The 144179-nt window shown below is 44.7% G+C and overlaps 2 protein-coding genes across 2 annotated transcripts in view; one reads left to right on the forward strand and one right to left on the reverse strand.

The window, feature by feature from the left end:
* Positions 1-14300: 14300 nt before the first annotated feature.
* On the forward strand, positions 14301-96208 carry TBC1D2B (TBC1 domain family member 2B). Its single transcript, XM_020975979.2, is given in 14 exon segments — positions 14301-14699; positions 35952-36036; positions 36039-36104; positions 46878-47043; positions 58035-58198; positions 60392-60618; positions 61335-61724; positions 77334-77444; positions 78447-78640; positions 79862-80356; positions 82219-82336; positions 85795-85980; positions 87730-87851; positions 92204-96208. Coding segments are annotated over 14 exon segments (2904 nt in total). The 5' UTR covers positions 14301-14315; the 3' UTR covers positions 92400-96208.
* A 33713-nt stretch (positions 96209-129921) lies between these two features.
* Positions 129922-144179, reverse strand: part of ADAMTS7 (ADAM metallopeptidase with thrombospondin type 1 motif 7) — a 168891-nt gene continuing 154633 nt past the window's right edge. The window contains 1 exon segment of the mRNA XM_020975991.2: positions 129922-130643. Within this exon segment, the coding sequence (XP_020831650.2) occupies positions 130480-130643 (164 nt within the window). The 3' untranslated portion in view covers positions 129922-130479.

A 144179-nucleotide genomic window follows, 5' to 3' on the forward strand; every position in this document is an offset into this window, starting at 1 on the left:
TGAATGATTTGATGAGTTTCCTCAACAGGTAATGAGCTCCCCCCTCATCGAATGGACTCACCCTATAGGCTAGATGGCAATTTGTCAGAAAAGCTGGGGAGAGGATTCCCGTTCAGGTAGGTGGTGTATGAACTCCATCCCAACGGACGGGTAAATTCTCCATTAGCAAAGAAAACAAACAGGTCCTGGCAATTTCCACACCCTCTGTCTTGACCAGAATCCATAGGAATTTGGAAAATGATGTTCAGTTGTTTCCCTTCTAAGGACAGAGGGTGGAACCATTTCCTGGCTCTTTGGAATTTACTGGCAAGCTCTAGGATGAAGGAGGCTGCAGGCAAGAATGACTTGGGTCTCCTCCCATCCCTCAGGTCCATTTGTGTGCCTGCATCACAAGACCACAAAGGAAAGGTCTTGCTCTCTCAAAAAAGCCCACAGATTACTGGAGAAAGAATGGAATTCTGTGTTTTGGGAATGCCAGCATGGTGGCAGTGCTACCCGTTCTGAATAGTGGGAAGGACAAAGAAGACACTACCTAGTGGCCAAGAGGGAAGGAGGCATGCGTCTATGGGGTCTTTCCTTGTACCCATTGGCCTAGATGTGGCAATGTTGGATACCACAGGAAGGAGACAGCTCTTCTATCTGCGTTTTGTCCGCAGGGCTCTTGTCTTAATTGCTATTTGATATCGTAGAAAGAGCTTTGAACTGGGAGTCTAAGACTTTGATTCCAGCTCTGGAGGCAGAGGACCCTGGTTAAAAACCTCATCACTGATGCTTAATACCTATATAACTTTGAGAAAGTCACCTATTCAATGAATCCATCAATAAACATTGATTAAGCACCAACTTAATTAATTAAGCACCAACCTAGGCACTATGCTAAGTGTGGGCACACAAAAAGAAGCTTACAATCTAATGGAGAGACAATAGGCAAACAAATATTTACACAGCAAGCAATATACAAGACAAATAGGAAATAATTTACAGAGGGAAGGAACTGGAACTAACAGGGGTTGGGGAAGGCTTCCTAAAGAGGGGGAGTTTTTAGTTGGAATTTAAAGGAAACCAGGGAGGTCAGCAGTTGGAGCAGAGGAGGGAGAGTGTTCCAGGCATGGGGGATGGCCAGAGAAAAGGCCTGGACAGGAGAGATGGAAGGTCCTGTTCGAGGCTGGTGTCACTAGGTCAAAAAGTACATGGAAGGGAGTAAGGTATAAGAAGACAGGAAAGGTAGGAGGGACCCAGGATATGAAGGGCTTTGAATGCTCCTGGAGGTGATGAGAGCCACTGGAGTTTTTGGAGTAGGGGTTGGGTGGTGGTGGCATGGTCAGACCAGCACTTTAGGAAAATCACTTTCATAACTGAATGAAAGATGGAGTGGAATGAGGAGACCTGGGGCAGATAAGACCCACCAGTAGCTATGCAATAGTCCAAGCATGAGGTGATGAAGGTGAGCACCAGAATGACGGTGATGACAGAGGAGAGAAGGGGGCGTATTTGAGAGATGGTAGGAAGGTAAAATCAACAGGCCTTGCCAACAGCTTGGCTATGGGGGGGCGGTGCGCAGGGGGAGAGATAGTGAGGATTCCATGGTGACTCTTTGATTGCAAGCCTGAGGGACTGGAGAGGATGAGGGAGCCCTCAACAGTCATAGGGAAGGTAGGAGGGGAAGAAGGTTTAGGGGGAAAGACAAGTTGGACATGTTGAGTTTAAGATGACTACTGGACATCCAGTTGGAGATATGAGATTGCAGGTTAGCAGAGAGATTGGGGCAGGAAAGGTAGATCTGAGAATTAACAGCACAGAGAAGGTCATGAAATCCCTGAGAGCTGTTGAGATCACCAAGTAAAGTAGGATAGAGGGAGAAGAGAAGAGGGCCCAGGACAGGACCTTGAGGGACACCTACAGTTAAAGGGCACAGTCTGAAGAAGGATCCAGTGAAGGACAGAGAAGAAGTGGTCAGATAGGCAGGAGGAGAACCAAGAGAGAAGTGGTGGAAAACCTAGAGAAAAGGGAGCATCAGGGAGGAAAGAGTGACCAACAGCATCAAAGACCACAGAGAGGTCAAGGAGAAGGAGGACTGAGAAAAAGCCACTGGATTTGGCTCATAAGTGATCATTAGTAACCTTAGAGAGAGCAGTTTGGGGGGAATAATAAGGCTGGAAGCCACATTATAAGATGTTCAGTGAGTGAGAGGAGAGAAAGCGGAGGCACCAATTATAGATGGCTTTTTTGAGTTTAGCCCTACAAAGGGCAGAAGAAAAATAGGACAGTAGTTAGCAGGAAGAGAAAAGGACCAAGTGAGGGGCTTTTCAGAATAGGGGAGACATGGACATGTTGGACAGGGAGAGATAGAAAATAAGTGAAAGATTGGGGATGATGAAAGGGGCAATCTGAGGAGACAGGATGGAATGGGATCACTTCAACGAATGGAGGAGTTAGCCTTGGTAGGGAATAAAGGCCACTTCACATGAGACCTCCCTGAGCCTCAGTTTCTGCATCTGTAAAATGAAGGTGATTGGACTAGATGGACTTCAAGGATTTTTCCAACTCTAGACTTATGAGCCTACATTGTATTGTGCGACCCTGAGTTAGTCATTTCCCTTCTCTAGTTTAACCTGTTCCAGTCCTTTCTCTCATCCCACTTGCCCAGAAAGATCTCTATCACAAACCTACCAAAGGTCCTATATTCTGCCATTAATGATTGAGTCATTCCTTTGGGGTCTGAGGCATCTGGGGTTTTCAAGACTCCTTCATGGAAATGCCAACCACCTTCGGGAGGAAGGAGCACCAATATAATGAGAAGATTGGACTAAATAATTACTAAAATAATCACCCAGCCCATCCCCCTCATTTTACAGATAAAGAAACAGAGGCTTGCCAAAGCCTTTTAAAGTCACAAATAGCAAAGCCTGGATTTGGACTGAGATCTCTAACTTTAAATCTAGCATTTGACTACAATAGGCACCTCTCTAATTTTCTCTCTAATTCCCACATTGTGAGATTCTGAAATATTTCCATCAGCAGAGCCATTGTTTCCCACTGATCAAGAACTATATACATAACTGAAGTTGAGAGCCAGCTACCTGTTCAGTGTAATTTCAAAACAGAGGTCTGGTTCAACCCATACTGAGAAGAATTTCAGGTACGTTGTACTTGAAAAAAAATTCTGAACATAACAAATACCAAATAAAATGAGCCCTTTTATATACACTGTCATGCAGGAAGTGGAGATTATATATGAAACTCTATTATATAATCTTTTTGCTTTTAAAGTATATACTAAATTCAACATGAAACTTTCTAAGCTATCCTGCTTGTCTGTGATTCTTTCTATTCTCTTCTCCTTTTGGGGGAAGCTCTTTCCTTATTCTCCCTCGGCTTCCCACCTCCTAACAAGAAGAGAAGAGGAGAGGGGAAGGGAGGGGAAGGGAAGGGAAAAATCTTTATTCTAACGTTAGCATAGTAGCTAGGGAAAGCTTCAGACTTTAGCATCTGGTCCAACATTTTATAGATAATAATAATAATAATAATATCTGTCTGGTGCCTTACCTAGATTATCTCATTTGATCCTCACAATAACACAATGCTACACTTATCTCCATTTTACAGATGAGGAAACTGAGGCTAAGCAATTTACCTAAAGTCATTGGCAATCTTCCCCCCTTTAGAAGGGGTATATGATAGCGATTTCCAAGTATTTGAAGGACTGTCTTGTGGATAAGCAATCCAATTTGTTCTGTATAGACCCGGAAGGCAGAACCAGGGATAATGGATGAAAGGTGTCAAGTCAAATTGAGGCTTGATATAGGAAAAGCTTTTTTTTGGCGGGGACAATTAGTTACCCTAAAGTGAATGGGCTAGAGAGATAGTAGGCTTTCCCTCATTGGAAGTCTTCAAGTAAAGACCATTTCTCAGGCATGGATTGGATGAGAGGGCTGCTGAGGGAGGCCCTTTCCAACTCAGAAATAGCGGGGTTTTGTGATTCTGCAAAGTGTGGGAGGGAGTGGCATGGGTAGAGTGGAAAGGAATTAGCCCTCAGTGTGCTTATCTATAAAATGGGAAAATAACCTTTTCCTCATGGGATCTAGTGGAAAGAGCACTGTATTTGGAGTTAGAAGTCCTGGATTTGAATCAGAACTCTACTTCTTGCTACCTCTGTGACCTTGGGTACATCCACTACTTTATCTAGCCCTTGGTATCTTCTTCTACAAAATGAGAGGATTTCTAAGGCTCCCCCCATCACGAAAGTTTTATAATTTTGAAATCAAGAATTTCAAGCTAGAAGAGTCTTTCTAGATCATAGAAGCTAACTTTCATTTTATAGAGAAGGGGACTCAGGCCCAGATAAATGACTTGTCCAAAGTCAAACAATTAGTGTGCCAGACAATCAGACTGCTAGAGGGGCCCACGGCACCCACAAAGAAGGTTAGGAACCTCTGACAGACGGGATGTTTCCTGAGGAACCAGAAGCCACTGGAGGAAGGGGGAGAATGGGGAGAGAATGCTATCTTTGAAGCAGAGGGAGGAAGAATCCACTGGAGGAGCTTGTGATCAATCCTGTCAAAAACATCCAAAAGGCCCCTGGAGGAGGAGGAAGAGGAGAGCTGAAAAAAGAGCCTTTAGTCACTGGTGAACCATGGCCACAGTTTCAGCTGAGTGGTGAGGTCAGAAGGCCCAAGGCACAGAGAGGGAGGAGAGAAGGGAAGTGGAGGTGGTTTCTGGGTGTCGATAATTTTTTCAAGACATTTAGCATTGAGGGGGAGGGAGAGATGGAACAAGAGCTGATTTTGCTTCAAGAACTGAGGTCTAAAATAAGAGAATTGAGGTAAGGCTTTTTTTTTTTTAATTGGGGAAATGAGGGTGTTTAGAGGCAGGTGGTTAGAAGCCAGAGGAAATGGAGATATAATAATGATAAGAATGATAATCATTTATTTGTCACTTTAAGGTTTGCAAAATGACTTGCAAGTCAGGGTTTCAAGTCAGGAAGATCTAGGTTCAGATCACACCTCAGATCCTGACTAGCTCTGCAAGTCTGGGTTAGTCACCTTGTCTCTGGGCTTCAAATTCTTTGTCTATAAAATTAGGGTCCTGAATTCAATGCTGTTATCATCCTCAATTTACAGATGAGGACGCAGCTAAGTAACCTGCCCAGAGCCATACAGCAAGTAAATATCAGAATTGGGATGTCAATCCATACCTTCCTGATTTGAAGGCCAACACTCTCTCCAACACTAGGCCAAGCTTTATAACCAAAAGGGAACAGTTGGTTGGAGCAAGGCCCTGGATAAGGCTGGAGGATTTGGGGCATGAGAAGGGGGCTTAGTCTTCACAAGGGCTAAGGATATCTCCTCTTTAGCGACCAGAGGAATGGGGTGGAGGGTGATGAAACCGAAGAAGGTTGAGGTTGTATGGCTAGAATTCTCAACAATGGAGTGACGTCACCTGTTATAAGATTATGGATTTAGAGGTGCTTGCCATGTTTCAGGCACGGTGCCAAATCCTGGGAATACCAGCCAGTGAGACAAAGAGCTTACATTCTAATGAGGGAAGATAACACATAAAGGGGAACTGGGGAGCAGGAGGAAGGCCTGGGCAGAGCACGCCTGTGACAGCATAGCAGAGAGAAGGCCAGGAAAGGTTAGTGGAAGTGGAGTCTTGGTGAGATGATACCAAAGCTGGTCTATCAAAGCCCAAGGCACTTCCAGAAGCAGAGTCCAAGCTTCCTGGGAGGAGGAAAGGGACATGATGTCCTGAGGGAGAAGAAAGGGCTGGGACTGATAGTTGAGGGAATAAGGTAAGTTATAAGGACAGAATAGAAGGATTTTTGAGCAGCAGTGACAGTCCAATTGAGGTGATGCACTATGAATGGAGAGCCCTAGAGGGGGGATAGAGGAATTGGAGTAGGGTAGGGTTACCCCAAAATGAGGATTTGCATGTTAGAACTAGTGAGTGCTAAGTGAGCCACCAGGTGGCACAGCGGGTAGGGCACTGGGCCTGGAGTCAGGAAGACCAGCCTCAAACACTTACTAGCTGTGTGACCCTGGGCAAGTCACTTAACCCTATTTGCCTCAGTTCTTCATCTGTAAAATGGGGACACATTAGAGAAGGAAATGGCAAGCCATTCCAGTATCTTTGCCAAGAAAACCTCACAGACAACATCCATGAGGTCACGAAGAGTCAGACAGGACTGAACAACAGGAGCAATTGTATCCTGCTGTGGCACTAGACCGTCTAGCCAAACTGGCCTTCCTGCTGCTTCTCATGGAAAACACTATCTCCCATCTCCAAGCCTTTGCACTGGCTGTACCCTATGCCTGAAATGCACTCTCTCCTTACCTCTAACTCTTGGAATCCCTAGCTTCCTTCAAAGCTCGGCTAAGCTGTTTCTTATCTATCCCGATCTCTCCAGCTGTCAGTGCCTTCCTCCCCAAATTATCTTGTATGTTTGTATTTATTCTGAATATACTTGTTCATCTACGGGTTATTCACCCGAATTGAAGGTAAGCTCCCTGAGGGCAGGGGCTGCCTTCATTGTCTTCCTATCTCTGGCACCTAGCCCAGTGCCTGGAACACAACCAAATTTAATAGACACTTTGCTGATTGAGAAGAAAGTTGTTGACTTGAGGAGGAGGAGGAGGAGGAAGAGGAGAAAGACGGAGATTGTATGGTCATGTTTTCAGAGGGACTGGCAAAAGCAATATTGAGACAGGAGGTCAGTGGGCATCAGTGACGAGGATAGACATGGCTCGGTCTGAGATGACTGCAGAAGGGGGGGGGGGGAGGCAGATGCATAACTAGCGAGTTGGACACCTGGAACAGGCAACATGAACCACCCTGCAAGTAAGCAGCATCCGATCACTTTGTAATTCACAGAGAGAGGCACAGGGCCTATGCCTGGGTTTTCACTGGTCCAAGGAGCTCCTGAGTAATGGAACTGACTCTCCCCATGCAAGTCAGCACCCTTCTCTAGAGTTCTGACCATCTCAGGGAGCTCTGAGAGGTTCAACTACTGACCCTGGGTCACATGGGTAGCGTTAGAAGTGGGACTTTTTCTTTCATTCATTCATTCATTCATTCATTCATTTATTCATTCTGCCACTGCTGGAGTGTATTGGTACATTGTTTTACACCCCTTACATTTTAGCATGCTGGGGTAAATCCCCACTCACCCTACCCTAGGTATATATGAGTGTGTGTTAGGCGGGGTGGTAGGATATATTGAATAAGTCTGGAAATATCAGTTAGAAGCTAGCTGTGGCAATGACAGGCTGAGAAGTTGGCATTTCATTATGGGTAATAGGGAGAAAGTACTAAGAATAACTATTTTTAGTATCATCCACCTCTCTCTTGTGAGAAAAGCTTTCCCCTTTCAAGAAGGCAGTAGGTGCCAAACCAGTAGCTCAACTCACAGAGGGAGCTACTTAGGACAGCTTGTGAAGCCCAAGAGGAGTGGTTGCCCTCTCTACTCCGCCTCAGCCTGGCTGGCTTCTAGGAAAACTGATCTTTCTGCTTCAGATGAGTCATTCTTTGCATCTGTGGGGGTCAAGGCTGAGAGCTGCCCATCACAGGGCTGAGTTATGATACATTTGTTTACCCCAATTTCCTCTTTTAAGTAAGCTTTGGCTACTTCCTCTATTGTTGTTTCCTTATAATGGGTCTTTCCCCATAAAAGGATAGAATGGGGGTGATTTCTAGCCTCCCTTAGAGTCAATATTGTAAGAGAGGGGGGGTGTCATGGGGCTTGGAGGCAGCAGGGACCACAGTACAGGGGAGGAAGCCCTTGTCCTTGCAGGAAACAGATACTTTGACCAAAGGCACTGGCATGAGCATGTCACCAGAGCAGGTCAGAGACGGCTGGGACGTTGGAGGTCATCTAGCTCACCCCCCCTCACTGTATAAAGGAGGAAACGGAGGCTCAGAGAAGGAAAGGGACTTGTCCATGGTCATCCAGCTAGAGAGTTAGCAGAGTCAGGGTTTGAACCCACAGCTGGCTTCAAAACCAAGGCACTTTCTACTGCCTGCTCTGTACTATATAAACCAATCAGTATAAAGGGGAGGGCAAGGATAGGAGAGATACTGTTGAGGGAAAATCATTAGGACCCAGCAATGGATTGAATGTGAGAAATGAGAGGGAAGTGTCAAAGGTAACACAAAGGTTACTATTTAGGTGTTAAATTTGCATTCTGTTTGTTTAGAATTGCTGAAAGGAAGAGATGGGCTGGTATAGATGGAGGTCAGCTTGTGCTTGGTCATAGGTACATAGATTTAAAGGTGGAAAGGACATTTAGGTGGTCCAGTGGATACGGCACTGGGCTTGGAGTTAGGAAGACTCATCTTCCCAGAGTTCAAATCTGGCTTTGGAAGCTTACTAGCTGTGTGATCCTGGGCAAGTCACTTGACTCTATTTGTCTCAGTTTCCTCATCTGTAAAAACTGAGCTGAAGTAGGAAACAGCAAACTACTGCCACATATTTGCCAAAAAAAAAACCCCAAATGGGGTTATGAAGAGTTAGACACAACCAACCAACAGCAATACTATTTATATAGCACCTATCTCTCAGGGTATCGTAAGGATAAAATGAGATATTCCTTGTAATGTGGTTTATAAATCTTAAAATACTTCATACATGTGAACTAGTATTATTATTAATATTAAGCGCTTTACAGATGATATCTTATCTGCTCCTTATAACAACCCTGGGAGGTAGGTGCTGTTATTTTACCCATTTTGTAGAAGAGGGAAACTGAGGCAGACAGTATTGAAGTGACTTGTCTGGAGTCACACAGCTAGTAAGAGTGTGAGTCAGGATTTGAATTCAGGTCTTCCTGACTTCACATCCAGCACTCCATGCACTGTCTGTCAACTTCAGATCCCTCATTTTGCAGATGAGGACACGGAAACCCAAAGAGCGAATCTTCTCACAGGGACTGGTTTTGCCTTTCTTTAGATCCCTAGTCCCTTGGCACAGTGCTTCCTCTGTTGTTATTGTTGTTGGGTCACGTCTGACTCTTTGTGACCCCACTGGAGGTTTTCTTGGCAGAGATACTGGACTGGTTCGCCATTTCATTCTCCAGCTCATTTGACAGATAAGGAAACTGAGGCAAACAGGGTGAAGTGACTTGTCCAGGGTCACAGGGGTCTGAGGCCAGATCTGAACCTATGAAGATGAGTCTTCTGGACTCCAAGCCCTGTAAGCACTTCATACACGCTTGCTGGTTGGCTGACCGATCGGCTCTGAGTCACGCGGCCTGTAAAACTCTGGAATGCAGAATGGAATTGGAAAATGCTTTCCCAAATAAATAAATAAAAACGTGATACAGCACAGATAATGTTAGTTTGAGGATTTCTAAGTCAACACACTGCCCTGCACGGATCTGTTTGTGGTCCCGGCACCGAGATGCTTCCCACCTTGGCTCTTGGTAGCGAAAGCTCAGGGGTCAATAGAGCCAAGCTCACGTGGCGTCAGTACTGATCGAGGCTGGGAGGTGCCACGTGATGGCCAGCCTGGGCGGGTCCAGCATCTCCTGCCCTTCTGTTGTTCTGCTGCTGGGGGAGCTGGGTGGGAGCCCAGGTCTGTGGCTTGTGCCGCTCCACAGCCCACTGTACACAGCATACACCAGAATTGGGGAAGGAAGCCATGCTGAGGGCGGGCCGTGGTCAGATTCAGCCTCGCTCGCCCTGTGTGAAGCATATTAGCCGAGCTGCTTCCTTCCCATTTCTGGTCCCTGGAGAAGGGTGCTTGGTGGGCATGAGGCAGCCTGCAGCCTGCAGAGCACAGTCCATTACAGTCACTTATGCATTCAACAAACACTTGTGGAATACTTGCCAGAGGCTCTGCTCTGGGTGGTAGCTGGTGGCACAATGGATAAAGGTCTGGGCCTGGAAGTTCTCTGGAAGTGCTCTGGACAAGTCACTTCAATGCTATCTGCCTCAGTTTCCCTCGTCTGCAAAATGGGGATAATAATAGCACCTACCTCCCAGGGTTGTTATAAGGAACAGATGAGATATCATCTGTAAAGTGCTTAATATTAATAATAATGACAGTTAACATTTATAAAGTATCGAGTTCAAATCCAGCCTCAGACACTCACTAGCTATATGACCCTGGGCTAGTCATTTCATCACTGCCTGCCTCAGTTTCCTCAATTGTAAAATAGGGATAATAATAGCACCTATCTCCCAGGGTTATTGTGAGGATCATATGAAGAAATATTTGTAAGGAGCTTAGAACAATGTCTGGTACACAGTAGGTGCTAATTTACATTCTTGTTTCTTCTCTCCCTCTGCTTTACCTTCGGGGTATGCGAAACAGGGTTAGTTTTTTTTAAATAAAGAACAATAAAAGATGTAAATAATTATTTTGGACAATGCTAGACATCCATCATTGCTGAATGAATAATGTAGTAAAAGCTACAGGGAAAGAGAATAAATAGTTAAGTGCCTGCTACGTGCTAGGCACTGAGCTAAGTGCTTTTAGAACTCATCTTCTTGACTCCAGGCCCAGGGCTTTATCCACCTAACTACCTGGTTGTCTCTATAACAGGAGTTCTTATGTTGGGTCCATATATTTTAAATATATATTTTAATAGCTGTAGTTTTATAAAACTAGCTTCCTTTGCAATCTTATACATTTTATTTGCTGTTTTAAAACATTCTTCTGAGAAGGCATCCATAGATTTCTCCTGGTTTGCCAAAGGGATTCATGACTCAAAGAAGGCTAAGAACACTTGGGTTGTATATAAGAAGCCAGAGGAGGGTTGGACAACCGTATCACTCAGGCCTGTTTGAATGGCCGAGTTCAAAGAGCACTCATTGGGAGTTTGATGTCAACTTGGGAAGAGGTCTCCTGCGGAGACCTGGGAATCTGATGGAAAGGACAAACATCCTGGATGATGGAGTGTGAGCCTCAAAAGATCCTGCCAGGCTAGGCAGAACTGGGCTGAATCCCCAAAGGTGAAATCCATCAGGGGAGAGTGTACAGTCTTCCACTTGGGTTCAAAAAAGTCAGCTTCATAAGGAGAAGATGGGGGGTGGGGCTGGATGGCTAGACAGCTATTCATCTAAAGAAAGGCTGAGGGTCTTAGTGGACTGCAAGCTTATCATGGATCAACAGAGTGCTCTGGTCTTAGAAAGTGATCTTAGACTATCTTAAGAAAGAGATAGCACTCAGGAATAAGGAGGTGCGGTCCTTGCTGTTTTCTGCAAGAATGTCATATGTAGACCACATCTAGCACGCTGTGTCCAACTGTGGCCACCGTATTTTGGGAAGGACATTGAAAAGTTGGAGAGGTCCAGGGTGGGTAACAGGATAGTGATGAACCTTCAGATCATGCTGCATGAGGATGGGCCGAAGGGACTAAGGGTGTCTAGCCTTGGGAAGAAAAGATTTAGGGAACATGATAATTGTCAAGTATCTGAATTGCTGCTACATAGAAGGATTAGATGTTCTGCCTGGCTAAGAGCAATGAGTAGAAAGAGACAGCTTAGTGTTGATGTAAGGACCAATGTCCTATAATTAAAGGGGTCCCAAAGTGCCTCTGGAGGTGCTGAGTTTTCTTGCACTGGAGGGCTTCAGACAGAGGCTGGTAGTCACTGGTCTGCCATCTTGTAGTGGGCATTTTTAGAAAGCCAGGGATAGGATTAGACGGTGTCTGAAATCCTTCCAATTTCAGATTTAGTGACTGAAACGCCAGCATCTTCAATGATTAGTGGGTTGGTAAGTCAGGCACGTAGGCAAGTCAAGAAGTATTTACTAAACACTTACTAGGTGCCAGGCACCTAGTAAGTGATGCTGGGGATACAAGAAAGATAGTCCCTGCCCACAAGGAGCTTACACTCTAATGGGGAAAGGGAGCTCATAAGGTGAGCCAATGATGATGCCTGTACAAAGATGTGGTTTGAAAGCCTAGAAACTCAGAAGCAGAATCAGAAGAGGAATGAAGGCTGACTGTTCCGGGATCCCCCACCAAACAGAGGCCCCAGGAGGAAATCCCCCATGGAAGGGGTGAGGGGAGGCAGATTCCAGAGTGAGAGACTGCAGGACAAGCTGGATATTCTGGGACGAGGAGGCCCAGGTGCTGAGGGAAGTTCCAGGTGGGAACAGAAGCAGAGGACCCTTCTCATGCCATCCCCATCTGTCTCTAACTATGGGAGCTGCCCATCTTCTCTTCAATCACACATTTTCCTGATGACATTTGTTGCTACAGTTTTTCAAAGTGCCTTATTTGTCACCTCTTGCAGCCCACTTCCACCCACCACAAGCTTCTCTAATGCTTTCTAGATTACACTCATTTTGACCTCTTTGGAGAGTGTTCTATACAACAGCATTGGTAGAATGTTGGTATTAAATAAATGTGGCTTTGTTTCTGGGGGAAGAGTGGGCTCATTAAAGCCGTTAGTCAGTCAATAAACATTTATTAAGTGCTTGCTTTGGGTCAGGCACTGTGCTAAACCCGCTGCATACAAAAAAAGGTAAAAGAAAAGTCCCTGCCCTTGAGGAGCAGGTGGGATTTGGAGCAGCAGGGACTTTGTATTGTCTGTCTCAGAGGGATTACTGATGTACAAGCTCCAATTTCATGTTATAATCCAACAGACAGGCATTCTCATCTACTTTTTTCCCCCTTTTCTAATTGCTACAGTTATTAAATTTCTACTGCAGACAGTACTGGAGAAGAGTTTAGGGTCAAGGACAACTGTAGCAGATTGTCAAGGGAAGAGTCTCATGAGGAATAGGAGTCAGGTTACCAGTCTGGGATGAGGAAAAGGACCTGGGGGAAAGCAGACACAGCAAGTAAGGAGTGAGGTTAGGAAGATTCAAGCTCAAAGTCAGGAACTGTAGGGAAACCATGTTGTGCCATGACTCCCAGGCAGGTGCAGGTAGGGCCAAAGAAACGGATTGCCTGGGGAGAGTAGTGTTCAAAGAGTTAAACAGGTGACCTACAACTGGTAGTCTAGTTAGCCAGGTACCCTGGCTGGAATTCCTGGCCTATGGCTAACCAGATGAACCCCTAATGCTTCACTCGGTTGCCTTTCCACTGCCTCCTTTCCTGTGCCTACATTCCTCTCCGGGTCAATTTGTCATGAAAAAAAAAAAGGACTTCATAAACACATTCATGTCAAAATAGGAGATAGGGCTGAACTTGAAAAGACCCCCCCCCCCATTTCAAAAGACCTTGGTTCTTGCCATTGGATTGCTGTGTGTCCTCGGGCTGGTCACTTCTCCTTTCTAGTGGTCACCTTGGCCCAGTATAAAATGAAGAGGTTGGGCTAGGTTCATCTCCCACGTGTCTTCTACCTGATGCTGTGCGTTTCTAGCCTTCGGATACTGCTGGTTAGAAGATCTAGAACCTGCCAGTGGCAGAGGTCCATCCTAAGTCTGAAGAAAGACAAGAATCCATCAATCAACCATTTATTAAGTGTCTGCTGTGTGCCAGGCACTGTCTGTTTCAGTAGGAAGGAACCTTAGAGATGATCTAGTCCAGCCAGTCAGTCAACAAACATTTACATGCATGCACTGTGCTAAGCGCTGGGGACAGAAAGACGGACAAAAAAGCCAGTCTCTGCTCGCCAGGAGCTCACAGCCTACTTGCTCTTCAGAGAAGGGAAGGGATGTCTCTGCATCAGTTCAGGCTGGCAGCTTCATCTGCCTTTTATCTTTGTGAAGTTCCTCGGAGGTACAGGGAGGTCTAGCAGCTTGGGCAGGACCACCCAGCCAGTGTCAGTTGCAGGACTAGAACCTTGAAACTTCCTGTGTCTTGAGGCCGGCTCTCTAACCAGTAGCCACACTTTCTCAGCAATTGCAGGGGCTTCATTTCTATTGGCTTTAAAGTTTGCAAAGCGCTTCAGGGCCTCAAATGAACAACTTCAAGTGCGCTTTGCACAACGCTTTACGGGGCGCAGGCGAGTAACCTCGTGTCCTGCCAACGGGCTCTTGGATAGAAAGTCGAGGCGGGGCTGGAGAAGTGGGACAGGGAAGGAGGGACTACAAATCCCAGGAGGTTGTGCGCGGCGTCCGGCCTGTCATAGGACAAGGAGAGGCTGCGAGGGAGGGGGGGAATGAGGGAGAGAGGGAAAGAGCGACAGTCAATCCCAGGCTGCTTTGTGGAGCAGAAGGCCGTGGAAGCGGGAGCGACTACGCTTCCCAGAGTGCCTTGCTCTCCGCCCCGGGCGAGGACTACGTGTCCCAGGCGGCCTCGCGCGGCGGGCGGCCGTCCTGTCGGTCGGGAGTGGGGCGGGGACGGAGGCGGAGGCGGGGCGAGTCGGCTCCGCTCCGGGATCGGCCGCGGCGGGCGGGCCGTTGGCGCTGCGGGCGCCCGGGGATGCCCGGGGCTGGGGCTGGGGCCGGGGCCGGGGCCGGGGCCGCGGCTGCGGAGGAGGGCGGGGGCCCCGAGGCCGCGCGGGAGCCGGCGCGGCTCTGCGGCTACCTGCAGAAGCTGTCGGGCAAGGGCCCCCTGCGCGGCTACCGCAGCCGCTGGTTTGTGTTCGACCCGCGCCGCTGCTACCTCTACTACTTCAAGAGTCCGCAGGACGCGCTGCCCCTCGGCCACCTGGACATCGCCGACGCCTGCTTCAGCTACCAGGGGCCGGACGAGCCTCCCGCCGCCGGGGCCGCCGCCGCGGGGCCCGCCTCGGCCGGGAGCGCCGACGAGCCGCCCGCCGCGCTCTTCCAGGTGCACAGCGGAGGAGGCGTCACGGTGCTCAAGGTGGGCGCCCCGCCCCCCCGCGGCCCGGGGGACCCTCTCCAACGGAACCCTCCCGCATAACTGACGGCCCCTACCCAGTGGAGTCTCCACTCCCCAACCCCCTCTCGGCTACGGTCTGTGGGACCCTCCCCAACCAGGACACTCCCCTCCATGAAGACGCTTCCCCTACGCTCCCCAAACTGAGCCTCCTCCAACGGAGCGAGCCCACCCTCCATCTTCCCTCTCTTCTTTCTCCCTTTCCCTCCTCCCTTCCTTCTCACTGTCCCTTTCCCCCTCCAGTCTTTATTCCCTTTCAGTTCTTTTCGTCGGCTCCAGTCCCCTTCCCACCCACCACTTCTCCTTTATCTCCCTCTTTTCTTCCCCTCCTGTCCCTTATCCCACCCTCTTTCTCCCTTGTGGCAACGCCAGCTCTGTCATTTATTGCCTGTGTGACTTTGGACAAGTCATTTCCCCATTAAGCACCTCAGTTTCCTTGCTCTTTAAAACGAAGGGGTTGGGTTAGTTCTCTGAAATTCTAAATCCTTTGTGCTTCTTGTGATCTAGCAGCTACAACACTGTCCCCAGATTATTCTGCTGATTAAATCCCCGATTAATTGTAAGGTTTGGGTGATTTCTTGCGTTGTGTTGCTACTAATTTCCTCTGCTTTGGTCTACTCTAGGACCTTGTTAGTGTGTCCTGCATCCTTTCTTATTTGGAGATATTGCCTGAACCTCATTATCTTTCTTTTGGGTGCCGTCCCTATTTGTATTCAGCCATATAATTTTCTGTCCCTCTTTAAGCCACTTGAGGAGAAGTAGTGGATGGAATGAATGCTGGACTTACTGATTCTGGACAGTTATGTAACCTCTCTGCCTCAGTTTTACCATCTGTAAAAATGAGGAGGTTGGACAGATGGCCTCTAATCTGTGCTTCTGCAGACTCCATCCACACTTTATCTTGTCCTTCCCTCTCCTTATTTCCTCCTTATTATCCCTGCTAACTTTGCTTGCTCAACTGTCTTCTGCTTACCCCCTTCCCTATTTCTTGATTCTCTGCATGACCTTTTTGCTAGAGCCTACGACTCCCTCTTTCCCATTCTTGTGTTTTCTTGGGTGCTTTCCATCCTCACTCGTTTTCTCATTTCTTCTTTCTATTCTTTATCATAATCTGTTCCTTATTCAGAGCGATTTTTCTCCTGCGTGGTGTTTTTTTTGTTTAAAACTAACAAAATGATCAGCACCAACTGGGGGTGACAGTTGTGAACTGGGGGTTTTCCCAAGGGATCCCTTTACTAAGTCAGTCATACTCAGCAGCTCTGTTTGCCCACAACTGAGGTCATTATGAAGCGTTTACTTTTTATTCTTCCATTACCATTTTGTTCTGGTTTTGATTATAGCTGGAAGGTTCTAGCAAATTAGTTTTCTCTGTGCTGCCTAACTAGATGTTCAGAACTTGTGGGCACTTTTCTCCAGTGAAGTAGAAGAGATGCAGAATTTGAGTTGTGTTTACCAAAGTCTTTAAATAATTTAAGAATAGTTCCTCAAGTACAGAGGGATTTTTGCCCAAAACAATGACTTGTCAGTAGCTAACAAATTTACCACCCCAAGGTAAATTTAATTTCCCGTCTAACTTTATTAAAAATGAAAATAGAGGTTCCTCATCACATAGTTTCAGGTCTTAGTATCCTGCTTCAAAATTCCTTTGATTACTTTTGGACATGCTTTTATTGCTTCCTCCCTCCTCCCCAAGTCCTTGTGTATCATAGAACTGTTTACATAAAACAAGGACCAGCCCTTAGTTGTGCTGTCTGGGAGAAGAAACTTTTTCTCCCTTATTTTCTCTGCCCGGACAGTACAACTAGTGACAATAAATTTGCCTCTGGGAGTGAGTTTCCTCATCTGGAAAATGAAGGAGTTGGGCTAGTTTCTAAGACCTCTTCCAGCTCTGAAGTTCTGTGATTCAGATTTGTATGTGTAGGTCATGTGCTACTGGAAATGATCTTTTAAGACTTGAGGAAAGTGACTTTGGGGTTGGAAGACAAGGGAGCTAAATTTACCAGTTTTTATCTCTCTCTCCCCAAATATATATAACATATATATTTTTACACACACACACACGTGTATATATATATATATATATTTTTTTTTTTTTGGCGTAAGAAATCCGTCTTAAACTAATTATAAAGTAAGACCATATCTGGATAAAACAATTGAGTTACTTTCTTTTTAAAATGTTATACCAATGAAGATAAAGGTGAAAGCCCTATAAAAAGCAGTGTAAAAGTTAAAAATAATATTAGGCTTGGGATGGGAATATGCTTTAAGAGGCTGAATCTTAATGTGATTTTAAACTTTGCTTTGTTAGTGAAACTTTGTGAAAATTTTAAGTGAAAATTAGTACTCGTTCTTACTAACTTTTAGATCAAAGTCCAGGTTCATAGTTAATTCAATTTGATTAGCCATTGCCCAGTTGGGTCACAAGGTAGATTCAGTTTCCGAGTGGATTTTTGTTTTGTTTTGTTTTTTGATGAGGCAGTTGGGGTTAAAGGACTTGCCCAGAGTCACACAGCTAGTGCAAGTGTTATGTGTCTGAGGGCACATTTGAACTCAGGTCCTCCTGACTCCAGTGCTGGTGCTTTATCCACTGCGCCACCTAGCTGCCCTGAGTGGATTTTTGTAATTCTGGATTGTCTTGCTTAAATTTAATTTTCATGTGTGTGTATGTATATACATACGTATATGAATTGCCTTGCTTAAATGTGTTTCGTATGTGTGTATATATACAGACATATGAATATGTGGATAGAACATTTGATATAAAAAGCTTTCTTTTTATAAATTTATATCCCATTTGTTGTTGAGTAGTTTCAGTCATGTCTGACCTTCATGACCCCGTTTGGGGTTTTCTTGGCAAAGTTACTGGAGGGGTTTGGCATTTTCTTCTCCAGCTCATTTTACAGATGAGGAAACTGAGGCAAACAAGATTAAGTGACTTACCCAGTGTCACCTAGCTAGTAAGTGTCTGAGGCCAGATTGGAACTCTGACATATGAGTCTTCCTGACTCCCATACCAGTGCTCTGTGCGCTGGCCATTGAGCCATGCTGCCTTATATCCCATGTGATCATTGAGGCAGTAGACACCTTGGAGATTGTCTAGTCCTGTGCTGTAATTTGACAGATAAGGAAAATGGCTCCGAGATGTTGGTGGAGTCACAGCAGTAGAAAGTGCAGGTTGAGGATTCAGTGCAGATCCTGACTCTAAAGACTCGTTGCCCCATTCTCATTTTGTTCCCCTGAGGTCTTCTTAAGAAGAAATGCCTGTGGTTGGGGTTAATGGGGCTTTTCTGAGATACTCCACTTCTTAAGGAGCCTCAAAGGAGTAAACATCCTGTTTGAGAACTAGCCCTGCTGATGGCGGGTTAGGGTAAGCCCACGTATCCTACCTCCTCTTGCCAGAAGCCCTAGCTCCCAGGGAACCAATACTTCTTGTACCGAAACAGAAGCTTGAGACATACTAGTGTGTAGCCTTCGCCTGTTTCACTCAGGTATTTTCTTTTAATCTTTTTTTTAAAGTGAAAGGACAGGAATCATTTTCACCTTGATTTGTATGTCAGTCAGATATTGTTGAAAGATCCCTGGACTTGGGAGTGAGGCAACCGGAGTTTGAACCTTAGCTCTGCAAATTACTGGCTGCTTGACTTTGGGCAGGACAATGCAGGTCCCAGGGTCTCAGTTTAGCTTTCTGTAAAATCAAAGGGTTAGGTGAGATAAGCCCTGAGGTTCCTTTCCAGCTGCAAGTGGAAAGAAGAAAAGACCCATTTTAGATCAGGTTGACCCTTGGAAGACATAGCCAAGCTTGGCACAGGGGAGTGCTTAATCCATGCCTGTTAACTGCTGGACCTGCATATTGGGCTGCTTCCAAAACATTCTCTTGTTTCTGTGACTTAAATAAGGTCATAAGGCTGGAGACAAGTGAACATGGACAGCAGAAGAAGGGTAATGAGGGCATGTGATACAGCCTGGAGTGGGGAGGACTTTCCTCGTTGGGGTCTTTCCCCAGTCAGGGCTTACTGAGTATCTGTGGACTTCCATTGAACTCAGTTAATACAGCCTCATTCCTCCCCCCGCCCCCCATCTTGATTGCCAGGCGTCTTGGTTCAGTTCGGTTTGGTTTCCGTGACCCAGGGCCGCAGCGCACATTGTGATTTTGTTTTGTTAAAAGTGTTGGTGTTTCCTTTGCCTGGGCCTTGCCGGGCTAGGTCACGACCACTGAGTAGTCACATGTTCGTGTTTATGTGAAGGGCACAACTTTTCTATGAAACATCTTCTGTTTCTTGGTAAATACTTGTTGCTTTTGTAATCATAGAAAGTATATTTTCTGCAAAAGCACTCAGTAGTTTGTCATTTAATTCCTTAATCCTTAGTTACGATTTCCTTGTGACAGTCTTTTAGCTGTTGGCTTAAACTGCTGCTGAAGTCTGTTGCTCTTTGCTGTCTCACCTGTCTTCCCCCAAAGATTGTGGGCTCCTTGAGCTCTGGGACTGCCTCTGTTTGTTTGCCTTGAACACAGCATATGGTCATTTAATATTTAATTTGGATTTTGCTTGATATGAGGCCATTTGTTACTGCAACAAAAGTAATGGAAAATTAAAGTGCATAATTCTACCAATTGATTCCATCAGATTCATTTCATACCATCATAGAATCTCAGAGGCCAGCTAGTCTAAGCTGTACCTGTGTCCGTTTCGGTGTCATCCTGCTGGAGGCAATGCCTTCCATTTCAGACAGCTCTGACTCTTAGACAGTTCTTCCTTATGTCAGGCTGAGGCTCTGGTGGTGAACTGAGCTCTGAAATTGGAGTCACAGTGCCTGAGCACATCTCTTGGCATAATTCCTTACCCCTGGGGGACTGTAGACAAATCATTGAGCTTCTCTAGATCTCAGGTAATTCATCTTTTAAGTGAAGGGTTTGGCCTAAATGATCAATCACTAAGGGCCCTTGGAGCTTTAAATCTTAGGGGAAAAAATCCTGCTTTCCTGTTATTTTTTGCTCCTTATTCTATGCTCTGGGCCTAGCAGTACAATGCAAATCTCGATTCAAAATATCTTCCGCCTGTCCCAAAAGTTCAGTTTTAAGCTTTAGTAGGTTAAAATTGCATTGACTCTATTGGGACACCCTGTGTAACAGCCACTTACTCTCCACAGCAGAGCATTTGTGGGACAGAGCTCATAGAAAACACCATCTCTGTCTTCATGGAGTTTATAATCCAGTAAAGGGGCGTGGCACATGCCCAGATAACTGTAATACAAATGAATAGGTGATATGTGCATGCAGAGTGCTTTGTGAGATCCAAGAAAAGAAGGTCTATTATGGGGAGAGGGGGTTGTCCTGAAAGACTTCCTAGAGGAGGTAGTGATCAATTGGTCATGAAGGAGGAGAAATAACTTTCTAAGCTTGGGGGGAGACATGAAGAAAGCCACTGAGAGGGGAAGGTGAGGGATGCTTACTAGTCTACTTTGGCTGGAGTAGAGGCTATGCAGTAGATGGTGGTAGGATGACAATCTGGAATTATGCCGTTTATGTGTTAGGGATGATCTAGTCCAACCTCTCTCTGTCCCAATGCACCATTGGGGAAATTGAGACAACAGTGACCTGCCTGCTTAAGGTTAGGTAACTAGTTAGTAGTAGAACTAGGGCAACATCTTTATTTTAAATTAAATTTATTTTTTAATTATCAAGCAGTACTCCCCCCACCCTCAAGAAAAACAAAACGCTTGTAAAAAATAAGTATAGTCAAGCAAAACAAATTCTCTTGTTGGCCATGTCTCATTTCTGCTTATTAGGCCATAAGCTCTTTGTCAGGCAGTGGGAGGTGTTCTTTGGTACTCTGGAATTATGATTGATCATTGACTTTATGACAGTTAAGTCTTTCAAAATGGTTTAATTTTTACAATGTTGTTGTACTAACATAAATTATCCCTCTGGGTTCTGCTTGTTTCACTCTGCATCGTTTGCACACCTCTTCTCAGGTTTCTGTGAAAAAATCCTTTTCTTAATTTCTTACAGTACAGTCATTTTATTACACTCATTTTGAGCCATTCCCTAATTGATGGGCACCCCATCAGTTTCTAGTTCTTTGCCGCTGCAAAAAATTGTTATATAGATTTTTGTATTTATGGGCCCTTTTTCTTTGATCTCTTGGGGGTATAGACTTTGTAGTACTATTCCTGTGTCAAAGGGTGTGCACAATTCAATCACTTTTTAGATATAGTTTCAAATTGCTTTCCAGAATGGCTAGACCAATTCACAGCTCCACCAATGGTATCAATGTGTCTGTCACCAACATCTTTTTGAAACATTTTTTTGCAACACCTTTCACATCTGTCGTGTCCGCTGCTTCTCATACATACCGCAGCTAACGTGTTCCAGGTCCTCGTCACCTCTCGCCAATACTGTTGCAGAAGTCTTCTAAGTGATCTTTCTGTGTCCGCCCTCCACATATTCTGACAAATAAGTATAGTCAAGGAAAACAAAATCTCATGTTGGCCACATGTCATTCTGCTTATTAGGCCATAAGCCCTTTGTCAGGCGGTGGGAGGTGTTCTTTGGTACTCTGGAATTATGATTGATCATTGCCTTGATGACAGTTAAGTCTTTCAGAATGGTCCACACAGCTGCCAAAAGGATATTACTGAAACAGGTGCTACTGACATTTATTGTGACATGTGCCTCCTTGCCTCTAGAATCAAATGCAAACTTCTCTGCTTGGCATTGAAAGCCCATTACAGTTGAGCTCTGGTCTTTCTTTCCAGGCTGATGGCCTATTGCTTCCCTCCATGACCACTGCCCTTCAGCCACTTGGACCTGTTTGCCCTTCTCTGCACACAAGATTCTATCCCCTGCCTTTGGCCTTTACACAGGCTGGCTACCGCACTTGGGTTCCTCTTCCTCCTTGACTCTGCTCACTTCGGCTCATACCCTCAAAGGCTTAACTTCCAGAGGCCTCTCTTGAATCCCCCAGGTGTTAGTGGCTGGCCACTGAAATGATTTTGTATTTAGTTTGGGGATTTCATACTCATCTGCACACTTGGCTGGGACTGTCTCATTTTATTCCCAAGGCCTACCGCAATCCCTGGCACTTAGTAAGTGCTTCTTAAATACCTGCTGAAATGTTTCATTTAGTGGAGTTCGTTGCTGTGCTTCATGCTGTGCAGAGTAGGTCCATGTGTATGTATGTATACACATATGTATGTATCTAGATTTTAAAAAGAGTCACAAATTTATCTAAGTAGAGCCTCTTTCTAATATAGTTCACAAGGTGAAATGAAGTGTGTGGCTTCACAGGGAACGTGTTACATATAGGACTGTTGTAAGATTCATAGGTTTTTGTCTTAGTTTTTTCACTGCCTGGCTCTACTTGATTTGCTTTTATTAAGCCTTGCTAACCAACATAAAGCTTTTCTAATGTTAACTTTTAATGACTCCTTTTGCTCCTTGCAGTAAGTAGTGCAAGATCACATACTTTCCCAATTTCCTTCCCTTTTAAGAGTAACCACAGTTTATGAAGCAGCAGGAGCAGTGAAATGAATATAGAGCAGAAGAATTGAGCCGACCTCCCTAATGGCACTTACTGGGCATTTAATTGGGTGTGAGCTAAAACTCTTATCAGGATATAATCAGCTGTCAGAATTGTTTTGATAGGTTTCTTTGCTTTTTACTCTTTAAAGAAATTTTTTAAAAAATGAGTACCATGTAGAAATAGAGAGTCATTGAACCATATTTAAAAACTTTTCAGCATGATTATCCCAGTGAATTCTGCTGAATACCATATCTGGCTAATGTAAGAGTGCTGATAATGTAATGAATGCCATAGAAAATACAAATTAAGAATCTCCTCTTGTCTTCAGGGAGCTTATGATCTGGTTAAGGAGATAAAACATATACAAAACAGAGAATGTTGAGAAATTATCTGAAGGATTTTCTGTGTAGATTAAAAATTCATAGTTTCAAACATTTCTGTGTGGCAGCTGTTTTCTATTCCTCTCATTGGCTGCTATAGGCACCTGGAAGCATTTTTGTGGGAAAGGAATATTAAGAAAGTCATATCCATTTCATGAGAAATTAGAGTTTCCTGCTAGTCACAGGATTGTTGTGATTGTTGATAATGTAAAAGTTTTCCCAAATGTAATCGCAAGAATTTTAGAGGGAAATTGTAGGTGACTATCTAAAGCTCATGTCTTGGGAAATCTAGATAGGGAATTTTCTGTATATAATTATCGTAGTGAGTGACTAAAAATGTAGGGGTTGGGGGCTAGACTTGGCATTTCGTAGGCAGGAGGAACTGCTACTCATGCAGATGAGCACCTTCTCTTCACCTCCCAATTCTAGAGAGCTGCCAAGAGCACCCCGAGGTAAAGTGACACAACCAGCATGTGAAAAGGTATGGTCCATCAGATAAATGTTGTGGGTTGTCAAGCAAGACGAATCAAAATGGGCTAGAATTGGGATACCAGATTCTTGGAAGAGAACTTTGGGCTCTGTGCTCTCCTGAAAATGCAGTTCTCCTCGTGACTACCTTTGGGCTTGTCATTATTCAGAGGAACCCGACCTGTGAGGTCATTAATGGGGGGGGCTTCTGATGAGGAACCCTCTCACAGTGGAGGGTGGTACCAGAGAGCTGTCTAGGACATCAGCAGGTTACGGCTTGTCCAAGATCACACCACCCAGTATGTGTCAGGGGCAGGACACGGGTCAATCAAGAAGCATTTATGGAGTACTTACTAGGTCCTAAGCACAGGAATACAAATACATACATACGTATACATGCATACACGCATATTTTAAAAGTTCCTGTCCTTAGGACGTTACTTTCTCGTAGGATAAGAAAGGCAAGCCCGTGGGGAACGGATGCCTTCTAACTCTGAGCAAGTAGAAAGCTGGAGCACAGGGAAGGAAGAGTGGAGGGTCTGTGAGTGACTCACATAGTGGGATGGCCGCATGGCTAGAGGGCATATAAAGCTGAAGCACCAGGAGATGCTTGCCCTTCCAGGGCTGTGCTTTGAGATCTTTCCAGGAGCGAGATCCTAGGAGGCTCTAATTCGAAGCAGGATTGGGAGCAGAGAACAAGGGTGTGTGTGTGATAGGTCAAATCCTCAAAGTAAAGAATAAGCTGGAAACAGGTTCCAGGTTTTCCGCAGGAAGGAAAAAGGTAGCAATTTAGGGGAAATAAGACAAGTTGGGGAGGAATCCTTTTTCTCCCCTGAAAATAATTACTGGCCAGAGTAATAGAAGTTCAAAACTGAGCCTGGCTCTGCTTGGCACTCATTGAACCATGCTCAATACTGTCAGTATTCTGTATCAAATGGAAATGAAGCAGGGTTCTCTTTTCATGAGTAATATTCTCAAGGGACCACTTTGACTTTGTCAAAAACCTTCATTGCCTCCTGAATAAAGTGTAAATTCTTTTTTTTTTTTGGTAGGCAGTTGGGGTTAAGTGACTTGCCCAGGGTCTCACAGCTAGTAAGGGTCAAGTGTTTGGTCTGAGACCGAAGTCCTCCTATCTACTGCGCCACCTAGTTGCCCCAAAAGTATAAATTCTTGATCCTGGCATTCAAGGTTATTCATAGCCTAGTTCCAGCCAAGCTGGATTGCTCTGCACCCCTCTCTCCTTCTCATGCTGCTTTCTAATGTTTTTGTGCTGGAAATGGAGTAATCTCTGGTAATACAGCTTGTTTTACATGGATGTTTACCTGTCTACCCCATTAGATTAGGAGCTCCTTGGGAACAGTGCCTATCTTTGTCTTTCTTTATGTCACTGGCGCTTAGCACAGTGTCTGGCACACGTGAAGCACTTAATAAATGTTAGCTGACTATTAAGCGAGCTTAACACCTCTCAGCAGGGTGACCTGGGATATCCAGGTGTGCTGGGATAGAGCCTGGTAGAGTTTCCCTCCTCATGTGCCTCACTTCTAGGTTGCTCACTTTTCCCATCATGGACATTTACATTGACGAGAGAATGTAACCCAGGTTAACAAGCAGTGTGTTATGTTTCAATGATTCCTGCTTTTGCCTTTTATTAAGTAAATTTCTTGATTGTGCCTTCTCTGTTAGATTATGTTTCATGCTTAAGTGTTAACAGTGTCACTGTGACTGATTTGTATAAATAGGAAGCATACCAGTTGGGACTCTGGATTTGCAGTGGTGATCAGTAAAACTGTTGCCTTCTATCTCCCCCTTCTCTACTCCCCCTCCCCCCATGGGGTTAGTCCTAGGACCCTGAGAGTGAGCTAGCAACAAGGTTGCCCATGGTTGCTATCCCCAGCACAGATTGGGATTAAGTGAGCTATTCCATGAAGGATAGAATTTGAGTACCATGCCATGTGGCTACTCCTGTGTTACGAATGAAGGAATTAGAAAGCATTTATTAAATGCTTACTGTGCTAAGCGCTGGAAATACAAATAGAAAAGATAGTCCTTGCTTTCAAGGAACTCATGTTTTAATTGTTGGGGGGGGGGGGGAACGGGACGACAACAACCCATATAAGAAGACCGCGCTGCAGGACAGATGGAAAGGCCTGGGGATTCTTCAGGGACAGTGGCAAAACAGATGGCAATGTGTCTTTTTTAATGAAGCATGAACATATTTCTTGTTGAACTAACACTTTGTGGTTAGTATTTGAATGTCTTCTCTTTATCCAAATGAGCTTGCTCTAGACCAGTGGTTTTCAGGTTTATTGCACTCTTGTGTCAACACTTCCCCAAATAGGTTCATGCTTTATTTTGTAGGTATTGCTGCTGCAAAAAAAGCTATTGGAGCTCACAGAACTGTAGAATTTTAAACTGGGAGGGTTCTTCGAGATCTTCTAGGGGCAGCCCCTTCATTCACAGTTGAAGAAATGAAGGCCAGAGAGGCATAGTAACTTGCTTAAGGTCACACAGCTAATCAGTGCTTTGAGCCCAGGCACTCTGGCTCCAGTTCCAGGCTGGCTTCCCCTGCGCCTTCGTACTGTGGCATTCTTCCAGTGTGCAGCAGTGTGCAGAAAGACTGGCAGAGTGAAGAGCAGTGTTTGGAAGAGTGCCTCGTAGCTTAGAGTCTGGCTCAGCATTTCATACGGTCAGTGTGGGTTTGCCATTGTTACCACCAGAGCGCCAGGAAAGCTTTAGTGGCTCTGAATCTCTGATCCCTGGACTTCTCCATCAGATAACAGCCAGCCTCATGTGACAGTTTTGAATCTATAGTGCATGGCAGCAGTGTGATGAGATGAATATAAGTTTTCAGATTGTGGTCAGGATATTGAAATGTTTTCCTTTAGAAGCAGATATAGTTTCACTTAAAATGTATAGCCTCATCATCTTTCTCTTCTACTTTTGTAAAGTTTCCATATGTTTCCAAAAATGTGATGGTGTTGGAAGAGCCAAGATCATGTAATGCAATCTGTAATGGCACATTGAAACCATTAGCAACAGAGCCAAGAGCAGAGCTCCCAGTGTGACATTGGGTGTGGCGATGTGAATTTTTATTTACCCTGAACAAACAGAATTGGAGCTCATGCATTTTGACTGTCCTGGATAGTGGTTAGCTACAGATTCAACTCAGATTCACCCCAATGACCCAGCTGCTCTCCTAATCCGTTGGAATATAGACGTGGTCACTTAGAGGCCACGTTTTATTTTACAGCTCATACTTTCATGCTCTTATGAAACAGAAAGTATTTTCAACAGTCTTTTACATTTCTTACTCCATGAAGAAAGAACAAAAGCAGAAAATGGTAGGATCTTCTTTATCTTGGTTTGATTCAGTTAAATATTTCTCAGTTGCTTAATAAAGTTCCAGGCCTTGTTCTGGGAATTCAGAGATAAGCAATGATGCCATCCCTGACCTCAGGGAATTCACAGTCAGCTTCAGTGTGTGTGTGTGGTGGGGGTGGTGGTTATGACCCAGACACAGCTAAGTGTAACAGAAGTTAGGGTCTGTTAGAGGTAAAACAGAACTCCAAAGTGCTCTAGGACAATTGAAATGAGAAGAGAATACTTTTTGTTTGTGAGGTCCCTGGAAGCTTCATAGAGGAGGCCCTCAGTACCTACTTAGCGTCTTCGAGGTAAGTCTTCTGAAGGATACAGATGAGTTTCTTCAAGACATGCTGATGGGTTGGTATATGGCTGAGGAGCAGGAGGCTAGAAAGGTAGGTTCAGATCAGATAAACATTAAGAGCTTAGGTTGTTGGAAGGCCTTAAACGTTGAGCTGAGGAGTTTATATTTTATTTTATAAGTCTCCGTAATTTTTTGATACTAGGCTCACCCTCATCTGTAAAAAAAAAATGTAAGCATACATCCCCGATATAAGAATATTTACTTATTTTAAAGTTTATAGATATGCAACACCCTGTTTCTCATTTTAAGCCTAGGACAGAATAGAATCATTCTAAGGTCAGCGTAGTTCCTTCTGCTCATTTTAGGGAGTTTATTTTAAGTGAAATGTTATGAATTCAGTCACAATCATTCCAAACCTCTAACTGGTATCTATGTCTATAGAGATAGGTAGGTAGGTAGATATGTGAATTTTGGTGGAGAGTCCCAGCCAGGGGTGGAGAACTTATGGCCTCGAGGCCACATATGGCCCTCTAGGTCCTCAAGTGCAGGAATCTCTTCCTAAATGTTACAAATTCTCCTATCTTTAGTTAAACTCTGGCCTCTTTGTAGTAGAGGCAAATTCATGTTACTAGAAAGTTTGAGTAATGAAACAGCAAATTGTATTGTAGGATCTGTGGAGTTGGGGAAAAGCATCCCTTTTCTCAGGACTTCCCACAGCAATTAAGTAGGTGGGTCCACAGAGGGCGTAAGCATAGGGCCTCTGCTCTGAGATGCTTGGCTGGCCAATGGCTGTCCTCCAGATTTCCCTTTTCTGCCACAGTTCAGTCCTATTTTTTCTTTCTCTTTTCACTGGTTGCCCCAGGGCTGCCAGTTCTTGGCTAAATCCATATAATCCTGATGTTTCTTCTCAGCTTCCAGACCCTTAGAATCTGTCTGGTTCAGAGATAGCTCCTTGCTTTTGTACAGATTCCTTAGGACATAACCAGTCTCTTCCTCAATGGCTTTGATTGATCCTAGGCACCATGCAGATTTGGTTCACAATTAAGAAATGTTTTTATTTAACAAAAGTAATGACTTTTAAATGGGTTGGATAATCAATTGATTATTGATTACAATGTGTTATTGCTTTAATATCATCGTATGTTATAAAACTTGCAGAAAAACACATTTAAAGGATGAGATAAAGATGGAATATTTCATCCTCAGATCTCTAGGAAGCCACTGAGTTTCAGTAGAGGAGTGATATTGTACCTTTGGTTTTAGAAAAATCACTTCGATAGCTATGTAGAGAATGAATTTAGGTAGGGGAGAGATTCGAGACAGAAACAACAATTGGAAGGTTGTTGAAGTAGTCTAGGCAGAAAGGTGGTAAGGTACCAGACGAGGGTGGTGGCTTTGTGAGTTGAGGGAAGGGGACAGGTGAAGATGTAGAAATGTCAATATTTGGCAGGTGGTTGGCTCTGGGCCTGCTCTGAGGAGTTGGGATGATAATGGAGTACTCAGCTCAGTGACTACGAAGACTGTGGTGCCTTTGACAAAAATAGGGAAGTTCTGAAGAGGAGCGGGCTTTGAGGTGAAGAGTGTGATAAGATCTCTGATACTAATGACATCCCCCTTTTCCGTGCTCACTCAGACAGGGCAGCCATGTTCTACAGAAGATGAAAAGGAGGGTGCTGGGGCTGTGACTGGAGTCCAACGCCTGCTTCCCGAGGGGCCCTTGTCCCAGTTACGGAAGCGATCTGGTGGGCTCCGGGGGTGGGTGGGGAGATGCTCGGGGTGGGAGATTGCCTGCTGAGAGATTTTGTTTAGGTTACAACTGAGGGGCCCATCCTCTCCCCATCTAGTTGTTTGATCACGCGTCCTGAGGTCATGCTGTAACCTTTTGGGGATACCTCTTCCCTCTCCTTAAAGAACGTGGTACACATGCCACTGAAGGCTTTTGTGATCCAAAGATTGTTCATCCTACTGTACCTCAGCTGCCTCCCTAAGACCCCCACAAGATTGAAATCCGGAGGCTGTTGTGCTGCAGGTTTATTTCTTCACAACTGATAGGTGCCTGAAATAGCACTTAGTAGAATGTTCCACAGGCCCACAGAACTTGAATTGGTGAGGAAATGTTACTGGTATGGTTAAGCCAGAAGTACAAGACGGCCTGCGGAGCTGGGACTTTGTGTGGTTTGTCAGCTTTATTTCTCGTGACTGCCTGTTCTCTTGGTTATTCCAAGTGGTTTAGACAGTTTTCTCTAAAAAATGGAGGGAGAGTGTGAAAGAGGAGAGAATGAACAAACTCCCCTTGGGGTTAGAAAATGGAATCAGTAGTTGTCTGATCTGTTTTCAGGACATAAATGCCTTGGAAGAGGCAGTTTTCCTGTTTCTCTGGTATCTAGAATACCTGGCCTTAGGAAGCTGATAGCATTCATAAAATTGTCCTTAGGTCTTTGAACTCCTGTGTTCACTTTGGAGCAGACACTTAGGAAGTCCCTTTGGTTCATGAGTAAATCGTTTAGATGGGATCCAAGATAGACTTGCTTTTACCCTCCCTGAGGAAATGCTTAGGGTGGTTTCTGTGTGTATGTGCGTGTATGCATTCATGTGTGTGAGTATGTGCATGTGTGTATACATGTGTTGCAAGTACATTCTGTGCATGCGTATATGTTTGCATGTGTGAGTGCATGTACATGTGTGTGAGTATGTATGTATGTTGTGTATGTGTTATGTGTACACGTGTGTGAGGGGAGGGGGAACACTTGATAAACCAGACACTGAGTCTGGGATTTTCTTAGAACGTTGAGTGACTCTTGAATGCCTTATGTAGCCAAAGCCACGTAATTCCTGGTTGTAGAAGGAGCCAGGACTTGGGGGTGTGAGTCCCAGCCTGGCTATTCACTTCCCAGGTGACCTTGAGTTAGTCACTGCGTCTTCCTGGGCCTTAGTTTTCTCCTTTCTAAAATGACCTGGACTAAATGGTCCCTACAGTTCTGTGGAGCTCCCCCCTTCCTCTGAGCACCCCCATTTGCCATTGTCTTCTCCATGTTAAAGAAGTTTGGGAGCTTTCTGATTGAGGAGGCTGGGAAGGGTGAACAAGACTCAGGAGCAACAGGAAATGAGAGAGAGAGAGGGGACTTGGGCCTGGTTCATAGGGAATCCCAGAATCTAGAGCTAGAAGAGGCCTCAGGCAATGCCGTCCATCTTGTACTGGAATAGAAATCTTCTATATCTTTGACAAGTGGTCATCTGGGTAGCTCAGTGGAATGAGTTCTGGGCGTGGATTCAAGAAGACCTGAGTTCATATCCCACCTCAGATACTTTCTAGCTGTGTGACTCTGGGCAAATCACTTAACCTCTGTTTGCCTCAGTTTCCTCATCTGTAAAATGGAGCTAATAAAGGCCCTGACCTTCCAGGGTTGTTGTGAGGTTTAAATGAGATAATAAATTGTAAAGCACTTGGTGCAGTGCCTGGCATGTAGTGAGTACTATCTAAACGTCAGCTGTTATTATTTTTATCTACTCTGTACTCAAAGATCCAGAAAGGAGGACACACACCTGGGATATAGAGCGTGAGAGAATGAAGAGCGTTCTGTAGTCAGAGAAGCATCTGGGGAGTCTTCACTGTCTTTGTGGCCTTAGGCAAGTCACTGACCTAGCCATAAAACCAGGGAATTGGACTGATGGCCTCTAGGCCTCCTCCAGTTCTGGCCCTGTGACCCTGTGGCTGCTCCCCCCAACCCCCCACTCTGGGGCATTTCTAATTGTTAGTGACCTGAAATCTGCCTTGGCACCTTGCTCCTAGTGTTGCCCTCTGGGGCCAAACAAAGCAAGTCTAATCTAAAAGGAAAAATTTGACCTGTTATGTGACATCCCTTCAGGTCCCTGAAGGCAGCCATCACATCTCTCGAAGCACTTTCTTCTCCAGGCCAGGCATCCTTGTGTTCTTCAGTGCATCCTCTTTGGCAGGATCTTAAGACTCTTCACCAGGCAAGTCCTTCCTTTGGATACTGTTTCATATATCTACATCTTTCCTAAAAATTGGTATGCACAGCTAAACTCAGGACTCTAGATTTTTTCTCATCTGGGCAGATACAATGGGATATTAACCTTCTACTGTTACCCTTTCTTAATGTAGGCTGAGATCTCGCCAACTTTGGGGGGATCTGCCACACTGTTGACCTGTGTTGAGGCTTTGGTTCACCAAAACTTGTGCTCCCTAAGGCTAGGTGTATAAAGCTCCTATTCTAAGGGAAGACATTTAGAGGAGGTTAACTACAAGTCAGATGGAAAGGCCTGATGGTCCTTTGAAGATACAGAGGTAGGGCAGACAGCCATGCATCTTCTTTCATGTCATTGACCCGAGGCCAGCATCTTTCCATTAAGCTATATTGTTTCTAATGGAGAAACAAAGGAGGAAATGTATAAGTTTTGTTCAGGCATAATTAAACATTATCAAAACCTTTCCTGAAACTTTATGTATTTCTAACGTTGAACCATTTAATGAGTGGCAAGGATTTTGATGAAATTTTTTTTACCATCTCACTAGCTCTAATTACTAAAGAGATAGGAGCTACATCACCTACAGAGGCAGCAGACAGATCACATCCCTAAAAGGGCTACTCTCATGGCCCCAGGCTTTGGGGGTGGGACTGGTAGCGCTTTGGTAGTTTGGGAGGGGGGGCATAGCCTCCATTCCTAACCCTTTTTGGCTTCCTGGCTGATCATAAAAGAGAGACTTTGAATGTCTCACGGCCCTGCAGCTCATCCTTGTCATCTGGCTTAAGTCATATTAGATCAGAAGCATCCCCTCCTTTCTTTTTTATTAAGTGCCTTCCATCTAGAAGGCACTCTGGATGAAGGGCAGCATAGTTTTATACAATTCCAGCTAAGGAATTGTACATAAATAAAATATAAAAAATAAAAATTGTATATAAATAAAAATGTTCACCAGTATCTTTGCTACTATTAAATGGTTCAACATTAGAAATATATGAGATTTTATTAAAGGTTCTGGTCATGTTTTATTATTGCCTGTACAGACTTTGTGCATTCACCTCTGACATGGCCATAACATACTCCTGCCCCATACTCCATCTGAACCCTCTTCTAGCTGGGTGTATCTGTCACTGGAATATGCTTAGTTCACGTGTTTCCCTACAACTTAGGTTGAGCACATTTCCTAATAACAGAACGTGCTATCCAGAAGGTCTCCACGTGAAAGTGGATGACTATTTGTTTGTCCCGTATATTGTAGAGGAGATTTTTGTTTAAGTGTGAATTGGACTAGATGGCCCAAGATCTTTTCTAATGGACATTTTGTGATCCTAAGATTATAATATATAGTTATATATAAACTGTTTCAGATGGTGGTGTTCTCCAGAACTATTACAAATCACACCTTTATTAAGCACCAACTACATGCGAGGCACTGTGCTAAGTGCTAAAGATACAAAGAAAGGCAGAAACAGTCTCTGCTCTCGAGGTGTTCACATTCTGGGGGGAAGGGGGAAAGGCAAACATACGAATAACTGTATACATGCCAGAAATACATAGTGTAAGAGGTGGAGAGTACTCTCAGAGAGGAGGCCCCAACAGAGAGGGAGACTGGGAAAGGTCTTTTGCACAGAAGGTGGGTTTTGAGCTTAGGGCAGACTGCCTTCCCTGAAGAAAGCCAGGAAAACCAGGGAGTGGAGGTGAGGCTAGAGAACTTTCTAGGGATGGGAACAGCTAATGAAAAGTTGGGAGTATCACTGAATCCGAGCCAATGTACATGGAGCAGGGGAATGTGTCAGACGACTGGAAAGACAGAAAGGAGCTGGGCTGTGAAGGGCTTTGAAAACCAGACAGAGGACTTTCTGTTTGACCCCAGAGTTGATAGGGAGCCACTGGGGCTGATGAGGAGGAGGATGCCACGGTCAGGCTTAGGCTTTTTAGAAGATCCCTTCAGCAGCAGAGGGGAAGATCAGGAGAGAATGGGGAGAGATGGGAGGTAGGGAGAACAAGTGGAAGACCTTGGCAGTAGTCAGTGATACGATGAGAATATTGTGAAGGCAGACTTTGGCTGTAGACTGGAGATATGGACACTGAGTCTGGAGGCCTGCTGAACTGGGAGGATGGTAAAGCTCTCACCAGTTAAAGGAAAGGCGGAGGTGGGGCAGGAAAACGCGAGTTTTATCTTGGACATGTTGAGTTTGAGGTGTCTGTGGGACATCCCACTGGAGATGGACAAGAGGCAGCTGGCAATGATAAGTCTCGTTCACGAGGTTCTGCAGTATGCTGGGACTTGTAAGGAGTACGGTGTCATCTGTGAAGACTAAAATCCGGAGGAGACATCTTGGAGGAGGTCACACTGTAGTAAATAGAAGAGTCCAAGTACCAACGTCACAGTCTTCCATCTCCTAATCTAGTGTGCTTTCCATAAAAATCACTTTGGCGGGGGAAGCTAAGGACGAAGACGCACATCCAGCAGGCTACTGTCATGACTTGCCTTTGTGGAGGGAAATTCATTTGCTTATAAAAAGTAACATCTTTTGCATATATGCACATCTGTGTGTATTAATGCACATACACATATGTACAAATATCCATCCATCTATCTATCTAGGACAGGAGTTCATGGCCAGCTTTCTAGCTCCACTGTTGCCTCTTTTAGATTTATCACAGTGGGCCTTGGCCCACTGATTGTCAGGGGCACAAAAGGAGTTGAAAGAAATTCCCTTGCCCTAATTCAGAATTGAACACAGGAGGGAAGTGAATAGGTTGGATTGCTAATTCTTGTAATGATTTTAAGGCTTCTTCCTGAAACAGACATCCGTCTTTTTAACAAGGCCATTCTTTCAATGATGTATGGCTTTGAGTCATGAAATACTCCATTCTCTGAGGCACCAATGAAGAGATTGCACCCTCATTTGAGTAATAGAGTCACCTTAGACGTGCTAGCCTCATCAGTACAATGGCAATATCTGTGCTGCTTGCTTCACAAGATTGTGGTGAGAGGCACATGAGATTCTGGACATGTCATATGTCATGCAAGTTTAAGGTAATGGTACATAAGCAAGACTGGATCCCTAGTTTAGATACTTGAGTTATTTCTTCCCAGCAGTACCTTATTGTCTCTTTGCAAGCAGCATGTTTCTGTTCTGGCGGGATGGCATCACTAGGAGAGTGGTAGTCTGCAAAATGAATCAAAACATTGGGAAAGTCTGCCATTATGTACAGGCTTCCACATCCATAGTCTCCCACTTCTGCAAACAAGCTAGTGTAGGTGTCTTCCCCTATTGCTGGCTGGGGACCAGGCCTGATCGTTATAGTTTTGCAACATTCCATTTGGATTGGTAGTTGTCTTCTGATCTCAAGTCCAGTCTTCTTGCCACTATGTCATGCTGCAAAAAAAGGTGGTTTGTTTTTTAAACAGCTTTTGCTCTTGTTCTGGGAGGTGGCTAAGTAGATTAATAGCATTCTTGAGATTATTATCCCAAACTAGATGATTTATAAGAAATGAAAGTAGCAAGAGATGACAGCTTTGTTGGCGAAAAGGAACAAGAGCAGTGAGGCACAGCTGGTTGTTGAGAAATTGAGCCATGAGAAATGTCCCTTCATGACACAAGCTTTCATCTGCTGTCCAGGGAGTATTTCTTCTTCTGACAGCATGGGAGCCTTTCATCAGAATGAAGGCAGAGAATGATTCTGTTACTTGATTTTCCTTCATTTACATTGCTGTTCAAACAATCATTTTTATTTATTTTTATGTTCTTTTCTTTTTACATTTTGAGTTTCAGATCCTCTTTCCTCCCTCTTGACACCACCCTTTCCCTCACTGAGAAGGCACACAATGTATCATTTATACATGTGAAATCATGCAAAACATATTTTCTCCTCGACCTGGGAATTTGGCTATAATATTCCTGGGAGTTTTCATTTTGAGATCTCTTTTATAAAAGGAGGTGATTGGTGTATTCTTTCAATTTCTATTTTATCCTCTGGATCTAAGATATTGGGGACGCGTTTGCCTTTATAATTTCTTGAAAGATGTCTAGGCTCCATTTTTGATCCTAGCTTTCAAGTAGTCCAATAATTCTTAAACTATCTCTCTTCATTCTGTTTTCCAGGTCAGTTGTTTTTTCCAAAGATAGTTAATTTTCTTCTATTTTTCATTGATTTGACTTTGTTTTATTGTCTTGAAGTCTCATGGAGTCATTAGTTTCCACTTGGCAAATCTAATTTTTAAGGAATTATTTTCTTCAAGGAGCTTTTGTACCTCCTTTTCCATTTGGCCTATTCTGCTTTCAAAGGAGTACTTTTTCTTCAGTGAATTTTTGTGCCTTTTTTACTGTTAGGCCAATTCTGTTTTTGGGGTTTTCTTGTTGTTGTTGTTGTTTTTCCTATAATGCTGTTTTTAGAGCTAACTCTGGGGATCTGCAATTTTTTGCTTCTTCCAAGGTGGTGTCTCCTGGGAGAGGTGTGGTCATTGTTTTCGTGGTTTGTGCTCTGGTCTTTACTGGAAGAGCCCCTGTTCCCCTACAGCTGTAAGTAGTAGCACTCCTCTTGGTCCTGGAATTGTGACCAGGGCCCTTGCCACCCTGTGACCAATCACAAACACTCCTCTCCACCTGGAACTGTGATCCAGAACTGCATGTGGACAAGAGAGTTGCTGCATCCTGTGCCAGCAAAGGGCCCCCTGGAATCTCTTTCTGACCAGTTGCCTGATCCCCTTCCTGTCTCTGGGCTGAGAGCTGTCAAAGCTGCTGTTTCTTTAGCTGCTTCCAAGGCCCCCCACAGGTGCTCCCGTAGACCTCCTAAGTTGTGTTAGGTTGGAAAAATGTCTCCCTTTTGTTGATTCTGCCACTCCAAAGTTTAATTTGAGGTGTTATTTTAAAGTTGTTTGGAGGAAAATATTGGGAAAAATGATGGCAGCTTATACTGTGCCATCTTCAGTGTGCTCAGTCTTAATTAACTGCTTTATTATTTGACTTAGAGTTGCTGCCCATTTGTCTGCTGAATCCAAACCCAGTGTTCTTTGTGTCATACCAACTCCTAGACCTGACTGGATTCCCTCTCTCTCCCCTCTGACTTCTTCTTTCTTCTCCATCTTCTCTCTTGAAGATGTAATTGGCTATGACCGAATAAATCCACATATTTTTCCTGACTTTCTTAGTACATAGTTATCTTCTCTTTATTTTTTCTCCCTCTGCAGGCTCCTAACCGTCAACTCATGACGTACTGGTTACAAGAACTGCAGCAGAAGAGATGGGAATATTGCAACAGTCTCGATACTGTGAAGCGGACAGCAGGACCTTCCCAAATGCTGGTGACTTTTCCAAAGGTCTTGTTGCCAAAGATAACACAGGTGAAGTCAGAAACTGAGGGAATGTGGGAGAACTCGTGTACTTTGGTGTCATAGAGTTAAAATGTTATTATCTTTTGTCTTAACATTGCCTCCATTTCTCAATGGGGTTATCTCATTTGAAACAGTCAGCTAATTTGACAGTGCCTTTCACAGATCCAGAAGAACTATGTGCATGCACCAGAGGGAAGCACGTATGTAAGAATATACTTGGCCTTTCTGGGTGTCACACAAGGGGGAGGCCCTCACATAAGGCTGAAGGTTCCCTGTTACTCTGTGAGCCTATTTCCATTCAAAACGGTAACCCCTGGGTTCTTACTGACGTGGTAACTATTACTGGTCAGCCAGAGGATACAGTTAGTTCAAAGCAAAGACATCTAGTGAAATAGCACAGAAAGAAAAATTGCAATAAAATGTTTCTCACATAAACTTGGGGCATACTCTCCTCCAGTGTACATGCTGTCGGAAGGAAGAGCAGACACAAGCAGAAAGGCATAGTCATGCGACTGGGGCACATGCATGGAGGGCGTGTGAGTGAGGACTTGTGCGGAGGGGCAGTTCACCTCTCCTCGCCCCCCTCCGTTCTGTAGAGCTGCTGATAGCATCTAGTGATGTCATTATGTTGTTGCCTTGGGCCTGCCAGTCTTTGAGATGTTACGGGCACCTGTTGCTGAGAGTTGTTTGGCTGTCCTGTAGTTACAGCTGGTGGTTGCATTGGGAAGTGGCTGTGAAGCTTCTCTCTGCATCTAGCTTAGGGCTTCCTCTTGGATGCTAATTCTTCCTCATAGAAAGCTAAGTGCTTTTTACCTTGTTTTAGTTGGTAGCCTGTAGACAGATTCTCTTTATCCACAAAGCTGCTCTGGTTGGGTGCCTTGATGCTATGGGACTTCTCTTTTCTGGGTACCACATTTCCTTTTAGCCAGTGGCTCTGCCACAGGCAGACGTGGCTCTTGGAGAGAAGGGAAGAGGGAACAATCCCTTCTCTACCCCTACCCACCCCCAGGTGCAAGAGGTTACCAACGATGTCCTCGTAGGGCCTGGCGTCTTATTCCGTTTCCTGAACTCATGTTCCTCAGAGCTGTCTCCTGTCTCACACTCCCTAGTGACCCAAGGTCACTAGGAACGTGGCCAGTGGTTATGCCAGTTTGGCTAGTGCTTCTCTAAGTCTCTCGAACTTGACTCCAATTCTTCCTGCCTTCTCAAGGGGGTAGCATTTGCACTTCATGTAACCCCTCATTGTCCCTGTTACCTTTTGTCATTCTGTCCACTAGGAGGCTGGGAGGAAATCATCTAATCAGGGGTAACTTTATTAATCAATCCTCTCTCCTCCCCAGATAAAGCATATTGTATCTAACCTCTTGTCTAAGTATATACAAAGCACATATAAGATAGATGAAAGGTCACGTAGGGGTGAAGTGGTCACAGCCGGGGGGAATCAGGAAAGGCTTCCTGCAAAAAGGGATATTTAAGCTAAGTCCTCATGGAAACTAGTGGTTCTGATAGATAGAGATGAGGTGGGAATGATTGTGGGCATAGGAGATCGTCAGTGCACAGGACAGAGATGGGCAGTGAAGGTCCAGTACGAGCCCATTTGGCTGGACTGGACGGTCTGGGGAGCTAAGTAGTGTGGGAGAGGGTAGAAGTGATAGTGTTGGGCCACTGGGGCAAGGGCCTTCATTGACTGACACTGGCGTTTGAGTGGCAGGGTGATCTGGTTAGATCTGAGCGTTAGGAAGATGCCTTTGGCATCTGGGTGAAGGATGGACAGGATAGGAAAGAGATATGAGGCTGTCATTGTCTAGATCTGTGAACTCCCACCTCCACTTAGAATGATGAGTTCCTTTGCTTATGTCTTTCAGCTGATAGAGCTGAATGTCTGCTCAGCCAACTTAACGAGTGACTTCTAGGTTTGAGTTCCTATGTCCGATATCAGGAGGGCTGTGGAGACATGTAAGCTTGGGTCTCTGTCCTGACGTCACTTCTGTGAGCCTTGGTTTTTTTTTAAATGAGAGTTTTGGCTACTAGTGAGTAATCACTAATGTTCCTTCCAGGTCCATTATTTTAAATTTGCTGATCCTATAAAGCTGGGAAAAGGAACCTCAGAGATTTGTGGCAAAAATGGTGGGCTTTGAGTTTGGTAGATTTGGGATGCAAATCAAGGTTTTGTGACAGTGGCGGGTCCTTATGACTCTGAGCCTGCAAATAAGGGGCAGTAATGCCTGTACTACCAAGCCCACAGAATCACTTTGTAAGCTATGGAGGGTTACGTGAACATATATTGTGTGATCAGACTGGCTCACTGTATGGGTGAGATCTTCAGGCCTCTTTGTGTTAAGTAGTGTGCCTAGGCTTGCCTAGAAAGTTGGAGCCTCGATGGGCCTTGGCCTTCGTGATCTCCAGGCCCTGACTCTGCTGCACTGGGCTTGGCTGAGATCACTCCCACCCATTCCTCCTTCAGCCAAGGCCCTGCTTGGCAGCTCTAAGTGACTTTGCAGGTTTCCAGCCCTGGCCAGGGAATGATTTGTTGGACCATGATTGAAATGTCTGAAAGATAAACTCCGAGAAAGCAAAGTTCTTTTGGGTGTTCTTAATTTGGCAGCAGGAATAAAAGGAAGCGTTAGACTAAAAATTCTGCTGTTGCTGTGCACATGTTATCAGAAACCACGCCTGTTTTAGGATTAAGGGTAGACATGGAAGTGTAGAGAAAGGGAGTTGGCCAGAGCCACACAGCCAGGCCCTGGCAGCAGAAATAGGACCTGAACCCAGGGCTCCAGACTCCCCATCTAGTGTTCTTACGCCTCTCACAGTACATCCTAATTGTCAACCAGACACAGGCTGCACTGCATGGTTTACTAAGTTAGGAGCCCATTTAAATACTAATAATTTATCTTACAGAACAGAACGTGTGTTCTAAAGAAGTTTAGAATAGTTGTAGCAACATAATTTAATAGAGTGAGGTCATGGGGTCAGAAGGCTCTAATGTGAGTCTTAGCTGTGATGCAGACTAGCTACATGGCCCTGGGCACAGCTCTACCCTTTGGCACCTCAGTTTCTTTATCTGTCAGTTGGGGATAATTAGACTTTCTCTTCCCTGACTTCCTGTGTCATGAGGAACATGCTCCATAGGCTGTAAAGTGCTATGGAAGTGTGATCCCCTGCAGGGGGAGGTCTGTTATTATTGGGCTCACTGTTACCATGATGCCGAGGTCACAGGTAATGATTGCCACCACCACCCTTCCACCACTGAGGAGCATACTTTAGAAATCTTAAGATCACTAACATTTTTTAAAAATCCCTAACATTTTGAAGTGCTGGAGGGGTTGCAGAGGTCCTCTTATCTGACCTCCTCATGTGACAGATAAGGAAGTAGAGGCCTGGAGGAGAAACACACCATAGTCAGGTCAGAACCAGTGATAGAATGCCAGAAACATTGCAGTCAGTGCAGAAAGCAGGGAGCGTTGAAAAATGTTTAAGCAGAAAAGCCTATGAGATCTCAAGTGTCCCTGCTGCTTAGGTGGGGGCTTCACGAACATCCTGAGTCAGAGGAGAGAATATTTCTGAAAGGGTCTGGAACACAGTAAGTGCTTAATAAATGCTTATTTCTTTCCTTTGTCCCTCCTTTTCTTCCTCCCTTCCTTCCCCAATTTGCAGCTTCATGGCATCATGTAAAGAACGGTTATTGAGGACAGAGAATTAATTCTTTTTAAGACTTTAAAGAAAATGTAGATTTTTCAGTTTGTGTTTTACAGTATGACCCCCCCATATGGTTTACCAAATGCTAATGTTGGTCTTTTAAATGGAATTTTGGTTTTTTTGTGAACTTAACAGTCATCAAGTATTGCATTGTTGGAAAAGCTTACAGATCCCTATGCATTTAAATAATTCTTACATTGTCCTACTCTTTTGTTAATCTTTTACCAAGCTGGAAATGATTCCATTTTCAAATCAAGTCATTTTAAAAGGTGCCTTTTTGAAATAATTGCTTCCTTCTCCCATTATCTTCCTTTAGTGGTTGCAATTCCTTGTATGACTTGCACTTATAGCTCTAATAGTATTAATTCTAGTGGAAAGAACACTGATTTAGGGAGGTGGAGGGAGATGGAGACTGGATCTCCCAACTTAGCCAGGCTGGAAGTACAGTGGTCGCTCCAAGACCAGTCCTATTACTGATTGACATTTGATCTGTTTCCAGACTGGGCTGATTTGCTCTCCTCAGGCAGCCTGGTCATCTCCCTCACCCTCAGTTCCTCACCCTGTTGGTACCAGACTTAGTGTCAGCCCGTCCCACTGGATTACCTTAATGCAGCACAGAGTTCTAGAACTCAAGTGATGTGCCAGCCTCACCTTCCCTCGCAGCAGGGATGACAGGCATGCACCACTGTGCTTAGCACAACACTAGATGTGGAATTAAGAAACTCTTTGAACTTTGAATTCTGCCTTGGCTACTTGTCACCTGTGTATTTTGGGGCAAAATCCTTCACCTTGCTGGAGCCCAGCTTTCATATCTGTCGAAAGGAGAGGTACGGAAAAATCTAGTGTGAGCCCCTGAGCTGACAGTGTAGTAAGTCTAATAGTTATAAGCAAAGATCAGGACTTGGAATCTAGAAAAGAGCAGCCTTGCTGTAGTCCTTTTCTCAGTTATGTCTTGGCCAAAAAAATTGTTTGGATGAGATTGAGGAGTGAGACTAGATTAGGGAGCAGGCTGACTGTGTTACCTGAGCAAGTTGTACCATTATTTTCTGTTTCTTTGTCCATTTCCCCTTCTTTATTGGCTTGGCCTACCCAGGAGCATTTATTATTTTTCCAGTTATTTAGATCTGTCTCTATCTGTGTAAAGAGTGTTTTGTAGTTGTGTTCAAATGGTTTCTGTGCCTGTCTTGGCAAATAGACTCTCAAGTACTTTATACTTTCTGTAGTAATTTTAAATGGAATTTCTCTATCTCTTCTTTTTGTTTTTTGGTTTTGTTTTATTTTGTAGTATACAGAAATACTCGTGATTTTTGTGGGTTTATTTTATATCCTGCACCTTTGCCGAAGTTGTTAACTATTTTAATTAGGTTTTTAGTTGACTCTCCAGTAAACCATTGACTGTCTAGGTAAACCATTACATCATCTGCAAGAAGTGATCATTGTTTCCTCATTGCCTATACTCATTCTCTCCGTTTCTTTTTCTTGTTACTGTAGCACTCCTATCTCTGGCACTCTGTTAAATGGTAATGGTGATAATGGGCGTCCATATTTCACCCTTGACATTAGTGGGAAGGCATCTAAATTTCTTGCCATTACACAGTTTTTCTCCTTCTATAAAATAAATGTGTCACTAGATCCTTTCCCCCAGCATCATCTAGCAGACAACTAGGTAGACCAGAAGTCAGCCCGAGTTCCAGTCCTGGTTGTGCCACTCACTTGTTAGGTGCGTTTGCTAGTAATCATCTAGAAAATGAGTTGTTGGAAGAAATGGACCTTTCTGATTCTTGCTTTAAGATTCTAAAATTTTTTGAACTGTCTTCTTTACTAGTAATGTTTAACTAAGTGTGATATTTACTATAAGCTGCATAAGTGAGATAATTCGTCATTTTATCTTATCCCTTGATAATTTTGGGAAGCTAATCAATGAAAATAATATTAACTCACTTTATTCACATACAATTAAGAATTTATTGTGATTAAAGTTATTTATTTTTACAAGCACTTAGTAGCTTTCCTTTTCAGTACTCTTCCCCAATTAAACAGAAAAAAATAAAACCCTTATAATAAAGTGCAAAACAAATTCCTACATTGTCATGTTCAAAAATTTGTCTCATTCTGCATTTTAAGTCCATTACTTCTAGTTGGTAGGTAGATGGTCTGTTTTATCTTCATTCAATCCTTTGGATTTGTGATTTAATTATTGCGTTGATTAGAGTTCTGAAGTCTTTCAAAGTTGTTTTTCTCCGTAATGTCTGTATACATTGTTTTATTTCTGCTCACTTCACTCTGCATCAATTTACAGGGTTGCAGTTTTTTCTGAAATTGTCCATTTAAAAATTTCTGGTGGAAAATAATATTCCATTACATTCACATACTGTAATTTGTTTAGCCATTCCGCAATAGCAAGCCACCCTTTAGTTTCCAGTTTATTGCTATTTTACAAAGAGCTACTATAAAAAATTTAGTACATGTCGGTTCTTTTCATGTTTCTTTGATCTCTTTGGAGTATAGACCTAGTAGTGGGATTTCTGGATCAAAGGGTATGGACAGCTTGATAATTTTTTGGGCATTGTTCCAAATTGCTTTCTAGAATGGCTAAGTCAATTCTTAGTTCCACCGAAGGTGCACGTGTTCTTGTTTTCCTGTAGACTTACAACATTTATCATTTTCCTCTTTTGTCATCTTTGTCCATCTGGGATATGAGTTGCTTTAATTTGGATATTTCTTATTATTAGTGACTTGGAGCATTTTTAATATGGCTTTTGGTAAATTAGATTTTTTTCCTTTACTTGGTCATATCCTTTGACATTTATCTGTTGAGGAATAGCTCTTATTCGTAAATTTGAATCAGTTCCTTATTTATCTTTGGAGATGAGTCCTTTATCAGAGAAACTTGCTGCAAAGATATTTTCCCATTTACCTGTCTCCCTTCTAATTTTAAAAGCATTGCAATATCTTGTAAATTTTATTTAAGCAAAATCATCGGTTTTATTTCCTGTGATTCTCTCTGTTGTTTGTGAATCATGAGCTCTTCCCTCATCCGTAGGTGTGTAAGTTTATTTCTTTCTTGCTCCTCTAATTTGCTCATGAGACTATCTTTTCTGGCTAAGTTTTATATCCTTTTGGAGTTTATCTTGGTGTTAATGTGAGATGTTGGTCAGTTCTTTTACCTAATTGCTTTTCAGTTTTCCCAGGAATTTTGGTCAATAGCAGGTCTTTATTCCAGTAACTGTGGTATTTGGGTTTATTGAACATTAGATACCCTGCTCATTTGCTTTTCTGTACATCAGGTACCTTCTTTCTCTACTGATCAAATTCTCTACTTTCAACCAGTAACAAATTGTTGTGTTTTTTTTTTAATAATTGCTGCTTTGTAGTATAGTTTGAGATTTGATACTGATAGACCCTTTTCCTTTCCACTTTTTTTATTATAATCTTTGCAATTTTTATGACTGTTTTTATAACAAACTTTAAATATACTGTAACTTACACATATGTCTATTGATAAAAATCCTTTATAGTTTTCATATTTACAACATAAAAATCATAACCACAATAGTATTATAAATATGAAGGATGGTGGTTTTGGGGTACAAAGTTCCTTAAAATGGGTCATCATTAATATGGCTACTCATAATTCTTTTTTAAACACTAATTGGGATAGATATTTTACCTTTATAATAATTACAACAGAAAATCCTGGCTCATGCAGACAGGATGTCCAAATGGTAGCAAAATTCGAACTGCTTATTTGATAAACCAGAGAACTTTTTGACTGTTAGCCAAACCAGAAGAGTTTCCAGTTCAAATTCTTGTTTCAATGTATTAGCACAAGACATTCTCTTCTTGTTCAGTTAAAGTAAGATAAAATGTTCCATATCAATCTGTGGCAGAGTTTCTATCCATCCTTATGGAGATCGTCCAATAGTACATATATTTGGGACAGATAGTACAGATAGATTCCAGATTTGAAACTGAAGATGGGCTAGGTTGCCTTCAGGAAATAAATTGTAAAGTTCTTTTACTGGCCCCAAGCATCCGATGAAAGCAAAGACCTGTCTTTTCAATACTAACAATTTATTAGTGTTGCTGTGTGGCAAAGAAATGTGGGACACCCCTGCTTTCAAAGAACCAAAGATAAGTATCACATGGTGAGCAAAAGAAGGGTGCGTGGGGGTGAGGGGAGAGCACATGAACAGTGAGAAACTCCAAAGAGGACCAGGAATGAAGGATGCCACAGGAAGTTGTAGGACAGGAAAAGGAGATGGGCTACTCGTGAAAGGTGAATTGCCGGAGGGCTCCACCGGATCCTTTACATGTTGGGAGAAAAGAAGGAAAACGTGTAGTGTCTTTGGTGGTAAACCTTTGGGAGAACACAGATAAGTCACGCAGGATGGACGATCATGGATGGATTGTGAGCTCTGTTGTTGGGTGGAGCAGCTCCATTTGAGTGTATACATTAATATTTAGAAATATCTAGGCCTTTAGAGTAAAATGGGAATGACTTCTGTATAGACCAGGCAGGTAATTAAAGAAGGTCTTTACTTTCTCCTATTTCATTTGCAGAACAAGTCTTTTTAAAATTGAGAAATTTTGAAAAATTGTTAAATTCATTATTTATAATTTTTCACACATTTTGTCACTTTGTTTTTCTGGATCAGACCATGAATTTGAAGACCTCAGTTGGTAATTTAGAGTATCCAATTTTTAAAAAATATTTACCACATAACAAATTTTAAGGTGAAAATGTTTATTATAAAATGAATTTGCTTTAACTTACCATGAAGAAAAACAGATATTTATTTTTTTTTAGTTCTAATACCTTTCAGAGTGCTTTGGCACAAGAAAGTCAGAGTGTTTTACAATAGTATATTTGTCCTATTCTCTGTCCCTATGCTATCATAACTTTACAGAGCTTTCCTTTTAATTTATTTTAAAAAGTTGATTACTCTTGTGCTAACATAAAAAGTTGATACTTTTTTTGTAACTTGAAAAATTGCATGTAGTTCTCATTTTCTGTAAGTGTGGACCTCTTCATATTTCTCAGTACAATTGCTTGTCTGTGAAGCATGACATGTGGTTAAATTACAGGAGGCACCACATTTTTTTTTCTTGTCCTTATATTATAGACCTGCTTTCGTCTTGACCTTGATAGAACTATGTCAGTGCAGAATCTGATACAGTTCTCCCACATCTTCATTAAAGAAATCCACCAATTTTATTGAAAATAGTTTTTGCAAAATACCAAGTCTTCTCTAATATCAGTTTCACTAACATATACCCATAGAATCAAATGAACATCTTTAACTGCATCTCTTGCTTCATCCATTCAAAAAACAAAATCTGAACATTTTAGTTTCTCTGTTAATTGATTACAAAGGACTTCAGACATAAGGGCTATTCTCCTTCCAGTTATATTATTTGCAGGTGGAATCACTCAAAGCTGTTTTGCATAGGATATGCCAAGCATTGTTTTGATCATCTCAGTAGTTAAAATTAGCACTATTATTTCTAATAAATGAGGCTAAAAACATTTGGTTTTGTTTATTAGAAGCATCTTCTTTTCTCTGGAAAAATTCTCATCCTGCCATTGACAAGATGTATCAGTTTTTTAGGTTCCGTGCTATCTGCAGCTATAGCATTCATACAAAGCAAGTCCAGTGGACTTTCTTCTTCCTAATTAATAATACTTATGAATCTCATTGAGCAATATAGTGGATCTTATTTTCTGGATTTGGATTTTTTATTTTGTATTTCTGCTACTTAAACTATCTCTGTTGCATTTGCTTATACTAGTCTTAGCTGCTTCAGTGAATTTTTCCTCAAATCAGTTATATATTTATCATTAAGGGATATTATTTTAGTTATTAAAAATTAGATAATATAAAATTGAAGACAGTCAAATTTAAGTTCAGTTGTTGAAAACTTCAAATGATTCTCTATAACTGTTCTTAAGTATTTTAATTGCTTATATTTTGGGGGAAATTATATTATGCTTTCCAAAATGAATGATGTTGAGAAAGGTTGCAAATATTATGGTGCTTATAATAAACACACAAAGATTGTTTAAAGCTGTTTAATGACACAACTTATCTATGTCCAGAGCCCAAGTCAGACAATAGTGATGGCGGCAGACTGTGCCAGTATAGGTGTTGGATACACAGCGATTTAAATCTGATCTTATTTTTACATGCTTTACTATATAATCACTGTACTGCTTTCATTATCAGTCGGATTGAATTCACTGGGTTAATCTTGCTTTTTGATTTGAACTTTGTTTTCATTGAAAAAAGTTATTCTATTTATGTGAAAGTTGGACTCAGAATATCCAGTTGTTTTGGCCCTGGCTTCCTAGTGCCTCTAGAGCTCGTCATGCCCCTGCACCCTCGAGGTGGGGAATTCCTCACATTCTGGGAAGTCTGCTTTAAGGGGTGCTTCTTGGTTACTCTTTTTCTTTCTTGAACCAAAGAATAAGTACATTCCCAGATTGAATGCTGCTGATACAAAGATGGCACATGGATTAGTTTGACACATTTTATTGCTAAATTTAAATGACGTATTTTCCCTGTGGATATTTCATCTGGAAGAATCTTCATAATTTTTTTTGGCTTGTAAATGGAGACATTTTGGCAGAAGTTTTATTTTAGAGACAGTACATGCTGAAGTTTGACAGTGTATTCAGTGTTAACTGACTTTCCTCTTGAAAAAAAAGCATTCTGTTCTACTTTCTATAAAATCGGACAATTGTATTCAGTTAGGGTAGGACTGTGGTAAGTGGTCAGTGGTATATTTCAGTGACAGTGTGTCATGGAAGTGAACTTGGAATCTTCATCTGTCGTTGATGGCCTTATTTGGTAGTTTGCGCTAACATCCCTGGGAAACATTTCATAATACTCTGAAAAGCTCAGAAAATGGCACATTTTTGTTAATACAATCGCTCTTCCCCTTTTCAATAGAGAAAACCTACTTCAGAGCCTATGGAAAGAATGCCAAAAGCTGTCCATGGATAGTAAATCCACAAGTTCTGAACTTAAGTTCAGAGGGGAAAGCCAAGGCTGACTGACATGGGTGTTCATTTTCTTTCAGATGTAATTCTCCTGCCTCCAAATGCCTCTGCAGAGAAAGCCAGAAACGTCCTTTCTGTGGAAGCTGCCCCTGGAGAGCTGGTGGGAGAACAGGCCGCCAGCCAGCCAGCCCCGGCTCATCCAAGTTCCAGCAATTTTTCCCTAAAGCAGTGGGGCACTGACATCAAGTGAGTCTTGCGTGTTTTCCAGCTACGTCAGAGCTGAAATTGAATGCCCGGGGGCAGTGGAAAAGGCACAGGGCTTGGAGCCAAGAAGCCTGAGTGCAAGTCTGGCTGCTGACGCTTAGCAGCTGTGTGAACATGGGCATGTTGCTGCTCCTCTCTGGGCCTCAGCTTCCTCCTCTATAAAATGGGAATAATCATGTTTATTGTGAGAGAAGGAGAGGTTTTGTGACCCTTCCCTGGTTGCGTAAATGCAAGATCATTCTCATTCCTAAGAAGCTGTGGGGATTTTGCCAGCATTCCTCTTTACTTTCCATCCTTGTTCACCAGCCAGAAAGCTTAGTCATTTTAGTTGTGCAGCCTCTTCTCTGTAAAAAAATCTTTTTTGTACATCAAATGAAAGCAGTAAAGTGGTATGAATTAGAGGAAGATTCCACAGAGTTAACACAGTCTCAGTGCCAGGGGGAGCTTTAGAAATCATGGGGTTCAACCTTTTTATTTTATAGATGAGGAAACTGAGGACCGCAGGAGGCTAGATAGAGTGTGTGCTCGAGGCACAGGAGACAGCCAGTGCAGAGGCTTGGGGACAGGAGGCCTCATGCTGCATTTGGGGAGCAGAAGGAGCCAGCTTGGCCTTGCCAAGGTAGAGATGCAGAGAGGCAATGTGGAGCAAGGTTGGGGCCACCTGGCCTTCTCCCTGGTCCTCACCCTCGACAGGCCACCTTCTGTCAGTTTGCAGGCCTTGGCTTTGGCCCTCACCTTGATTCCTAGGATGCCACGTGCTCTCCTCGGCCTCCTCCTCTGCTAAGACAAAGCTCAGTCACCACCTTCTGTATGAAGCCACCCCACGTCCTCTCCCCACGCTGTTTGTGCCCTCTCTCCCTCCCTCCCTTTTCACACCACCCTGTTGCTATATTCCTCAATACTTGTGTGTGTTTTATTTTCTTTATAGTTGGCATGTCCTTATAAACAGCAAGCAGTTTGGCCTCCCTCGGAGCCAGGGAGACCTGGGTTCAGGTCCTGCATCTGACATACTGCCTGGGTCACTCTGGGCAAGTCACCTGGGCTGCTTCCTGGGAGTCCTTGCTGCAGAGATGGCGCCTGCCTACCTTGGTGGAGGAGTTCCTCTCGGGAGCTTCCTGCAGCCCTGTGGTCATTCTGGTCCCTCTCCCGAGTCTCTTCTCTCCTGTACTTTGATAGGTTCTTGGCTTCTCTGTTGGAACATCAGCTCCTCAGACACAAGATTGTCCATTCATTGGAGTGATTTCCCTGTCGTGGAATTTAATAAATACTTGTCAGTTGGTTGAACTGAGAAGGCGGCTGGTCTACTTGTGCCAGTGTGGGGATCGCCCCTATAGCAGCTTTCTCAAGTGGTTGTCTAAACCTTTGCTTGAAGCCCTCTCATGATGGGGAACTCATCACTACCCAAGACAGCCCAGTCAGCTTTTGGGCAACTGTAATTGTTAGGAAATTTCTCCTTAGACTGAATTGAAGTGTGTCTCTCTGTAGCTCCGAGCCGTTGTCAAGTTTTCTAACAAGTTATTGATTTGATCCAAAATTCTACTTGTTATCTGTCACTGTCATGTCTAAAAATGAAGTGAGAGGAGGGATCAAAAGAAGCAGCTGCTGGATGCTCTAAGACTAAGGAGGCCTTGGCTTGGCCTAGGCCTCGCAGGCATCCCAGTGCCTCCACCTGGGGCACAGTTGGTCAGCAGAGGCCGAGTCTTGTGATCAGACTGCCCATGAATGGCCCCGGAGTTGTTGTTGTGGCCTGGGGGAAAGTGGATGGGTCAAGGCTTGAGAGACACTGGAGTCCCTGCATCTGTTATGAAATGATGCTATGGACTTGTCACCGGATGATCAGGCAGTGATGGAAGCCCAAGCCTGCAGCCAAGTGAGTTTGCATGTTGGCAGTGCTTTGTAACTGTATTTATTTTTTTGATTGGACCTTTGTTTGATTTCATCAGTGTGGGGGGCTTGCTTACCCATACACTTCGGTAGTTGCTCCGAAACGCAGTCCTCAGTGACCTGCCCAGAGTCACACAGCTGGTATATGTGAGAGGACTTGAACCCAGGTCTTCCTGATTCTGAAGCCAGATATTTACACATTACACCACACTATTTCTTGAGTAACGGCATCAGACCATGTATGTGGAGACAGTAGCAGCAGTAATGCTGACTCTTTCCTAAGGTTGCATAGTTACTTAGCGATGGTCTTGTAACTTTTCATTTCATTCATATGTTAAATAGGGAAAATGCCTGCTTTTCATACTTTCTAGAGTTGGAGACTGGGGAGATAATGAAATAAATGTGAAAGTGGTTTGGAAAAGTCAAAAATGCCATAAGGTGGCATTTGTGATGAAGGTTCCCATGCCTGTGATGATACATGGTACAACTGTATTTTTATCATGAGAAATATTAAACTTAGTTTCTATGTGCCAAATACTGGCATTTTCAAAGTCATGATGGCTTTCCAATTTTTTTTCTAAAAAGACATAGTATAAGACAGCCACCATACAACCTCACAGTTTAACATTTGTAGAAAACTGGCTTTTGCCTTGAGTCTAGCTCGTCCTGAAGCTGTCTCTGTCAACTTCCTTTGAAATCCAGATTTGTGCTCCGCAGCCCTCAGTGACGCTTGTCTTCTGCTCTTCCCTTCTCCTATTCTGCCCTGTGCCCACATCCTTTAAGAAATGCCCATGTTTTAGGAGTCATCATTGTTTTTCATGACAGTAGTTATGAGCACTGTGATCATTTGACCCTATTTTTAAAGAATTCATTAAATAAATTAGATGCCAGAGTTCTACTTAACGATATTTCACATTTGTATATGGCATTTTACAATTTTCTGTGTGCTTTTCTTAGTGTCACTCTGCAGGATGTAGGGACTGGAGTGTTATAAGACTGGCCTACTAACATTTATCTAGTAAGAAGTGAAGCCTGGAATGAAAACTAGGTTTTCTGATGGGAAATGCTATTGTTTTTCTATTAGATGGGGCTGGTTCTGTTGCCGTATAAAAGTGGGTGCACACTTCATCTTTTCTTTAGAGCTCTCATTTTCTGATGGTAAGAACAGCTTTGTGAAGAGGAGGGAAACCGTTCAGGGCAGAAATGACATCTGGTAGCTCTGTAATAGCATGTTTGTGCATTATAGAATATTGGTCTTTTCAAGTATATTAGATGTGTCCCATTTTAGTCAGCCTTTCATTGGGTCTGTTTGATGTCCAGACATCTTTCTCAAGTCTTCTCAGAAGCAGTAAAATATATTGTGACCAATGTAAATGTATCGAGACTTATGAAGTTGATGTTGGTAGCTCACTCCCACAAGAGTTGGACCATGGAAAAATGGAGCCTTTCAGTCTGGCCGCAGGTGGAAAAGTTCCTTGAATGGTGAAATCTCATTGTAGGGCTTTGTTTTAAAATGTGCTCATAGGCCTCTGATTGAGAGACTTTGCTGGCAGGCAGGCAGGCATAGGGTGTCAGTGCTTGCTAGGAGAAGCGTTTAGGCAGTGAATTCTTAGTGAGGCAATATTCATTTCTTTGTTATCATCTCTAATCCCACTGAAGGGTTCGGATAAATTGGGTTTCATTGGAATCTGAAATGTCTCTTGGTGGAGTTCACGTGGCTCCAGGCTCTTGAGAAATCTGATAGTTGTTTTTCTAATTCTTCTATGAACTTTTTGAGATCCAAACATAACAGTGCAACATAGAAGAATTTTTTTGAAGTGAAGCGTGCAATTTGCCTATGAAAACCTGGATAGAATATTAACATTTGGCAGAAGCCAGATATTACCGTCTTGGACTGCATGGTAGATCACAGACAGAGCAGCTGCATATTTATTGAACAAATGCAAAGAAAGAAGTTGGTGTTCATCCTGCTTAGTAGGTGACAGGAAGTACTTGTTGAATGAATAAACTGATTATAGGATCTAGTATCAAGGTACCAATACATGAGCTGTATTGACCCTCTCAGCAGGAAGGCTCTGTACTTCAACCCACGTGCACTTCCCTTTGAGCCTTATTTCCTGCCGTTCCCCTTCACAGACTCAGTTATGGCTGATCCAGACCCTTGCTGCCTCTGGGTCTCTTCCTGCCCTCTCCTGATTCTGTGCATTGTTCCCGGTCTCCTTCCAACGCTTCCTTCGTTGCACACTCCATCTAGTGAAGACTCACTTGTCACTTTCTTCATGTATGGAAGTAATCACTCTCAAATCCAGCCTCAAACATTTAATAGCCATGTGACCCTGGGCAAATCACTTAAGCCTGTTTGCCTCAGTGTTCTCAACTGCAAAACAGAGATAACATTAGCACCTACCTTGCAGAGTTGTGAGGATGAGTCAGTAGTTGTAAAGCACCTAACACAGTGCCTGGCACATAGTAGGTGCTTAATGAATACTTGTACCCTTTCCCCCTTTTCTTAGCACATTCTGTTTTATGTTTTACTTATTTGTATGATATAGTTATTAGATGAGAAACTCCCTGAGGGCAAGAGCTTTCTATTATTAGTTTATATTGCTTGCTTTGTCTGGAAAGGATTTCTTATATTTGTTTTTATAGTATCTCATAAGGATGCCATTTTACGCTAGGCATGCTCAGTGAGACACTAGTTGATTTTTAGTCCTAAACCATAAGCAGCCACATATATCAGCTGTGACAGATTAGACCTTCATTGGTACAGTGAACCTAGTGATATAAGTATTTGACCCATTGGTGCAAATTGCCACCCAGGCCTGCCTTCTTGTCCTGTGCCATTCTTGTACGTGTTCTCCAGCAAATCCTTCAAGAAAATCTGCCCACTGGGGTAGAAACCTTCCTCTGTTGTGTTGTTTTTTTTTGGTGGGGGGATCGTACCAGGTCAGTGCCTCTTGCTTTTACCATATGACTGGCCCACCTCCTTTCTTCATCATACATTTCTAGGAAAATATTCTGTATGCTACTTATTGTGTGCTGTTTGAAGTTTGCTGCAGCCTGCTTATGCCTACCATGTGTCAAATTTCCTTTGCCCTTTGAGTCATGTATGACTATGACGCTTTGGAGAGTGTGGTGTTCCGATATTTGTAACCATATGCCACTAGGAAAACATTTGTGTTCAAAAGATGGTGTTTTGTGTCAAAAAACAGCTTGAGCTCGTGGAAAGCACTGCATAGGTCACAAGACTTTTAGGGCATGTGGCCAACAAGATGGGGACTAGACATTGGTTTTGATCCTCACAGCCTCTCAGACCTCTCCAGAGCAGAAGTTATGCACCAAAGATAAAGAGGTTTCAGTCATCGCTGTGGTTTAGGACAGTGGTGTCAACCTCAAAGAGAAATGGGGCCACTAAATTATACATAAAGACCCCTGTGGACTACATATTGACTTAGAAAGCCACATATTAACATTTTATACGTTCTCTTGTAATTTTATTTATTTTATTAAATACTTCCCAATTACATTTTAATATCGAGTATTGTAGCCTCTTGTTTAGCACCTCTGGTCTAGGATACCAGGAATCCAAAAGAAGGTAAAACAAAACAAAACTCCCATGAACCAACACCTCCCTTGAGCACCCTCAGCACCCCTTTCCTCACTACCCACCACAGCGTCTGCCTGACTTACTGGCCTGCAAGATGACCCAGCTCTGAACCCTCGTGCTCCCTCCCTCACTCAAGTGCCTTGGGGATCTGAACTGTAGGCAGCAGAAATTGATTGAGGCCTTGTTGGCCATGGCTGCAGCAGTGTTCTGTGCTACAAAAATCTCTGCAGAAGAGTAGAGGAGCAGAGGGAACAGGGGCATATATCTGGGCTTGAAACAGAGCTTAACCCCCCAACACAACTCCCCATACTCCCCTCCCAGAGCCTTGGAGAGCCAATTTCTAAACTACAGAAATCAGCACCAGCATGGTGGCATTCTGTACTGCTAGGCCAGAGAGGTGAGGAACAGAGGGAACGTGACGGGATGCTGAGTGTGGAGGCCTGTGCAGTGTTGCACAGAACCCAAGGGGAGGAGCACAGAATCCAGGTGGGGCCAGTCCTATTCCCCAAAAGACACTTGGGTCAGAGATCTACACCCAGGAACCCTGGATTTGCCAGTGTAGGAGGAGGCTGAGGAGCTTTGAGATCCAGCCCCCAGAGAACCCGTCATCAGACAGGAAAGATTAAGAAAATGAGCAGTAGGGGAAAATAAGAAAAAAGATAAGGAAAAAAGGAAGGAAATTACCAAAGGTCTTAGGAGGCTAAAGAAACCTTAAAGATTTTGAGCATAAGCAGATAAATCAACAGGGAAAACATCAGCAGCAGAAGGAAATGTGGTCCATGTATTGATCTGCTAAAGGAATGCAGGGCTTTATGAAGAATTGCTGCAAAACAAAGGAAATGACTTCACACTCCAGACAGAGGACCATGTGGAGTTTGAGGAGAAGAGGAGCCATGCCAAGCTGTTCTGAGTAGATTAAAAAGAGAAATGAGAATTGTGAGAGCAGCATTTGTGGGCTACACATTAGAAATGAATGGTAGAATAGAAGAATGTGAGTCTGCAGTGGCAAGCCTCTCTAAAGAAACAAAAGAGAGGACAGCTGATTGGAAATGCTCCCAGACAGAAGGGAAGAACAGTCCAGAAGGAGAAAAGCACAACACAATAACATTAAAAGAAAAAATACTCTCATTTCAAGCAAAACATACTGTCTCGTCCTCAAAGACAGGACTCCTAGAGACAACTCAAGGATTGTGGGTCTCCTAGAAAAACACAAGTTGAAAAACCTGAAAACCATCATGCAAGAAAAAATGTCCAGAACTTTTGAATACAGAAAAGGAAAAGCAATTGAAAAAATGCATACTGGCAGTACCACTGCTAAGGCTGTATCCCAACGAGATCATGAAAACAGGAAAAGGACCCACGTGTACAAAAATACTTATAGCAGCTCTTTTTGTGGTGGCAAAGAATTGGAAATTGAGAGGATGCCCATCAATTGGGGATTGGCTGAGCAAGTTGTGGTATAATGAATGCAGTGGAATACTATTGTGCTATAAGAAATGATGAACAGGCAGATTTCAGAAAAGACTGGAACGACTTACATGAACCGATTCTGAGTGAAGTGAGCAGAACCAGGAGAACATTGTACACAGCAACATTGTGCAGTGGTTAACTGTGATAGACTTAGCTCTTCTCAGCAATGCAGTGATCCAAGACAATTCCCAAAGATTTGTAATGGAAAATGCTATCCATATCCAGAGAAAGAACTATGGAGTTTGAATGCACATCGAAGCATGCTATTCCCCCCCCCCTTTTTTTCTTTCATAGTTTTTTACTTTCGTTCTGATTCTTTTTTTACGATGTAACTAATGTGGAAATATATTTAACATGATTGTACATGTATAACCCATATCAGATTGTTAGCTGTCTTGGGGAGGGGGGAGGGAAGGGGGGGAGGAGAAAAATTTGGAGCTCAAAATCTTACGAAAATGAATGTTGAAAATTATCATTATATGCGATTGGAAAAAAAAATACTATTAAGTAAAAAAAAAAAAAAAGAATGCATAGATTGTCTCCAGAAAAAAGCCTCAAGCCTGCAAACCTCAAGACACATAGGCCTAAATTTAACAATTCAATTCAGAAACAACAAATTCTGCCCAAGTGACCAAGAGGAAGACCTTTAAATACAAAAGAAGGGAGGAACCATTCCCCAGGTGCAGTGCTGGAAAGTCCCTCTGAGGCCGCCTAGGCCAGCCTACCCTTGAAAAAGAATCCCTACTACAACGCCCTTTTCCTAATGTCCTCCACTTTTGAATAGAGCTGACTGTTAAGACTTTTGTCCTTATATCAAGCCTAAATTTGTCACTTTGAAATTTCTGCACATTGATCAAGCTTGATTCCTTTTTTAAGTGGCAGTCTTTCAGTCAATTGAAGGCAGCTGTCATGACCTCAAGAGCCTTATCTTCTCTCTGCTAAAAGTCTCCACTTAGGCCTCACCAGGCGGAGATTGGAGACACTTCACTGTTCTGGTTAGCTTCGGAGATAATCTCTGACTTACTGATGATCTTCCTAAAACGTGGCACCCAGAACTGAACATAATCCTTCAGTTGCAGTTCCCACAGGACAGAAGACAGGGGGACTATGATCTCTTTACTCTTGGAAGCTAAGCCTCTCTTAATGCATCCCAGTATCACACTGGTTTTTTCACGGAGCAGAGTTATTTTGTGTGTGAACTCCAGTAAGACCCCCCAAATCTTTTTCAAACAAACTGAAGTCCAGTCATGCCTCCTCTACCTGATACTTGTGAAACTGATTTTTTTAAAAACCAAAATATAAATTTTTAATTACCCCAATTAAGTTTTATCTCAGATTCAGGCCAGTTTTCTAGCCTATCAGGATCTTTTTTGGACCCATTATTTTAGGTATCCTTTCTCATTTGGAGTCCTCTGCAGATGTGATAAGGACATTATCTTTGCCTTCATCCAAGTCATTGAATAAAAATGGTAAGCAGTGTAGGGCTGAGAACAGAATGTCGAGGCATTCCATTAGAGACCATCTTCCAAGTTGACAGCAAACCATTAATTACTGTGAGTACAGCCATTCAGTGACTTCTTTCATCTATTCCACATGTATCCATCTTTTCCATAAGAAGAGCATGAAATAACTTTGTCATGCTTTGATGAAAATCAGTATACTGCAGCATTCCCGTGTTCTGTCAGTTTAACCCTGTCTGAAAAGGGAAGGAAAGTTTATCTGGCTTGACTTGGTCTTGACGAAGCCATGCTTATTCTTTGCGATACCCATTTTCTTTTCTAGCTGTTCACTAGCCATCTCTTTAATAATAAATTCTAGAATTTTGACTAGAATCAAAAGTCAGATTCACTGACCTAGAGTTTGCAGTGGGGCAGCTAGGTGGCTCAGTGAATAAGAGTGCTGGGCCTGGACTCAACTTCCTGAGTTCAGACCTGGGCAAGTCATTTAACCCTGTCTGCTTCAGTTTTCTCATCTGTAAAATGGGCTGGAGAAAGAAATGGCAAACAACTCCAGTATCTTTGCCCAGAAAACCTCAAATGGGGTCACAAAGAATCAGGCACAGCTAAAAATGACTGAAAGAGTTTGCAGCTTATCTTTTCTGCTTGGGGAGGAGGAAGGCATGACACGCCAAGATATTTGCCCCCTTTCAGTCTTGTAATTCTGTCGTTCATCTGATCTTTCAAAGACTATTGGTAATATAGTTAGTTTATACCTGTTGACTTGAATTCATCAAGGACGTCTTGCTGTTCTCTTACTGTCTATTTACTCATGTTGGATAATCAACTCTGTGTTAGCCAGTTTTGTTCAGTTTCCTGTCCAAAGTTCATATTTACTTCTGTGTTTAGCAGATTGTCACTCTGTAGTGCCTGTCGTTTGTGAAGAGATACTGTTATACTAACTCAATTGGATTGGCCATGCAACTCTTATGTCCTAGACAATAGACATTCTTCATCCTTGATTTTTTAAATGAATTTTCAGACTGATCTTTATTAATGATAATGATCCTCACTGAAGAGATCCTGCTGTGTTCTAGGTCTTAATGCCATTTGAAAATCTGGAGGATTTCACCATCCATAAGAATCCCTCTTCTATTTGGACCCTACATAAGTCATCCTCCATGACTCTGGCAAATGTCTTTGAGCTTCTCTATTTTTATGCCTTCAGTCAGTTAACAAATGTTAATTAAGTGCCTTCTGTGTTCCAGGCACTGTGCTAGGTACTAGGGATACAAAGACAGACAACATATACTAAATGTACATTAATAAGCAGGGCATTGTTGAACAGAATTATCTTTGCACTTGCAGTTCTCCAAGAATTCTGTGCTGTCTTAATGTGTGAGTGAGAAGGACCTCTTCTTTGGAGAAGAACTTGTACAGCCACATTTTGTGATACTGTGTCAAATGCCTGTATGTAGTTAACAGATAAAACTGGTCATTGTAGTCACTGTGCTTTCCTATCAGTTGAATGATTGTAAAGATGTGATCTGCTACAGAAACTCACAATAAGTGAGAGCCCTCCTGTTCAGTTCTCACGTTGTCATCAACAAAAGCCTCTCTCTGTATAGCGCATCCTCATAAAGAGCTGAAGGTCTCTAAGTTGGTCGTTATTGTTGTCATTTCAGTTGCCTTTTTTTGGAGGTAGTAATCTAACTGCTTTTTCTTTTTCTTCAGTTCTGTTCAATTCCATTGGTGTCTTTTCCTCTCTGGATCTCCTGGAGTACATTTTCCTCCTCTATTTAGCATGGGCCTAGCTGCCCCATACTGTTCTCCATATGGGCAACTTCAGGACACTTTTTCCTCATGCAGACATTTGGGAACGGAGGTGGTGGAGTCCAAAAGTGGTGGTTCCACATAAAAATGCTTGTTATTTTCTTCCATTTTTCATTTATTTCATCTGTAATTTTTCCTTCTGAATGCTCTTCATTGGATCTCACACTGAGCTATGTACATGCTTGCTTTGGATTAACTGCTTGTAATCATCTGCCATCTCCTGTAATATTCTACAAGTGAGTTTCTGACTTCTTTGAAACTCTTCCTTCCTGCTAGCTATGAAACTTCTAAATAAAATGGTAATAAGAGATCAATATCTTTGCCTTTTCCCATTTTCTCACATTTTTTTGTGGCTTGCTCCGTTAGGTCAGGTTGGAGATGTTGAAAGGTATAGGGTATCATCTTCACATCTTTATCCTTTCTTCTAATTTGATGTTGATTTTGACTTTAGCTCTAATAAGATGATGGTCAGCTTGTCAACCAGCATCTCATTGCAGACTTCCATGTAATTAGTTATTTCCCATCTGTTACGATATAGTCCTGTCCTCCTCTTCTTCCTCTCTCTTCTCTTTCCCTTCCCCTGCCCTCTCCTTCCCTCTCTGCCCTTTCTGTCTCTCTTTCTCTTTTCACAAAATGACACCAGCTTCTTTCAGATCACTTATCAAAATTGGAAATCACAAGTGATTATGCTTTCTTTTACATAGTAAAATGTTTGAAATAGCAGTTTTCTCCTATTTTTACAGAAATTCAATGTCTTCATTTCGACCTGGGAGAGGAAATAATGACAGCCGGAAGAGTGTGTTTTATACCAACGAAGAGTGGGAATTTATCGACCCCAATCCAAAGGATTTAGAGGAGTCAGTGGTTCACGAGCAAATGAAGAAGCAAAGCTCAGAGGGAAACAAAGGTAAACATACAGCTCTGTGCCATGTGCAAGGCAGTGTGGGGCACTAGGAGGACCAAAGAAGGATAGAAGATGCATACTGTGCCTCAGGCTCCGGGGTCTCGGTCGCTCACCTGCCCAGAGCTCTCCAGCGGCTCCCACTTCACTCTCCTTCCCAGTGTGCATCTGCTGCTTCCAGCCAGAACAGCTGCTTACACAGCCTCCTGGCTCCTTTGTTTCTGCCTTGGCAAAGGCCGTCCCTCCTTCTTTCTTCTACCTCTTACGCTCTTTCTAGAGCCACCTCCAACCTGAGGCCTGGCCTTATTGCTCCCAGGTTCTGTAGCTGTGCCCCTCAAAAACTACTTTGTGTATTTTGTGCTCACTTATATGTGTTTATATTGTCTCTCCTTTGCCCCTCATAGAGTGTAAGCTGCTTGAGGGTAGGCTCTGTCTTTTTTCATGTCTGTGTCCCCAGCCCCTAGCAGGCTCTGACACATAGTAGGTACTTAAATGCCTATTGATGACACGAGCAGGAGAAAAGTTAAAAAACAGAAACGGAGCCCAATTCAGTGTAACAGAACCTGTCAATGGCTCCAACACCTTAGAAAGCAAAATGAGATGGCTACATAGTTTTTATTGAGGAGTAACTTTGTTTTCCTCCGTATGCATTGCTTTATAAAATGGAGCCTGCTGTAGAGAGAGCCACAGAAACTCAAAGGATCTTTTGGCCTCATCGGTTTGGTTCCTGCAGCTTTCCTGGGAGTACCTGTATATGGCAGTATTCTGTGGTCAAGAGCAATAGGTGCTGTCCCAGCTCTGCCCTTCTCTAGTGGCTTGACATTTACCTCTCTGCCCCTGCTTGATTCTATAAAATCAGAATGCTGGAGGCAGCGCTGCCCACCTCTGTAAAGGCCCCTGGAAATGGGAGCCCTCACCTACCCAGCAGCTTGTTATCAACACCTTTTTGTGCTCTTAAGTGTGTATGTGGACATGGCTACATTTACCTTGATGTAGAGACCTGCTGTGTTCTGAAGGAGTTTTAGGAGTGCGTTTGTTGAAGTGGTAGAGATGGAAAACACCTTTGGGCTCCTCCCAGATCTTTACTGAAGCAGAAAATTCACAGGCTCTGGAACGGGAAGGGTTAAGGTTGACAGGAGCTTAATTTAAGGAGCAAATGGGATTAGAGTCCAGGTTTTCAGCCTCCTCTAGTAAAGAAACAGGAACATTAACATGTGCTACTTCTCACTGAACAAAGTTCCAGCCCTCCAGTGCTGATTGGCATTGATAGTCTCTGAGATGACTAGGGCACTGTTCCTGGGCTCTGGAAGCCCATGCCATCTGAGCACAAGCTTTGGCAGGTTCTGCCAAGTGGGTGTGTAGGATGAGGACCGAGAGCCTAGTGCAGAGAAGCTCCTCACCCAGGGACGATCCAGAGTCAGAGGCCACAAACATTGGAGGAGCGCCTACTGCATACCTGGTGCTGAGCTAAGTGTGAGAATACAAGGAAGTGCATTAGGACAGTGCCTGCCCTCAAGGACCTCACAGTCTGCTGGGGAGACAACACATAAAAAGAACCCAAAAAGTGGAGGTGGAAGGTAGGTCACTGGTACAGGGCACAGTGAAGTCCTGTAGCCTCAGGGGGAAAATCCGAGGAGGTTCAAGTTTCTGAGTTGACTTCATCTTGTGGAATGATGAGTTTCTAAAGATGATAAAGTCCAGGAAAGCAGCTGAGTGGGAAATGATGAGGGCTCCCTGGGCACCATCCTTGTATAGTGGAGGCTCTGGGAGGAGCTTCCCTCATGGCCACCTCCCACCCACTCCAGCCAGAGGGATGTGGGGGTTGGGGGGGGCCCAGGTCCAGGGGGCGCGGAGTAGGTCAGAGTTTCCAAATTGATTTCATCTTGCAGAATGAACTGCTAGGTGACGAATTGTTTTGGTCATCGCAGTGAGTGAAAACTGCCAGCCCGAGGCCCGGGGATGGGCAGCGCGTGGCGTTCGCCCAGGGATGCATTGCCCTCAACAGTGAGGCCAGGGCTCTCTGGATGGTGAAACCAAGGAAGAACCCCAAATACAGAGAGGGTTTCCTGCCTGTGTGAGGTGCTGGCACAATTGGGGCTGTCAGAGACTGACAGAAGGGCCCCTCCCCCCAGTGCGGTTCTGAAAGGCAGTTTGGAGGCTGCAGATGTGGGCTAGACAAATGGTTTTGTTTTTGCATAGGAGTGACTGGCTCCGCATTCCCCTTTGATTTTGGCCGTATTCCCTATAAAGGAAAGCGACCTTTGAGAGAGATGATTGGGTCACACAAAAACCGACATAGCAGTGGTGATGCTCCCGTTGAATGGACTTCAGGCAATGGCAGTAAATCGGCTTCTGAAGTGCACCTGAAGCTTCAGAACCAGCAGGAAGAACTGGAAAGACTGAAGAAGGAGCTCTCCAGCCAGAAGGTAATGAACCTCGTGGTAGGCAGAGGAGCAGAAGGGGTGGAGAGCTTTCATAGTTCATCTGAATGTTTCAGACTTTTTAATCCCAGAGAGTGATTGTATTTTAAAGTTTTCAGGGCCCCTGGCCAGTGTTGCAGTCACAAATGTTCTCAGTAATGTCAGCTCAAGATACCTGGAATTTTTGCTGAAGTTGAGCCGTTTTTTAAGGGGAATGTCTTCCTGTTTCCACCTGGGTCTTCATTCAGAAACCTGATTATTACTCTCAACAGGTTTCAGAAATCTTCCAGTTTTTGTTGGTCATCGAAATTAATGATGATTCAGTTACAAGCCAGATAACAAGATTAATTTCTGAGCCATGCAGGAAACAAAATTATTTTATACTCTTACGTGTACTTGAATAATTCAGGTGCTAAAAATGTCTCAAATTCTAAGATGAATTTAATGCTTACATAAATATTCCTACAGCACTATTATTCATTTAGTGGTGTATGCATTATGATTTCTTGTTTCCTAATTGCTTTCCTTCAAAAGTAAGTACTTTTTAAAAAAAGTCCATCAAGGAGAAATTCTGGGTTTTAATGTTAGTAAAGTTGCTACGTTTTCTCAACAGCTGTTAATTGCTTTGTGGAGAGTTGCTGTTATTTTTGTTTATCTTCGTTTTAGATTTGAATAATTCAGTGCACCTCTGTTATTCTCCTCACCCCCTTTCTTCTCCTCAGGAACTCGTACGACTTTTGCAGCAGACGGTCAGGTCATCGCAGTATGATAAGTATTTCACTGGCAGCCATCTTTGTGATGGAGTCCCAAAAGAGAAACTTGAGCTTCTGCACCAAAAGGATGATCAGATCTTAGGCCTCAGCAGCCAGCTGGAAAAGTTCAGTCTGGAGAAAGACAGTCTCCAGCAGGAAGTCAAGAACTTGAAGTGCAAAGTGGGCGAGCTCAATGAACAGCTGGGTATGTTAGTAGAGACCATCCAAGCCAAAGATGAAGTGATCATGAAACTCTCCAGACAGCTCAGTGAATGTGAAGGGAATGCGTCTTCCCAAGCACTCGGCACAGCCACATCCTCCTCTGTTAACAAAGACCTCCAGGAGCTCGACAGACTGAAAGTAAGTGAGCAAAAAGATAGTCTTTTTTCTTATTTATTACAGGAAGAGGAGCCAAAAACCCCCATTGTTTGGGAGTGATTGGGAACAATTGGTTGCTAATGGTATTGATGATGATCTTGAGAAATTGCTAACTCCATGTGATTATAAAGTGTTAAGATTGTTGTTAGCGAGCTTTCAAGATGTTCATATCCAAGTGAAGATTCTACTTTAGAGTAATCACTTGGAGGCCATCAGTCAGTCAGCAATCGTTTATTAGGTGACTGCTGTGTGCTGGACACTGTATGAGATGAACCTGAGAAGATTCACCTTCAGAGAAGCAGAGAGGGGCTTGATGTAATGCTGAGAGCCTTTGAGGAGCTCCCATTTAGGTCAGGAAAGGCCTTGTGTAGAAGGTAGCACTTGACCAGAGTCTTAAAGGAAGCAAAGCATTCTAACAGGCCGAGGTGAACAGAGGGTACATTCTAAGCAAAGGGCAGGCAGCCGATGCAGGGCATGGAGATGAGAGATGGGAAGTGGCGTCCTGGGAAAAGAAAAGCAAGAAGGGCAATTTGGCCAGACTGACGAGGTCAGGAAGGGAAATAATGTCATGGCTGTAGCAGTCTTGCCATTGCTTTAAATGTTTTTGTTACCACTGTCAGAATCTGTTTGTAAGTCGTACAGGGTAGCCATATTGTTTTATAGTTATGCCACATTTTGACCAAAAAAACACTACCCAGTGTGATCATGACAGTGATGGGTTTGTTTTTTTTTTAAAATTTCTTACATGTGCTCATTCTGCATAATGTGCCATAGTTCCTCTTCTGGGAAAGTTAAAAAGGTAACCAGAGTGGTTTGTTAGCCCCAAAGAGCTAAACTATGCTGCTTTGGGGAAGAATGCCCCAAACTTCCTCCAGAAATGATAAGGAAGGATAACAGGTGCATATAGGTTCCTCTGACTGGTCCAAGTGGACCAAGAAGTAGAACCAAGAGTGTATTCTACAGGAGGAGAGGAGATCGTGATCACTTGAGGCATTCACAACCTTCTTTGTTGCTGTCTCATAGGAATACGGAGGTATGTGAAACTAACCTCTCTCTTAACCTCCAGAGAGATATCTTCTCCTGCCTCTTGGACATTTCACACTGTAGGGCCTATGGACCTCTTATACTCAACATGTCCAAAATGGAGTTACCTTTTCCTCCAGACTCTTCCCTTTTTCCATCTTTTCTATTATTGTCAAGGCACCACTTGCCTATCTTCTCAGTTACCCAGGCTTGCAACCTACTTGTCATCCTTGACTCTCCCCTTTCTTTCATCATTTTACTTTCGTAGTCTCTCTCAAATTTGCCCCTTTCTCTCCTTTGATGCTGCCACTCCCCTGGTGCATGCTCTTATCCCCTCACACCCGGACTATTCCAATAGCCTCTGGTTGGTCTTCCTGGCTCCAGTCTCTTCCCACTGCAGTCTGTCCTCTGCTCAGTTCTCCAGTCGATCTTCCTAAAGCATAGGCCACTGTGTCACCCAGCTTCCTATTCATTAAATTCTAATAGATCCATATCAGCTCTAAGATCAAATAAAATCCTCTGTTTGGCACGCGATGCCTTTCATGACCTGGTTCCTTCCCGCTTTTCTGATATTTTTATGCCTCCCTCCTCCCATGTACTTTGTGATTCAGTGACACAGGCCTTCTTGCTGTTCCATGATCAAGACACTCCATTTCCTGACTCCATGCATTTTTACTGATAGTGCCCTGTGCCTGAAACTCTCTCTTTTCCTGTTTCTACCTCCTGGCTTCCCTCGCTTCCTTCATGTTTCAGCTGAAAACCCACTTTCTATAAAAAGGTGCTGTTAATGTGCCTTTCCTCTGTTGATTATTTTCAGTTTATTCTTTATATGTCTTATTTTTGCCTAGTTGTTATCATACTGTCTCCTCCCATTAGACTGTGAGCTCCTGGAGAGCAGCGACTGTTTTTGCCTGTATTTGTATCCCTAGCACTTAACACCAAGCGTAGTACCTAGTAGGTGCTCAGTAAATGGCTGTTGACTGAATGAGTGATGATGTCAGAGGCTTCATTATCCCTAGTGGTGGGATTTAAGCCCAAGTCTTCCTGACTCTGGCACTTTATTCATGAGGCTACGCTCCCATAACTCTCACTGTGTGATACTCAGAAGAAAAGTAATGGAGGATGAATACAGAGCTGAGGTCCAGTCCTGGCAGAGTGGTGTCAGCAGTACTGAAGGTCAGAGTGAGCTGAGGTTGTCACAGAAAAGTAAAGAATGACAGAAAGGTGGTGGAGGTTTTTATGTGGCTCTGGGGGGAAGAAAGGAGGGGCCTTGTCACTTATGGGGAACAGAAAGAGTCTGCTGTTTTTCTCTGCCAAGGAGAATGGCCTTTGTACTGAAAAGGAATAATAAAAATGGTTCATAAAGAATTTAGTACCTAAGGTAAATATGGAATTAGTACCAACCCCCTGCCCTTGGTCAATTCAAGTTCCTGGCACTGAGAAATGAAATCCTAGCATGTAATTGACTCATTGTCAGTGATCCTTGAAAGATTGTGGAAGATGGTGGAGGTACCTCAGATACTGGACTGATTATCAAAAAGGGAATAGACTAGAGTGGGCAAACCATACCAGTGACCTTGACTGTAAATTTTTAGAGTCACAGAGCTAGTGAGTGTTACGTGTCTAAGGCCGGATTTGAACTCAGGTCTTCCTGACTCCAGGGCCAGTGCTCTATCCACTGCTCCACCTAGCTGCCCCTAGGTTATATTTTTTTAAGGCTTGATTAGTGAACATCTAGAAAAAGCAAGTCATGCCAGATTAACCTCATTCTCACCCCCTTCTCTCCTTTGCTGCCACTCCCCTGGTGCATGCTCTTATCCCCTCACACCCGGACTATTCCAATAGCTTCTGCTTGGTCTTCTTGGCTCCAGTCTCTTCCCGTTGCAGTCTGTCCTCTGCTCAGCTCTCCAGTTGGTCTTCCTAAAGCATAGGCCGCCATGTCACCCCGCCTTCTGTTCATTAAACTCCAGTGGATCCATATCACCTCTAAGATCAAATAAAACGCTGTATTTGGCTATTTTTTGCACTAGCAAATCAGGGGAAAACTGTAGATAAAGTTTACAGAGATATTAGCAGGCATAAAATCTCTGCCTGTTGAAGAGGTGGAAAAATATAGGCTAGATGATCTAGTCTGATTCAGTACAGATTGAATGACCAAGTCCAGAGAGTCATCTTTAATGGTTTAAGGCTTCCTGGCCCTGTAGGTCTCTGGTATGTTTCCCCAAGGGTCTGTGATATTTATTATTTTTATCAATAACTTGGATAAAATCATAGATGGTGTACTTGTCAGATTTGAGGATGTCTGTGATGCTGAATGAAAGAGTCAAGGTTCAGAAACATCTCAGAAAGATGAAATTTAACAGTGGTAAATAGAGTATTACATTTGGGTTCAGAAATCAACTTCTAAAGTACACAATTGGAGAGGAGTGTGTAGACTACATTTGTTTGAAAAAGATCTGTGGGTTTTAGTGGACTTGCAAGCTCAAGGAACTAGTAATGGTTCTTTGATATGGAAGCCAAGAAAGCAACCTTTAATTGTATTAAAAGATGTGTAGTTTCCAGGAATAAGGCAGTAATAATAGTCCTGATGTGTTCTTGTCAGACCACATTTGGGGTACCCTGTTCAGGACTACACACCACGTTTTTATATTGATAAGCTGAAGGGCATCCAGAGGAAAGTAGCTAAGATGATGAAAGGCCTCTAGTACATGCTGTATGAACATCACACAAAGGATGATTAGGCTGGAATTGAGAAGAATTAGTGGGGGAGTAGGAGAACTGTCCTCAGGTGTTTGAAGGACTGTCAAGAAGAAGAGAGAAAGGGTTTGCTCTGCGTGATCTCAGAGGACATACCTAGAAACAATAGATAGATGCACAAGTTTCTGCTTATTATAGCTATAAGCTTCTTAGTAATTAGCGCTCTCCAGAAGTAGAATGAATGGGCTGCCTCCACATGTAGTGGGCTCTTCCTCACTGGAGGTCTTGGGGCAGAGACCATCTAACCTAGAGGCGGGGAACCTGTGGCCTTCTAGGTTCTTGGCCGTGGCCTTTTGGCTGAGTCCAAGTTTTACAGAACAGATCCTTTTATTAAGGGGACTTGTTCTGTGAAGTTTGGATTCAGTCAGAGGGCCGCACTTGAGGACCTAGAGGGCCACATGTGGCCTTGAGGCTGCAGGTTCCTTGCCCCTGAACTTGTCAGGAGGGGCAGAGGGAATGCTTTTTTCAGATACAGGCAGGTTTGAATGGTCTTGGAAGTACCTTGGGATTCTGTGAAGTAAATGTAGGGACTTTGTGGTCCAGGCAAATCATGCATCCATTTGGGAAATTCTCAATGTGAAAAACTTCTTTCTGCAGTGCTTTCATATTTGATGGTTGCCTGAAAGGTTGAGGGACTTGCCTGTTGTCACACAACTAATATGCCTGAGGTGAGGAGCTGAACTGAGGTTTTCCTGACTTCATCCTGGGCCTTGAATAACAGTAACAATGAGGTCTTTGCTCTAGGGGGAAAAGGAGGTTTTTGTTTATGTTTTAAGAAACACAGCCAAACAGAAAACGAAGAAGTCCAATACTTGTAAATGCATTGTTTGGGATTGAGGACTGATCTGTAGGAATCAATCCCACCTTCCATGTCCTTCTGTAATACAGATAATCCCTACTTTTGACTCTCACAGCAATCCATATCAACCTAGCCATAAGATAGTCAATTTTTTCCTAAAATATAGTCCTTCAGACAGAGCAAAGTGTTCCAGATGTCTGGTCAGGAGTGGGTATAGTGTCCTCCAGCTGATTCAGCATAAAATTGTATTAGCTTTCTTGGCTGCCGTGACTCACAGGCCATTAAAACCGAAAGTTCTTTTTAGCATAAAAAAAATCTAGCCATAATTCACCCACCATGTATTCTTGCCATTGATTTTTTCAAACCAGACCGCAGGATGTTACATTCATGCTCTCTGAATTTTGTTGTATTGAATTTGCCTATTGTATTGGCTTTCTAAGATCGTTTTGTCTAATTCTACAAGATTTCTTTAGTCTGCAGAATATCTTATAAGTCCTGTCCGTGGGCCTGGGGCAGGGCATCCTAGGTGAGGTTTGAAAATTATGACCGCACCAGCAGCTTTACACCCAGGTCACTCTAATTAATACACAGTGTTTTGTGACAGGTCCATTAGAGAGTTTTAAGATGCTGTGTGAAAGGCAAGCAGGAAGGTCAGTCAGTTACTAAAGATCACTACGTTGCAGGCAACGTGTGAAGTGCTAGGGATGCCAAAAAAAACCCCAAACCCAAGACCAAACCGTCCTGCCCTCAGGGAGCATATGTCCTAATGGAGAAGAGAACATGCAAAGCAGTTATGTCCATACAAGCTACAGACAGTGGAAATGGGAAGGCACTGGCACAGACAGTGGGGCAGAAAGTGTGATATGAGCTGAGGCTTGAGGGAAGCCAGGGAATGGCCTTCCCAGTAGGCAGGAAGACTGGCAGAGAAGGTTTCTTGGAGCAGATGGCATTGGAATTGAGCTTTAAAGAATGGGTAAGGATTCCACATGCTTAGTGAGGGAGCTTTTCCTTGAAACAGAAGCTCATTTTTAGCACCACTACTCTGTCAGTGTTGCTGTGTGGCTATGAATCATAGAATACTACGGCCTCTTGGGAATGAAAGTCATGGGTCATTGAAAGGGCAGCAGAGAAGCAGACACACGTTGAGTACAAGTGGACTGTAGCCAATCACCAACAAATGACCACATCCCAGAAATTGTATATTATATAAAATACAATCAAGTCAAACTGACAAGCATTTATTTAAATGCTTACCATGTACAAGGCACTGCTAAGTCCTGGGATATAAAGAAAGGCAAAAATAGTCCCTTTCCCCAAGGAGCTCACTGTCTAATGAGAGAAGGCACTGGCATTGAAGGAAATTGGGAAAGGCTTTGTGTAGAAGGTAGGATTTTAGCTGGGACTTGAAGCCAGAAGGTAGAGCCAGGGAGAGAGAGCAAGCCAGGCATGGGGGGAAGCCAGGGAGAGTGTTCAGAGTCAGGAGTTGGAGTTGGAGTTGTCCTAGGAACAATAAGGAAGCCATTAAGTTATAGAGCAGAATGAGGTATAAGAACTTTGGTAAGGTAGGGAGGGACCAGTTTATGAGGGCCAGAGGTTAGGGCTGGATAAATCGATCTGATAATAATCAGTAGAGAGATCATCATTGAATCCTGGGTGCTGATAAGATCACCAGGTGAAGTCGTATAGAGGAAAAAGAGGGCTCAAGGGGTCCCCATGGGGCACCTGTGCTTGGCAGGCATTTCCTGGGTGTTCATCCCTCAAAGGAGCCCAAGGAGGAGAAATCAGATAGGGAGGAGAAGCAGGAGAGCAGTGTCCTGAAAACCTAGAGGAGACAGTCTCACAGAGGACACAGTGAGACTTCCAAATGCTGCATAGAGGAAAAAAGGATGAGAACTGAGAAGACGCCATTATATTTGATGACAAAAAGATCATTGGTAACTTTGGAGAAAGCAGTGTCAGTTCATTGAAGAGGCTGGAAGAAGAGAACTAAAAGAAGAAAGTGGAGAATTGGTGCTAGACAGATGGCCTTCTCAAAGAGTTTAGCCATGCAAGGAAAGAGGTAGGACAGTAGCTATCAGGGATGAATGGGTGAAGGGAGGAATTTTGGAGGATGGGCGAGAGACGGGCAGGTTGGTAGACAGTAGGGAAGCTGTCAGCAGACAGATGCAAAGATTAGTAAGAGTGGGGATGATGGAGGGGACAGTCTGCAGGAAAAGACAGCATGGACTGGGGTCACTCTTGCATGTCAGAGGGCCAGAGACAGGGGTGAAGGAGGAAGTAGTTGTAGAAGCTTTCTGGGACATGCACACTGAGGGTGAGGCTTGGAGAGCGAGCTGTCAGAGAATGGCCTCAGTTCTTGGCTAAGAAGGGGGCAGGCTTGAGGGGGGATGACAAGGTATGGATGAGCCCCTTTGATGAGGAAGGCAAATGTGAAGGGTTGCTCTGCTTTGGTGAGGCCCTGTTACGGTTATGCTACATAAATGTGTAGAGGGCTCAGTTTTGTGCCTTTCTCCAGCTTCTTTCAGTAGCATGTGAATTGGAGCAAAGACAGTACGGCAGACAATGCTGGGGGCCAAGAGATGTAAGACCAGAAAAAGAGACATACTGTTCCCATAGGGGGAGCCTGTGTGTCCTGTGGTCCATCCCTGTGTCCAGGAGACATTGAGAAAAGATACAGGTGTCAGGTCAGTGCCATGTGCAGAGCTGATGAGAAGACGCGGGTGAAGTTAGCGGAGGGCAAGAAGGCACGAGGTGGGGGGGAACAATCTGTGCAAGCGTAGGGAGGTCCACATTGATGAAATCAAGGCGCCATCGAAGCAGCACAGGGAGGCAAGACCTTCTGAGTGTGGGAACAGCCCACATAAAGGAAGATGCTGTAGGGGAAGTATGAGGGGGCTGAGTATAGACTGTCCAGTACCGCTGGAGTGGGCGTGTGGAGGAGAGGAGTTCAAGCTGTGAGGGGCACACACCTGGCAGCAGCAGTGGTGGTGGTAGAGAAGGGCTGTGGTACATAGAGTGGATGTTACCTGCGAGGTGATCCCGAGACATTGAACATATCAGATCCTCTCTTCTGCCCTTCCACGGACCACACACACTTTCTGTTTGTTGACTTTGTACTGGATGGACTTGTGTGCTCAGTCTCCCAGAGGCTTTGAGCTGCGTGGGCTCTGAGGCTGTCTGTGATCAGACTTCGAGCCCCACTCCAGCAACCACTGAAGCTGGGCGTTGTGGGCATGTTGGTGGATTTGCTGGATGGCGTCTGGGAGCAAGGCCAAGACTTTGTGTTAGTGTAGTGTAGTCATGTTGTTGAGTCCAATCATATCTGCTATAACTTGACTGTACATAGAAAAAACCTGATAGAACACAGAATTCTAAGGTATTATTAAAGTCCCTGAGCTTTTTGCGCGGTGAATTGTGAAATTTTCACTCCACTGTCCTCCTCCACGTCTCGAGGGGATCCTTGGTGATGTCATTGAGCTGGGATGGAGAATCATTGCTTTGTAAAGTATCTAGGTCCTCAGGTGCAGCCCTCTGACTGAATCCAGACTTCACAGAACAAATCCCCTACATAAAAGGATTTGTTCTGTAAAACTTGGACTCAGTCAAAAGGCCACAGGTGGCGTCGAGGCCGCAGGCTCCCCACCCCTGATTTAGGCCCATATACTTTCTGAATCTTTTTTTTTTTTACAGTGTGGTGATCCCAACAAATTGAAAATAATTCACTTGTCGTTTAGTCTATGAAATTTGATTAAATTCATCTAGAATGACTTGTGCTACACTCTGCTAATTAGAAAAAAAAAATGAGTGGACCAGAAGTCACAAGGAAGTGGCTCCAGTTTACATAGGAAATTCAGCTAGCATAGGAAAGAAGCTGAGTTAAACCACTCATTACAACATGCCATTAGAAGTCTTGATTCATGGAGGGCACATGCTTCTCATTCATGGAAACTATATATTTAGAAATTGCAGGCCCCAAATCAGAGGGAAATCAGGATTTTCTTTCTGCTTTAAGGCCAGAGTAGGAGAGAGCCTTCAGCTTCCTGCTTTGAAATGTCTGTGTTCTTTTGTTGCTGCCTTCCAAATACCTGAGAAAAGCTTGACACGTGTTCTTCACAACCCAGGGACCATAAAGGGGGCCTGAGGAGAAGAATTTCTGGGCCACAGCGTTCTCTTGAATTTAAGGAGAGGCAATATGGTATAGTTGGTAGAGGTCAGCTCCTCAGGAAGGCCTCTGATCCAGTGGTTGAGTGTAGTAGGCATGTCTCTCAGTTTCTCAGTGCCCCAAGCAGGTAAGATTCCTTCCTTAGTAAGGAAAAGTAAGTTACAGAACTGTTTCTGACCTGATTGAGTAGAGGAAGTTTGCTTGCTAAGAGTTCCCCACAAATTCAGACCGAAATGATTCTCTGTAGGTCTTTTAGTAGAGACAGAGAGTGACAGGGAAAAATTCCTGTATTCCTCAAAAAAAACCCAAGCTTGTCACATTTTTTTCTTTTTAAATATTTTATTGATGCTTCTTAAAACATCTCTATCACTTTCCAGTGGCCTCCCTTCATCCCTTCATAGATTTCCCTTCATTTCCCTTGTGACGGGTAATTATAGTCCCAGACAAATAGAAGCATCATCTGTGTCTGAGTTGCCCACCTCCTTCTCTGCCTGCCGAGGGTCAGGAGACTGCTGGGGCTGGCATTTCCACAGTCACCTTCACGACACTTACTTTCCTCCCCAGTCAAGGGGCACAGATGAGGGAACAGACCTTTGTTTCTAATACAAATGCTGCAGACAACTGCCCACTCCTCTCCTAAGTTCTTCCCTTTCCCAAGCTCCGTCACCACCCCAGATTGCATAAAGGAGAAGGTCTCAAGGAATGTATTGATGTCTTCTTGAAGCTTGGTACTTTGGCTTCCGAGGAGTTTATGCTCCTAGCAAATGTGGCGGAAAGAAAGTGAGTACTTCCCTTCAAAAGACTTCGGAAGATACCTGTGGGTTAGTTCCATTCCAGAGATGTAACTCACCTCTTTGGCACTTTGGGAGGCCATGTCTGGGGAGGGCTCTGTACTTGGAAGCATCTGAGATCAGTGCACAGCTCTGCTGCTTATGACCTGTGTGACCTTGGACACAGTCGCTTAATGTCTCTGGGCCTCAGTTTCCAGAAGTGGACTAGATGTCCCCTCATGTAACTTCCAGCCCGACACCCAGGGTCCCGTGACGCTGTTCCATGCTGCTTTGTGCCTTGACCGCTACAACCAACCCATTTTCCTCTGTCATTAATCTTTGTGCCTCAGCTTACCTTAAACTGCACCTTCTCCTTCAGGCCTTTTCCTTCCTCTCTTCCTCTCTTTGTCCTCTTCATCCTTCTTCAGCCCAGAGCTGCCTGCCCTTCCTCCTTCAGACCTTGTCCTTGTCCTCCTGCCAGAGTCCTTTTCTTGTCTGTGCTCTTCTCTGTCGGTATATCCTTCCAGATTTCTCCTCCCCAGATTCAGTCTCTGAGCTTCACCACGAATCTGAAGCCGTCTGCATCACTGATCTCCAGATCCTGGAAGAGAGAGAGATTTGTTCTGTTTGGCCCCCGTGGCAGAGCTAGGGAGCGAGGAAATAGAAAGGCTCCAGGTTGAGGCAGGATATCAGCAAATCTCCTGATGGTTAGAGCTGTTCTGAAGGAGAATGGGGGCCCTCTTCACTGAATAGCCCCTCGTTGAATGTATGGTGGAAGGCGCCTTGGATGAGAATAACATAGCTTCTGCTATGTGCCTGGCTCTGAGCTAAGTGCGGTTATTATCCCCATTTTATAGGTGAGGAAATAGAAGTTAAGTGACTTGCCTCGGCTCACATAGCTACTGAGTGTCTGGAGCTGGGTTTGAACTCAGATCTTACTGATTCCAGGCCCCATGTGCTGCCCACTGGACCACTAGCTGCCCCAGATGGGGCGCTGGGCCTGGAGTCAGGCAGACTTGGCATCAAATCGGGCCTCAGACCCCTTCCTAGCCATGTGACTCTGGGCAAGTCACTTAACTCCTGTTTGCCTCAGTTTGCTCATCTGTGAAATGGGGATAATGATAGCACCTACCTTCCAGGGGTGTGGTGAAGACCAAACCAGATAATATTTGTAAAGCACTTAGCAGAGTGCCTGGCACAGAGGAGGTGCCGTAGAAATGCTCATTCTTCCCATCCCTTCTCCTGTCGGCCCTTTGTGTGGTACGAGTTGAAGTGGATGGCTGCGGGCATCTTTTCCAACCCTGAAGTGCTATAATTCTTTCTCACTCTCTTCCAGCTCAAGTCCCTCTTGCCCCTTTTCTCCTGTGATTCTCATCTTGGAAAACTGAAAGTATGGAGCAATCAGTAACCATTTCTTAATGGCCTAGTATGTGCCGGGGATACAAATAAAGGTAAAAGACAGTTCCTGGCCTCAGGAAGCTCAGAGTCTAATGAGGGCGACCACATGAAAACAGCTGTGTACGAACGAGCTCTGTGCAGGAGAAACTTAGATCCTCTGGAGAGGGAAGGCACTATAGTTAAGGGGGATCAAAAAAGGTTGCCTGTGAAAGTTGCATTTTAGCAGGGACTTGAAAGAAGCCGGGGAAACCAGGAGGCAGAGATGAGGAGGGAGCGCATTCCAGGGAGGGCCAACAGCCAGGGCGAGTGCCTGCAGGTGGGAGATGGGGTGTCTTGATCGGGGAACAAGCAAGGAGGCCATTGTCACTGGATTGAAGAATAACTGGCAGTGTGTAAGGAGTAAAGAACCTGGAAGGGAGAGAGGCAGGTTATCCTGGCAGTAATGGGGAGCCACTACAGTTGGTTCAGTAGGGAGAGTAACATGGTTAGATCTGTGCTTAGGAAAATCAGCTTGATAGCGGAGTGGAGAATGGCCTGAAGTGGAGAGAGACGGGAGGTGGGGAAAGCTCCTGGTGACAAGTTTGTATGTTCTTGTCCTGTGATGACAGTAGAGTTAGTACAGTTAGATGTCCATGGATGGAGCGCCATTCTAAACATGGCACCATCACAAAATGAGAATGAACGTTGACTGGAAGGATGGTTCTGCCATCCTGCTTCATGAAGCCCCAGTGGGCCCTCAAGGTCAGCTTGAGTCTTTTTTGAAGAGGAGCTACCTTTCTCCTATGAAGTCTTTTTTTTTTTTTTGGAGAGGCAGTTGGGGTTAAGTGACGTGCCCAGGGTCACACAGCTAGTAAGTGTCAAGTGTTTGGTTTGGGGCTGGATTTAAAGTCAGGTCTTCCTGACTCCAGGACCAGTGCTCTATCCACTGCACCATCTACCTGCCCCTTCCCGTGAGGTCTTGAGGGGAAGTGAGGCAGTGGTCCTGCTCTTGGTGGAGGTGGGGCAGAGCTTGGGTTGGCACAGCTAGGACTGAAGAAACTTGAATCTAAAATAAAGGGCCCACCTAGTTTGGGGACTAGGTAGATTTTTTTTCTCATATTAAAAACACAAATATGTTAGTTTTTTAATTTGTTTTTTTTTTTTGTTTAAGTCTTTGCCCTTGTTAGTAGCCTTTAGAAAATGTAGTCTTGCCCAAATAGGAGAAGAAGGGGAAGATTGAAGTGAGTATGGGGAAAGGACACCCAGAGGCTGGGGCAGGGGAAGGGGAAAGGTCATTAGGTTTCAGGTGCATTCCATTTCTAAGCTCAGTAACTACAATCAGCTCAGTGTCTAGAGTCATCAGGGGGTCAGCCTAGTTCACCTAGTCAGCCATGCCAGGTGAAAGAGCAATCATGGCCAAAGGGGTAGTCCTGGCACTTACTGAGAGGGGAAGGGCCAAGGCCCTGGGGACCTACTAGAGGCCCAGGGAGGCCTGAGATGGATGGAATCCTTGCGTGGCTTCTGTCTGCCTATACGGACCTGCCTTCTCTGGGCTGGGGACGTTCCCTTCGGGGCTCCTGGGAGGAAGACAAGGAAACCGGCTGTGCTGTCAGTTGCAGCTCAGCGTGAGATTTACTGCAGATAAGCCACAGTGATGTTATTGAGCGTTCACTTTAGTACTTACTGAGAGGGAACTAAGTAAATCTGGAATGACGTTCTTTGCTAGCAGGTTTTTCTTACGTTTATCAAGGCACAGATCTTTAGGTCTACCTGGCTGATTGGTTTATCTCTTTTATTACTGTAATGTATTACTGTAGCAGTGCCCGGAGTTGGATAAAAATTTGCTCCTCTCTCTCAGAGGGCCTCTGTTTTTGTGTGGGTGAAGCCACTCCTTCCTACCTCCTCCCTTCAGTCCAGTGGTGACTGCCCTGTAAACTGGGCCTTTACCTCTCCCTCTGGGAGAGAACCCAGTGACACTTACTGCTGGTGGCTCTTGCCTCTGAGGGCAGCTTCCTCCAGTTTACTGGCCACTTTACTCCTTATTCTTATTTCAGCTAGTGTGTCTATGGAAATCCAGAGGTCCAGATGGTTGGGCACTGGACCTGATGTCAGAAAGATCTGGGTTCAAATCCTTCTTCAAATGTTTACAAGTGGTGTGACTCCTTGGCCCTGTCTCCATCTCTTCCAAATTTGCCAGATTTCCCCAAGGGGAAGGGGGAAGGAGTACTTGCTGTCTTTTCTAACCAGTTGAAGCCTCCCTGTTCCCAGGAGCCCCCACAGACCAGCCTTGAGAACTTTACCTGGGGCAGCAAAAGCAGGTCTTCCATGTCATGTTACATCATGCCACCTCATCGCTTCATTTCCTGTGAAATTTTTGCCAGATTTGAGTAGAGAATATGAATCCAATGACCTAGATGCAGTGTGGCTAGGGAAGGACTGTTTTTTTCTTTAGATTCAGAGTCCAAGACCTGGTTCACATTTCCACTCTGCCTCCTGCCAGCTCTGACCTGGGTGGGCAAGTCGGCCTCTCTGACCCTGTTTCTCAGTCGGTGGAGGGGTGAGGATAATATTTACATGAAATCCCTCACATTTGTGTGTCACCAGTGTGGCGATTTTCCAAGTTCTTTCCTGAGAACGGCCCTCTAAGGTAGGTAGTGCGAGCCACCTCTGCATTCTATGGGTGAGGAAGCTTGTGAAGGTCACATGACTGTACCTGGCAGAGCTGGGACTCGAATCCAGGTCCTTGGACTCTTATCTTGTGCTCTTTGCACCCCCTCCCCCAACCCCTCCCTCAGACCTTGCTTGGCCTCTCTGAGGGGGAGGTTAAAAGAGGCTTTTTCTTTCACAGCCGAGTTGACCAGGCAGTTGAATCATGAAAGGTCACTTGGCAAAGAAAAGCAGCCAGCAGGTTATTTGTAGCGTGGAGGGACACGCCAAAAACGGTGGTGGTGCCAAAGAACACTTGCTTTAGGAAAATGGACAACCGCAGAAACAAAGGATCTGGCCACCTGACACAGAACCCTGGTGCTCACGGCTCTGGTTGTTTCAGGTTTGTCTCGCTGGAGCCCTTTGCTTACTTAGCGGCTTCTTCCAGCCAGGTTTAGTTTTCTGTTTAGGTGTGTACTTGTGTGCCCTGAGTGTTATTTGCATATGGTCTGGTTTCATCCTTCTCTTCCTTACTTCTTTCAATCTTTCCTGCTCACAGTTCCAAGGGACCCTGATAGCTGATAGTGTTCCTGACCATCTCTGCCAAACCCACCCTTAAGCCTCAGGTCAGCCGAGCCTGTCGCCAGCTTGTTAATGTGCTGTGAAATGTTAAAATTACATACTCAACTAACTGCTTTTGTGTCTGCACCTAGATCTAGCTGTGTGTCTCTTTGTAGAAAACATATGTGAATAGCTATAAAAAACATGTGGTCCATGGGGCAACAGAAGACAGGGCTGGGAATCAGGCATCGAAGTTTGAGTTTCCAGCTCGGCCTCACTTAAGCCTCCCTGGACTTCAGTTTCTTCCCTAACAATTGAGGGGATTGTGCAAGAAGGTTTTAAAAAATCACCCAACTCGAGCATGCTGTAACTTTATGTTGCGTTGGACATGATGTCTTTTTTAAAAAGCGCACATGGTGTCAGGTAGTTGGAATGATAAATGGTATTGCCTAGAATGGAACCTGGGTATATTTAATTAAGATGAGCATGTGACATTCAATGAAAGGAGGATTTGATTCTCAAAAATCTGACTTACAAATTATCAGGAATAAATCTATTGAGATTTGCTGTCATGTTTCAAAACCTTAGAGGAGTGAGGAAATGTGGGTTCTAGTTGTGATTCTAGCCCTGGCCAGCTGCAGGCCTTTGAGCAAGTGCCTCCCCCTTCTGTGGGCCTCAGTGTTATGTTCCAGCTGAGACCTTCCTTTGCAGTCTCTTCCAGAACTGGCCATCTCTTTTCTGAAATTCCTTTTCACCTGAATGTGCTTTGCTTTGGGGCGTAAGGTCCCTTTAGAGTCTGACTCTCAGAGAGTTAGGCTACAAAGGTCAGTAACAGGCTGGGAAATGGACTTGATGGGGCAGAGAGGCTGCCTGTCTTTGTGATCACGGCAGCTCAGCCTGTCTGGGGTGCATGATCCCCATTTCTGTGCTAGGGAGGATCTCATGAAGGGAAGGGAGAAGCGAGAATGGCTATAAACAGCCGTGTTTCTTCTCTAGCTAAGACACTGTGGTACTCTACTCTCAGGGGTGCACTTGGGCGTACACAATATTTGTGTAATTTTTAAGAAGTAATCCCCAGACAAGGAGCTATTTTATAGGCAGTAGAGAAAACCACCACCTTAAAACAGAATAAATCTTAAATGTCTTCTTTGTTGTTTTACTCAGAATATCTGTCCTTAAGTTGAAAGCCTGATGAATGCTTTAGTTCTGACTCCTTAGACCAAGCCAGTTCTGTAAACAAGTAACTCTGAGCAAGTCAGCTGCTCTCTGCCTCAGTTTCCCCACATATAAAATGGGGATGATAACACCACCTACCTCATCAGGTTGTTGGGAGGACCAAATGGGAAAGTGTTTAAAGCACTCTGCAAATGTTAAAACGGATACATATATATATATATATAAAAACCCAATGGCTATATTAATTATCGATGTGCTAATAGCAGAATCAAAATGTATGTTTATTATGTTCATGGAGGTTTTTTTTTTCCCTTCTGCAGGACAGTCTTCAAGGGTATAAGACACAGAATAAATTTCTGAATAAAGAGATTTTGGAACTCTCAACTCTTCGAAGAAATGCAGAAAGACGAGAGAAGGATTTAATGGTTAAGGTGAGTTTGAAAGGTTTGCCCTTTTCTGGGAAGGTATTATGGAGGGAGAACCATTCCAGCTTGGGAGCTTAGGAAAGCCAGTTCAAACAGAAATCTTACAGAGGAAGAAATGGTTGTTGGAGAATATAAAGAATTATGCAGTTAATCCTTCTTTGACTCTCAGCTTGCCTGATTGAGGAGAGGGAGGCTCTTGTGACACTTACAGAGTACATTGTAAGTGATGCTGTTGGGAATAGTTAGACATATCATTCTGATGGGTCTCGAAGTCATGTTCTTCTGAGTCTTGCAACGCAGACCCTAAAACTGAGCAGGTTGTGTGAGCATGGAGGCATCGGGGTGGGTGGGAAGGAGAGGAGACCAGCCCATGACCTTCCCGGGCCAGTTCACCTGCCGTCATTTCATCGTCTGTCAGATGGAGCTAAGAACATAGACTCTGCAAATCATATCACATGTTTTGTAGCATTTTAGAGTTGGAAAAATAAATGCCTCACTTTAGCCCTGGGAGAGTGGGGTAGAAGTACTACATCCCTGGGCTAGGACAAAATGAGCTAATGCATGTACAGCACTGCACAAACCTCAAAGCACTATGTAAATGTGAGCTATTGTGTACCCGTTTCACAGGTGAGGAAACTGAGGGTGCTAGGGTTATTATTTCCCCGTGTAGCTTTCTCTGCTAAAGTCACACTCTGACACCTTGCTGTGGTGTGGAGGTGACTGAGCCTTTAAAGGCTGTGTTAGTAGAGACAAGTCCTCTGGAGGTGGAAGGCTTTGGTGTATTGACCCACTGACAGATTATGTGTTGTCTAAGGACCAGCTAAGTGCAGACACTTGTCAGGAGAGATGTGGCTGTGAGGTGCAGGGTTGTGATCTGCATTAGTGGAGGGAGTACTTACACAAGAGAAATAGATTCCTGACCTTAAAGTAAGTATGTACATGTGTGTGCTTGCTGTGCTTTCTTTATCTGCATTTGAATTGAAGTGGTCATGAGAACATTTTCTTCAGTATTCTAGCCTGGAAGCCAAGCTGTGTCAAATAGAAAGCAAGTATTTGATTTTGCTTCAAGAAATGAAGAATCCCGTGTGCTCTGAAGAGCAGGGGCCTGCCCGGGACGTCATAGCCCGGCTCCTGGAAGATGCTTTGCAGGTGGAAGGCCCAGAGCAGCCTGAGCAAGCTTTCATCAAACCACATCTTGTCAGGTACAGGTTGCCATCTGACCATTTTTAGGAGGCCACGCAGGAATCCACTTTTCCCAACTTTCCCCTCTTTGTAGGCCAGGATTGCCCTAGACCTGGAGCCTTTGGCTGCCCATGCTCCCATTTTACAGGTGAAGAGGAAAGGATGTGGAGGGTTGCAATCCCTCCGCGGACAGGGCCTCTAGGCTTGTGTGGAGTGGAGGCAGGACCGTCGGCTGCCTCCACACGCGCTCTGCTCTTGCACCCGAGACCTCCAGTGAGACCTTGAGCACCGACGTATTATTGTTGTTTGTTTCTTAGAAACATTTGCTAAGCCTCGTTAATCAAGAAAAAAGAATCTCAGCACAGACTTAAAAACTGACAGGGAGCTGTGCGATCCAGCCGCTCATCTGATCAGTGGGGAGGTGGAGCTGCCGGCCCCCACAGAGCTGACTGGTAACAGAGCAGGAGGTCATGCATAATGCTTGTGTCTCTGTAGTCATTGTTATTGAAATTTTACATTGTGATTTAACTTTGAAGAGCATGTGCCTTCTCTCTAAACTACCTTGGATTTATTTTGTACATGTGTCTTGGCCAATAGAATGGCCTTGCACGCAGGGTGTATTTGACATTTGTCCTTCTAGCCACAGTGCTTGGCACGGAGTAGGTGCTCACTAAATGTCTGTGGATTGGTTGTCTCCTACTAGATCACAAGAGGCTGGTGGCACCGTGGATGAGAGAGCTGGGCCTGGAGTCAGGAAGGCCCGGGTTCAATCTGGGCTCAGATATTTACTAGTGACGTTAGGCAAGTCACTTAACCTCTGTTTCCTCAACTATAAAATGGAGATTTTGCACCTACCTTTGCAAGGTTGTTGTGAGGATTAAATGAGATAGCGAAGCTCTTAGTGCAGTGCCTGACACGTAGTAGGCACAGTAGAACTGTTAGCTCTTATTATTACACTGGGGGCAGTGCCTGACACATAGTAGGGGCTCTATAAATGCTTATTCTCTTCCCCCTTCCTTGTGTCTCCTACCACTTTTAACCGCTCTAGCTCTAGGCACCACAGGATGGAAAGATTTGCCCCATTTTAGAGCTCACTGGGGCAGTGACCCATCTGTCCTCACACAGAGTAAGTGACTCTAGACTCCACAGGCCACGCTTTTACCACGTGCCACATATTGCCAGGTACATGTCTGTAGATGGTTTAGCTCCTAGGCCTAATGCAGGTTTGAATGTCTTCTCAGTGAATATGACATTTACGGATTTCGGACGGTCCCTGAGGATGATGAAGAAGAGAAGTTGGTTGCTAAGGTACGGGCGCTGGACCTGAAGACTCTGGCTCTCACGGAAAATCAGGAGATTTCCACTGGGGTCAAGTGGGAAAATTATTTCGCCAGCACCATGAACCGAGAGATGATTTGCTCTCCCGAGCTGAAAAACCTTATCCGCACTGGGATTCCCCACGAGCATCGTTCCAAGATATGGAAGTGGTGCGTTGACCTCCACACAAAGAAGTTCAAGGACCGAGCCGAGCCCAGCTACTTCCAGACCCTGCTCCAGAATGCTCTGGAGAAGCAGAACCCGGCTTCGAAGCAGATCGAGCTGGACCTCTTAAGAACGCTGCCAAATAACAAACATTACTCTTGTCCCACTTCAGAAGGCATTCAGAAGTTGCGGAATGTCCTGTTGGCCTTTTCATGGAGAAACCCCGATATAGGATACTGCCAAGGTTTAAACAGGTATGACCCCATCAGGGACAGGGCTCACAAGGGTCTCAGAGTGGGAGCTGGCAGGGCCTCAGGAGCCATCCGGGCCAGTGTCAGGGGTGAGAGCGTGGGGGGCGGGATTTGAACCCAGGTCCTTGGATCCATAGCCAGTGCTCTCCCACTGTGCCGTATTTCCTCCCCACTTTATGAGGGAGGAGAAGAAATGGAACATCCAATATGCTAAAGGAGTTCAGAGAAATAAACCCTGTTGTCATGTAGTGTGGAGGAAAGCCACATAGTTTTTGTCTGAAGCCACTTGGTTCTCTCTGTAATTAATGGGGAGGGACTGAGTAGCGCACCAGGGAAGGATGTTCAAACAAATGTGCCAGACCTGTACCCAGGCTGGGCCAGCTTCTGTCAGAAGTTTTGGACACTTTATCCTCAGTAGAGTGCAGATCCTCGAGCTGGCATGTTGAGGGGTGAGCAGTTCCTGTTGATGGAGTTTTTCAGGCAGTAGAAGCCCCTACTAGCAAAATAAGTCATTTGGTTCTGACCATTGTGGGCAGAAGTCTTATGTTTTGGGTTCACTCTGAGTGTTCAGCAGCTCTCCCTCAAGCCTGCTTTCTTGACTAGTTTCTGCCCCGTTCCTGTGCATTCTCCGCGTGGCTGGCAAAGCAGCCTTCCTCATGCCCAAGTCTGACTTGTCACATTCCATGGTTCCCTCCTGCCAAAGATCCCAGCTCCTCAGTAGTGAGCACTGCACACCCACCTGAAGCTGCCAGCGTGCCCTGCTGGACATCCCCCCCCCCCCGAAAAAGAGCTAAATTAACTGACCCAAAGGACAAACACGTTTGTGCCCTGAGCTCTTCCTTCCCCGGGCACAACTCCTCTGCCGTTCTTCTCCCAGGACACTTCCCTTAGCTGCTGCGGCTTCCATCCTCTGGGCGTGTCTTTGGACAATGGAGGGTGGACGAGGAGTTTCCTGGGCCTGCTTCTTAACCTCTGGAAACCACTCCCACTTTCTTTTCCTCTTCAGTACTGTTTCTCTTTGCAGCTTCAGAATTTCATTCTCAAAACCTTCTTATCCCTCCTAGATTAATTTTTCCAGAACCTTGTAGAATGTGAGGCCATAAAATCAGACCTCTACCAATTTCTCTGAATCCTTCAAGCCAGCTCTCCCTTAGATACACAGGGCCTTAGATAATGTTTCCCTCCTCACAACTCTGTGTCATACATAGGACAAGCATTAGTAGCCTCCTTTGGCAGATGAGGAAGCAGGCTCCCAGAGAGGCCTTCACTTGTTCACAGTCACCTAGAGCTAGGAGCATCTTTGGCTTCAAACTACCACTGCTTTCCACGTTTGTCTCCGGATTTCTTGTTAAGTGTCCATGAATTTACTTGAACTCTTTGAAGAGTTCAAGGCTAATTAATGAGATGAAGACATAAGCTTCTTGGGGTTTTTTTAATTGTTTTTTAATGCTCTGTGTGTGTGTGTGTGTGTGTGTGTGTGTGTGTGTGTGTGTGTGTGAAAGAGAGGAGAGAGAGAGAGAGAGAGTGTGTGTGTGTGTGTGTGTGTGTGTGTGTGTGTGTGTGTGTGTGTGTGTGATTGCTCCTGAGAAACAGTCTAGTCAAAGGAAAGAACTAACTTGTGGTGTCCTGGCGACAAAGAAAACAGAAATGGAAACGGAAAAGGAAATCTTTTTTTCAGTTCTCAAAACTTTTGGGAATGCTAGGCTTGAGGAGGAGTACTGCTAGTTTTTATTAATTGGGAAGTTTTACATCATTTTGGCTATTGGAGAGGAGTGAGGAACACATCTGTCTCCTGTAAATAGTGTCGAAGCAGACAGCTTCTTTTGGAAGGGCCAGCTCTTTGACTTTTCTCGGTCTGCTTGTAGGTTGGCCGCAGTCGCTCTCCTCTACTTGGACCAAGAAGACGCCTTCTGGTGTCTCGTTACCATCGTGGAAGTTTTCATGCCCCGAGATTATTACACAAAGACTCTCCTGGGATCACAGGTATTACAGGATGCAGCAAGTACTGCATTTTCATCACTTGTTTTTAGAGTTGAATTTGTCATTTTGTTTATTTCTTTTTAAGGTTTTAGTTATTTAAGGGAAGATCGTTGAAGAAATTGTCAGCTGGAAAGTTAAACCAGTCATGTTTTATGGGCGCTTCTGAAAGAGGAAGATCTGAAATCAGAAAGGCTTGTCACACTCTGTAGGCCTATGGTTGTAGCTTAGTATGGGGGCCAGAGTTGGAGGCTAGCATCTCACTTCTGCCACAACCCTTCTGGAAAGCAATTTGGAGTCACGCAACAACAGCGACCAAAGTATCTCTGCTGTTTGATCCAGGCACATAGGCCAAGGAGGTTAATGACAAAAAGAAAGTCCCCATATGCACCGCGACGTTATGGCAGCCTTTTTTGTGGTGGCCAAGAACTGGGAACAAGGTCAGCTTCCATTGAGGTGGGAATAGCTAAACCGTAACCTAGGAATGTAATGGACTCTTATGATGCTGTAAGAAATGACAGGCATGACGAGGACAGAGATGCCTGGAAAGACTTATATGAACGGATGTGAAGTGAAGTCAGCAGAGCTAGGAGAACAATCTGTGCAATGAGTACAGCTATAGAAATGGAAAGAGCACAGCAATCATAAATGAATGTTCTGAAGTTAGAGTAGCCAAGCTTGGCCCCAAAGCAGACCTCGCCAGACTCCTCTGCCGAGGTGTGGAACATTGCACATAACATCTGACGTTTTTGATGTTTTGGTTGACGTTGCTGAACTTTTTTTCTCCTTTTTTTCTTCCTTATTATAAGAGGTGACTGTTTGGGAGGAGACTAAGGGAAGGAGTCCAAGGGAAATTATAAATGATATAGAATCAAAAGATATCAGTAAAGTCTATCTTATAAAAAGAATGCCACCTCTGCTGTTCATTCCTGTTTATTACCTGTGTTGTTCACATCTCAAGAGAAGAGTATTTGTTCATAGACACTTTGCTCATGAATCTTCACATCCATGTTGGTGTCAGTCCCCAGTTTTTATACCATCATGTGAGAAAGAAAAGGGGAAAAGATGGGATTCAAGTCAGGAAGGAAAGTCTTGTACTTCTGCAGCACAAAAGGGAAGGACAGAAGGTCAAAGTGTCAGGTGACTCAGTGTTTGGGGTGGGGTGGGGGGGAACCTTAAGCTGTTGTCTTTTCGTTGTTTCAGTTAGATATTAGTACAAGAGAAAAAGCAAATCTTTTTTGATATGTAAATTTAAAGATAAAATGTGCACCAACCTGTGCTAAGAGCATAAAAAACAACATTTTAAAAATCTTTTAGAAAGATATGTTTGCGTGATTAGGGCAGATAGATGGTGCGGTGGATAGAGCAGCAGTCCTAGAGTCAGGAAGACCTGAGTTCAAATTTGGTCTCAGAGGCTTACTAGTTGTGTGACTTTGGGCAAGTCATTTAACCCTGTTTGCCTTAGTTTCCTCATCTGTAAAATGAGCTAGAGAAGGAAATGACAAACGTCTCCAGGATCTCTGCCAAGAAAAGCCCACAATCACAGAAAGTTGGACACCGCTGAATGGGATGTCCCAGTGAAGACTTCTCAGTGTAATTAAGGTAATGAGTTCAGAAGGTAGTGTGAGAAATGAACTCTCAGAAGTGAAGGCTCCTCAAAGGGTCAAGTAATTCTTGATTACTACTTTCAAAATCCTCCCCCACTCATGTTTTTAAGCACTTAACAGAAAGAATAAACCCCGCCCCACCCCCAACCTGAGCCGTTTGTCCTTGGCTTTGAATTTCGGGCCTGAAATGTAAGCCCCACCTCCTGGTTAAGGGGATAGGAAGAAATTCTGGAGCTTAGAATGTAAGCCCACCCCCAGGTAAGGGGGTATGGGATAGTGGTGGGTGGAGACTTGTTTTCATGGTGGGCGGAGATTTGCTTTTATAAAGCGGCCCCTGTTAGGCAGTCTCTCTCTCCACGTGTATCGGAGGAGCAGACAGCCGTCTAGGGAGATTGTAATAAAGGTAGCCTTTGCTTTCCACTTTGAGAAGTCTCTGAGTTCGCTGAGAAATGTTTTAACAGCAAATGTGGAGTTTTGTGAGAATTATGAAGGCAGAGAAAGCCAAACCAGAGACCTGAGCTAAAGGCCTCATTCCTGTGGGGCTCCTGGAGGTCCCAGACTGACCTTTCGGAGTAGTAGTGAAGCACTTGTCCTCGCCTTGATCCCTGCTCCCAGCATTGCTGAGGTTCTCCAGTTAGCCTGCTTTGGCGGAAATGCTTGTTCTGAGCTCAGCACTGGCTTTGATGCCAAGAGGGTAGAGGAGGAACACAGACTTTGCCCCTGGGGGCTGGGAATCTAGGAATGACAAGAGATCATTTATCACTTTCTTTTTCCTCTGTGCCTCATTTCATGCTCTACCCCCCACCTGCTGTCCTTTTCTTTCTTCTTCCTCCCTTTAACCAGTGGACAGCCTTGGGTTTGGCTAAGCCATAGCACTGATTTTACAGTTAGCATGCAGCACTCGAAAGGTCACTAGCCCCAGCCTCAGATGAAATTAAGGGGCTTTACAGAGTAGTAAGGAGAGGCTAGGTGGTGCCATAGTACATAGAGCTCCAGACCTGAAGTCAGGAAGACTCATTTTCGTGAGTTCAAATTTGGCTTCAGATACTTACTAGCCACCTTACTTACTTACTAGTTACCCTAGGCAAGTCACTTAACTCTTGTTGGCCTCAGTTTCCTCATCTGTACAATGGGCTGAAGAAAGAAATGGCAAATCACGCTGGTATCTTTGTCAAGAAAACCCCAAATGGGGTCACGAAGAGTCGAACAACAACAAAGTACATTGGTAATGTCGTCCGTGTGGTTCTGACAGCTACATCCACCGCAGGTTGGCAGGTTGGCTTTATTTGGTTGAACGAGTCAGCACGTTTATTAGGCCCTTAAACACTTTTGTCAGCGTCCTCCAGGAGCTGCAGTGTAATACGAAGGACCCTCACTGGGTAGTGACTAGGAGCCCGGGGCAGGCTCCCTGCCTGGTGGCTCTTTTTCCCCATAGAGTGATACAGTTGTACTTGACGATTTCCTAAGGCAGCTTCTGGTTCTGACGTGCATTGTATCTAGTCTTCCATGCAGTGGTTTGTGAATGTCTCTGCTCTTTGGGAGTGCCTCTTTCTCTTTATAAGCTCCTTTTGAGTGTAGGTATTTGGATCAAACTCGGGGATTGTCTGCTCTGTACAGGGTGGAGAAGACAGTGCTGGTTTTTTCAGCCCTCTCTGCACATGATCAGAGAGTCAATAAAGTGGGCTTTTGATCTGAAGAACAGCATGTGTTGTTCCAGGTGTCGTGCTTCATGTAAACCTGGGGTAGTTTTGACCATGTGTATTTAGGCGCCCTCTGGATCCTCAGCAATGGTTTGCACAACTCTGCTAAAGTGATGTGGATGGATACTGTTTATCTCTCTCTTCTCTCTTTCTTAAGGTTGACCAGCGAGTTTTCAAGGATCTCATGAGTGAGAAGCTGCCACGGTTACATGCCCACTTTGAACAGCACAAAGTTGACTATACTCTCATCACATTCAACTGGTTCCTGGTGATATTTGTGGACAGTGTTGTTAGTGACATCCTCTTTAAAATTTGGGACTCTTTCCTTTATGAAGGACCAAAGGTATGTTGTTTTACTTATATATTTGAAGATACTGCATGACCATACTGATAATCACTCTACATCAGAAGTCTTCGAGTGGAGCAGAATAATCAGTGCAATAGTGACATGAAGCAGAGAGACCTTAGTTGATGTTGAAGTCCGTTCTCATTTGAGCTAAATGCAGACTATCTTCTGAAGGCAGACTGTTTTCTGAAGGCCTCCTTAAGGCAGGTCTGTATGACCTCAGTCAGTCCTTATTGGATAAAAGCAGAAATGGCAAACTTTCTCTTCTTATAGCTTGCAAGTTGTGGAAGGGACCGTAGAGGCGTCCTAATCGTGAAATCATGAATCTTTCCTGCCATGAACGTAACAAATGGTTATCTCCCCACAGTTTAAAACCCCAGCACCTGTCTCCCTGAGGCGGCCCAGTCTGCTTGTCAGAAAGTTTTTCCTTATGTTGTCTAAATCTGCTGTCCGTTGTCCTTAATTCTGCCCTGTATGGTAAAAAGTACAAGACTGATCCCTCCCATTGACAGCAGCCCTGTGTATATTGGAAGACCACAACTATGCACCCTTCCTATGTGCAGGAGAAATGACCTGTTGTATTGTATAGATGTCAGTGATTTTTTTCTGTGTTATTAAAGGAAAGCATATATTACAATAGACCCCCAGAACTATTTGGTCTAGAGAAGGCCAGAAGTTTATTAGGGCACTGGAATTTCTTTTCCTTGGGGAGTAGGGCTCTGTTCTGAAGCTTGATTTCACACCAAAATAAATCAACAGATGTTTTTGAAAGTGCCCAGAAGTGAAGAATTTATATTCTAGTTCATCAGTAAGATGGGCCCCAACTATGGCTCAGAGGTGACTACCCGACCTTAGCAGGTCCCACCCTAAGTTTTGCAGTAGTAGCACTCTATGATCTGAAACCTAGGAGTTTAGGCCCCACTAATTTAATATCTAGAGTCAGTTGTAGTTAGTTTGAAGTACAGTTCTTAACTGGTTCAGTCTTAGAAGCATAACAGCTGGTGGTAGTTAGTCACTTAGTGATAGTGGCCCATAGGTGGAGAAGCTTTGCTGGCCTGTTGGTTTCTATGCTGTCCAGTGAAGGGACAAACACTTGAAGATGGTGCCTTACCCAGCACCCTGCTTACAAAGCTCCATGAGTCAGGCAGCATAAGGGTTATTTTCTCCTCTTTACAGATGAGGAATCTGAGGCTTAGTGGGGCTAAGGGGCTTGCCGAAGGTCAGTTAACCAGTCAATGTCCAATGTTCTTTCTGATACAACCATGTGTTCCGCTCAATCAACAACCCATTAATTGAGATAAGAACAGCAGTTTTTGATTCCCTGTCGTATTAGGAACAGAAGTATTACATTGTGAAAGAAAAGTTTAGAAGTATGTTCAGTTGTAAAGTTTTAGGATAGACCAAAGTGAAGCTGATAGTGCTGCGGTTTTAGGAGAGACCCTAAAAAGCCCCCAGCCAGGTGAGTGGAAACCAACGAGCTCGGCCTTCTCCTGCCCTCAGGGAGGGACCCCGATGTCAACTGCTCACGCTTCTTCCAGCAGGCAGACAGTCCCTCGGCTAATGGTGCAAACGTGGTCATGGCTCAGGAAAGTCCCCTTGACAGACTAGGTCTCAGGAAAGATGACCTGCACCTCCCTACCTCACCTGAGGCAAAAATCCATGACTTCCATGGTGTGTGATAAGAAGAGGTCCCCTGGGCTCTGAGCAGGCCTGGCAATGCTCTGATTCTTGTCATTGAATCCACAGGTCATTTTCCGCTTTGCTTTGGCACTTTTTAAGTACAAAGAAGAAGCGATTCTGAAGTTACACGATCCGATGGCCATATTCAAGTGTCTGCGGCACTTCACTCGCACGGTTCTCGATGCTAGGTATGGGATTCGAAAGACAACCTTGCTGGGCCTCGGGAGCAAGTTCGGAATCTTGACTAATGGTTCTGTCATGAAGAAATCTGTGTGTGTGTGTGTGTGTGTGTGTGCGCGCGCACGCACACACGCGCACACGCGCACTCAAGGGTTATTATTCCTGAACTGCTGGCCAACCACAGGAATGAGGTGATGCTGTCAATCACTGGTGCTAAAAAACCTCAAGCTTGTCTCACAGCCCCTCCAGCAGCTGGGGCTGATCCCTAGTGTCAATGCCTCCCCTCAGGCTTCTGCCAGTGCTCATTTTAATTAGATTTTACCTGTGGCCAAGATCAGAGGCAGTGAGGGTGTCCCTGAGTGGCCTAAACCAGGCTCAGGGTGGCCCTGAGAGGAGAAAGGCTGCACAGGTCTTCTGAATCACATCAGCCAAAAAGCAGCCAGAGGTAGAAGGCAGAGTGATTAGCAGCTGCTGGCTGTGGCAGATGAAAACCTTTCCCCTCTAATTTTGTAGCGTTTTCTGCATTGTGGCTTACTGAGCACTACAGCATTATACAAATGCTTGTTTGATGGGTTTAATTTTCTCATTGGTTTATAATATCTACAACACTTTGTGAAGTGCTCTGGGAAGAAAGTAGAGACTCTTTGAATGTCAAAGCCCCTGGAGATTTAGTGTGTAGTCCACCCTCTCTTTTTAAGGTTGGGAAAATGAGGCCTGGAGGAGGGGGATGATGTACCTGATGATTCTTGCTCTCTGTGACCTTACAGTCATGTCAGAGAAACAAGACCCAGACATGCGTATGGAACAAATAGCAGCTAAGTTACTCCTGCCATTCAGTAATACACAGTCAAGGGCACAGATGAATGGTATGGAGAGTAGGGGCCCTGGAGTTGTGGGGGAAGACACCCAGATCACTGGGCAGTGGCAGAGGCACAGGCATGCATTGCTTCACCAGAACACTGAGAGAAGTGGCGGAGAAAGGTTTGTGTGAGGCTTCTGTAGAGGCATAAAATAGGGAATGGCATTTAAATATGTGTCAGTCACTCATTTCATGTTAGCGATTTAATCCTTGTACTTAAGTTCTACAAAAATCCGTGCCTTCCATAATGTGGGGATGCCTTCCAGCAACACAGGTTTCAGCTTCTCTATGATGTAACATATAATCTTTGAGTTGGTGTGGCTAAAAATATTAATCAGCCATAGCTAGCCTTGTAGCGGGGCCAGATAGAATATGTGGTTCTTTACTGGACCAGTACTTGAAGCCCACCGGGACTGGGCCAAATTTATGTGCTGCTGGCACAGCCTTCGAGAGTCTAGGGTTGCCTCTGCACAGTGATAGGCAAGTGGAGGGCTAGAGTGAAGATAGGATTCTTCAGAAGTTAAGATGTAGCCTTTATTCATGTAGCTTATGCCTAACTCATGTGATTATTGGGGATCTTGGAGAAGGAACCTCTGAAATATGGAATCACCGGACTGAGGGGAACCAACGAGAGGTGTAGTCACTTCTCTGTTTCTAGGAATTTTTGACAGTTTGGGGCCTGAAGCAGCTGGTTCTTCTCTTTAAAATGAGTTGTTTTCAGGCTATTTTGGCTCCCAGGACAAAGTTCGTAGTTGGGCAGACTCCGGATATTGCCAGTATCCTTGAAAATGCTGGGAGGTGTGCCAAATGCCTGTCATTTCTGCTGGGGAACATTAGTCAAAGTGGCATTTAGCCCAGTGCCTGCCAAACTGAGAACTGACTTGGCTTCTTCTTCAGTTGGCCTTTTAAACACGGCAGCAGAGCTCCACCTTGTGAATTTCTGTGGAATTACTTCTCCAATATTTTTGAAATTAAAATGTTGAGGTAATTTAGCATGGGATGATAGTATTTTGGGAGCTCAAAGAGATTTTGAAGACCTCGTTCTTACGGGTGAAGAAGCGGAGGAACAGAGAAATTGTGACTTGTCCAAGGTAGCAGTGACTTTGCATCTTGGTGTTCTTCATCCATCTAGGGGAGGTGTGAGTTTTAGTTGCGCTTCTGATACCAGCTAGCTCAGAGACCCTGGGTGAATGACTTCTTCCCCCTGAGCCTCTGTGCACTAGGATTCAGCACTTCTTTACCTGTGGGTTTTGAAAAACTTGGCAATCGTGAAAGGTTTCTGAACACACAATGACCAAAAGTTAATTTGAAATCAAACACTTGAATCTGAGGGGTTTCTGGCAGCACTTGCCCGTCTTGCATGTCACAACTTCACTGCAGCCTTGGTTCTGAACACAAAGCACACACACCTTGCACTGAACAAGCCCTCAGGCCATGCGACACCAGTGAACGCTGCCAGAACCGAAAAGGGGTCCTGAGTGGAAAAAGTTTAAACAGCCCTGGACTAGATGCTAAGGTCTCTTCCAGCTCAAGATGCTGTGATTCTTATCTCTCTGACTTCCTTTGATCTCATACTTTGTGGAAGTCTAAGGCATTCAGTGAGTCAACAAACACTTACCAGGTGTGCCAGGCACTGGGTGCTAGGATCAGAGAAATGGAGAGATTGTCCTCCAGGGGCATTCTTTATATGTGTGCAGATGTTAAAATAAAAAAGTGCAGAATACACACAAAACAAAGACAAGGTCATTGGGGGAATCTAGAAAAGCCTCATTGGGAAGTGGGGCTCGAGCTGAGCTTTGAAGAAATGGAAGGATGCTGAAAGACAGGAGTAGAAAGGCACGGCCTGGACAGGGATAGAGGCAGGAGCTGGAGTATCCTCTGGCAGGTGCAGCAAAAGCCAGGTGGGCGAGAAACACAGAGCGTGTGAAGGAGAAATGGATAATCAATTCAGAAGTCTTGGCTGGAGCGAGGATGTGAAGGGCTTTACTTCTTAGCAGTGGGTTTGTATTTTATCTTAGAGACAGTAGGGGTCACTGGAGGTTGTGGCAGCAGAGAATATCCCTTTGGCCACTCGCTGGGTGGAGGATAGATTGGAGAGACTGTGGTCAAGGAGCCTCATACAGAAGGGGTTATAATAGTCCAGGCAGGTGACAAGAGTTAGGGAAAGCAAGGGACAGATGCAAGAGAGGTTGTGGCTGTGGAGTGGACGGGACATTGGCAGCTGATTAGACATGGGTGGAAGCCTGTAAAGGAGAGGGAGGGATCCAGTGTGACTCAGCTTTCCAACCAGTGACTGGAAAGATGGTGGTGTCATCCATAGAAATAGGGAAACGTGGAGGGGAAAGTTCCATTCTGGATATATTGAGTCGGAAGTGCGGGCAGAACCTTGAGGTTAATGTGCCTTGGCTAGAAATGAAGAGAGATTTGGACTGTATGTGTAGATTTGGGAGGCATCTACATACACATGACAGTTGAGTCCATGGGAGCCATTGAGATTACTGAGGGGTGGGGAGTTAGAAAAGAGGAGGGTCCAGGATAGAGCCGTGCCAAGGGCTGGATGGTGCCATCAGCCACCATCATGTTGACTGTTGTGTCTTATGCCAGCATTGGAAGAAAAAGCTTCTCTCCCTCCAAAAGGTAATTTTTATCCCATCTTTTTTTTTTCAATTAGGGTTAAGTGACTTGCCCAAGGTCACACAGCTAGTAAGTATCAAGTGTTTGGTCTGAGGTCAAATTTGAACTCAAGTCCTCCTGACTTCAGGGCCAGTGCTGTATCTACTGCGCCACCTAGCTGCCCCCCAAAAGGTAGTTTTTGCCCATGAGAACATGATGGATGAAGTAGAGAGTGTCAGAAATCCATGGTGATTCCTCAAGTCATTTGAGGTTTTATTTTTTCTTAAATTGTTAAGTTTTTATTCATAGTTGCCCTTGGTTTTTTTTATCCTTAAATGGTACTCTGTAACGAATAATGTAAAATCCTGTAAATGTGTGACTCAGATGTTCCATATAACTGCCCAGGGATCACAGATAATAGAATTTAGAGCTAGAAAGAGGCCCTCAGTATCATCTAGTGCAACCCACAAAGAAGTGGATACCCAAAGAGAAATGACTTGCCCAAGGTCACGTGGAGCCTTCGGTCCCCTCCCCCTCAGTGTGCTCTCCACCGCACAATGGATCTGAAGGATCTAGTCATCATCAGACTTTGTTAGGTGTGAGATCCCCTTCACTGTTCATGTCTGCCCCCCAGCCCCGATTTATCCTGTCTCTGACTGGTTTGTCCGTAGCTGTTTGCATGTGGTTTCCCCCATTGGACTGAGAGCCTTGGAAGGTAGGCTTTGTCTTTGGCTGTTCTTTGTATCCCCTGCACTTAGCGTGGTGCCTGGCACCTAGCAGGTGCTTAACAAATGCTAGTTGACTGGCTGACTGACAGCACACTGAAATGGAACTTGACTGAAGGCCCCGGAGTGACGCCCCCTTGTGCCTGGTGTGCTTGTCTTCCAGGAAGCTGATCAGTATTGCTTTCAGTGACCTGAATCCCTTCCCCCTGCGGCCCATCCGGAATCGGAGGAGCTACCACCTGGAGAAGGTGCGCCTGGAGCTCACGGAGCTGGAGGCCATCCGGGAGGACTTCGTGAGGGAGCGAGACACGGACCCCGACAAGCGCGACCTCATCAGTGATGACGACGAGGACAGCTGAGCGGAGCCTCGCCCCCCACGTATCATGACCAAAGCGAGTTGAGCAGACTGCGCCCAGGCCGGTCCGTTCTTTGAAACAGAGAATGTAAAATGTCAGCGTTTGGAAGTCTGCTGGACACATTTTCAAACGTGACAGCCTTTCTTAATGCCTGAGTTAGAATCCCACTCACTTGTTTACAGCCATTTTCACGCAGTCGTGTATCAGTTGTGTGTGAAGTTAGAAAAATTTTTGTCCGTGGCTCGGCAGGCCCGGCAGCGTGTGCACGCTTAGAGCTATCATTCCCTCCTCAGACCTGACCTTGCTTGACTCCTCAGCCCCTGGCAAGGCCTCAGCTCATAGATAGTCGTTCTGTAGCTGAAGCAGTCTCCATATGGAGCATTTCTGGGGGATGGATGCCCGACCTTCCTGACCAGGGTTGTCTGGCATCTGCTGCATGGGGGCCAAGCAGCAGAAGGTGCTCTTGAAAGAGGGCATCCCCCCCCTTTCTGAAGTGCTGTCATCGAAATGCTTTTTTCTACACTCATGTAAAGCCACAGTGAAAATGCCCCGTGCAACCCTGTGTTTGCATTTCTCCTTGTCCTTCCACAGGCATCTTCCCAAACAGGAATTCAGAAACAATTTTAGGACTTTGGAACCCTCCACATACACACTTCTCCCTAATTCTCATCCGTAGTATTTGCCAGTCATATTTATGGTAGGTGCAGAGAGTAATGGGGCTGCCATCTTTGATGGCATTCAGCTTGTTAGAATATATGTATCGTATGTATCATATGTATGGCAAATCTCTATGCTATGGAGCCAGTACCCATGGCAGTCATGGAGTGATTTGGGGGAGGGGGCTTTACAGTAGATCTCTTGGCAAAACTCTTTGATCAGTATAAGATTTTACTTCCCAAAGAGGGAAAAAAACCACATCACACAAACGAGCACAGCTTGGACATTGACCAGGGATGCCAGATGGGTCAAGTGTAGCCATGTTTCCTCAGTGCCTGGGAAGGCTGAGTGCCCCCCACCTTCAGTTTTTCTCAGAAGTTTCTGTCCCAAGAAAACAAACTGCTTTGGCTCCAGGTGAGTTTTCTTGCATTCCCTAATTCAAGCGCCCCTTCTGGGAATGGGAGGAGGTTTCCAGCACTGCCCTGGCTCTCCATGTTGTCAGGGTGAATGGCCCCATTGGTCCCTGGTTAGTCTTAGAGCATTTCCTTTGTGAGAATCTGGAGAAAGGTCTCTCCCAGAGAACCACATTTTCCTTAATGTTAGCGATCATCTTTGGCCACTTGTCAGCCGGTGGCCAGCTGTTTACAAGGGTGTCCTCCCAGCTGTCAGTGTGCCCTGGGATGCTGCTTGATAGTAAAGTGGCTGCCATCTGTTCTAATCAAATCAGAATGTGGGAGGGCCTTTGTTCTGGGAGACTCCCTGTAGTTTCTAGTAGTAAATATGTCCATTTTGGGTTTAGACAGACTCTAGTTGGAGGAAATTGTTTTGCGCTTAATACCATGGTTCCACTCTAATTCATAGACATTGTAAGGAACATTTTTAAAAACTGAGATATGAAATTATATTTTTTCCAAAGTCCCTACCTTGGATGAAGACTTCTAGAAATAATGATGTGTGTTCTGTGGACACTAACTTTAAAATTTGTTCAGTGATTTCTAGAAATTCTGTTTTATAATCAAGTTTATTTTTTAAAAAATGTTTTGTATTTCCACTCATTTTTTTAGTTGTCCTATAAGTTGAGGCTCAGTTTAATCTTTCTGATGTTAGAATTTGGAGTGTTCTTCTTTTGAGGAGGCCAAGCTCTGTAGTGAGCTGTACCTGTAATATAATAGTCTTATTTCCTATTCAGATACTAAATTCCATGTGAAATACATTCTAAAATTTATCCCTGACTGGGATGGGGAAGGATGGGTGTAGCTGGAGTTAGCAGAGCACATGCTTCTTTGGAACTCGGTGGAAAGTCGAGCCTTGCGTTACAAGCCAATCTGGGACTTCCCCAGCCACTGATGCACACTGAGCAGTCGCTGACCTCTGCCCTATGAAGTGATGGTTCTTAACTTGGGAAACTCCAGAGCGGGAGTTTCCTCATCTCTGGCAGATCCATTGGGGTTAACTTCTCACAAGATTCTGTTTTTAGAAACAGATCTTGCAGTTGCTGTTTGAAAGTGATTCAAGAAAGTTTCTAAAGAGGACAACTGCCACATGTGGGCTGAATTTGTAAACTCAGCCCTTTCTTTCTTTCCTTTTTTTTTTTTCTCCCGGTGAGGCAGTTGGGATTAAATGACTTGCCTAGGGTCACACAGCTAGTGTCAAGTGTCTGAGGCCAGATTTGAACTCGGGTCCTCCTGACTCCAGGGCTGGTGCTCTATCCACTGCCCTGCCTAGCCGCCCCTCAGCCCTTTCTTAATGGGATGGTGTTTGATCAGTTGATTCCCTAGTAAATACTGTGGTGATCTTTTGGAGCAGAGGGATTACTCCTTGGAAGGAATTCATGGGACCAGCAGATCTCTGCAGGGCTATTGATATTAGAATTTCTTTTAGAAATATGGGAGACAAGGCCAGCTCTTGCTCTGGCAATTCTGGGGTCCATTCCCATCACCACTGCTCTGGAGCCACACCAGAAGAGAATGTGGAGAAACGAGTTCACCAATGTCCCCGTCGAGTGCGGAGAGTGGGGAATGAAAGGGATAGGCTTTTCCTTTACTTCCTCCAGCGGTCACTTCTACCAAAGTGCTGGCAGGAGGGAGCTGGGCCTTCCTCAGAATTCATCTTGGTCTCCGCGTGGCATGTGCCATTCACCCTATAGAGGATTGGGATCCACTGTTATCCTCTATAGTGAGAACCCACAGGGCAAATGGGCTGGCAGAGGGCGAGTGTCTAGAGACCAAGGCTGGATAGTTAGCGAAGGAGCCCAGAGGCCACACAGAGCAACTTAGCTGCTGGGCCTCCCACTTCAGCTAGAAGAATGGCAGTCGTTCTGGTCTGTTCTAAGCCAGTGCTTTGGAAATACCAGTATTCAAGGTGAAAATGATAAAATCCCACATTTTAATGCAATGAATAATGGTTAATAAGTACTTTTTGTATATTTTCACTACAGTTTATATTTTTATAGGCAATTTTATTGAGGTTTTTCTAGATAATGTACATTTTATTTTGTATGGTAAATGCATGATTCCCCTTATTATGTGTATTTATGTAAGCACAAACCACTGAGTTACTGCTCCCTTCCTTTGTCAGCATTCACTTTATGCATGAACTTTATACCCCCAGCTGTCCCTCTGGGTTACTCATGCTGGAATATTAGAGTAATACCAGAGGGAGGAAGGACTGCCCTGCCTGAGGTGGGCTGCTAGTACTCCGGATTTCAACTATACTGTGCACGGGAATATCAAGTATTCTAGACAAGTATTCCTGCTTTGTTTTCTTTGACTAATGGTTTATTATATTGCATAAACTTCCCCCCCCCCTTTGGGGCTGGGGGCTGGAGAGGGTTCCTCGCAGTATTTTTCACCATGTGTGCAAGGGTGAATCTGGCAGGTCCAGCTCGACTGAGCTGCTGGAGAGCAGGGGAATGGTGAGAAATCCTCAGGGCCATTTTGACACGGGCATGTGATGCTCCCATGTTGCTGGGATCTGTGACGTAAGAAGTCAGATCGCCCCTCTTCCAGCCCCACAGCTGGCCTGCCTTAAAGGAAGGCCCTGGTTTTTTTAAGCAGTCTTTGCTTCTGTGTTACTTGGAGCTATGTGCACAATCTTCAAGTGAAGCTTAGAATTGTAATGTTAAAGGGAAAAATAAAAGATGTTAATTTTGTGTAGCTTTCTGAGGTTTTTTTCCCTGTTTACACAATTAAGATAATCATTGGAAGTAAGCTAGAGTGTAGAGAAGGAGCAGGAGTTGAGGAATCAGGGGGGTTCGTCTAAGTCCCTTCCAGCTCTGATCGTCTGACTTCATGTCTAAGAAGTGCTTACTGTGTGCCAGGAGTACAGGTGCAAGCGAAAAGGAGGACAGTCCCTGCCTTCAGCCAGCTTACCTGCTGAGGGAAAACACTGAAAAAGAAGTTGAAGGTGGGGCACGGATGGGGGGGGGCGTATGTGTGTCTGTGTGGGTGGGTGGGTGTGTAAATAATAGTCCTAGGAGTTTATTCCAAGTCATCCCTTTGTAAGTCCCTAGAATATTCAAGCCACCTGACCTCTCAACCTCACCTTCTTCCACTCAGGACAGTCAGGCTTAGAGGTGTGAGCCTCTAAGACATGGCTTCTAAATTGTTTTTGTCTGGCAGTCAGTTTTTTCTTCTCTAGTGTGAGGAGGTTTTATTGGAATATATCAAAAACCCTTGATATCCCTTCCCACTCTGACCTGACCCACTCCCAGATCTGACATGGAGCCAGGGGAGGCTTGAGGAGGGATGAAAATGCCTGGAAGAACTGCTGTGGAAAGTGGGAAAGTGACTCAGTGAGGGGCAGAGAAGAATTGCCTCACAGCAGTGAGGGCCCACTTGGTATTACGTAACATAAGCTTGGACTGGATCCAGCTTGTCTTGATTTTCTCTAGGTCGAGATCAGTGATGGGATAAGCGGGAAAGAGAAGAGACAGTCCAGAGTTGAACTGGTTTACTAAGAGGTCAAGATGGGGAAGGAAGGAGAGTGTAGCTGGACCTGACTCACCTTTTTGTAGCTTCTCATTGCTCCAGCGCTATGCTCTGCTACAGAGAACAAGTCCATTCTTCCTCATCACATCCCTTAAAGTACCCAAAATCGAGTGTTGTGGTCGCCATCTCTCTACCCCACCTCTTCTCCAGGTTAAGCGTCCCTAGTTCCTTCAAATGAACGTCATAGGGCCCTTGAACCATCATGGTTGTCTCTCTACATTCTAAAAAAATGTGCCGGCAGAGTTGAACTTAAAATCAACAGCTTGTTAAAATGTCTTCCACAAAAGTCTTTCAGTGCGTCATTGAAGCCTGGAGGTAGGACCCTGAGGTTTTGAAGGCTGTGCCAACAGAGCATAGGCGATGGCAGCTTATGCCATGCTGGAAAGACTTTTAATTATCATCCTAGTAACTCCTAAACGCAGAGAGACCCATTGTCTCCCCAAGAGCTGACGTTAGGTGAGGAATTCTTTGCTCTTGGGGACCTGTGAAACAGAAAAATGGAAAAATGGCTCTCTGTCCTTTGCTGCCTTCTGTTTCTGCAGTGGAGGAAAGGTGGAAAAGGACACATAGTAATTACACAGTATTTTGGTTGTTAAGTCGTTTCTCAGTCGTATTCCACAGTATATGGACCTCCTAAAGATATAACTTGGTAATTTCAGTGTGAAATCTTTGTCCAATCCATGTGCTACTGGAGGAACAGAACTCTGAACTCTGTCTCTGTCTCTCTCTCATTCTCTCTTTCTGTCTCTATGTGTGTGTGTGTATGTATGTCTATATATATTTGTGTGTATACACATATAGATACTTGTATACATGTATATTGTTGATACCTGTTATTTTTATATCATCTTTGTTTCCATCTATGACCTTTCACTGTCACTCCTCTGACAGACATCAGCTACATCTGACAGAGTATGCAACGTTCCACACCTGTAGTCCCCGGTTCCTTTTATTTCTTTTTAAGGGGCGACATCATTATAAGAAGATTGCAATCAGAAATTAAACCACATGATTTTCTCATTGTAAATGAAGCCAGAAAATAAAAGGAAGTGACAGATAAATTGTAGCATAACTGGCAGGTTCTCTTGGGAGGTGCAAATAAAAGAAGTAGTTTGTGTATCCAGTCTGTGAAATGGGCTGGAGAAGGACATGGTGAACCACTGCAGCATCTTTGCCAAGAAAACCCAGATGGGGTCACAAAGAGTTGGACACGACTGAAATGACTCTGCGGCCGCCCCTACCACGACAACGATTGTGTATCCAAAGACAGCAACATCAGGTCGTGGGGTGTTTGGTCATCTGGCTTCGTGGTGCTTATTAAATATGGGCAGAACAGAAACATGAAGATAATTGTGGCTCCTGGATCAGTGTCTGTTGCAGAGGATAAGATCTTCCAAGCTATGGTAAGAAATTTATTTATTCAGCCCTAAGCTCTCCCCCTGAATTGCATGCAGTCCCTTATCATCACAGAGCTGAACAGCCAGCCTTTGGTCTCGACCTCCTGCTTTCCCTCCTGGCGGGACTCAGTCTCTGTTGGAGTGAGGTGAGAGAATGGGGGAAACTGAGGCAGAAGACACTAGAGATGTCTAGTCTTGCCTCTCTGTGAAATACATGTGCACACACGCACACACACACATACACACACATGCATGCGCCACCCTTTTGCTACATGAAAAGAACAACACTTTTAAGACATGAACGTTTTATAAAAGATGGGAATTGGTGGAAAACAAAAGTTGAGTGAGTCCTTTAATAATCCAGAGCTGTGATTGCATCATGGAGGTGGGGGTTGGGGGCAAGGGCACCTTGGTGCCTTAGCAGAGAATTCATGAGCTTCTGTGTTCACAGAATGAGCCCCCTCAGAGTCAAGGCTTAGGATTGTCAGCCTCTTGGCCCTTAGCCCAGGCTGTTGCTTGAATGATAAATGTGGGGCACTACTGGGCCTATACTTGAAGCCATTTGCAGACCAGGAGGGCACAGTGGGGAAGCAATGATATTTAATAAAACATAGACCTGAGGGCAAATGTGTGTGTGTATAAACACCTTAATAGGCTTCACATACAATCCCCTTTTTGTTGTTCTGTGTATAATGAAACATTTGTGTTTGCTAATGATTGAGTTCCTAATAAAATACTTCTAAAAATAAATTAAAAATGAACATCATACTGGGAGAGAAATAAAAAAAATCCATCCAGTGTTTGCCCAAGGTTGTGGACAATTTACCTCTATTAGGATTAATTAAAGGTTAATTATTTTTGACAGGCTCTGGGAACAGCCGTGTCAATTAAGTCCAAAAACGTTTATTAAGCATGTGCCAGGTACAGTACAAAGGTGCTGGGGATACAAAGACAAAAACATGGCGGTACCTGCCCTCAAGGAGCTTATACAACCAGGAGTGTCCTGGCGCCAGCTGTTAAGCTTTCGACGTGAGCATTTACACTTGGTAAATCAACAAAATCGTTCTGTTGATTGTCTAGAATTGGGAAAGGGACGGAGACAATGCTAATGAAGATTAAACTTAAAAGTGTGTTGAGAGTTATATGGTTCTTTCTTGGAGAGCTGGTTGTTAAACATTGACAAACGCACCAAGATAAGAAAATACACAATATGTATAAAGTAATTTTTAGGGTGTGGCCAGCTAGCAACTAGAAGGATCAGAGTGGGCTTCCTAAAGGAGGTGTTGCTTAAGCTAGGCCTTGAAAGGAAACTAAGGCAGAAGTGAAGAGAATGCATTCCACAGGCATGAGGGACAGCTGTGCAAAGGCCTGGAGGTGCGAGATGGAGCGCTGTTGTAACCTGAACGCTAAAGCCCATGGATATGGTATTCCCCTCCTCATTTATCATAACCTAGTCTGCACCCATGACATGGCTAGTTAAGCTTGTATGGGTTCTGATGGGACCTTGACTGAATCACTTCTGTTTTCTGAGCGTCACTGTCCTTCTCTGTAAAATGTTGAGGTTAGACTAGATAACCTCCAAAATTCCTTCCACCTCTGACGTCCTACGACTCCCTGGTTGTCAGAAAGCTTACGGGGGAGTCTGTTGGGAAGAGAGAGCTGCTGGCGATATGGGGAATATGGATTGAAGCTACCTTCCTGCAGCCATAGCTTGTAAGAGAAGAAAGCCTCCATCATCCCATCCATCTGGGCAGACCCAGGGGAGTCAGGTCAAGAAGCAGCTTCTGTAAGGCCTGCTATCCAAGTCAAATGGAATTACTTAAACAGAACACTCTTCAAGACGCGGCCCATATGAAGGTGAGAAGAAGTCTGCCCTCAGAGAGCTTATAATCTGGTGGGAAGAGAGAAGTACATAAATATTTGCAGCTCCAAGTAAATCGAGGTCCATGCAAAGAAGAGATCTCTCTAAAATAATAGGAGAAATATGAATGTGTGGGCGGGGGATGCAGCGTGGGGAAGAGATGATGTTCACCTTGAGTGTAGGCATCATGGAATAACTGGGGAAGGGCTAAACTTGGGGTCAGGAAGACCTGTGTTCAGATGGCGCCCCTGACACTTAGCTTGTTTAAGCGTGAGCAAGTACCCTCTGAGGCTCCATTTCCCCATCTGTAAAAGGAGGATAATATCTGTAGGAATTTCCGATTAGAGAGTGTATGGAAAGCCCTCCGCAAACCTGAAGCAAGATCTAGACGCCATTATTCTATGGTAATTGGGCCTGTAACAAGAGGGTCCTGGAGGTGGAGCGCTGCCTCTGCTGTGGATGTCCTGGGTTAATAACCTTGCAATCTTCCAGTCCAGTCAGCGAGTCCTGGCCTTTCTGTCTCTACAACATCTCTTGTATCTGGCTCCTCCTTTCCACGGCTGCTGCAGCCCGCCTTGATCACAGCCAAGTCACATCCACCATATCTGAAATGGGCTCTCCACCTCCATCTCCATCCCTTGGCCAAGCTGGTCCTTAGGAAGGCTGTGGGCCAACTGTGAAGGGAAGATGGAAGAAGTCAGGCAGAGTAAGGCACTGTGGCTTCCAGACCCTTCATGCTGTAGGAATTGGTGAGTGGTCAAGCCAAGTAGACTGGGGGAGTATCAAGAAGGGCTCCCTGGCAGAGGAAGACGGCCTAGGGATGGCCTTGAAGGACATGTAGGAATTAGTAGGTAAGGAGGGAGGAGGGCATTCCAATGGAGGTTGGAAAGATCCAGTTTGTTGGGCACATTTTTCTGGGGAAGGATGTGTCTGTGTGTGGTACAGCTGCCACCCAGCCAGAAGCATTATGAAAGCCACAGAAGTGTTCTCTTCTTGTCTGAGCAGGGTCCCTGAGTCACAGCTGTTCGCTGGGGCAATGCCATCTCCTACTGGAAAATTATATGAGAAGGATGGATCCACATTTATTTTTCTGCCATTTGTCATAATGGAGGGGAAAGGAGAGAGTCCAGGAAAATCATTAACCCTTTCCTGCGATCATAGCCAGGAACCTTAGCAATCAGGCTGAGCTTTGTTTCAAAACCCAAACCAAAGGCAACCATGTTATAACCCTATTACTGAGCCCTCCCAAAGATCAAATGAAATTGTATCTAAAGGGTTTTGTGAATTGTAGAGTATTAGGTAAAAGTAACTACCCTCCCCCACCAAGGTTTGGAGAGGAAAACAATTTATAAATTTTAACTAGGCATCTAGGTGGCTCAGGAGCTGGGCCTAGAGTCAGGAAGACCTGGGTTCAAATCCAACCTCAGACACTAGCTCTATAACACTAGGCAGAGCACTTAACTGCTGACTGCCTCGGTTTCCTCAACTGTAAAATGAAGATAACCATAGCACCTACCTCCCAGAGTTGTAAGGGTTAAATGAGAGCACTGTAAGCCCTTAGCACGGTGCCTGGCACGTAGTAAGCAGCAGCCTATAAATGTTATTAATTAATGTTATTATTAAAGCCTTCAGAAATGGAGAAGTTAAAAGCATTATCAAATCCAACACTGCAGTTGTAGTGAGCAGGCTGAGAAGGGCTAATGACCTGGCCATGGTCACCCAGTGAGTTAGCTGCCAAGCGTGTCTGAGCTGGGAGTCACAAGAAAGGTGGGGTGAATGAGACGTCATTCCAGGGTATCCACCTGGGAGGTGGGTCTGGGCTTCCTCAGCTCCTTACTGAATGGTTGACGGGCCCACGCCTCTCACCTTGCCTGTGGGTCTGCTGAGACAGAACGTGCAGCCACCCCTGCAGAGTCCCTGTCACAGGCTGCGTCCCCCAAACACACACACTGTACCCCCCCCGGCGCTCCCCCACCTCCGCCCACCCAATGGCTGCCCCTGGCTCAGTGCTGGGCTTGTGCTGACCCTACCCTTCCTTCCTCCAATCTGTCCTTCGTTTTGCTGCCAGAGGTCCCTTGTTGTCTACAGAGGGGAGCCGCTGCCAAGAGGCACCAATCCCCACCCATGCCAAGCTTCCCTCTGCACGCTGGGGCAGTGTTTTGTTCCCCTTTGATGCCTTTATCACCCAGTTTGTGTGTTCTAGCAATCTTGGTTTGTTTCATCTTCCTTTAAGAGTCTACCCCCCACACACACACACACACGCATGCACGCACACACATGCACACGCACACACACACGCACACACCCTATTCCACTGCTGATTGTCCCTGCCTGAGCACCATCAAGGCAGAGAATCGGGCTTATCTAAACACTCTGTACCCCTTCCCCTAAGCAGACAGCTTTGTGTACAGTAGGTGCCCAATACTTCTTTATTGACTGACAAACTGGTGGAAGGAATTGATTTTTCCAGGGAACCTCCCATGTGCACTATGGGATAAACCAACCAAATTAAAGACGGAGGAAAACACAAACATTTTTGGACTTTGAACTTTGGACTTTGTCTTTGACAATGATTTAGTATCCTGCTTTCCACAAGCCTACAGAAAACAGGTCACTTTATTGATTAATCAGTGTGGGAGCGTAATACATAATTTGTCCACCAGGTGGCAATATACTCAAGCCATCAGGCAAGTAGTTTCAGTGGCAGCTAGCTAGCTCAGTGGATAGAATGCTGGGCCTGGAATCAGGAAGACCTGAGTTCAAACCCACGCTTAGACCCTTACCCATGTGACCTTGGGCAAGTCATTTAACCTCTGTTTGCCTTTGCTGTTTTGCTCCCTGTCGTGAGCAGCAAATGAGATAATATTCATAAAGCCCTTGACACAGTGCCAGGCCCATAGTAAGCGCTATATAAGTGCTCGCCATTATTATTATCATTAATGTTAATTGTTTCAGGCCTCTGTGTTCCTCATGGGTGAGCCCTACTACAGGCTGCAGCACCTCCACTGCCCACTAGAGGATGCTTCACGTGGGAATTCTCAGAGTCTTCCCCCTCCCACTGGTCGTGGTTCTTTGTGGCCCTGTGGAGGTCAGCCCTGGAACCAGCAGTGATCTAGGAGTATGTTATAAAATATAGCCCAGAATTATTAAAATAGGGAAACCTCTGGGTTCGAGGCCCCATTCCAACTCTGGGAAATCTGCTTTCTCTTGACCCTCTGTTGTGATCATTCGTGGAAAATCTACTTCTCTAAGGCGATATTTCCATGGGATTAAATGAAACAGCATGTAAGGTCCTTTGCAAATGGTAAATTACCATATGATTGCTAATTATTATTGTGAGTTTGTTTATTAAACATAATAAGATAAAATCATAAAGAGACAAGCCCTTTGCCCAGATGTCTCCACATGTCCTTGATGGAGGGGAAGATGGTCAGTAGGACAGAGGTACCCCGGATGATTCACTCATCGAGGAATACCTCTGCTGAAGATCCTGAGAGTGAAGGAACAGATGTCGCCGTAATCACTGGAGCTGACACAGTTGTGAACCACCATCTACATACAAGACACCAGCCTAACAAGAAAATCCTACAAAAGGTACGGCAGAGACTGCATGAAATCAATCAAGGCCAGGCTTGGACAGAAGCCAGGCAGTAAAAACCTTTTATGGTGGGAGCTGCCCAACAAATTAAACACCTCCTTGGTCATATTATTAAACAATCAGTTCTTTTGAGGCAAAGACATGACTCCAGATGGTGGCCCTGTTGGGTTTCATGAGGGTGGTGAGACACCATTTGTGGTTTTCCTTAAGGATGGTTTAGAAAAGGAGAAATGCTGACAAAATCAGCTGGTTCCTTGGCATCACCTGTCATCATAGCGGGCTGCTGCTTTTTGTCATTTACACAACACTAGCACAAACTTGGGCTGACTTCATCTTAAGCTTTATTCATTTATTTTTGACCTTGATTTATTTGAAATGGAGGCATTGCTTTCAAAAACATGGCATGCAGGTTGGCTAAAATAAAGCACATTTAAACCCATTTACGAGAATTCCTTTTGATCTCCTGTTTTTAAAGCTCAAATTACAGTGACTTGCTAGAATGTACCTCAAGGGGCACGGTCAGGATCATTGCCTGGTATTAGGTTACTTTTTAGCCTCAGACTGTCTTCAGATAGGCCATTCTACACAGCTTACTGCTTGTGAAACTGGGATCTAAATTCCGTTTGCTAGTTAAATCTAAGTTGAATAAGGAGAGAGATGCCCACAGATATGCCAGCAATATGATGTGGATTTGTCTATATTTTCATTTCATCACCTACAAGCTGAAGTAGAATTAACTGTGGAAGAGATTACTCAAACTAGGGAGAGAGAGTGGGGAGAGAGAGACAGAGACAGAATGAGAGATGGAGACAAAGATAGAGACAGGGAGGAAGGGAGAGAGGGATGAGAGAGGAGAGATAGAGAAAAGAGGGGAGGAGGAGGAAAAGAGGGGAAGTGGGAGAAGGAGGAAGGGAGTGAAATAGAAAGGGAGGAGGGAGAGAGAGGAGACAGAGGAGGAGAGGGACTTTGTGGGGTACGATTACAACTTGGGTAGGGTGACTGGAGCATTGCCCCAGGGCACAGACATCAGCCTCGGAGTTACCCTCCACCCCTCGGAAAGCAGGAGAGGCCCACTCTGAGACGTGCTGCTCCTCTAGTCAAAGAGGGGCAGCCCAGCTCCTAGGGCCGCATGGGGACCAGTGGAGATCCCTCCAAGCTCTGGGCTTATCTGTGCTGTGGAGAAGGGAAAGTTCAAACCCTAGACTCTTTTCAAACAAAGGGAAAGGGCTTTCAGGACATCCAGGCTCAGCCCGACCTCACTGTAGCTTCTGCGGCCCAAGGACTCTTTTCTGGGGAATTCTCCCCCAGGCCTTGCTTGGCTCCCCCGGCTCAGTTCTCTGTGGCCCTGGAGCAGGGGCTTGGCCTAGGCTGATCTGCCTTCAGATATCCAAGTGTGAGCTTCTTCCTAACTCCCACCCCTCCCAGACTGGGCTTCCTGATGGAAAGCCTAGGGGGCCCTGGCTTCTGTTCTGTCCCCCAGACTGCGATTTCCAGAGCGCAGGGCCCAGGTCGGTTCTTCCTCCGGATTATCTACAAAAATATTAAAAGCCCAACTTAACAGAACACGACATGGGGTGCTAAGCAGCCCCGGAGAGAACAGAAAGGGGAACAGAACTAGATGCGAAGACTCTACCAAAGTGGGGGAAGATGCCTTGCTCGTGACCCAGTGACCGAGGAATGCAAGCAAAGGCTTCATTAAAAAACAACGAAAATCTGGACCACACAGATGATCCTCAGGCCTGGAGAAAGAGAACCTTCCCTCAGACTCTGAGTGCTGCTGGCTCCTTCTCAGCCTCCTCAAGGTAGTGCTAGTATTATCATTTCCATTTTCAGATGAGGAAGCTCTGTGCTGGAAGGGTCCCCTTCCATCTGTTCTAACTTCTAACCAGGGCTGTGCTGAGAAATGATTTAACAACTGGCTCTCCAAAAAAAAAAAAACAACAAAAAACAAAAGGAATACGTTTAATATACATTTTCTTCATCATTTTTCTTAAGTTTGGATGATCAACAAAACAGTGAATTAAGTCCTTATTTGTAGTGTTTGTGGATTTCTGAGTTGTGAATGCTTACACTGGAAAGTTAACTATCAGCTCTCACCAGCCTGTTCAAGCTGCTTCTAGCACAATCCTCCGTGCGAATCCCCTCTATAATCTCCCCAACAAGGGGTCATCCAGCCTTTATCTGAAGACCTTCAGTGAGGGGAAACCAGTCCGTTCTATTTTGTTTTTATTGTTGAGCCATTTCAGGTATGTCCAACTCTCCATGACCCCGTTGGGTGCTTTCTTGGCAAAGATAATGGAGGGGTTTGCCATTTCCTTCTCCAGCTCATTTTTCAGATGAGGAGACTGAGGCAAACAGGGTTCAGTGACTTTTCCAGGGTCACACAGCTAGTAAGTGTCTGAGGCTAGATTTGAACTCAGGTCCTCCTGACTCCAGGGCCAGCCAGCATTCTATACATTGTACCACCTACCTGCCCCCCCCCACTTTGGGATAGCACTAATAGTTACAAATAAATGAATGAACAAATGAATGAATGAATGAACAAATGAATGAGTGAATGAATCATGCCTGAATCAACACTTCTATATAATTTCCACCAGTTGCTTCTAATTCTACCCTCTGGAGCCAAGTAGATTGAGTCTAATGCTTTTTCTGCCTACTAGTCCGAAGTCATTCCACTGGAATAAGTCAAAGTCAGGACTCGAACCCAGATCTCCCAACTTCTAACTATTCTTTCCACTGTACTATACCATGCCAAAGTCTGCTATTTAGTCCTTGGATTTTACATGGGCATGTATAGTTTTCTTTGCACTTTTTAAAATGGTTCCATGTCCATAATTTTATTTGTTCTACTCAACACTGGAAGGCAGTGGGGTATAATAAAAGAGCGACAGATTTAGAACTGGTATTTGAAATCCCAATTTATTGCCTCCAAGGAAGGTTCAAGCTCCTTGGATTGGCATTCAAGATTCTCCCTAGTCTGGCATCAACCTATCTTTTCAATTTCTATTTGATCCATTCTCATTCTCAGGGAGCTTGTTGCTTGAGCAAGGTTTTGCACATTTTGTGGCAAGCTGTTGGTTTGCCTTCCAATTCTTTCTTCCATAACTCTCATTTCTTTTCCAATCTTTTCATCAAGCACTCTCATTTCATTTATAAAAAACGTTTTTAATTTTAAAAAACAACATCTTGTTTTATATCTTCCAGGAATTCTAGTTGAATTTTTGCCCAAGTTGTGTTTTTCTCTGAGGCTTTGCTTGTAGATGTTTTGGAGTCATTCTGTCCTTCCATGTTGGTATCTTGAGTTTCCCCGACATCATAACAGTTTCTTTTTTTTGTTTGCTCATTTTTCCAGCCTACTTCTGATTTTGCACTTGGTGTTAGGTTGGAGATGTTAGGATTGGATTCTGCTGCCTTCTTGAAGGGAAGGTGTAAGCTGGTCCTGTGGCTCTGTTATATTTGTCCAGGGTCTCTGGGACAGCCCATGCTGGGGATCTACAAGCTTTCAGTGCTCCCAAAGTGGTCTGATCCACAGCAAAGTCTGTCTGCTGCCTGCTCCTGGTCTGAGCTCTGGAAGTTCCTGGCTAGGTTTGGGTCTGAACAATAATAGACTGTTTTTGGAGGTGGAGTGAAAGCAGTGACTTGCTTGAGCTCTCCCCAGACCCCTCCAAATACCTATAAAAAATGGCTCTAAACAAATTCTAAAGCAGCAGAACCCACAAAAAGACAGAGTGAAACAAATTTCCAGCCCAAAACAACCTGGATGGTTGATCAGAAAGGCGTATCACGCTGGGCTGAGAAAGGAGCGCAGTTTGGCGTCGGCCTCAGCAAGCCTGGAGCAGACTTCAGAGGACTGAATCATGGCAGCTGTGGTGCTGTCCAGACCTCTCAACCCACAAACCTCAAAGGTCAGTGGGAAAAGTCTGTTTCTGTGGTGAGAGAAAGAAGCAAGGTGGTTTCAGCTCCAGTCCCAAGCCTCCCTAGGGCTGAAGCTGCCTCCTGAGCTTCCGGCCCACAGACTGAGGGGGAATTGAGTGGCTGATCAGAAAGGGGATTGCAGGGATCTCTTTGCCAGTGCTAAGGCAGGAATCTCTGGCTTTGCCCGTGCTTGGATCTGGGTCACAGTTCTGGCGGCGGTCCTGGGGCAAGGAGAAGCACTGGTGTGGCAGAACTTGTAGTGGCTGTGGAGAGGAAACCTTCCTCACAGTTCCAGGACAGAAAGGAGTGCTTGTGGTCACTAATAGACCAGAGCACAGGCCAGGAAAGGAGTAAACACCTCGCCCTTGATCCTACCACCTTGGAAGAACTGAAAACGTACAAGTCCCTGGAAGTATCTTTGAAAACAGCAGTGCAAACCCCTGAAGCTTGGGACAGTACATTCTTCACATTGGAAGCAGACCTCTACCTTAACAAAGAGTTTATAACTCAAGTAATTGGCTGGGATCATGACCAAAACTCACAAAAAGAGTCAGACCATAGAATCTTTTTTTGGTAAGAAAGACGATCAAAACATACAACCAGAAGAAGACAACAAAGTCAAAGCTCCTACATCCAAAGCCTCCAAGAAAAATATGAATCAGTCCCATGGAAGAGCTCAAAAGGGATTTTGAGAAGCAAGTAAGGGGAAGTAGAGGAAAAACTGAGAGTGATGCAAGAAAATCATGAAAAACAAGTCAACAGCTTGCTAAAGGAAACCCAAAAAAATGCTGAAGAAAATAACACCTTAAAAAATAGCCTAACCCAAATGAGGAAAGAGGTCCAAAAAGCCAATAAGGAGAAGACCATAAAAAGCAAAATTGGCCAGATGGAAAAGGAAGTTCAAAAGCTTACTGAAGAAAATACTTCCTTAAAAACTAGAATAGAGCGATTGGAAGCTACTGACTTTATGAGAAATCAAGACACTGTAAAACAAATCCAAAAGAATGAAAAATTAGTAAGCAATGTGAAAGATCTCATTGGAAAAACAACTGACCTGGAAAATAGATCCAGGAGAGAGAATTTAAAAATTATTGGACTATCTGAAAGCCATGATCAAAAAAAGAGCCTAGACATCATCTTTCAAGAAATTATCAAGGAAAACTGCCCTGATTTTAGAACCAGAGGGCAAAATAGAAATTGAAAGAATCCAAGATCTCCTCCTGAAAGAGATCCCCAAAGGAAAACTCCTAGGAATATTGTAGCCAAATTCCAGAGTTCCCAGGTCAAGGAGAAAATACAAGCAGCCAGAAAGAAACAATTCAAGTATGTGGAAACACAATCAGGATAACACAAGATTTAGCAGCTTCTACATTAAGGACCGCAGGGCATGGAATATAATATTCCGGAGGGCAAAGGAGATAGGATTACAACCAAGAATCACCTACCCAGCAAAACTGAGTATAATCCTTCAGGGAAAAAATGGTCATTCAGTGAAATAGAGGACTTTCAAGCATTCTTGATGAAAAGACCAGAGCTGAATAGAAAATTTGACTTTCAAATACAAGACTCAAGTGGAACATGAAGAGGTAAACAGGAAAGAGAAATCATAAGAGACTTATTAAGGTTGAACTGTTTACATTCCTGCATGGAAAGATGATATTTATAACTCATGAGACCTTTGTCAGTATTAGAGTAGTTGGAGGAAAAAAATTATATGTATGCATATGTGTGTGTATATATATATATATATATATATATGATAGATAGATAGATAGATAGATAGATAGATAGATAGATAGATAGATAGATAGATAGATAGATAGATAGAGGGCACAGGGTGAGTTGAAGATGAAGGGGTCATATCTGGAGAATAAAATTAAGTGGTGAGAGAGGATTATACTGAGAGGAGAAAGGGAGAGGTAGAACAGGGTAAATTATCTCACAAAAAACAGAAAAGAAAAGGCTCTTACAGTGGAGGGGAAATGGGGGAAGGTGAGAGGGAATGAGTGAATCTTATTCTTATCAGATTTGGCCTAAGGAGGGAATAACATACACACTCAATTGGGTATGGAAATCTATCTTACCCTACAGGAAAATGGTGGGGGAAGGGGACAAGAGAGCAGGGGGGATGATAGAGCGGAGGGCAGATTGGGAGAGGAGGTAATCAGAAGCAAACACTGCTGAGGAGGGACCAGGTCAAAAGAAAGAATAGAATAAATAGGAGGGCAGGATAGGATTAAGGGAAATAGAGTTCGTTTTTCATAACATGACTACTATGTTTTGTGTAACTGCACATGTATAATCCATACTGAGTTGCTTGCCTTTTCAATGAGGGTGAGTGGGGAGGGAGGGAGAAAATTTGGAATCCAAAGTTTTAAAAACACATGTTAAAAAAAATGTTTTCACTGCAACTGGGAAATAAGAAATACAGGAAATGGGGTACAGAAATCTATCCTGCCCTACAGGAAAATAGAAGGGAACGGGGATAAGAGAAGGGGGGAGAGACAGAAGGAAGGGCAGATTAGGGGAAGGGGTATTCAGAATGCATGCCTTCTTGGGGTGGAGGGAGGGGCGAGATGGGGTGAAAATTTGGAACTCAAAATCTTGTGGAAGTGAATGTTGAAAACTAAAAATAAATAAAATTTGATCATAAAATACAAAAAAAAAAAGACTGTTTTTGGACTCAATCCCTCTCAGCCCACAGGGGAGCTCTTCTGGTTCGTGGTGGCAGAATTGTAGGCTGTGCTTTGATCCGGGATTCTTACCTTGGTTATGCCTCTGCTAAAGGTTAGAAGCTGAAACTGAGACTTCTCTCTGCCTCTGGATTCTGAGCCCCAACACTGCTGCATGTTTATGAACTTCCTTCTTTCTTGGCCCATCACCCAAGACCTCCCTAGTGTGAATGTCACCCTCCTGCACAGGTCTCCTTCTCACTCTGCCTTGAAACTATGACCTGGAACTGGGTAGCATGTGGCATAGCTGCCAGTGGGCACCTGTTTTTGCCTCGATGACCTGACCTGGCGGTGCCTCATATGGAGTCTGGGGACCTTCTCTTGCCCTGGGCGCTGGAGTGCTCTTCACCATGTACTCCTGGTCTGACCCTCTGTCCAGTGTCCAAAGACTGTTCTATCTCCCTCTGCCAAGTTGGGTGGGGCAGATGACTGACTTTTCCTGCATTTAACCCATCAGGCTTTGGTCGCGTGTATTTTCTAGATCTGTTTGGAGAAATTGTGTGGGCAGGAGCTCAGCTGCACTGCTTCCTGCTAGTCCTCCATCTGGGGTCTGCCTCCTGATAACTGTGTTCTGACAGAAGTGGTCACTGCTGTAATCCTACTAGCTGATTCTCTACACGTAAACACACGATTCTGAGGAGAACAACCATACTTTCCCAGACTGCTTCAGGGGTCCAGGATACGAAGAGGTGAAAAGCCCCTGAGACAGATACTCCATCTTTCCCAGGTCCTGTATTTGACCCCTTCTCCTGCTTGGTGGGACCTTTGGTTTCGACCTTCAAGACAGCTCCCCTGCCCCAACTGCATGGGGAGGCCTTGGGGGAAGAATTATTATATCATGTGTAAATGACACATTGATAGAAGAAATTCTAATTAGAAAAGAAACTCAGGCATTACTTCATAGGATTTGGAGCTGAAAGGGACCATAGAGGTCACCTAATCTAGGGATTCTTCATCTGGGGGGGCCATAAAGTCCTGTCTTTAATGGTGATAGCTAGATTTTCATATCATTGCTTTCCTTTGTAAGCCTATGGCTTTTATTTTATGCATTTCCAACATGATTCTGGGAAGGGGTCCCTTGGCTTCTCCAGCCTGGGCCAAAGGGGTCCATGCTACAAAAAAAGAGGCCAAGAGCCACTACTCTAATTCAACCCTTCATTTTGTTTTTGTTTTTGTTTTTTGGGGTTTTCAGAAAAAGAGGAGGGGAAGTGAATTGCCCAAAGTCACATAAGTAGTAACTGCTGGAATTGGGACCCAAACTCAGTGAATATTCACAGCACCACGGCTCCTGGTGTTCTACTGGCTCTTAGCCAGTTCTTGCTTTCACTCCAGGGCGCCCTTACCTGGCTCTGTTTGCCTGACTTTACTATGGGCTCATACATTGCTCTGTCTCTCTGTCTCTGTCTCTGTCTGTTTCTATCTATCTCTTTGTCTCTGTCTCTATTTCTGCCTCTTTCTCTACCTCTGTCTCTCTCTGTCTCTCTCTGTCTCTCTGTTTCTGTTTCTCTATTTCTGTCTCTTTCTCTACCTCTGTCTCTCTATCTCTGTCTCTATTTCTGTCTCTTTCTCTACCTCTGTCTCTGTCTCTATTTCTACCTTTCTCTACTTCTGTCTCTCTGTCTCTGTTTCTCTCTATCTCTGTCTGTGTGTGTGTGTGTGTGTCTCTCTCTCTGTCTCTATTTCTGCCTCTTTCTCTACCTCTGTCTCTCTGTCTCTGTCTCTCTCTGTCCCCCACAAACATATATCATCCCTCCCCAGAGCTACTGGGTGTCTACCATTGGAGCTGGAGCAGGAGCTGGACCAATGCCACGTGATTCCTCCCTGCCTCTGCTATGGAACATTTCCCAACCCCAGGGGCTGTTTATCCCATGCCTGGCCCTCAGTTACTCACTCACATGGTGCCCCAGACACTTCCCAGGCCCCATGGGAGGAGGCAGAGAAGGGTGGAAGACATACAACATTGAAACTCCAATCCGTGTCAGCTGCATGAATCTGACTCTGTATGAGTCACTGTTTTCCTGATGTTATGGGGCTGAGCTGATCAGCTACTGAATAATAACAAGAAGATATGGCCTGGTCAGTCTTTCCAGTTTCCTTGTAGGTACTTTAACACATGTTATCTCATTAAAGCTTCACCATGGCCTTAATAAAACAGGACTGATGAGAGAGATACAGAGATGCAGAGAGAGAGACAGAGAGACACCCACAGAGACAGACAGACACAGAGAGACACACAGGGAGAGACAGAGAGACACATACAGACAGAGAGAGAAAAACATACACACTCAGAGAGACAGAGAGAGAGACAAACATATACACAGAGACAGAGAGAGAAAGACAGATACACAGAGAGAGAGAGAGAGAGAGAGAGAGAGAGACAGGATTTAGAGATGGAAGGAGCCCTTCAGGCCATTTAGCCCAACCTCATCATTTTACAGATGAGGAAACTGAGGCTCAAAAACAGAAAGTGACTTGCCTGAGGTCACACAATTCACCACACATTCATCAAACAATGACTATGTTGCCAGGCATTGAGCTTTTAGTACTAGGGATAAAAAGACAAACACAAATCAGCCCCTGCCCTCAAGTGGCTTTTGTTTTATTAAGGGAGAGGTGGGGTGTGTAACATGGTTCAGTGGAAAGGGCTCTGGCTTTGTGTCAGAGAACCTGGGCTTTGGGTGAACCGAGAAGGAGGCCCTAAAGCAGCACCCGGCCTCTGTGTTGGGCTTGAGAGGGCTTGCAGAACCCTGCTGAATGCTAATTTCTGGGTGCTTTGTTAGCCTCCCCGAGGCCCTTGGCAAGCCGTCTAGGGCTCTGTCCTGATACTCAAAGTGACTCAGGTTGTGTCTATCAGAGACTGACTTGGGGGTCAGGGGACTAGAGAATACTGTGGTTTGGGTTGGCAGCATTACAGGACTCCTCCCCACTCAAATGCCTCGTTCACTGGACTCACTGAAGTTTTTTAGTGGAATCTCCTTACACTGGGTACTTTTCCAGTTCCCATCTCCCTAAATAACCTTGTTGCATCTGCCTTTCTCTGGGACTAGGGGAAAACAGTTCATATTTAAAGTAATAACTTTCCTCATAGCACTCATATGAGATGCATAGCAGAAGTATTTTTAATCCCCATTTTACCGATGAAGAAATTGAGGCTCAGGAGAGTGATTTACCCAAGGTCACGCAATAGGAGAACTAGGATCTGAACTCAGGTCTCCTGACTCCATACCCAACGTTTTCCCAATATACCAGGCTGCCTGTACATTAGCAAGTTAATCCCATTCTGGATCTCAAATTGAAGAAACACAATCATGCCCATCTCTAATTTAACTACAGATTTATAAGTTGTAATAGCTTATGAGATAGCTTATGAACTGCTAGTGGAATGCTCATTTGCCCAAAAATAAAAGGGTACCAAGATTTATCTTTGGGTTCCAGTCTTATTATAGTTCTAGGAAATGAAGTCATACATGTAACCATGGTCCAGGAAGTTCTGTTAAAAAATATAGGGAAATCTAGGGGCAGCTAAGTGGCTCAGTGGTAAAGCACCGGCCCTGGACTCAGGAGGACCTGAGCTCAAATCTGGCTTCAGACATATAATACTTACTAGCTGTGTGACCCTGGGCAAGTCACTTAACCCTACTGCCTAACCAAAAAGCAAAAAAAAATTAAAATATATATATATATATATATATATACATATATATATATATATATATGTATGTGTGTGTGTGTGTATATGTATGTATGTATGTATGTATAGGGAAACCTGGAGTGGCCCAAGGTTGTTACGGGCTATGTAGCTTTACAGAGATAGACAAAGGCAAGCTGGACCCTTCCCCAAATACATAAATCGAGGTAACCAGACCCAGGCTCCTTTTAGTGCAGCAATGATGAGTGGGTTAGGGCAAGTAGGTGTCGCCATAGAACATAGAGCACTAGGCTTGGAGTCAGAAAGACCTGAGTTCAAATCTAACCTCAGACACTCACCAGCTGTGTCACTTCACCCTGTTTGCCTCAGTTTCCTCACCTGTAAAATGAACTGGAGAAGGAAATGGCAAATCACTCCAGTATCTTTGCCAAGAAAACCCCGAATGGGGTCACAAAGAGTAACATACAACTGAAACAACTGACCACAACAAGGATGAGTAGGTTAGACAAAGATTAAGAGAGGGGGCTGTGGAATACATTTGGTGTCGGGATAAACACTGAATCCTCCCTCAGTCTCTCTAACTGTCTGCTGTCCTCCCCCCATCCCTCTGGGGAAAGGGCACAATCTAATTAGCCCATAAATTAGATGTTGTATTTCTTTAAGTGAAGTGCCATTTTTTCTTTCATTTCCAAGAGGATCACGAATTAAATTTGTCTGGGTCTGAGCAAAATTGTGAAATCATTGACATTTGTCATGTTAGATTTCCTCCTCTGTTTCTGTTTCGGTTTGCTCTTGGGCACCAAACAATGCTCAGAATGCCCAAACCCTGGCTATGCCTTTATCTAATTCCATGCTGCCCACTCACAAACTCTCTCCTCCAATTTTTCTTCTCCAGAGATTCCTAAGAATCCCTAGACCATTCACTCCATCATCCTCACCATTTATCCTTACCTACTGGACTGTTACACAGGGTTGATAAAATGGTGATTAAAAATAAGCTGTTAATGATTGATAAGGCTAATGTGTTTCCCCTCCCGAGGAGATCTGCATTCTATCTGAGGATGTATTTCCACTATTTCCAGTATTTCCAATACTGGAATGTTGGACACTTTGAAAGACTGATGGGAAATGATATTGTGTGTGTGTGTGTTTATATCTCTTAATAGTTGGTCATTTAACCTTTAAGCCTCCCTTGCTCTATATTTTTCAGGCAGGTAGGTTCTGTGGGCCCTTGGTTTCAGCTGTGAAAAATTCCTTGAAAAGTTAAAAGCAAATGTAAATCTACAGAATTTTCATTTTTAGTCATACTGCCATCCCATAAACTAAAGTTCATTCAAATCCTGGATGTTGATAATGGCCAGGTAATCAACATGACCCCAGGAGGTCTGACCAAAGTGAAATTGTACCCAGGACAGACCTTTTTTTCTTACCTGGGCATAGTGAGATAAAGGCTTATAATGGAGCTGACAGAACTGATACTGTTTGGTCTGCCATGGAGTTAACATTAGCTATTATATTCTGGATTATGTTGAGATTAGCCTAAAAGTATTGCTATTTTCCAGAATTTTGAATTTATTATTATGGAATCAGTGTTGGAGTTTGTACCTTTGAGATTGTCTAAAGAATCACAGAACCATCAAGTCTGTGGGTATCTTGGAGGTCATCTAATGCATTTATACCTCAGGAAAGATTCCTTCTATATCAATCATAATAAGTGGTCATTCATTCTCTGCTTAGAAAAGCTCCAATGACCTGTAACTCACTACCCACTTAAGCAGCCCATTCCACTTTTGGAAAACTAGTTAATCTTTTTCTTTTTTGAAGCTATATTTATTTAACATTTTTTTCCTGTCAATTACATGTAAAAATAATTTTTAATGTTCTTTTTTTAAAATTTTGAGTACCAAATTCCCTCTTTTTCTCCACCCCCATTGAGAAAGCAAGTAATTTGATATGCAGTCATGCATAACATATTTTCATATTAGTCATATTGTAAAAAAAAAACCACAGACCAAAAAAACCTCAACCAAATAAGAAAAATAAAGTTTTTAAAAATATGCTTTGATCTGCATTCAGACTCCATCAATTCTTTCTCTGGATGTGGACAGCATTTTTTGTCAAAAGTCCTTTGGAATTGTCTTAGATCATTGTATTGCTGAGAATAGCTAAGTCATTTACAATTGATAATCATTACGATATTGCTGTGTAGAATATTCTCCTGGTTCTGCTCATTTCACTTTGCATCAATTCATGTAAGTCTTCCCAAGTTTTTCTGAAATAATCCTGCTCATCATTTATTATAGCACAATAGTATTCCATTACATTCATATACCACAGTTTGTTCAGCCATTCCCCAATTGATGGGCATTCCCTCCGTTTCCAATTCTTTGTCATCACAAAAAAAAAAAACCCAACTATAAATATTTTTTGTACAAATAGGCTATTCCCCCATTTAAAAAATCTCTCTTAATAGGATATAGACCTAGTAGTGGGGTTGCTGGGTCAAAGGGTATGCATGGTTTTATAGCCCTTTGTGCATAGTTCCAAATTGCTCTCCCTAATGACTAAATTCGGTCACAACTCCACCAACAGTGCATTAGTGTCCCAGTTTTCCCACATCCTTTTCAACACTTGTCATTTTCCTTTTCTGTCATATTAGTCAATCTGATTTGTGTGGGATGGTAGCTCAGAGTTATTTTAATTTGAATTTCTCTAATCAATAGTAATTTAGAGCATTTCTTCATGTGTCTAGAGATAGCTTTGAATATTTTGTCTGAAAACTGCCTCTTCATAGCCTTTGACCATTTGGCAGTTGGGGAATGGCTCCTATGTTTTTAAATTTGACTCAGTTTTCTAGATTTTTGAGAAATGAGGCCTTTATCAGAGAAACTTGTAAAAAATTTTCACATGTATGATTACTAATTGTGTATTTCCCTTGCCCCATTTATCCTACTCTCTCTCTCCTTTCACCCTGTCCATACTCAAAAGTGTTTTGCTTCTGACTGCCACCTTCTTCAATATGCCCTCTGTTCTATCAGTTTCCCCCATGACTTCTCTTATCCCTTTCCCTTCCTACTTTCCTGGAGGGTAAGATAGAATTTTGTGCTCAACTGAATGTGTGTGTTATTCTCTATTCCTATTCCAATTAGAGTAAGGTTCAAGTGCTTTCCCCTCTCCACCTTTACCTCCTTCATCTTCCCCTCCACTCTAAACGCCCTTTTGTGCCTTTTTTATGTGAGATAATTTACCCCATTCTACTTCTACCTTCCCCCTTCTCTCAGAGCATTCCTCTTTCTCACCTCTTATTTTAAATTTTTTAGATATCATGTTATCGTATACACCTCACACCATGCCTTCTATCTATGTATATTCCTTCTAACTGCTTTAATAATGATAATGTTCTTAGGAGTTGCAAGTATCATCTTCCCACATAGCAATGTAAACAGTTTAACCTTATTGAATCCCTTGTGATTTCTCTTTCCTGTTTACCTTTTTATGTTTCTCTTGAGTCTTGTATTTGCAAGCCACATTTGCTATTCAGCTCTGATCTTTTCATCAGGAATGCTTTAAAGTCCTCTATTTCATTGAATATTCATTTTCCTCCTGAAGGATTATACTCAGTTTTTCTGGGTAGGTGATTCTTGGTTCTAATTCTATCTCCTTTGCCCTCCAGAATATCATATTCCAAGCCTCCAATCCTTTAATGTAGAAGCTGCTAAGTCTTGTATGATCCTGACTATGGCTCCACAATATTTGAATTGTTTCTTTCTGGCTGATTGAAACATTTTCTCCCTGACCTGGGGGCTCTGGAGTTTGTCTATAATATCCCTGTGAGTTTTCATTTTGGGGTCTCTTTCAGGAGGTGATCAGTGGATTCTTTCAATTTTTTATTTTACATTTTGATTCTGGAATATCAGGACAATTTTCCTTGATAATTTCTTGAAAGATGATGTCCAAGCTCTTTTTTTGATCATGACTTTCAGGTAGTCCAATAACTCTTAAATTATCTCTCCTCGATCTATATTCCAGGTTAGTTGGTTTTCCAATGAGATATTCCATATTTTTGTCTATTTTTTCAGTCTTTTGATTTTGTTTTATCATTTCTTGATGTCTCATGGAGTCATTACTTCCACTTGCCCAATCCTAATTTTTTTTTGTGGGGGGGGCAATTGGGGTTAAGTGACTTGCCCAGGGTCACACAGCTAGTAAGTATCAAGTGTCTGGTTTGAATATGGATTTGAACTCAGGTCCTCCTAACTTCAAGGCCGATGCTCCATCCATTGTGCCACCTAGCTGCCCCCTAATCTTAATTTTTAAGGAATTATTTTCTTCAGTGAGTTTTATACCTCCTTCTCCATTTGGCCAATTCCACTTTTTGAGGAGTATTTTTCTTCAGTGAATTTTTGTACATCTTTTTCCATGTGGCCAATTTTGCTTTTTAAGGGTACAGAAAGACATGAATAGGTTGGAGTGAGATTGTGGAGGGTCTTGATGGCCAGACAGAGGAGTTTGAACTTGAAGTGTCCTAAGCAATGGGGGAGCCAGTGAAGGTCCCTGTATGGGGGAGTGACATGGCAAAAGAGAAGTTTGTTCTTCACATCAGTTCAACAAGCATTTATTAAATACCTACTATGTGCAGAGTACTTGCTGGGTTTTGGGAATTCAAAACACAGTTCCTGCCCTCAACAGAGGAGACAACGAGCTTACAAAATAGTGGGGAGAAGACGTGAACACAGATAAATGATACAATCAGGGACATGTTCAGGGTCACAGACAGGTTTGAGCCAACTCTCTTGACCAATTTGAGGAAAGAGAGATCATTGAGCTTGTGGGTTAGAAGAAGATCCAAAGAGCACTAATTTGGAGTAGAAACAGTCATCAGAGGTTATTGAACCTGGCTCCTTTCTTTTACAGATAAAGAGCCTGAGATAGGGAAACGAAATCACTTGCACAAGATCACGTAGATAGTAAGTGTCTGAGGTGGGATTTGAACACGTCTTCCTGACTCCAAGTCAAGGGCTCTCTCTTCTATCCCATGCTGCCTCTAAAGGCCTCAGGGATCAGATGGCACCTGATCACTACGTCCCTTATTTCATTTTTCCTTGTACTATAGTTATTTTTGTATATTTCTCATCTCTCTTGCTAGATGGTAAGCATTATGAGGGCAGAAACTGGGTTTTCTCGACCTCCGTTTCCCCTACAAGGTCTCACTTGAAGAAGGCTCTCAGTACTGTGGTTGGCAAATGAATGAATGAATGAATGAATGAACATATGGGAACATCTTTCCCCAAAGTGAAGGATGGCTTTCCATCCCTGTGTGTCCATGTCCCCTCGTGCAAGAGAAAAGGGGCACTGTGGAGGTCCTCTCCAATCTTTGGGTTCTGTGTCCTGGAAAGAACACTGGATCTGAGGTAGAAGACCTAGGCCAGCCAATGACTCTGCTCCTCACTGTGTGACTTTGGTGGGGCAAGCATGGTACCCAAGGAAGGTAAATGAAGGAAGGAAAATAATTTTTTAGGCATTAGCTATGTACCAGGCTCTCTGTAAGTGCCGAGGAGACCCTTCTTGCTCTAAATCTTATAATTTTACTGACAGGCAGAACAGTGAGCTGTCCTGAGATGCCTTGTTCCTGGGGAAACCTCCTTGTTTGGTTAGCTGTCCCTCTTCATTCCTTCCCTTCTCCCCAGTCCCCATTGTGTTTCCTTTTGGGGAAATCCCAGACCCTGGCTCTATTTCCTTTTTAGGAAATGCCTCCTAGGAGCATCTCACTCAGGCGTCAGGGACCTCCAGACCAGAAATAGCCCAAAGGACAGCAAGGAGGATGTGCTGACCTGACAGCCCTGACTGGGGCAGGAGTATGAGTCATAGAGAGAATGTACCACATTGATCAGCCTTGGAAACAAACACCTCTATTCTCAGGAGTAAATAGACCCCAAATTATCCTATGATTTGTGTGCCTCCTTCCTCCAAAATATCGACAGGCAATTGGATTCAATTCAGTTCAACCAGTACAATATTTTGGAGAGGAATTAGGAGAAGGAAATGAGATCTTTTTCTCCCTGTCCTCTGAGAATGCCACTAAATGGTTAAACCAGGCCTAATAGACCCGAAGTCAAAAGCCACAGGAAGGAGATCCTCCTCTTGTCCTATAACTGATAAAAAAATGTTTTGTAAATCTTAAGTCACACCCAGCAAAACTGAGTGTAATCCTTCAGGGTAAAAAATGGTCATTCAGTGAAATAGGGGACTTTCAATCATTCTTGATGAAAAGACCAGAGCTGAATAGAAAATTTGACTTTCAGATATAGGATTCAAGAGAAACATGAAGAGGTAAACAGGAAAGAGAAATCATAAGAGACTTATTAAGGTTGAACTGTTTACATTCCTGCATGGAAAGATGATATTTGTAACTCATGAGACCTTTGTCAGTATTAGGGTAGTGGGAGGGGAAAATTATGTGTATGTAGATAGATAGATAGATAGATAGATAGATAGATAGATAGATAGATAGAGGGCACAGGGTGAGTTGAAGATGAAGGGGTGATATCTGGAGAATAAAATTAAGGGGTGAGAGAGGATTATACTGGGAGAAGGAGAAAGGGAGAGGTAGAAAGGGGTAAATTGTCTCACATGAAACAGACAAGAAAAGGCTTTTACAGTGGAAGGGAAATGGGGGAAGGTAGAGGGAATGAGTGAATCTTATTCTCATAGGATTTGGCTTAAGGAGGGGATAACATATACAATTGGGTATGGAAATCTGTCTTACCCTACAGGAAAATAAGAGGGGAAGGGGACAAGAGAGCAGGGGGATGATAGAGGGGAGGGGATAATCAGAAGCAAACACTTCTGAGAAGGGACAGGGTCAAAAGAGAGAATAGAATAAATGGGGGGTGGGATAGGATGAAGGGAAATATACACTTAGTTTTTCACGCATGACTACTATGGAAGTGTTTATGACACATGTATAAACTGTATTGAGTTGCTTGCCTTTTCATTGAGGATAGGTGGGGAGGGAGGAAGGGAGAAGATTTGTAACCCAAAGTTTTAAAAACACATGTTAAAAAAATTGTTTATAAAATAAAAAAATTTAAAAACAACTTGTCACCATCAGAATGTCAGTTTATTATCACCACCCTCTAAATTCCCATAACACTTAACCACAATCTGGCCCTGATCCCACATTGTCATGTATTGTTTCTGACCCTTTCCAGCCAGCCTTGAGTTCCCTGGGGGCAGGGACAAGGTCTTTTCCTTCTCTTGTTTTCCTCTAGCACGGGACTGGGCACACAGCTGGGAGCTCAGCAAATCCCTAGGCTCTGAGTAATAATAGATGTGTAGACAAACCACAGGGCTGGGGGAAGCTTTGAAAGCTGTCCCTGTGAAGACGTGGGCCAAGCAGATAGCTGCCTCCTTAGCCCCCTGGGCTGCTGGGAAATGATGGGTGGAGAAATCTTCCATTAAAGGAGCGAGGCCCAGGCCCTGGGGCATCTGCCTGGCAGGGCTATGTCTCCTCTCCCTTCACATCTAGCTCTTGGCAGCCTGGCCCTTAGCATGTCCCAAGCAGTAAGACTACATTTCCGGGTAAATAAACAATGAAGAGACCGATAAACCAGCCCCAGGGGAGTTGGGATTCATGTGTTTCCCGGGGTCTAGAGACACCATCTGGGAAGGCAGGAACGTATCAGCAGAGAGGATCACTTCCAAAGCAGGGGCGACTTGTGTAAACATGGGTGAGGAAGGAAGGGGGCAAAGGAAGGTGCTTTTTTTTTTTAATTTTTTTATTTTTTAGGCAGTTGGGGTTAAGTGACTTGCCCAGGGTCATACAGCTAGTAAGTGGGAAGTGTTTGGTCTGAGGCTGGATTTGAACTCAGGTCCTCCTGACTTCAGGACTGGTGCTCTATCCACTGCGCCATCTAGCTGCCCCTGGAAGGTGCTTTATTAAACACCTACTGTGTGCCGGACAATATGCTAAGCACTCTACCGTCATGATCTCACAACCACCCTGGGAGAAACTGAGGCAAACAGAGGTTAAATGACTTGATCGGGGTCCTACAGCTTGTCAGTGTCCGAGGGTGGATCTGAACTCATGCCTTCCTGACTCTAGGCCAGGCATTCTCTCCACTGTGTCACTTACCTACCACGCTGGACTTTAGTTTCTACACTGCAGAACCTTTCAGGGCTCTTCAGGTCAAAGTCTGATTCTACTTCTTGTAGCAATAAGTCTAGGCTGGAGGTCTTAGAGATGCATCCCCCCTCCCCCCATCTCCCTGCTGTCTCCTTGAGACCAGAACACAAGCTCGGAGAAGGCAGGCATTGTTTTTGGCCTTTTGTTGCATCCAATAACAAAGTACACAGTAAAGCCTGGTACACAGGAGGCATTAATGAATGCTTGCTGGCCAGTGGGATACAGTAATTGGAGTTTAGTCTTTGCTTATTAGCTGTAGGATCATGGGAAAAGTATGTTCTAAGCCTCTGTTTCCTTATCTGTAAAATGGGCACATAATCCTTGCACAACCTACCACATTGGACTGGTGTAAATGTTAGACTGTATAATTAGGCAGGCATTATGTTACATACTTTCTGCTAAGGTATATAAATAAGCAAGCTATTGGGTACCATGCTTTACTCAGAACAATTAGTGGCTAATTTTAGGCCACTTGGAAGTCACGTAATTAAGACTGACCAATGCCTGACAGATTTCCATATGTGTGTGTGTGTGTGTGTGTGTGTGTGTGTGTGTGTGTGTGTGTCCATGCGTCTGTGATTAACTAAGAGGAAAGCGAGGTCCACTTGCTGGGTAGCTTGGCTTCTACCACCACCTTTTCCTTCCCAGAATCTCTTGGCCACTTCCAGCACCCTGAGTTTTGGCCACTGTACCACCAGCTGCCTCAGGGTTAAAATCCATACCTCCCACTGCTCTGTGCCTCTGGCCAGCCCTTCGCATAAATGAAAACGAAACAAAACAAGGAAAGTAGTGGGGGGAATAGAAGGAGGTGGGACATGTCTCTTGGCCACAGAAAACTTGAATGAAAGGACTCCACATCTAGGATGCAGGGGGGCATATGGAGCGTGATAGTAAGTGGGGCAGAGAGTGTCTTTCTATGTCTCTCCTGTCCTTCCCTCCATCCTTGTTCCAGACTTTGATAAGAAGCAGCTGGAGGTCTCTGCCTGCAACAGGACATGGAAAGGAAAAATATTGGCCATGGGAGCTTCTGTTGTACCCTGAGTTCATGACCCATGCTCTAAGGACCAACAGTGACCAGGATCCAGAGCCCAGAGACAAATCACATGTCTTTCGTCTGATAAACAGCCCTCCTGGACGTTGACCCCTTCTGGAGCCTCTGTTGGGACAGCTTGGTAATTAGGGAGTGGTGGGGAAAAGGCTGAATTTGGAGTCAAGGCCTTGTCACCAATCCCAGCGTGGCTAATTATTATCTGTATGACCTTGGGTAAGTCCCCTACCCTGTGTGGACCTCATTTTTCCATGCTGTGAAATGAGGGGTTTGGACTAGATGAACTCGGAGGACTCTTCTAGCTCTAAATCTGTGATCCTCTTATCTGTTTTCATTTTCTTTTTTATTATGAACTTGACAAACACCAGCAAAGATGAACATTCAAAAAATACGAACAACAGAAAAAAGAGGACTGACTATAAAACGTGAACTTCCCTTTGAGGCAGTATATTAAATTTAACACAATATTTAACACAACAAAATTGCCCCGCTTATCTATGTCCCCTTCTGAACTTCCTTCTGTGTATTTTTTTAAATGCTTTATCGTGTGTTGTGTTTTTCTACATTTTTTCCCAACCAAGGGAGGAACGCCACAGAGGATTTAAAAAAAAAATTGAACTGTGTCTTTCCTAGAACTCCTGGTTTTGAATAACATGGGTCCAGGAGAAACTGGACATACAGCCAGCAATGTAGTAGATATGGTTTTCTATGTATTTTATTTCTTTTATCAATTCTATGCAAAGAATAAAACACTGCGTACGGTACTTGAGCACGCCTATTGATTCTCATGGGGAAGCTGACACTATTAGGTGAAGAATGTAGAATTTAATGCTATTTGATTCCACTTCATTTTTTTTTTTTGTGATGGCAGTTCAGGCTAAGTGACTCACCTAGAGTCACACAGCTAGTGAGTGTTATGTGTCTGAGGCCAGATTTGAACTCAGGTCCTCCTAACTAACTCCAAGGCCAGAGTTCTATCCACTGCACAATTTAATGCTATTTGAAAAATGGGAAAAACAGGGAGGAGGTCAAATTTGGCTTGTGTGTGGGGATCAGAGTTGCTGTGATTGGGTAAAACCACAATGACTATAACCTCTAGACTGACAAAAGATGGTGTGGATGGGCTGTGTGTGTGTGTGTGTGTGTGTGTGTGTGTGTGTGTGTGAGCGTGTGTGCTGGAATAGAAGGTCATTCACTCTCTGAGAACCACAGAGTATATAATCACATCGGTGAAGTGTTACTACCCAGCGCCAGCGCCTTTTCACTGAACAGCGTCAGTTTAGTGGCTCACGATGCCCCTCGGTGGTTAAACTGCTCCTTAAGACCCCTACCTGAACGCCAGAATTTCTCCTTGGGGCTGTCGTTTGAGTCTTTTCCATTTCCAGTCCTTGTTCCTTAAAAGACTGATTTCCCCCGCCCTCGCTGAACGTCAATGGTAGGTGACCATTCTTTCAGTTTTTAGGATCTCCTTCTTCGGGCCTGGCTCCGTTAGAGGGTTGTGGCTCCAGGGATCAACTCTCTACTGCCCCCAGTCACCGTAGCCGAAAACATCAATACCTTGCCAGTTCACAGAATCATGGGAGTCGACGCTGGAAGGCACAGCCAAGGTCCTCTAGTGCCCAGTCAGGAAGCTACTTTATAGCATCCCCCGCAAGGGGTCAACCAGTTTCTAATGAAGATTTTTGCTGCCTCGCCAGACGGCTGGTTTCCGTTTTGAGACAGCTCTAATTGATAGGCAATGTTAGCTGCTCTCTCGAGCTTAAATCTGCCTCAGCCCACCTTCCATCCACCGTTCCTGGTTCTGCCTTTTGAAGCCAGGCAGAGCAAAGCTGGCCCTTCCTCTCTGGGACAGTCCTTCCAGGGTGGCTCTCTTGTCCTCTCTTCTCTAGGCTAAATAATAAAATAATAGCTAGCATTTATACAGCCCTCTAAGGTTTGTCTGTTTTTGTTATTAACATAAATAATGACCATTAGTAACTATTAATAGCAGTAATTGCTATCTATAATAATTATGGGCAGCTAGCTGGGGCAGGTGGAGCGTGGGGGGTGTTCAGGAGGACCGGCACCTTTGGTATGAGGGCTGCTGAGCCATTTCAGGGCCGTTCATCCACCTTTGGTGTCTACACAATTCACTCACTTCTCACCTGCGTTTCCAAGAAGCTAGCATGTGTAGAGGCCACATCCTGGTAAACTGTCTCAGCAGATGGGCTAAACCAGGTCGAGGGCGACCTGTAGTCCTCAGCCCTGTCGATGAGCTAGGGGGTTGTCTACCCGAGCGTGTGAAGACTCCCCAGCCCGCCCCCCCCGCCCTGGTGGAATGGGCAGCGGAGGACAATTTGTTCCCACAGCCATGAGGCGGCTGAAGCAGGCGCTGTGGAGCGCTTGCGATTTGTCCTTCGCTCTCGAAGAGGACGATGACGTCAGGGAGGTGATGCCGCCACATGCAGGTGAATTGGATTTAAGCGAGGAGGGCCATGCAGAGTCACCAGCCTCACTTTGTCCTCTGGCGCCGTCTGGCTCCATGGCCAGACGTGGATCAGGACGACCGGAGATGGCCCTGTGGAGCGCCTCTGAAGACACCAAGGTCACAGGCTGCGTCCTGGGCCCTCGCCAGTCATGCCGACTTTTGTTTTGCCGCTGGACTGTGACGACTCTGGAAGAAAGGGCGATGCTGATGACGCTGCGCAGCTCTGTTGTGGCTGCGTCATGTTCAGTTCTGCCTGACTCTCCGTGACCCCATGTGGGATCTTCTTGGCAGCGACACTGGAACGGTGTGTCGTTTCCTTCTCCAGTTTGTTTTACAGATGAGGAACTGCGGCAAACAAGGGGAAGTGACTTGCCCAAGGTCACCCAGCTAGTAAGTGTCTGAGGCCGGATTTGAACTCAGGACTCCAGGCCTGGTGCTTTATCCACTTTGCCACCCAGCTACCCTAGCTGTGCAACTGAGCTTTACTTAAATCCAATTCATGGGGAGTCAAGACATCACCCCATGACGTCATCGGTCCTCTTCAAAAATGAAGGTCAGGCAACAACATCACCACCACCTTACATAGTTCTTTAGGGTTTCTCTGTTTTCATTATTAACACAAAGAGTTACCGTGGGTAATTATTAATAGCAATTAACAGCGCTAGGGGTAGGATGCCATAGTGCACAGAACACAGACTCATCTTCCTGAGTTCAAATCTGGCCTTGAACACTTACTAGCTGGATGACCCTGGGCAGGTCATTTCACCCTGTTTGCCTCAGTTTCCTCATCTGTAAAATGAGCTGGAGGAGCGAATGGCAAAGCACTCCAGTATCTTTGCCAAGAAAACCCCAAATGGGGTAGTGAAAAATGACTGAACATACTAATTATTCATATTACTATCAGCAAGCACTTATATAACACTTTAAGGTTTGCCTCTTTTTATTATTAACACAAATAATTGTCATTAGTAATTCTTAATCATAATAATTGTTCATATTAATATCAGCTAACGCTCATATAGCACTTTAAAGTTTACAAAGGGCTTTGCATATTATCTCATTTAATATTATCATTAATATTATTAGCAACCCTCTTTTGGACGGGCCCCGGCTTGCCCATGGACGTTCTAAGACGCAGCATCTAGAACTGGGCACAATATTCTAGGCCGGGCCTGATCAGGGCACAAGAGGATAGTATGATGAACCCCCTCTCCCAGACACCTCGGGGATGAGATTAATGTGTCCGGGGCTAGTCTCAGCCTTGACATTGCCAACCTCTTGGCCCCCCGGTGCCTCTCTATAGCAGGTAGACACATACTTTGTGCAGGCTACAGGCAGAGGCTAAATACCTTTGTTGGGTGTGAGCTGGTCCCTTGGGCACAAGAGGAAAAGGAATGGATTTGGAGTCAAAGGTTTTCCTTGGGGGTTGGCCACTGTGTGACCTTGGTCAAGTCCTTCCTCTCTCTAGATCTCAGTTTTTCCTCATAGAATGAATGAATGTTTACTAAGTGTTTACTGTGTGTTAAGGGCTGGAGATACAAATTGAAAAGTAAGACAGGCCGTGCCCTACACAATGAAAAGGTTGGACTAGATGACCTGAAAGGCCCCTGTCAGTGGTTCTGGGAAGGTAGTCTGTTTCTAGCAGGGCCCTGCTTCTTAGAATATACATATTAGAACAATCTGACAGCATCTACCCAGGCTCCTAGTAGAAGAGATTTGACTACAGCCCATAAACTCATGAAAGGATCCAGGAGGCCCATTCTTCACTTCCAGGACTCCATGGGAGCCAGAAGAAAGTGGTTTTAGGCCAATACAGGAAGTCACATTTCACATAACAGGCAGCAAACTTGGAGAACTATTTTTAATTTCATAAATAAAAATAGATTCAAAGAGACTTGAAGAAGAAGGAGAAAGAAGAGATGAGAGAGTGAGATGTGGAGAGAGGTAGAGAAATGGGCAGGAGGAGAGAATGAGAAAGAGGTAGGAGGATGGGAGGAAGGGAATGAGAGGAAAGGACAAGGGAGAGAGAATGAGGAAGAGAAAAATGGAGGAGAGGGGGTAAAAGGGGAGTGAGGAGAGCATAAGGAGGAAGAGAGAGGAAGAGGAAGAAAAGCAGAGTAGAGAGAAGGAGGAGGGAAGAGAAGGGGGAAGGATGAAGGAGAGAAAGGAGGGAGGAGATCATAAGAGGGAGGAAGAGAAGAGGAAGGGAGAGAAAGAGAGAAGAAGGACAGGAGCCAAGGACACATAATACGATCAGGATGCTGCTGGGAGCAAACAGCCCAGCCCAGCCCCGCCTGGAGGAGCTCTAAGCACACCCAAATTCCAGGGCTGGAAGGAAACCCAATCAGAGCCAGACCTTCCTGGTCAGCTGAAGGTGGCAGGCAGAGGTTGCCCTGGAATGGCCCTGGCCAGGGGACAGTGTGCCTCACGGGCACTGCCTGGAAGGGGCTTTCCCTGGGGTTTTGGATAAGGATGAGGAATACCCATGTTAGGTTCTGGCCCCTCTGGCTGTCATTTGGACAGAATGACAAATGCGGAGGAACATGGGACAGAACTAGAAGGCTCAGGTCCCATTTTCATCTTCCAATGTGAGGGATCTTGAGAGGTTTTCTTATCTGAAAAGTGTGATAATAATACCTTTGGGACCTATCTCAGAGGGGTGTGATGAGGCTCATATGAGATAATGGTCATAAAAAAGATTCGTTAACCTGAAAGTGTGACATAAATGCCATCTCTTCTTTGAGATCCAGATTAAGTGGCACTTCTCCTAGGGAGGCCACTATGATCACCCTGGCCTCCAAGGATTTCTCCCTCCTTTGAACTCCCATAGCTCTTACTGTCTGAACTGCTTCTCAACTCACAGACATTTGGAGCAATAAGGTACCTGAGAGCCTGAGCTAATGTTTCTCCTTCCCCAGATCTTCACGAGTTCCAGTCTTCCCTCCCCATCTACAGTAGTAGTGCCTTAAAGAGAGGGACCAAGTCCTGTGCCTCTGTTTCCCTTACAGTCTGGCATAGTGCTCAGTAGAAGTATATGATCACTGAAATCCCTTCCAAACTTAAGAATCTGTGATGCTGTGAATTATTTCATCCATCCATCCAACCATCCATCCATCCAAATATCCATCTATCCATCCATCCATCCATCCATCCATCTATCCATCCAAACATCCATCCATCCATCCATCCATCCATCCATTCATCTATCCATCCATCCATCCATCCATCCATCCATCCATCCAAACATCCATCCATCCATCCATCCATCCATCCATCCATCCATCCATCCATCCATCCATCCAAATATCCATCTATCCATCCATCCATCCAAATATCCATCTATCCATCCAAACATCCATCCAAACATCCATCCATCCATCCATCCATCCATCCATCCATCCATCCATCTATTCATCTATCCATCCATCTATCCATCCATCCATCCCTCCAACCTTCCATCATCCATCCATCCATCCAAATATCCATCCATCCATCCATCCATCCAACATCCATCCATCCATCCATCCATCCATCCATCCATCCATCCAAACATCCATCCATCCATCCATCTATCCATCCATCTATCCATCCATCCATTCATCCATCCAAACTTCCATTATCCATCCATCCATCCATCCATCCAAACATCCATCCATCCATTCATCTATCCATCCATCCATCCATCCATCCAACCATCCGTCCATCCAACCATCCATCCAATTCCTGGTGTTTAGAACTCGGTTTCTTCATTTGTAAAATGGGGTTGGTAACCCCTGGACCACCTTCTGGGGCTGTGGGAGGCTCTTGGCACCTGGGCTACCAGAGGTCAGGAGTGTTATCGACATGAGCATCAATTAAGGGATTTCAGCATGGTCTCCTATACCTTGCACTCCTCCTTGGCCTCTTGACCTGTTCGTCCAAATGAGTCCATTTTGAAGTCAGATGACCTCAGGGACACATCCAACTTTGACCTTCTCTCATCTCCACCCCTCCCACCCTTAATAAGCAAACAGGAGACCTAGTCTTTGGGAGGATAGATATTTATTTATAATACAAAAAGTAGGGGTTCCTCGAACCTTCATTAGAATAAAAAACATTAAAAACCTTTTTTGGGGAGAGGTGGGAAAAACAAGCCTCCCCCCATTCCCAGGAAGTGGAGGTGTCTGGCCACTGTTGGTTCAGGTGACACAGAGCAGGGGAGCCTGCTGGGTTAGCACCATTGTGGGTGAGTGAGTGAGCGAGCAGAGGGTTGAGATGAGGGGGACGCCCTTGGTCTCTGTGGGGAACGCTCTCCCCAGGGAAGTGGGTTATGAGGTAAGGCCACATCCTTCTCAGCTGTGGAATGGTTCGCCCTGGGGGCCTGCTTTTAAAATAATAATAATAATTACCATAATATTATTAAAAATAACAATATTTGTAACAATATCAAGTCTTCCCTGGGTTGTGATGAGCACCGGAAGTCCCTCCTTCCAAGGCAGGCCTCCATGCTGCCCCTAGAAGTGGGCAGAGGCCCACGGGGAGGGAACAGCTGCTTCCTCAGATCCGTGGAAGATTCCTCCAAGGGAAGGGGTGGGCAGCCAGCTCACCGACGTGACACCCGCTCATTGCCCCGGGCCCAGGCGCCATGACTGTCCTGGCTGCAGGTCTTACAGCATTGGACCCTGACAGTGGGTAGGTGGCACCTGCCCAGGAGGTGAAGGGTCTCACAGAAGCTGAAAGTGAGACGGTCCCGGTCACAGACAAGACCTGTGGGGGCAACAGGGAGAGCGCAGGTGAATGGGGGGCCACTAGGTGAGAGATACACCTGGCCTGATGCAGAATCACAAAGGATTAGCGCATGTCTCGCACACTCAGGTGCAGACTTGGCATGGCCACGCTCACTCATGCCATCTCCCCAGGTGCAGACAGGCCTTGTGGCTCGGGCAGAGCAAGATTTCTTATTTAGTTCACCTGAGGCATGGAAAGTTCATAGACATATTTTTGGTCTGACCACATGACTCCCTTACTCAATAACTTTTACTTGTTCTCTATTAACTGGAGAACCATGTAATCTTGGTTCTGCTTTTCAAGCTTCCCATAATGTTGCATACGATTCCCCTGCCCACACGACCCTCTGGCTATTGCTCGTACACAATACTTCATCTCCTATCTCCCTGACTTTGCACCAGCTGTGTCCCATGCCGGTAATGCCGTCCCACTTCATCTCTGTCTGCTAGGATGTCGTGTTTCCTCAAAACTCCATTCAGGTGTCACCTTCTACATGAAGCCTTTCCTGGTTCCCCCAGCTACTAGTGAGTGCCCCACACCATTTACTTTGTATTCGCTGTGTGTGTATATGTACACACACACACACACACACACACACATATAAATAATTCATATGTTGGATCCACAATAGAACACAAGATCCTTGAAGGCAGGGGCTGTTTGATTCTTGTCTTTGTATTACCAGCAGGGTGCCTGGCACGCAGTAGGCCTTTAGGAAATACTTGTTTATTGTTCAGTTGCTCTGGATCATTGAATGAGCTGGGAGCTGGCTTGTCTGTGTTCTGCTGCTGATTCTATGATTCCTCTGTTCCACATCCAGGACAGGCCTGTCTAGCAGAAGGAGTGCTAGGCTCCAAGTTGGGGAACACATGCCCGCCCACGTGCCATGGATCAGCTTGGAGACCAATTGTCCAACTCTTCTGGGCCTGATTCGCTACATGTTTTAAGGATGGATGAGAGAAGGGCTGAGAGGTTCTCTGCACCCAGGCCGTGGGAGGGTGGTGAGTGAGGATGGAGGGGGATTTCAGTGGGGCCTCCTGGGGCTGTGCCCACCCTTGTCCTTCCCCACCCCATCCCTCTCTAGTTCCTGATCCAACAGGGAGAGTCAGAGCTGCCTCCAAGAACTCAAGGAGGATATGAGATAATGAAGAAGAGACGAATTGGGGAAGAATTGGGCAGGAATGGAGCCTGGGACTCCGACCACCTCAGTCTACCACAGCCACGGGGCTGCCCTGCTCAGGTCTCCCTGGGCTCCTGTGCAAAGGGGCAGGATGGGGTTGCAACTCACCCACATAAGAGTTTCAGGAGAAGGTGGGAGAGAAGGAGAGAATTACGGGGGCTTCTGATGCAAGAAGCCTGAAGCTATTGTTTTCCTCACAATGACTGTGAGATAGGTAGAAGAGATATTATTGTCCCATTTTACAGATGGGGAAGCTGAGGTCTGAGCCTCTGTTTGCCTCAGTTTCTTCATCTGTAAAATGAGGGTAGTAATAGCATCCACCTCCCAGGGGTATGAGGAGGATAAAGGGAGATGACGTGTGCAAAGTACTTTGTCGCTATATGATGCTAGCTATTATTAGAGGCATCTAGGTGGTGCAGTGGAGAGAGTGTTGGTCCTAGAGACCTGACAGACCTGAACGCAAATCTAGCCTCAGATATCTAGTGGTTATTTGGTCCTGGGCAACTCAGGGCCCTCTCTGAGCCTCAGTTTCTTCATCTGCAAAATGGGAAGAAGAAGAAGAATAGCACCCACCTCTGAGGGTTGTGAGGATACAATGAGGTGATATTTGTAGTTCTTTGCAAACACTCAAGCACTACAGAAATGCTAGTCATTGTTGTTGTTGTTGTTGTTATTATTATTATTATTATCATTATTATAATTAAGTGAAGGCCCCTCCTTTCTCTCTCCTCATCCACGGCCAGATTTCTGGGCAGCACAGTCACAAACTCTTGGTCCTTTATCCCCCACCCAAACATGCAAAGAGGAGTGAAAAAGCCCAGGACTTGGAGAAGACCAAGGCCACTGTCCAGGAGACTGAAATCCTACACTCTGCAGTCTGGGAAATGGGTGACCTGCAGCTCATCTCAATGTCTTCCATCAGACTGTTTCTCCTACAACTTTTCAGTAACATAGTGACTAAGGGCTGTAGAGGGGCAGCCTGGTGGTGCACTGGGCCTGGAGTCAGGAAGACCTGAGTTCAAATTTGGCCTCAGACACGTATCTCTGTGACTCTGGGCAAGTCACTTTACCCTGTTTGCCTCAGTTTCCTCACCTGTACAATGGGGACACACTGGAGAAGCCAAGAAAATCCCATGGACAAAAAGTCCTTGAGGTCATATAGAGCCAGACACAACTAAATAACAAGAACAAAAAAGAGACATGAGGTATATTCTAGACTGAGTCCTCTTTTTTTTTTTTTAAACCATTTCTAAAAGCCTTTGTCAAGCCTCAAAATGAAGACAAAACTGATAGGCAGTGTGGTGTGGTAGATGGTGCACTGGGCCCAAGTTCTGATTCTGACACTCACTTGCTGTGTGACCTTGAGCAAATCTCTTGCCCTCTCTTAGGTTTCCTCCTCAGGAAAATGACGCGGCAGGACTGATTGTCTCTTAGGTCCTGGGACATCCAGTGCTGCTCATCTGTGAGTCTTTTCCTTTGCTGAAGATGGAAAATAAAACCCTGCTTCCCCTGCTCCCAGGGTCCGTCCCTTGGTGTCTGCCTTGTTTGTCCACACGGGCTTTTCTTGGCAGTGATGCAGCCCCAGCTGTGGGGAGCGATGACACATCTGGAAAAGCCCCTGTTGTTGCCAGGCCTGACACACCTCGTCTGGGGCTCAGAGTCCTGGCTGTGCTTCGGGGTGAGAAAGAGCCCGGAGCGGCATTTCTCATCCCAACCACTTCCAGATGTTGTCATCACAACAACGTGCCCCACCCCCCCACCCAAGAGGGTGTGAGTGTGTGTGTGTGTGTGTGTGTGTGTGCACGAGTGTGTATGTGCATGCATGTGTGTATGTGTGTGCACGTGTGTATGTGTGACTGTGTTTGTATGTGTGTGGGGGGGTGAGTATATGTGTGTGTGTGAATATGTGTGTGTGTGTGTGTGTGTGCCCTCGTGTACGCTCGTGTGCTCCCCGGCATGTGTTTGTGAAGAAGAGGACCAGATTACACATTTATACAGAGCTTTAAAGTCTCCCAAAAGTTTCACACATTATCTCGTCTGATCCTCACAGCAGCTCTGTGGAGGTAGGCACTGTTGGCCCCATTTTACAGAAGAGGAAACTGAGGCTGAGAGAGTTTTAGTGACTTGCCCAGGGTCCCAGTGTCTGGAGCAGGAGTTGAAGTCAGGTCTTCCTGCTTCTAACACTGTTTGAATGTATGGCATGAGACTCTTGCCCTACCAGACCCAGGTTACATGATGCCTAGTTTAAATGTCCTCACTTCTAGACTGTCTCACACCATCTAGAACTTTGGACCACAATCTTACTTTAGCTTGGCCTTCCACAGTCTGACTCCCAGCTACCTCTCCAGCTTTATTTCATACTATCACTTGCTATGTATTAGATTGGATAGAGCCCCTGGCCTGGAATTGGACCTGAGTTCAAATCTGTCCTCAGACATTTATTAGCTGTGTGACCCTAAGCAAGTCACTTAACCTCTGCTTGCCTTAGTTTCCTCAACTGTGAAATGGGGATAAAAATAGCACCTACCTCCAAGGGTTGTTGTGAGGATAAAATGAGACAATAATTGTAAAAGTACTTAATACAGTGCCTGGCATATAGTAAGCATTATATTTTGTCATTATTTTTGGTAATACATCATTGTTATTATTATTATTATATTCTATTATTATGTACTATAATTATAATAATATTATTATAATGTATTCTATATTCTGGAGATATGTTCTATGCTCCAGCCAAAACAGGACTGTATACTCCTAAGCCCTGGGGATACGGTCAGCGGCACTGAAGAAAATATGACCTCAAGCTGATGACTGAAGGCAAAGGCTTCTGCAAAGAAGAAGATGTGAAGAGTGAACAATTGGTTTAGAAGGTGGAGTCTGAGGATGAAGTGTAGAAACCTGGCACATGGCTTAAAAGGCAGGAATGACAGGCTCTCGGCCAGGGATGGAGTGCACCTAAGAGGGGCTGGGCAGACATACTGACTTGGAATCTGGCAAAACTGATCATGAGAACTTGACACGGAAGAGGGTGAGGGAGGAATATCCTCTCCACAAATGTCTATGAGAAGGTAATGCAGACAGTGGTGGTAAAACACAGGAAGAGTGTCAGAGGGCCTGGAATTCACCGGAGACAACACCCTAGAAAAGGGCCAGGAACCAAGCCTGTGGCTAACCACGCTACAAAGAAGTGCACCATGTATGCACATGATAAAGGGGTAGACTGGACGTAGTGGGGCAAATGTGTCTGCTTCTTTAAGGCCCTCTTCATATGGAGCAGTTTAATGACGAAAAAGGCCTTTACGAGACCAGTGGACCTTACTGAGAGGTCTTAAGGTGGGGATTCACATCGAAAGTTAAGGGTGTAACAGAGGCTTGGTGGAAAAGCCGGAACGCACTATGACTCTGGAAAGCTACACCTTATTCAGAACCAATCGATCAGCATTCATTTATTAATAATCACCTATATGTCAGGTGTGAGAGGTAAAAAGACAAAATTGAGAGAGGGAACAGAATACATAAAAGGGTAGAGCAGCATTGGATTTTACAAAGATATGTTTATGTCAGAAATCCCAGAACTGGGGGGGGGGGAGCACAGTGAGAGAATCCAAGGAAGGAGAAACAGAAGGGATGGCATCCCAGAAATATACTACAAAGCATCTGAAAAGGAAGAAGCAACAGCTCAGGAGTTTGTCTGAAAAAGATCTGGGGGTCTTAGAGGACCACAAACTCAAGATGAGTCAACACTTGATATGGTAGCTCAAAAAGATAATTCAACCTTGAACTCTGTTAACAAAGCCCAGTCAATCAACACGCCCTTATAAATGCTTACTGCCTACCATTTGATTGTAAGCTCCTTGAGGGCAGGGACTATCTTTGGCCTCCTTTTGTATCCCCAGAGCTTAGCACAGTGCTTGGCACACAGCAGGCACTTCAAAGCTGCTCGTCGACTCGTCTTGCCCTGGTCAGACCATATCTCAGCAGTAGGTTTTAGGAGAACGTTGAGTAGCTGCAAGGTGCCCCAAGGCAAACCTCCAGTATGGCTGCATGGGTTGGACTAGATGGATGGTCACTGAGGTCCCTTATCCCTGGGAAATGCTGGGATTTCGTGAGCTCTGGAAACAGATCACAAACTGGGCATGGTGGTGCAGTGGATAGAGTGCTGAGTCTGGAGGCAGGAAGACCTGAATTCAAATCCTGCCTCAGACCCTTAGCCTCGGTTTCCTCATCTGTAAAATGAAAATATGGATAGCACCTATGGGGTTGCTTTTAGGATCAACTGAAATGACATTTAAAGTGCTAGCTATTAATTTAGAGTAGTGATGAGGATTTCAAGTTCTAGACAGAGCTCCCTCAAAATCAGGGCGGCTGCATCTGCTCCTATACTGTCTTAATGATCCTTTTATTTCTCAAAGGGTGGAGGCACTAGGAAGTGGGAATTGCCATTCTGCCCAACAAGGAGGAACTCGCAGCTGAAGGGGGCGTGATGGGAATGTGGGGCGGAACTGACCACACCATCTTTGAATTCAGAAGAGAGAAGGGCAGGGAAGCTGGGCAGGGTGTGCTACACACCCTAGGTTTGGGAAGAGGCCAAAGATCTGCAGGGGAAATCAGCCCAGGAGGGATGGGAAGCTCTCCAGAAAATAATCCTGACCATACAAATACAAGCTGATGAGTAAGGAAAGGGGGAGAAAGAAAGATAGGGCACTCGGACTTTTCAGAGGAATGTACATGAGGGGGGGGGGATAGACTCAAGATGCAGAATGAGACATATTGTTGGACCTGGCCAACGTGGGAATGTGTTTTGCTTGATTATGCATATTTGTTATGAGAATTTTGTTTTTCATTTTTCTTTTTTTTTTTTAATTTGAGAGGGAGGCAGGATATAAAGAAAACAAATATTTGTTAATTTAGAAAAGTAAAATTTAAGGGCAGCTAGGTGGCACAGTGGATAGAGGACCGGCCCTGGACTCAGGAGGAGCTGAGTTCAAATCTGACCTTAGACACATAACACTTTCTAGCTGTGTGACTCTGGGCAAGTCACTTAACCCCATTGCCTAGCCAAAAAAAAAAAAGAAAAGTAAAATTTAATGACTGTCACTTTAAAAAAAATAAAGCAGTGAAAAAGATGTGCACAAGCTAGAAGGGAACAGAACAAATCCAAAAGCATGTCACCATACTACCGGTAAGGATAATCAAGTCACGTCCCAGGCACTGTGCTAGACACTGGCGTACAAGAAAGGCAGGCACAGTCAGACCTCAAGAAGCTTCCATTCTAGTGGAAGATAAGGCTAATGTTCAAAGGGCTAGCGCTCAGAATGGCCAGAAGCGGATGACGAGAAGCTCACCAGTGGGACAGCAGCTTTGCTTGGAGCAGTTGGGAATGTGAAAATGGACAGTGGAAAGAAAGTAGAGTTACCTAACTCTTACTCCATTTCTTCTTTCTTTCTCTCTTTCTCTCTTTTGTTCTTTCTTTTCTTTCTTTCTCTCTCTTTCTCTCTTTCTTTTTCTTTCTTTCTTTCTTTCTTTCTTTCTTCTCTTTCTCTCTCTTCTCTCTCTTTCTTCTTTCTTTCTTTCTTTCTTTCTTTCTTTCTTTCTCTCTTTTCTTTCTTTCTTTCTTGCCTTTCTTTCTCTCTCTCTTTCTCTCTTTCTTTTTTAAAGAGGGCAGATAATGTTTGGACCGGAAAGGATAAACCCAAACAGCCAAGGCAGTTGAGACCCAAGATAAGTGAGGAGAATCCTGCTTCTCCCCCCTGGACCTTTACCCTTGGGCCTGAATCTAGACCCGTGTGCTCTGGACCAGCAGAACTCGTGCCCCTAGGCCCTGGGGAAGTTATTCAATTTATGCTATCTTTGGAACTCAGGTCCTGAGGCTCAACATGGAATGAGTGCAAACTAGCCCATTTAGCTACCATATCTAGCCGGCCCCAGACTCCAGACCACATTTCAACTTAACGTTCAATCCACGCTGGCCCTTCCCCCATCCCACACCTGAACTTTCTTCCTCTAGTAATCAGATCAATACTATCATGACTTCTGGAAAGAGCTGTGTCAACCTTATGATGCCTTATGCATCAACTTGTCCCCCAGACCAAAAATCCTCCCTTTTCTGGTTGCTACTCCCCATATATATAGTTTTCCCTTATTAGAAAGTAAGCTTCCTGTAGGCAAGGATTGTCTTTCTTTTTGTATTGGTATACCCAGCACTTAGCATGCTTAATAGATGTTTTTTTCATTCATTCAAATTTTCAATTCATGGAATTTCATCTCATGAATTTCAATTCATTTCATTCAAATTTTCTTATAAGAGATCACCTAATTATCTTCAAAGAGGTCAAGTCACTAGGCCTGGAAAAACTACATCCAGGATACTGAAAGGTCTGGATTACATAACTGTCAATGACCTTCAAAAAAATCACATCAAACAGGGGAAGTTGAGTCATTTTTCTCACTTCCTGATTTCTGTCGAGGGCACTACCTTCCTTCCAGTCACTGGGGTTTACAACTTCTAAGCTCTCTTTGGCTCATCCCTCTTTCCTTCACTGTCCGAGTCTTGTTCATTCTAGCTAACATCCACTTCCTTCTCTGCCACCTGTTGCCTGGACAATTGCTTGCAACAGTCTCCTAACTGGTCTCCCTGCCTCCGGTCTCTTCCTTCCTTGTTGTTCAGTCATTTCAATTGTGTCTGACTCTCCCTGCCCCCATTTGGGGTTTTTTCTTGGCCAAGATGCTGGAGTGGTTTGACATTTCCTTCTCCAGCTCATTTTACAGATGAGGAAACTGAGGCAAAGAGGGTGAAGAGACTTGCCCATGGTCACACAGCCAGTAAATGTCTGAGGCTGGGTTTGCACTCAGGAAGAAGAGCCTTTCACCTTCTGGCTCCAACTTATTGGTATGCTCTCATTCAACTCATATTCCAGCTAAACTGTCCCCAGGGCCTGGAATACCTTTCTTCCTCACCTCCATCAGACACATGTCTGGTGCCATCTCTTTCCTATAGATGATCTCTCTCATTACTTATGCTGATATATTTATGCTGCATACTTAATCTGCATACGTGGTGTTTCCTCCTAGTGGAATGTAAGCTTCTTGCGGGCAGGGAGTTGTGTTACTTTTGTCTTAGGGCCCAGTGCCTGGCACCTAGTAGGTCCTAGTGGAAAGAAAGCTGGATTTGGAGTTAGTAGACCTGGGTTTAAATCCTGGTAGTGCTGTGTGACCTTGGGCTAGCCCCCGAATGAAGGCATTGGACTGGGTGGCCTCTGAATTTTAGTCTAGTCCCGAAGCTTTGAGCCTGTAGCTTACAAGCTGTTTGATACCCTCATTTCATACAGAAGGAAATCGAAGCACAAAGTGGGTTAAGTGGGTCATGTCATGGGTGAGAAATTCTCATCAGCCCAGGCCTCTCTAGACAGACCTTGGCTTCCATACTGGGCCGGACTTGAGCCCAAGCCTGAGCTTGACTCCGCATTATCTCCCACTATGAGAAGGTCACAGGTAATGAACGTGGGGTTGATGTGGGCTGGGTCTATGGGAAGGGAATTGGCTTGGACTCCCCAGGCTGTCTTTCATCTGTCTCCCACCCAGTGACACCCCCCCCCCACTTCTCTTCAGGCATAAATGCTTATTCTCTCCCCACTCTTTCCAGCACTGGTGCGTGCTGCAATCAGGGATCCTTGGGAGAACGCATGAGGCTGGGCTTTATTCAGCCACTGGGAACCATCCTTCCCATTCTGGCAGCCAGTGGGAGAGCCCCCTTGACTCCTCCCAAAGCCTGGAGGACTCGACCACCCAGGAGGAGTAGGAGGGAGGAAGGAACCTGGGGTGGGGTGGGGCAGAGCCGGTGTGATGGAGGCCTGATGATGGGGAGGCCAGATCTTGCTGAGCCCTGCTGGGAGCCTGTGACTGTGGGGAGTCATAGGAGTGGGTGGGGAATGGAAAGGGGGAGAAGGTGGGGGGAATAGGGAGAAAGAGGAATGGTCCCAGTGGCTGCCCTAGGGGAGCCCCCGGTCAAGGGAAAACAGCTGGGAGACATATGGAAAGGGGGAAGTGAGGAGAGACCCTTCTTTATTCCTTTAGCCAGGTTCTGAACCTGGAGCTGCACACCTCTTTGCTGCTTGTTGGTTTTTTTAAAAAAATACTTTGAAAATTATATTTTAATACAATTGGTTTGAGTTGCGTCCTCTTGTACTTTATTTGATGCATTAAAACATGATGCTGAGAACTCTGTCTCTAGGCTTCCCCAGACTTCCCAAGGCCTCCATGACCCAAGGACGGTGAAGAGCATCTCCTTCAGCAAGTGAATCATTCCCACCCCCACCCCTAATCTGCAGACTTTGGAAAAGATACAACACAGGAGCCCCTTGGCCTATCTGGTCTGGGGTTAATGTTGGATGGGACCTTGGAGGTCATCTGGTCCAACCTGATCTTTTTACAGAAGAAGACAGAGGCCGAGAGATGTTCAATGACTTCCCAAGGTCAAATAATGGCAGAGCTGGGATTCGAATCCAGGACCCAAAAAATAAGCTTTGGCACAAAGGTTGTGAGCAGCTCCAAGTGACCCAGTCTAGCACTGCCTGGAAGCATCAGGGAAGGGGCTTGGCCTGGCCACCCCCTCTCACGAAGCCATTCTCACTCAGAGACCCAAAGGGGACCGGGTACAGCAAACAAGGCAGCCAAAACACACAGAGAAGGGCAATGAGGACTCTGGAGTCAGGGCCCTGGGTTCAAATCACACCTCGGAAGCTCTTCTCTCCTTGTGTGATTCTGGGCAATACCTTGATGGGCCTAAGTTTCCTCCTTTGTAACATGAGGGGGTCAGACTGGATGAACCCAACCAATGTGACATTCTATGTTCTAAGGCTCCATCTGGCTCTCTAAGGGCCTCCCCTCTAAGGTTCTATGTTCTGAGGATTCTTCCAGTTCTATGTTCTAAGGCTCCATCTGACTCTCTAAGGACCTTCCCTCTAAGGTTCTATGTTCCGAGGACCCTTCCAGTTCTATGTTCTAAGGATCCATTCAGCTCTCTAAGGTTCCATGTTCCAAGGGCCCTTCCAGTTCTATGTTCTAAGGCTCCATTCAGCTCTCCAAGGTTCTACGTTCTGAGGATCCCTCCAGTGCTGACGGTCTATGTTTTACCTCTTCCAGCTGTAACTCATCTTAGGCAGAGGTGACTTTCCCAGCTCTCCTTTCTGCAGGGCTCAGCCCCTCCAGTCTCCTTAATACGATACATTCTTTGCCTGATATTTCCACCCTTCCCTTCACTCCCTTTTCCTACAAGTGACCCCCTATAACCCAGGGGGTTAATCTAGAGAACTAATTTACCTCCCCAGTGTGTTCAATGCATTGGGAAAACAACATGAGGCCGCCTCCACACACCCTGTCCCCGCTCCGGCCCCACACCCCTCTCCAATGACTTCTCTCTCTCTTCCTCCCTAGGTTTCCCACAGAGGACAGCTTCAATGATCCTACCCTTCCCAGCTGTTCCATTTGCTCTCTGTATGACCCAGAATAAATGTAATAATAGCTAACGTTTTTAGAGTACTTTATAAATACTGCCTCACTTGATCTTCAGAGCCATCCTGAGTGGGTGGTACCATTATCCTCGTTTTTACAGAGGAGGAAACTGAGGCAAATCAAGGTTAAATGCCTTGCCTAGATTAACATAGCTATTAAGTATCTGAGGCCAGATTTGAACTCAGGTCTTCTTGGCTCTAGGTCCAGTACTCCATCCACAGTGTCATCTAGGTATTGGAGATGGACAGAGTCTTTGAAATACTGATTTTTCCAATGGGGGAACAGACTGAGGTTAAGTAACTTATCCAAGGTCACGCAATGAGGAAGAAGCAGAGCTGAGATGCAAACCCAAATCTTCTGACCCCCAATCCAGTGAGCGTTCTAACACACCACCTCTCTATCTCATTTTGCTCAGTTTCTATAAAATGGGGGCAATCTATGAGCTTTGGGGTCGTGAGGGTCATACATCTATAACTAGAAGAAATCTCTGGGACCATCTGGTCCAACCCCCTCATTTTACAGGTGGGGAAACTGAGGCCAAGGAAAGCTGACCCACTTCTACCCAGCATCCAAAAGGTGATGTGTTCAATGAGAAAGTGGAAGTAAAACGCTTTGCCCTCGCACACCTCCATGGGAATGTCAGGTTGTCAGTGCTGTTATCATTACTGTCTCATTCTTCTAATCGTTTTTGATGGAGTTCAGATAGAAATGGTCTTGGAATAAGTTGTTATCTTGCTACAATTCTTTTATATTTAATGTTCTGTGGACTATTGGATTAAACAATTGCTTTTTGTGACTGAATAAAAGGATTATTGTTCTGACTGCCATCGCTACAGGATTGTTGTAAGAATCAAATGAGACGCTCATAAAGTGCTTGGAAAACCTTCAAATGCTACATACATGTCAGTTACCATGATCATCATTATTACTGGAAAGCCTGTGGGTCACGGTGGAGCTGAGAAAAAGAAACTTCCCGGCACAGGCCTTATAAATACAAGCACGCTTTGCTTGGCGGCGAGGGAGGAAGAGGAGAGGATTAAGCCCATGACCTCTGGCCCCCATCCCGGGTTCCCAGGAACAGCCCTGGGCTTCAGAAAGTCAGTTATGAGAGAAACTGGGCTTGGCCAGTCTCAGGTTCAAAAGGTCCACTCTGGCCTGGGAGTTTTAGTGGACTGTGGATGTAACATGAGCCAACAGCGTGCTCTGCTATTTCATCCACAGTCACTGTGACTTTGGGGTCACAAGACCTTGGGGTCAGAGCCTGCCCATGATGCTTACTGCCTGTATGAGCCTGGCCAAATCACACGGGCCTCATCTACGAAATGAGTCGAGGGGATCACAGGGTCTCCAAGGTCTACTCAGACTCTGCATGTTTGATCCTAAGCCCCTTCCTCTTCATAGGTTCAGTTCCCTCATCTGTAAAACAAGGTTCGTCTAGATGGCTTCGAAGGTCCATACCGCTCTAGACTATGACCCAGTGGAACAAGGTGATGGGCCGGGTGGGTCATTCTAACAGAAGCATGGCGTCCAGGACTCAGGAGGTCGGCCCCAAATGGACACTTGTGACAAGTTCTGGGTACATCTTTGGAATGTTTGAAAAAATTCACTAAAACTCAACTCAACATGCATTTCTTCAGCACCTGCTACACGCCAGCCACTGACAAGCTGGACAGGACCTCCAGGAAGGTGAGGTTTGTAAACCCTACTGGATGAGGAACAACTGAAGAGACTTCCCTTGAAAGCAGGGACTGTTTTCTTTTTGCCTTGTGTGTGGTTCCTATGTGGTTAGCACATTGTAAGCGCTTAAGAAATGCGTGCTGAACTGAATTTTCCAAGCAATGGTTATGGTGACGAGAGTAGACTCATTCTCTGTAGTTCCACCAGGTGGCCCTTGTGCCAAAGAGTGGAAGTTTCAGGGAAAAGCAGATGTCATTATCAGAATAACAAACCTCCTATAATGAGAAATGTCCAACAGCGGAATTAAACTACCCAGTGAGGTAGTGAGTTCACCATCCCTGGAAGTATGCAGGCAGAAGGGGGATGACTACCTGTCAGGGCTGTTGTCAAAAGGACTGGGGTAGGGGTAGAGCGAGCTTGGCAATGGAGTTGGACTAGGGCACACCTGAGATCTCTTCGACCTTGAGGAGGGTGGGATTTTGAGTCATATGACCTGTGTTCACATTCTGACTCCTGGCTGCATAACTCAGGCAACTGACAAGTATTTAGAAGCCCCTACTGTGTGCTAGGTACTGTGCTAACTGCTGGGGAGAGAGAGAGAGAGAGGCAAAAACATGGCCCTGCCCTGAAGGAGCTCACATTCTTACAGAGAAGATGCAAGCTACATGCAGTGTAAGTGGGAAGAAGGCACTACCAGTGAAGGGGAGGTGGCAGAGAGAGGCCTCTTACAGAAAGAGGGATTTGAGTTGTGCCTCACCTTCTCTGGGCCTCAGTTTGCTCATCTGTGAAATGGATGGCTTGGAACAGCTGGCCTTTAAAAATTCCCTTTCGGCTCTAAATCTATGATCTTCTGCTTCTCTGAATGGTCAAAACCCCTCGTTTGACAGCAGAGGAAACCGAAGCCTGGTGAAGTGACTTGCTGGCAGTAAGGAGCAAAGCTGAGAGTCGACCCTGGGTCCCCTGCCTGCATGTCTCTCCATGACTCCATGCCCCTGAGCTTGGGGGTCCTGGCAGCTCTCAGACCTGGTGAATGCCAGGAAGCACAGGTGAAGTTCTGCCTCGCTGAACCCCAGAGGCCCTGGGTGGCAGAGCCCAACTGGCCAGGGGCCCGGGGACGGCCTGCGGCGGATGGAGGGAGAAGGTCA

The sequence above is a fragment of the Phascolarctos cinereus genome, unplaced genomic scaffold (assembly GCF_003287225.1).
Source record: "Phascolarctos cinereus isolate Bilbo 61053 unplaced genomic scaffold, phaCin_HiC Scaffold_3;HRSCAF=262, whole genome shotgun sequence".
Classification (NCBI taxonomy): Eukaryota; Metazoa; Chordata; class Mammalia; order Diprotodontia; family Phascolarctidae; genus Phascolarctos; species Phascolarctos cinereus.